Raw genomic sequence first — 144,179 nt, forward strand, 5'->3', positions numbered from 1 at the left:
AAAAAATATTCTGAATATTTCGGCCCCACGTCCGGGAGCATTCCTCAACGTAAAAAAAACGAAAAAATAAATAAATTAGTTTAAAAAAAAAAACACACATAGAAAAATACGCGACAACTAAACACACGAAGAAAAAAAAAGAAAAAAAATATATAAATAAATAAGAACAACTTACATTATAAACAAACTTCTACATTATAAACAAACTTCCCGCACTGACGTTATAACACAAGAACAAAACCAAAGCGAATGTCTATAGTGAAACCATGGGTCACTCTCCTCTTAACATTCAGTGTATAAATGGGAATATTATAATTAATTATTAACCATGTGACCCATGGTTTCACTATAGATATTTGCCTTGTTTTCGTTCTTCTGCTATAACGCCAGTGCTGGAAGTTTGTTTATAATGTGAGTTGTTCTTATTGATTTATTTATCTTTTTTTTTCTTCCTCGTGTGTTTAGTTGTCGTGTATTTTTGTTTGTGTGTTATTTCTTTAAAACTATTTTTTTTTTGTTGTTTTCGTTTTTTCCCCGTTGAGAAAGGATCCCGGACGTGTGTCAGAAATATTCGGAATTTTTTTTAATTTGAGTGTTGTTTTGTTTTTATTTATTTTTGTTTCACTGCTTTGCTGAAATTAAATCCCGTTTTTTCTTGATTAAAGGAAGCATTATATATATTCTATATTTTATACCCACCGCTTATGAAAAAAGAAACAAAGTGAGACACATTAGGACTCCCATTCGAAAATATAACTTTCCTCAATTTATAAAACGGGGGGAGGGGGGTCTTTAAAACTCCGGTTAAGGGGTTTCGAAAATGTCGATCTCAAGAGTATATTTTTATTTCTAGCTAAAGTTTTTTTTTGTTTTTTAGGGATTTCATATTCATTTCAGAAATTTTCAAAAATTCGTTGAGTTAACTCTGAAGAAAAATTAATATTTTCAAAACAGGGTCACTAGGAAAATATTTGTCACCAGAAAGCTAAAATTATTTTTCTTGAAATTTCAGCTCCTATACGCAGGTCTTTACTTTGCTCTAGCTACTACTGAAGGAATGATAAGATTAGATTTTTTGAAAATAGAATTTTTGATATCCTCCAGCTTATATGCATCTGAAAAGAGGAGTGACACCAGGCACAAAAAAGCAATTTTTGTGCCATATGGCACTACTCTGGCACTATCGAAGTAAAAAAAAAACACACAAAGGTATAAGCATTAGCTCTTCAATGAGCCCTTAACCGTCTCCATAGCCTACAAGCCTATAATTTTTCAGTAGCCTAGAACCGGGGAAAAAGGATCCACAGCAGTGCTATACATGTAAAAAAGCAATTGTTTTAGTTTTTCAAGGAGGGGAGCCATAAGTCCATTTCAAAGGTTTTCGTCAACGGCAGTTTCAACGGAACACTTTTTGCTTCGATTTGAGGTCAAATTATGTAATAGCGGTGTCAGGACCTTTTCGAAGCTCTGAAAATTCACACAGCTTGAAAATTATTGTTCTTTTAAACCCGTATAGTAAGAAGTTACTATTTCTGATTGGATTTTTTAGAAGGGAGGGGGGCGGGGGTTAAGCTCCACTCTCTCTCTGCCTCCAAGCGTAGTAGAGGAGAAGGGAAGACCCCCCACAATGTTGGTGTAAATAAAGCACCCCTCTAGAAAAAGTGATGAATAGTCACCTATATGAAAAAGGACGAGATTTGATAGGACCGAATTTTCAGGAAACAAGGAAAAAGACCATGAAAAGGAACGGGTATCCAAGCAAAATTAAAAATCCACATCCAAAAAATAGCATTTTTCATACTTTGGAAAAACTTATAGTTTTTTCATAACTGGGCCAAGTACTTAGCACTGGCTCATCCATGAAGCTAAATATGTTGAAGAGGCGTGTCCCATTCGAAATCAGAATTTTGATAAATTTTTCTTAGTTTTTAACTCCTGCTTACCGTTCCTGATTTTCAGGCAAGGTTTACTTTCTTTTAGTTTTTTAAATAAAGTATTAATATAAATACTAAACATTAAAATCTATAAAATATATTAAAACTAATAGCTAACCTGCTCTTTGATAGTTAGAGGTTTTCTAGATCAGTTTCTCTTCCTTCTAGCTTGAGCTTGACTCGTCGCCAGACAGGATTTCTACCGGCATGGACATCTATGAGTAAATAAATTAATTATAATAAAAAAGACATAAAGCAATAAACATTAATTTTCATAATTCCAGAAACCCAAGAATTAGTAAACTAGACAGGATATAATAGTTCGCAAACACAGATATAAAATATTTATTTTGTTTCTCTTTTTTTGTTATTATCAAAACTTGGTCAAGACTGGAAATTTAAAACTAACTTCACCCAGGTCGAAAAGAAAAGAAACATAATTGGAGCTAGCGGCAGTTACTCTCATACTTCAGTGATTTCTGTCAGCCTCAGATTCTAGCATCGCTAATTACTTTAATATGAAAAAAAAAATTAATTTTATCAAGAAAAAAGGAACTAATATTAGATAAATAATATTCTTGGTTTAAACTAAAAACGACAAAACAATGATTTCAAAACATCAATAAAAAGATAACACTCCAAGAATTTTAGGAGAAACTATTGGGTTGAAGAAGATGGTCATTCCCTCAAGTAATATGTGAAGAGGCCTTAGGGGAGGATTTAAAGAAAACTGGAAGCATCGAAGAGACAGGGGGGGGGGGAGAAGGATCAAGCATCGCTGTGTTATGTAGCACTTTTACTGTAGCTTCAGTTTCTTCTTTTTTTAATTTATCAAATATGCAAATATTTAGGAAAAATATAAAATACCACGATTTCTGAGTATTTTACAAGTTGCGAACTGGATCTAAGGCAAATAAAACATCACCCTTAGATTCATACGTCTCCTTTAACCCCTGACAGCAGAAATATCGCATCAAAATTGACCAGCAATTCAAGAGAGTAGATAAACACTTTCTAAACAAAAGAATATAAAAAGTATGGTTGAGAGAGACAGTAAACAATTAGAAAATGACAAACATCCTAAGTAATCTTAGGTACCAAAGCCACCAAAAATTATTGGATTGACTTTGATTAATTCAATCAATTCATTTGTATGTACCACTTTCTAAGTTTTTTTTCGAAATTATGAAGTTTTTAGCGCAGTGCCATGTTTTGCCAGTGTTGCTATGTTGAACTGTAAAAATAAATAGGCCAAATTAATTAGCTAAATTTGATAACGCTTATCGTCCAGAATTCCAGAAAACGCAAACGTTACCAATCTCTTTATTCCCAAAAGAACTACACCATCAAAGGAAAACAACAACTTCTTAAGTTGTTTGGCGCTTTTTTTTCTTTAATTTGGTACCATCAAAAGTGCGTAACTGCATATGAAGATCTGTTTCATTAAAAATGAAATTCGCAGGTTTGTCTAGTCTTTGAAAATATATAGAGTTGTGTAAATATCCAATTAACCAATGCAAAGAAACAGATTTCGCTTTTACAGTCAGAGTAAAACTTCATTTCGGCAGCTGGATATCATGTACCCCGACGAAAAAGAGCAGAGGAATTCATCTTTCCGGGTAGCAGGGCTTTTCTTCAAAACTAATAAAGCTTTCTGTTTTGTCTACTGGAAAAAAAAAAATCAATATTGACTTTTTTTTAAAGATAGGCATAAACAGAAGTCTTTCCTTTTTAGTCTTCTAACTAGGGTAATCTCATATCATAAGTCAGCGGCCATTCAAGAGAGGGAAGAAATACTTTCTCAACAGGAAACAAGAAAAGGATGACCCTGGGAGAGAAGAAAACCGTGAATGAAAAGCGAACATTTGAACTATACAAATCAACTAGAAAATCCTTGTTATCTTCAAGGTTATTGTGAGGCAGTCTATACTTTTTTATAACGAGCTAAATATAACGCTTTCCCAAACCAGGGAAAAAATAACATATTTATCAAAAAGCAAGATTCGGAATGCACGAGACAACTCTTCGACTTCGGAAATTACTAAATGTTCCAATAATAGTAAAAAAAAAAAAATTAAATTGGCGGTTTCTATATATTTTATCGGTTACAAATTAGAACCGAGGCACAAAAAATGCCCTCTCAATCCCTGTGCCTCTTTGAATCCTTGTGTCAGCAACGTCTTATCATAAAAGATCACTTTGCCTGAGTCAAATTTCGCCTTGGAGATGTAGATACGGAAAAAGTCAGATGAAGAACAAAAACCGTACTGACTGGTCCAGAACCCTATTTACCGAGAATTTGATTCTGGTGATGAGATTATGCGAAAGTTTCTCCATAACAATCCAATGAAGAAGAAGCGAATATTCGGTTCACTTTGTTTCTGGGCCATTCTTAACACAAAATTACACAGCGAACTCTCAGACGGTTTGGGTATCTCCTTCGATTGACCCCATACCCCGTGGTTGGTTAGACACGAGGGGTAGACCTCGGAACAGATAGCAGGACAGTATTAAGAAGTTCCTCAACATCGCCGACATTGCTGCTATCGAGTCCCTCCCTCATAGCAGCAGATCGGTCCACCTGGATGAGCAAAGTTGCTATGCTCTCTACGCCACATACTATGCAGCAGGAGCCTAAGTAAGTCAAGCGTTAAAGAATTCGTCTTTCTAGCCGGAAAAACTTCTTTATAAACACAGCTTTCTGGAATTATTTTTTAGTTAGGTGTTTACAGGAGTCTTTTTTGTTTCCAAACAAGGGTAAAGCCATGTCACAAGGGAGCAGTCATTCAAAAGAGGTGAGAAAACACTTTCTCAATGCAAGAATATCAAATGGATGACCCTGGGAGAGAAGCCAACAATATGAGAAACACAAACATTTAAACTGGATAAACCTTACCGAGGGGAATATGTTCTAGGCTTTTTGTTGATATTTTGACGATCAACGATTTTGTGATGTTTTTTGACCAAAAAAACCCTTTAAAACTGTCATAGTAATTCTAATAAATAGAGATTTGAACATACAGCAATCCGATGATATTTGTTTGGGGAAATGAAAAGAACAAAGTCAATTTGCTTGTTCATCAGTTTGCTTGACAAAGTCAAGTTTCGAGAATAAATCTGGCGAATGACAACACAATATATTTTTCCAAATTTAGTCCAAAATTTTTTTTTTATGATACCGAATTATAGGTTCTGAATTTTAAGTCACTGTATAATTACTTGATGAGAGTGGAGTATGACAGAAGATGTTTATTTTTCTTTTTTTTCTACCAATCTGTTCAAGTGACAGTTTTCCCAAAAAGTAAATGGATGAATTGGTCATTCTGTTTGTTTAATCACATCTTTGAGCTAGTTTTTACTGCATTTTTTCGATTTTTTATATTATTGGACTTTTTTCTTTTTATTACAGTGGACTATTTTGACAGTAAGGCGGATTCCATGTGTTTTATTCAATAAAAGTAGTATTATTAACACTGAATCTTTGACTGCAAATAAACTGACTACTTGCTATTGAAGTTTAAGCTGATCGAATCTCACTTAGTGCGCTCGTTGCTGACCGGTCTGACAAAACTTTTTCTTTAAGCATTCTAGTTCTAAAAATCTAAAATATTTGCAAATAGACGCTACCTTTTTTATGACAAACTGTGTATATCACTCGCGCGTGCACGTATATACTATTAAAACGCTAAGCCTGTCTAGTCCTTAGAATTAAAATGTACTGTGGTATGAAAGTTAGGCGTCATGATTTTCGGCCAACAGCTTCTTTTTTATCATCTTAAAGCATGGCTGGTTATAGATAATATAAACGAGAAAAATTATTCAATCATAAAAAGCCAAAGAGAAGAAAAACGAAAATTCAGGTTTTATAAGGCCAACGAAAATAAAGGCTGCAACAAAACAGATATTTCGAGAAGGCAACTGCTTCCCTTCTCGGCAATATTTGAGATAGTCTTTAAAAACCAAGTTCACATTTTCCGAGCGAAAATGGGAACGACTTAGACCAGAAAAAAGAGAATAAAATAAATGAAAAGACAAAAACGAACAACGTGGATGCCAAAGGAACTAAAGAAAAAATTAGAAGAATTAAAAAGCTAACAACGTGCAATAAAATAATAGATAGAATAATTCAAAACAATAAACCCAAATCATAAAAGGTCAGCCACTCACCCCAAAATCAAGGCCTTATCCAAAGGGGGGAGGAGTCAGGGGGTTTGAACCCCCCCCCACGAAATATTTGTCTGAATCGTAAAAACGTAACAAAATGAATATAAAAAAAAATTTATGCGTTTTTTAAAGTTGCTCCCTAGAAGAAATCCTTTTGTAAACCCTCCCCCCTCCAGAAAAAAGCATCCTGGATACGACCCTGCTCAGGATGTTCTTTAAAGGAAGACAAAGTTTCGCAAAGGATTCCTCCGAAGATAGTACACGAAGACAGTAAAGGCCACAGACAATTCCGCCATACACTGATTAATAACAGAAAAAGGTAGAGGATTAAATAGTGCCAACCTAAAAACCCACGATCTAAGTCAAAGAAGGAGAAGAAAACACAAGCCGAGAAGATAGTAGAAGCTGCATGCAACTCCAGCATCCACTGATCATCACCAGGAAAAAAGAAAGGGGCTAAATAGTATCAATCAGAAAGTCCAAAGCCTAAACGAGAAAATAAAAAGAAATTACTTGAAGATAGAATACCTATCTTTGAAGGAAGACTAAATAGCACCAACCTAAAAGCCCAAGACCTAAGCCAAAGAAGAATAAGAAATCCGAGAATAGCCGATAATGGAAGTTCCATGAAAATTCAACAAAAGAGAGAGGATAATAGCATCAACTTAAAAGCCCATAACCTGAGCAAAAAATAATGAAGACTTTACTTAATGATAGAAAATAATAGAAGTAGCAAACAAGTCCACGGATCTACTGATTAAAAACCTTTTAGCGGGCTAAATAGTATAAAAGTCCATAACCTAAACCGAAGAAGAAGAAGATAGCACATAGAGATAGCAGACCATGTCGGATGCACCTCGACCATTCAGTGATTAAGAGCAAGAATAAAGATGAGGGCTAAACAGCGCAAACCAAAAATCCTACAGGAGCCTAAAAGGAGACGAATATTTGATAAGCATGATTATAAAAAGTGAAATGTTTTATTTCCTGAACATTAGTCAATAGTAGCATTATTAAGTAAAAAGATTTTTTTTTTTTCAAGTAAAAAGGAAAAAATTCAACTTTTAAATTTTATTTAAATGCTCAAAATTACTCTTTTAAGCCGAACTGTTGCTTTTTTCGTTATTTTTTCTCGTAGTGAAAGGATAAAAAAAAAACTTTTTAAAATAACCATGACATTAGTCAACGTAACTGTCATTAACCTTAACAGTTTTTTTTTTTCAAATGAAAAGGTAGAAGAATACCTTTTAAATTTTCTTTTCATTCCTTTTCATTATCTTTTCAAGTTAAAATAAAACAAAGTACATTCCCTTGATATTAAAAAAAGTAAATTTCCTTGGCATTAGTCAACATAACTGCTCTCAAAGTTTTTATTGAAGTAAAAATCCTTTTTTCTTTATTTCTCTGACATTATTCAGCCCCACTGTTATTAAGCAGAACCTTCACAAACGCGAGTTAGCACGATTATTTACTTTGTTTCTTAACATTAATGTTGTTTTCTTTTTTTTTTACCAAAAATTAAGCTTCAATATCAAATGTATACTTTGAAAATTAGGGAACTGTTTGTCCTTCGTTTAGACCAGAATGTCCAAATGAATTCTCCTCCCCCTCCTGAAAAAAAAAATGCATTTAAGTGTAATTTTTCTATTTTGGAGAGGGCCTCAGACATTTGATTGAAAAAAGAAGATATCTTTTACTGCGGAAAGGTATAATACAAAACATAACCTTAATACAGGAGGAGGGCATCCACAAAAAGAAACGTACTTTATCGAGTTTTAAGAAATTCTTAAATGGAGGAATTGAGACATTGAGGCAAAATCAATATCAAAATTGGGGAATTTCGGCACTGCCGTACAACAGAAAACTTTTTATCAATATAATTTTCGGATAAATGGCCTCGAGCAGACAAATAACGTCACAAAAAATGAAACGGGCAGACAGAGTAAAAAAGGAAAAAGATCCTCCTGGAGCCATTGCTGGCGCATAGAGCGTCAAATTGACGTTTCAGTTACTGGTTGTTGTTTTTTTTACAGGAGCAAGTAGCAAGCTTATCAGCCAACCTTGATGCGGTGGGGATTGAACCTTGGGCCCCTCATTGCCAAGCAGAGCATCAATTCACTATGCAACAACTATGTTAGACAAAGAGTAGCAGGTGAAAATGGTCTTAAGCCTTACCTTTTAAATCCTGTTTCATTAACCCTATCAGGGTTGTTAACCCTGTCCTTTTTATCGACAGAGTAAGCATATAAATGGTCTTAGAGAGCCGGGTTGCCATCGCGGTCAGTTCCTATGGTGCTACAATTGCCCAAATTTGCGTGCTACACAGCGATTTACGGTGTTATAGTAAAAAAAAATTGACTGTAAGAGTGCTAAAATAGCATTTTCGTGCTAATTTTAGCAGCCCTAAGCGCGTGCTACAGTACTACACATCATAAAATAGTGCTAAGATAGCACTTTCGTTCTACTGGTGGCAACCCTGCTAGGGAGACAAGGGACGTTACGATACCACTACATAAGCGGACTGAGAGTTGAGGAAGAATACAATCTTAAGCCTTGTACTTCTAGTTTAATGACAACACTGTTTTTTCTGTAAACGCTTAGCATGTAAATATTCTTGAGCACAGAAATGAGATTATGAAACAATGACGTGAGTAGAAAAGCAGTAGAAGGGGATAATGAGCACAAGCCTTGCCTTTTACATCGGGTTTCGTGTCAACCCTGTTTTTTTTTGTTTTTTTTATCGAAACAATTAGCATGCACACGGCGTTAAGCAGACAATTAACACCACGAAAAAAGGACGTGAGGTGACAAGCAATAGAGAGAAAAAGAGCTTAAGCCTTAATATATCCTTTTAAGCCGACAAATGACATCAAGAATCATCTAAGGTAAGGCGACAAACACTAGAGGAGGAAAATCAGCATAAGCCTTACCTTTTACATCTGGTCTAACGTCAACCTTGTCCTTTTTATCTACACGGCCTGCATGAAAATGGTCTTGAGCATCTGGCGATGTTAGTTTCGGAAGTAAATTGTATATATCAGCTGAAAGAAGACACAAAATTAGAAATTTAAGATAACCTTTTTCCGCAAATTATCGAGTTCATTAAAATATCGTAGAGACCAGTTTCAATACTGTGGATAAATTACCCAGTTGGCAGACCTAAATTAATCGAATCACCAACTGAATTGTAACCAAAAAGGAATATTTTTCATGAGCTGGATACATAGGACACACAGGACACAAAGGACACACATTCAAAACTTGTCTCTTCTGCAGCTGCTTCTTAGAAGCAATTTTTATGTTGTCTAGAAAAATTGCCGGATAAACTGCTCTATTTCCCGAAAAATATTAATTTTTTCAACTCAATAAGTTGATAAATGATCCACTAAAACTGCTCGAAGCCTCGTTCGTTTCATGTAAAGTGTCAACATAAAGAAGAACTAGAGTGTTTTATTCATATTTATGCGGACAGTATACAAGAGCAAATAGGTGAGAAATTGTGAGGCTATTATATAACTGAGATCGGTGTGATCTGCCCAAGGCCGTGCCCGGGGGGGGGGGGGGTGAACCCCTCGAAATGTTTGTTTGACTCAAATTTTGTATGCGTTTTTTGAGGGTTTTTTTGTGTAACCCCCCCCTCCCCGAAAATTTTTTTTGAGTAAAACCCCCTCCGAAAACAAAATGGGTACGGCAAAGGCTCTGCCCAGATACTACAATTTAAAGATATAAACTTAATTATGTACTACAAAGGCCCAAAATTGTGATAGATTAAATAATTTTTCGCAGATAGTAAGTTTTCGCAAAATCGTATATAGATATGTAGCCACCCAAAAAGATATATAGCCAAAATCCCGTGCTTTTAAAGAGCAGATAGCAATTTCACACTTCCTGACTCTTAAACGCGAACTCAAATTAGCATCTAACCGAGCACTCGGTGCAAAAATTTGCACAGATGATATAGAGGGGTTCACAAAATCAGACCCAGGATGTCATATAGTCATACCCAGACAGCCCTACACTGTCATTCAATCATACCCAGACAACTAACTGTTCATCCTTTTTTCATGATAAAGTGCATTATTCCAGAAAAAAAAATCATCCAGATTCAGAATGAGATCTTCAGCTTGTTTTTACTAATACTGATTTAAGTTCCACGATTCTCTTCTGTGGAGTAGAACTCAGACGATATTCCTCTTGTGAACTATGAATCACCCACTGAAAGAAATTTGCATATGAGCGAATATTTCGTTCGCTTCTGTTCCAAATCACAGCTGCTAACGTTCTTTTTAAAGAACAGAGCTTGTTCCAAGGGGGTGGGGGAGATTACAAAACCATAATCGGGGGGAGTAGGTGCTGGGTTTGAACCCCCCCCCCCCGAAAAATTCCGATTCGTAAAAAAGTGACACAAAGCATGTAAACAACTTTTTGACACGTTTCGTATTTTTTTTGTACCCCATCCAGGGGCGGGAGGGGGTACCAGGTTGGAGCCCCGCTCCCCTGTAAAAAACATTCCAACTCATAAAAAAGTAACAAAAAGTACATAAGGAACTTTTAATGTGTATAGTTTTTTGTACCCCCCCCCCTTGAACAAGATCCTGGATGCGCCCCTAGGGGCTACGGTAGAAAAATCCTTCAGAAAATCTAAAAACTATTACAATCAAAATCCAATTTATTTAGCAATCTAAAGCTAATATATAGGGCTAAAGAGGGTGAGGTTGCCTAAGGCGGGCTAAAGAGGGTTGAGGGTGGGCTAGAGCCCACCCTCTGCACGGCCAAAGATATTAATTTTTGCTGAATTTTATCGCTTTCAAATCACAGCTATTGTTTTTCTGGGTTGTGAAATTATCTTTAGTGTGATAAGATTTTCACTTAGGTTTATTTAGATATACATTCCAGCACAAGGCTAATTTAGATAAGCTCGTCTTAAAAAAAAAAGCAATGTGAACAAATATAAATAGAGGACGTATGTAGCCTATGTATATGTTACTGTGAATGTCTGAAATCTGGTTAATGAATTCACCAGTGAATGTCCAAATACCTTTTTTCTCCTTGGATTTAGTCAGCGTTACCGCTCAGCTTTTTCGGTTTTATGCAAGGTTTGATGGTGACAGGCTATATTAAGTTAAGTTTGATTAGGTTATTAACCCATTTCTGAGCTTTATAACCTAATTTAACCTAACTTAACTTTAACTTTTACCATCAAAGCTTGCATAAGACGGAAAAAGCTGATTCACAAAGCTAATTGAATCCAAGCAGAGAAAAGAGAATTTCGGATATTCACCAGTGAATCTCGACATAAACCAGATTTCGGAAATTCACGGTAACATATATGCATATATTACATGACACATATACTTCAATATCCACTTGTCCTGATGTGGAATAGGTTGATAAACTTTGAGCTGTCCAATAAAAAAATTCTTGTATGTTTACTGCTTAGTTTTTACCAAAATAAAAAATATATTCTTGTTACAGAATATATAAGCTTTGTATAGGCTAATATATAGGAGTGTATAGGTTTTGAGAATGTGGTTTTATGGTAATATAATACCAAGCGTGGTTTGGTAAAAAAAAAAATATTACTTGTTATAAATTTTCACGAAATAGGGGACAACCGAGATTTGATACCGATTTGTCTTGAATTTTATGGGGTCTAATTTCAAAGTGAGCAATAATTGTTTACTTTAACATCAATAATCAACAAAAAACTTAACATAAACAAATCCCCTCCAAATGTCACAGCATGATATGGAGCTGAACAAATCCACAAAAAAAAATAATATTAACCCAAGAAGGGGTTAAAAAAAACCCTACTGAGGTTAATAATTATGTACTCTGCAAACACCAACTTAACACTCAAAACCCAATTCCTTCTTTAAAAGCCTCAATAAAAATAAAACACTAAATCTAATGTAATTTTTGGTTAAAAAAAGAAAACAACATTAATGTATATATATATATATATATATATATATATATATATATATATATATATATATATATATATATATATATATATACATGAAGTTGTCATCCCAAGAGGACACCTGTGTGCAAGATTGTATTGGATTACCAAAATGGTAGCCAAAAAATATTATTCCTAAAAGGCTATGAACTTGTATCTATAAGTTCTTGACCTAAGCGGATTATAATGTAAGAATAATTTTGGACTGAAAGGACCTTATCCTCAGCTCATATACATAGGTGATATTTTAATTCCCCACTAGATAGCTAGTTTAACACTGCATCTATGTATTGCCCTGACATTTGCTAATAAGTTGACTAATTTAAGCTCCCTGTATACACATAACTTTGGAACAGTCCTCAGACTGGCTAATTCAAACATATAATAAACACAAACTAGTTAACACTAGCCTCCTCATTGTCATGAACAATTTAATATAGGTTATACAATGTATGGCTCCAGATTTTCTCTTTAGAGAAAAATTTGCTGTTTTATATTAGCTATCTTGAAATCATCCCATTCTGATGCATAGCCACTTCTAAAGGAAACACTATTAAATTCTTACACACCTATTGCAAGAGTTGCTTTGTTTTACTTACCCCTAACCTCTCTTCCAATGAAGAAATACATACAATAGCTGAAATTATAGGCTATACATTCATAGTATTTCTCATAGTGCTAAATCTTCTCTTCTTATTAATTTAAGGCAAATACTAAACAAGTAGCAGAAAGAAAATTGTACTATTAAAATTATAATGACTACCTACACCTTGGTCTATATGTGTTAATTATGGGGGGGGAGTAAAGCAAAGTAACCTGTAAGAATGGTATAAGTAAGTTTTAAAATGTTTTAAAGCAGTTTTCCTAACTTTATAATGTTTCCTTCAAAGTTGGTTAGTTGAGATGCAAAAGAAACATAAAATAGTCAATTAAAATAGTCCCAAAGCCAAAAACATTGTCCTATATGAGTCAACACTCAAACAATGAAATAGAAAGAAATTTTACCAGAAAAATCTGATGTATTATTTTTCCATTGATTTTTGAAATTATTTACAATCTCAAATTAACATCGTCCTAAACTGTGATAAGAGTTACAGGAAAAGGTATAGATAAAAAATGAAATTTTGGGACACTTTAGATGTGAAGGCTTTTGCAAGGAAGAATTAATGATAATGCTAAAAGAATGAAAAACAATAAGGCCCTAGATGCTGATATTGTGACAAATGAGCTAGGAGGTGATAAAAGTGAGTACTATAAAGGCATTTGCTTGGTTTCTGTGGGAAGCAAATAACTTAGTATGATGTAATAAGGTCCTTTCCTTGTATGGTATACCAGATAAATACATTAAAGTAATGAGTGCTATGTAAGAGAATAAGATAGAATGGTTTAGAAGAATAGAAAGATAAGTCTGCAAACTAAGATTAAAATATTTGAAACTAAAGTGACAACAGTAGTCAAGTATGGTTCTGAGGCATGGGCACTCCAAAAGATGGAGGAGGATTTGCTAGATGTTTTCCAGAGAATTTACCTACAAATAGTTAACTGACTGACTGTATCTCAAACAGTAAGCTATACGAAAAATAGACTGTTCAATCTAAGGCTATGTTTCTAAGCTATAAGCTTTCCAAGGCTTTAATGAGAGAAAGGTTGAGATGGCTAAGATAAATTCTGCAGATGAAGGATTGCCAAATATTGTCCTTGTTGTCTAATTATCTAGGGCCAAGAAAAGAAGCAGTGAATTTATAATTAACAGTATACTTTAGCTAGGATGAAAGTCAATACATCACTTGATACTTTTTTTATGCTTTTTTACAATTCAATAGCCTAATTGCTTCTGGGGGAGATTACATTTTGACCCCTTAATGGGACCCCAAAAGGTAAAACAGACCATAAGAGCTAAGAATTTAAAACAAATTTAGTTTGCCGAGAAACATTGCCATTTACAAATGAGTCAGGAATGGTAATTGTTATTGCCCATAGTCTTAGGAGTGAAATATTATTTTGACATTAAATTTGCATGGATTTTTCAAAAGATCCTGAAACCTTCAAAATGGCATACGGGCAAGCCAGACATCATTTTTAAGGGGTTTTTGGTTCTTTTTAAAAATATCTGCCAATTTGTTTTAATACAAACATTTTACCATTAAGACTAATGAACATAATAATGACCATTCCTGATTTACCTTCAAAAAGCAACTTTTCTGACTAGCCATTTTTTTTAAAGCATAGGCCTATTTTTGAGTTTTGGTTACTAGCCTATGGGCTATATTCAGCCAATAAGGCATCAATAAGTAATATTTCCCAGAGGCAATTATTGGATAATGAAAGAGCATAAAAAGCATCAAGTGATGTAGTCACTTTCATCCTAGTTAAATTTTGATGCAAACTACAAATTTACCAAAAAGACATACAAAACCATAAAAGTAAACATAAAATTAGCAAGATAGTAATAGTAATTTATTTCAGTCTATTCTGTCAATATTAAGTGATTCAAATCGTCAGTTGACAAGAAATGGTGCAACAAGCCCAGGCTATTACTTTGGGGCTCACCTGACTGGTCAGCACTCTATCATTACTGACCAGTAACTACAGGATCATCCTGTAGCTGGCAAGTGTGATTTAAGGTAATTTTAACTTCTGCACAAGCCTTTAAAACACCACATTTTGAACAAGACACACCGTGTCCACCCTTTTGGCATAAGTTATGCTGGGAGGACTTTGTCTGATGTTGACTCTGCCAACAATGTAGCCATCCTTAGCGAAAATCTCAACCAACTTAAATCTGCACTCAAGACGCTTTCCTTCACCGCCTCCGGAGTTGGGCTGCAAATCAACTGGAAAAAAACAAAGATCATGCCCATAGAAAAGACCGCATTGGCATCACCCTTAATTGTTGCAATCAATGGCCGAGCTGTTGGCGTGGTAAGGCCGTTCACTTATCTCAGATCAATTATATCATCAAATGGCACAATTGATGCCAAAATCTCAGGCAGATCAGCCAAGGCAAACTCTGTATTTGGACAGCTCCTGAGAGCAGTCTTCCACAAACTGTAAATTAGTCGCCTTACAAAAGCCCGTTTCTACAATGCCACAGTCTCAAGCATCATGCTGTAATCTTCTGAGACATGGCTGATAACCCAGACACAGCTGAGAAAGGTTGATGCCATCCAAACTAGACACCTGTGTTGAGTTGAAGGCTTAAAATGGTATGACAAGATCCACAATAATGAGATCCTGAGGACCTTCAAGTTAGCAAACCTCTCCACCTAAATAGAAGCTTATTCTCTAAGATGGTATGGCCACTTACTCTGCCTCCCGCCAACTACCCCTGCAAGAATCATATTGGACTTCAATCCCTCAATTGTCTGGAAACGTCCTCAAGGGAGGCCACGCACCAGATGGGCTGATGTTATAAATCAATGCCTCTTCAACCACAACATCAACCCAAATGAGGCGCCATCCTTAGCTCTGGACAGGGCTGATTGGACAAGACTGACAGCACTGTCAACCAGTTCCCTCTACGCTGGCCACCCTGCTTAGCAAGAGCGTTAAGTCAAGTATATATTTGCACACAAGGGAGGGAGTAAATTATATGGACAGTTTGAAGTCAGAAAACAATTCTTACTTCAAAATATGCAGAATAATTTTACCTAATACATTTTGCACGCAGACCCACTACACTTTACCCCCCCCCCCCCCTCCTAATGTGCAAATACAAAGCCCAAATGTTTCTAAAGTAATGAAGAAACTAACAAAGAAGCCAGTTTGTTCTTGACTTTTACACATTGTAAACTAGAGTGAGAGGTGAATAATACACAAGGACTAGAATTTTTCGTGGAGAAAGTGCCAGATTTTCCAGTATTATTCAATAACAATTGGAAATTAAACTAAAAAAAAACAAGTTTCTTCAACTGAAAGTGACAAGCAATATCAAAACTTAAAACCAACAGAAATTATTATGTTTACAAAAGGAGTTGCCCCTTCCACAAGACCTTGCTCTTATACTAATGTTTGGACTTTTTGTCCTAACTCTTTAAGAACAATTCCTGAAACAAAATGGCCATTTAATTAAAATAATAAGCTTTGTTTTAAAATTTAAAAAAATACAACTTTAATGTAAAGAGCAAGGTCTTGAGGAGGAGGCAATCCCTTTCATATACATAATAATTTCTGTTTGTTTTAAGATTTGATGTTGCTCCTTACTTTCAGTTGAAAAGACTTTCTTTTTAATTTAATTTCTGATCGTTTTTAAATAATACTGGGAAACCTGGCTCTCTCTCCATAAGAAAAATCTGGTACTTGTGTATTATATACCACTCACTCAAGTTTACAATGTGTAAACCTCAAGAACAAACCAGTTTTGTTACTTTAGAAACAAAGATAGAATATATATTTGCAAATTAGGGGGGAGGGGAGTATAGTAGGTCTGCATGCAAAATGTATTATGTAAAATTCATTCTGCATATTATGAATTAAAAATTATTTTCTGACTTCAAGCAGTCCAAATACTTAACTCATCTTCCCTCCCCCCCTTATGTGCAAATATATAGCCCAAATTAAATATTTCCCATCTATTCTGTCACTTGTCTTTGTCTTGTCTCATGCTTAGCTGAAAGAAACTAACAAAGAAATCAGTTTGTTCTTGAGAGTATAATACACAAGTACCAAATTCCTTCCCCCACAGAAAAAAAAACAAAGCTCAAATAAAATTCTCAAATTTGGAAAGCCTTATTTTCCACAGTGGAGGGGAGGAGGGTATTTTCTGTGGGGGTGGGGTGGGGGGTTTATTTTCTGGGGGGTAAATGCCAAGAACCATGTAGGCCTAAATACAATTAACAGTAAAAGTTTGGTTTTTCTGGTTCTTGCTTTTTCATAGTTGATTCAAATTACAGGGGTATAGGTTAAGATAAGGAAAAAATATTGACAGAATACATGAGAAAAATATATGGTTTGGGCTATATATTTGCACACAAGGGTATTATAGTGGAGATGTAATCAAACCATGTTAACTACAATTAAGCCTAATCTTTACATTATGAAGTAAGAATTTTTGGTAAATTTGCAGTTGATCATATAATTTAGCTAAGATGAAAGTGAAAATGTCATTTGATGCCTTTTTTTATGCTCTTTCATAATTCAATGATTGCTTCTGGGGCTAATTGCATCTTGAGCCCTTAAAGGGTCCCCAAAGGTATTTCATTTTTGTAACCACACAAAGCAGTTATCAACACTAGTTAAATTATTGCAAAGTGGCTAAAAACATCACTAGTTTATAAATAAGTTGTTCAAGAATAATGTATGCCGAAAATTCTTATTTATAAAAATTCAAACCTTGTTTATTAGGCAACTCAAATATAAACTGTTTTCCTACCATTTCAATTCAAGGGTGCATTCTTCAGCAGTTTCAAATTGCAATATTCAGCACTGAATTTTTTTAGAAAATGCACCCTTAAATTGAAATGGTAGGAAAATAGTTTAAGTATTTTTGGAATATACAATTCATTCATAAACTAGCAATATGTTTTAAACTACTTTTCAATAGCTTAACTAGTGTTGATACAACAACACTATTGAATTATGAAAGAACATAAAAGAAGACATCAGTTGATGTTTTCATGGTAAAATTTTAGTTTAGCAACTTTGGGCTGACTTGGGCAGGGGTTATGTTAGGAAAAGTAAACTTTCAGGGATAGGTCTTCGGGCTAAAGTATGTCTCGGGAAGGTATTTTGAAAAACTCACCTGTACTCCTTCTCCCTCTAGAGCAGAGGTTCCCAACCCCTGTGCCCGCGGGCACAGGAGTTGGGTACGATTCGTATGTGCCCGCCTCTCACTATTCGACAGAGACAGAATTTTTTCATAAACATTATTTTAAAATCTGATTTATTTTTATTCATTTGTTAGTTGTTTTTTTTACTGCCTAGGTTTATTATATATGTTCGACACTTGTCCAAACTTGTCTGGCGGGGAGACAGACTGCACTATTTACTCTAGTCTGGAATGGCTAGTGCCATTTGCACATCACACCTTGTACACGCAGAAAACCCGATGTGAACGACTGGAACGAACGCCACGAACTGATCCGATAAACGCCGATGGCGCCAAATCATAATGCACATAACTCTGATTGCTTCGGCGATCATCGGCTGTTTTCCGTGTGTACATGGAGTGATGCGCAAAAAAACATTCCCCGCCTGGAACTGCGTTGTTGTCATTGTGACAGTGAATAAAAAAATTAACAGGCTAAAAGCAAGGTGCGTTATTTATTGTAATTATAAGCGATGATATTGAATAAACTCTTTTGTTGAGGAGATAGTTATAGTTCTTGTTATAATATATTTATACATATAATGCAGAAGAGACTTGCGCTATAACATTGATTAAATAAAAAAAACAAGTTTTTCAAACTGAAAGTAAGGAGCGACATTAAAACTTAAAACGAACAGAAATTATTCCGTATATGAAAGGGGCTGTCCCCTCCTCAACGCCTCGCTCTTTACGCTAAAGTTTGACTCTGTCTCACAACTTTATTTTTTAAAACAATAAAAAACTTTAGCGTAAAGAGTGAAGCGTTGAGGAGGGGACAGGAATAATTATACGGAATAATTTCTATTCGTTTTAAGTTTTCATGTCGCTCCTTACTTTCAGTTTGAAAAACTTGTTTTTTTTATTTAATTTCTTATTGTTTTTTAGTTAATGCAGCTTTTATTTTGGCTCACCGTCATAGAATAAGTAAACAAAATTTGCATATAAATTTTACTTTTCTTTTGCTAAATGGATGTCTCTAAATTTGGTTATGACGTAATTTACAAATTAACTTGCGTAACTAACTTCTATATTCGTATACTTTTCTTCTGGCAAAAAATACAAAGTTGTAGATTTTTGCAGATATGAGCTTGAAACCAATGTAATAGGGTTTTCTGATACGCTGAATCAGACGGTGTGATTTTCATTAAATTCTTTCACTTGTAGGGGATGTTTCTCCCCTCTTTAAAAAATTGGGTAAATTTTCTCATGCTCGTAGCCTTTGATGAGTAATGCTAAACTTAATAAAATTTATATATTTAGAATCAGCATTATAAACACATTCTTTCGATACATTTATTGACATCAAATTTCGTTTTTAAAAGTTTTGATTACTATTGAGCCGTATCGCTTGTTTTTTTATTGTTTTTGTTTATTACGGATATGTTATTACGTATATGAGGGGGTTCTCCCCTAAGTCAATACCACGCTCTTTACGTTAAAAGTTATAACAAATTTTGATTCACAAACCCCTGAATCACAAAGGCCGTTTAATTAGAATAGATCGCTCTTTTGAAAGCACTAAAAAAAACGTAGCGTAACGAGCGAGGTATTGATTCGGGGGAAAACCCCTTCACATACGTTATAATTTCTGTTCGTTTTAAGTTCTAATGTTGTTTCTTACTTTCAGTTGAAAAAACTTGTTTTTTTTAATTTAATTTCTTATCGTTTTTTAAATAATGCTTGGAAATCCGGCGCCCACTTTATACAAATGGCCCTTACCCCAAAGAAACATCCTCCATGGAAAGATTCTCCAGAGTAGCCCCCTCCTCCAGCCCCCCCCCCCTCCAGAAAAAAATCCTTCCTGAAAATTTCTGTATACTTCCCAATAACCAATAAATAATGCTGGCAAGTCCGGCACCCCCTTCATGGCAATTTTCCTTCCCCCATGAAAACTTCCTTCATGGACAGATCCTCCAACATAACCCCCGACCCACCCTCCCCCACTACCAGAAAAAAACCCTCCTGAAAACTTCTGTATACTTCCCAATAACCAATACTACATGTTAACATTGGGTAAAGTTCATAAATTTTAGCCCTCCCCTTGGGGACTTCGAGGGATTAAGTCATCCTAAAAGACATATTTATAATATTTTCGACCATGCTGAACAGCATGGTTATCTCAAAATTTTGATCGGGTGACTTTGGGAAAAAATGAGCGTTGGAGAGGGCCTAATTATCCTCCAATTTTTTGGTCACTTGGAAAGGGCATTATAAATTTTAAATTTCATCCCAATGAAACCTCTCACGATATTCTAGGACAAGTAGATCGATACTATCGCCCCCGGAAAAAAAAATCGAATAAATACGCATCCTTTATCTTTCTTCTTGCAAAAAATACTAAATTCCATATATTTGTAGATAGGTGCTTAAAAAATTTACAGTTGGGTTCTCTGATACACGAAATCTGATGGTGTGATTTCTATTGAGGTTCTATAACTTTTCGGGGGTCTTTACCCCCTTTTCCGAAAAATCAAGCAAATTTTCTCAGGCTCGTAACTTTTGATAGGTAAGACTTAACTTAATGAAATTTATATATTTGAAATCAGCATTGAAATCTGGTTCTTTTGATGTATCTATTGGTATCAAAAACCCGTTTTCTAGAGTTTTGGTTACAATTGAGCCGGGTCGCTCCTTACTTACAGTTTGTTACCATGAACTGTTTGATATTATATTGTAGTTCAATTATTATTTTTTTATTATTTATGTTAGCCCTATAATGAGTGGACCAAGTAAAAAACAACGAACTTATAATTTTAAAACTGACTGGGAGGAATCAAATTGTTTTGTTCATTTGAAAAATAAATGCGTTCGTTCATTGTGTGGTAGTAGCATTGCAGTGCCGGTAAAACATAATGTTGAACAACACTTTCAGACAAATCATGGCACTTTTAAAAATCATGGCACTTTTAATGTGAATTATCCTCTTAAATCTGAAGTAAGAAAGAAAAAAATGTGCAATCGAAAATCAAGTCTAACAGCAAAACAGATTGTTTTCACTAGACATGTGGCAAATTCTAAAAAGGCCACTATGGCTTCTTTCAAAATATCTCACATGCTTGCAAAAAAGAAGAAACCTTTCATTGATGGTGAGTTGTTTAAGGAACTATTTTTGACTGGTACCAATTGTTTGTTTGATGGATTTTCTAACAAACGTGAGATTGTCTCAGCAATACAAGACTAACAGTTGTCAAATAACGCAGTCACAAGAATAATATATGCAATTTCAACAGACCTGCAAACTCAGTTAAAAACTAACTGGGAAATATGTGATTGGTTCTTGCTACAATTTGATGAGTCAACAGATATATCACACACAGCACAGTTAGCAGTTATGGTGAGAATGGTCTTTAGTAACTTCACAGTAAAAGAGGATGTGTTACAAATATTACCTATGAAAGGACAAACAAGGGGTGAAGATATTTATAATACATTCAAAACATACACCAAGTCAATAAATATGCTTTTGTACAAGCTCTCTGCAAAAACCACTAATGGGGGTGCCAGCAATGATGGGTAAGAACAAAGGATTTATTTCTCTCTGCATGAAGGATGATTCATTTTCAAACTTCATGTCCTACCATTGTATTATCCACCAGGAAGCTCTGTGTTGTAAAATTTTGCCATTTGAACCCGTCATGAAAATAGCTACAAAAATAATCTTTTCAAGGCCCTGTTAGATGATACTGAAGATAAAGAACATGATCTTATTCTGCATACTGAAGTACGTTGGCTCAGTAAAGGAAAGGTTCTTACAAAATTTGTGAGTTAAATTGAAGAAATAAAAACACTTATAAACAATAGAAGGGAAAATTATGATGAACCAGCTGACTCTGGCTGGCTGATTGATTTGGGATTTCTCAAAGCCATCATGGAAAAATTGAATTCTTTAAATTGAAGCTCTGTAAAGTCATTTAAAGCTAAATTGGATTTGTTGATATCACATCTGCAGATCAATTCTCTTGTGCATTTCCCACATATGAAGAAAATGCTAGGTGACAATGAATTAAATGGGACATTATTTATTAAGCATCTTCAAGAGTTAAAAAAAAAACAGTTTGAAGAGATATCTTTGCAGTTTAAACATATCAAGCCAATAGCTTCCTTCTGTATCAATTCTTTTGATTGCCAAATAAATGTTATGGAAATGGCCACATGTCTTGCAGATTTTGTTCAAGGTAAGACAGAAAAACTAGAGTTAGAAATTTTGGACCTTAAGAATGATGTTTTGCTAAAATCCTTAATGTCAGAGGACTTTTGGAATGCAGTGGATAGAGAAAAATTCCCATTGTTGAAAAAAGCAGCATATAAAATTGAATCCTTTTTCAGTTCAACATATTTATGTGAATCATTGTTTTCAAACACAAACTCACCAATGAGCATCTTTATGATTGTCTGCTAACAAGATTATTGTCCTATGCTCTTAATTATGAAGGTCTGGCCAATGAAATACAATGGCAAATATCACTGACTTTATTATATTTTTTAATTAAATGTTTTCTTTGTATTTGTGTGTTTTGTTTACTTTCTTTACGTTTTGTAAATACATTTCTTTGTGTGTATGCAATTTGAAAAAATGCCAAAGAATTTTATTAGAAACATTTTGTTTATTATTTATTAATACATTATGACTATAATAAAATAAATTATGGAAAAAATGAGAAGTTATGGAAGGAGTATCTTGATTTAAAATAGGTGGTGCCCGCCACCCTATCGATTGAAACCTTGCAAAATAGATGTTCTGGTTAAATGAAGTACAACAAAATTGTTTTCAGCTTCAAAACTTTGCTCAATCCCAATTTATAAGGTTATAAAGATATGCAAATACATTTCATAAATTTTGAAAAAAAAAGCATTGATTCAGAACTAAAGCCAGAGAAAAACAAACTGATAACTGAAATTAAGGTAAAATGTTTTTTTTTCAAAATTTTGGTAAAATTCTATTTTAGTTACTTTTGGCTATCTTGGAAAGGGTTTGGGTTAGGAAATTGAAACTTTCAGGGATGGATCTACATGCTACGGTATGTCCCGGGAAGGTACTTTGAAGTACCTACCTCCACTCCTCCCCCCCTCTATATAATGGTAAATTACTGCACATTACTAGTTGTTTTAGCACACATTTCATCCTATATTAGGCCTACTGTCATAATTATAAATCACTGCTTACCTTACACAACTTTGGCTTTTAACCCTTGTTCATTAAAATATATTCCAAAATCCTATTTTCATTTAACAGTCATTGCTTTAACTTATTTACTATCTAGCTGACATTGCTTATGGAACCCGTTTGTGTTGTCACAAATTTGCTTATCATAACCCCTTTAACAGTAGCATGCAGGTCCCATGGGGTAGTAAGACAACTCTGTGTTGATAAGACATTTAAACTTTATTGATTAGGGAAAGGATTTGACAAGAGATAGACCAGTAAAAAAATCCAAATTGTTTTTAGAGGACAAATTATGTTATGAGAAGATGTTTTCTATTTTTATAGGTCCATGCACTCATGAAGCTTTTTAAATATTTCTGAAGAACTAGTTGATAGAGCACTACAAACATCAGAATTGACTTTAGAAGACAACTTATGTCATGGGAAGATGTTTTTGAAATCCCCCCTCCCCAAAACTCAAAAATGTCTAAAATTATTCTTAAGAAGCTTTTTAAATATTTCTAAAGCACTAAAAGATAGAGCGCTACAAATATCAGAATCAACTTCAGAGGACAAATTATGTTATGGGAAGATATTTTTGAAATCCCCCTTCCCCCCAAACTCAAAATTTTCCAAAATTTTACTGTAGAAGTTTTTTTTTAATATTTCTAGAGCGCTAAGACATAGAGCGCTGAAACAATCAAACTCAGTTTGAGAGTCTAGAGATGGTTATTTTCAGATGATTTTGGAATCCTCCGTCCTCCCAAACTCAAAGCGTTCCGATGTTTTTCTTCGGAAGAGGTTTTATGAACATCTAAATCGCCAAGATATGTAGTAATAAAAACATCGAAATCGACTTTAGAAGACAAGTTATTTCATGGGAATATGTTTTTGAAAATCCTCTTACCCCCAAACTCAAAATTTTCTAAAATTCTACTATAGTAGCTTTGTTAGTATTTCAAGAGCACTAATAGATAGCACACTAAAAACATCAGAATCGACTTTAGTGGCCAAATTAATACTACAATAATTCCCCCTTCCCCCCAAACTCAAATTTCTTTTTAAATCCCCTTTTACCCAAAACTCAAAATTTTCCAAAATTCTACTTTAGAAGCTTTTTTAAATATTTCTAAAGCACTAAGACATAGAGCGCTACAAACATCAGAATCAACTTTAGAGGACAAATTATGTTATGGGAAGATGTTTTTGAAATTCCCCTTCCCCCCAAACTCAAAATTTTCTAAAATTCTACTCCAGAAGCTTTTTAAATATTTCCAAAGCACTAACAGATAGTGCGCTAAAAACATCAGAATTGACTTTAGAGGCCAAATTAATTCTACAATAATTCCCCCTTCCCCCCAAACTCAAATTTTTTTTTTAAATCCCCCTTTGCCCCAAACTCTCCAAAATTCTACTTTAGAAGCTTTTTTAAATATTTCTAAAGTGCTAAGACATAGTGCACTACAAACATCAGAATCAACTTTAGAGGACAATTTATGTCATGGGAAGATGATTTTGAAGTCCCCCTTTGCCCCAAACTCAAAATTTTACTTTAGAAGCTTTTTTAAATATTTCTAAAGCGGTAAGACATAGAGTGCTACAAACATCAGAATTGACTTTAGAGGACAATTTATATCATGGGAAGATGTTTTTGAAATCCTCCTTTGCCCCCAACTCAAAATTTTCCAAAATTCTACATTAGAAGCTTTTTAAATATTCCTAAAGCACTAAGACATAGAGCACTACAAACATCAGAATTGACTTTAGAGGACAAGTTATGTCATGGGAAGATGTTTTTGAAATCCCCCTTCCCCCAAAACTAAAAATTTTCAAAAATTCTACTTTAGTAGCTTTTAAAATATTTCTAAAGCACTAATAGATAGAGTGCTAAAAGTATCAGAATTGACTTCAGAGGACACATTATATCACAGGAGGAGGTTTTTAAAATCCCCTTCCCCCTAAACTCAAAATTTTCTAAATTTCTACTTTAGAAGCTTTTTAAATATTTCTAAAGTGCTAGAATTTTGAAATTTATATTCTAAATATATTTCTAAAGAGCTAGAACAAAGCTTCTAAAGTAGAATTTTGGAAAATTTCAAGTTTAGGGGGAAGGGGGATTTCAAGAACATCTTCCCATAACATAATTTGTCCTCTAAAGTTGATACTGATGTTTGTAGTGCTCTATGTCTTAGCGCTTTAGAAATATTTAAAAAAAACTTCTAAAGTAAAATTTTGAGTTTGGGGCAAAGGGAGACTTCAAAATCATCTTCCCATGACATAAATTGTCTTCTAAAGTCAATTCTGATGTTTGTAGTGCTCTATCAACTAGTGGTTCAGAAATATTTAAAAAGCTTGGTTAAAAGTGTCTCTCTTATTGTTCTAGCAAATCTCTTTCTGAAGAGCTGCTAGCCTAATTGAAACCTTTATTTCTAGCCTACTGTTGATATTGCCCCAGTTTACTTACAGACCAAACACGTGAATGCCAAAGATGCAAGTAAAATTTGAGTTGCCCAGCCAAAAAAAATCTTTTAGTGAATCTTTTTCACATTCAGATTCAGCTCATCTTCTGTTGTCATCAGCGCGCATCAGAGTTACCCCACGGACGATTTTGGGCGAACAAATTTACTAGATTGGCTTCCGTTTTACATTTTACTAGATGCTGCCAAAAAATTGCACGTGTCGCAACTTTCGCCGCGACTCGCACATTGGCCTGAGAAAGCTAGTAAATACTTTTTGTCATCAAAATGAAAACAGAACTATAAAAGTAGCTAGTGCGCATTTTTCTGCTTGTGTGACATCTTAATATGATTTCTTTTGGTCATTTGGCTTATATGCCTTCAAATATGTAGGAAATGTGTTCCCAGTTATTCATTAGGTCCAAATAGTTTCTTCCAGCCTGGAATTTTCTAGTACTTTCAAGGGTAAAAAATGATGAACCTCCCTTCTGTGACTTTTTCTGCCCTTACTGACCCCTCCTTTGGCATTGGAGCTCAAAATTTCTGAATATTAAATTTCCCAAAATAGTCGAAAGGTCCCATGAACATTCTTCCAGGGATGGCAATAACGGTGGCCGGCGTTTACCCTCACGAAAAATACCCCCCACACACGGAAAATACCCCCTCCCCCGGAAAATAAGGCTTTCTAAATTTGATAATTATATTTGAGTTTTTTCTTCATTTTCCGTAGGGGGAAATAATTTTGATACTTGTGTATTTTACGCCACTCACTCAAGTTTACGCTTTGTAAAACTCGAGAACAAACTGGTTTCTTCGTTAGTTTCTTTCAGCTTAGCACGAAACAAGACAAAGACGAGCAACAAAATAGATGAGAATTATATAATTTGGGCTATATATTTGCACATAAGGGGGGGGGGGGTAAAGTATTTGGACAGTTTGAAGTGAGAAAACAATCCTTACTTCATAATATACAGAAAAATTGTACCTAACGCATTTTGCATGCAGACCCGCTATACTTTACCCATCCTCCTAATGTGGAAATATGTAGCCCAATTCTTTTTTAAGTAATGATGAAACTGGTTTGTACTCGAGTTTTACACATAGAGGGAGTGGCATATAATACACCAGTACCGGCATTTTTCATGGAGAGAGCCGGATTTCCCGGTATTGCTTAAAAACGATTCAAGCAGAAAACATGTTATCACCGGCGAAAAATGTCATTTCTAAGAGAAATTTGATTGTGTTAGGTAAAAGTTTGTTAGTATTAAGGAAAAGTTCCCATGTCTAGACACGTGTCTAGCCAGAATCCAATGTCTAGGCAGTTCACATGTAAAATTCGGTGCTTAGCTAAAACTACAAATTTAGCTTCAAATTGTCATTTCTAGCCAATCAACAGAGCTTATGCGGACAAAACTTTCAAATATTATAATCCCTATTTTTACCGTCACAAGCTAATGGATGAGATAAGCAAAACAATTGCCTTAGTGTGCTTCATTATTATATTTGGTGTTGCATATTTACCTAAAATGAAAAAAAACAATTAATGAGAAAACAAAAATTTAATTTCAGTTTAAAAATGTAAACAAAAATGATGAAAATAGTGGAACTTGACACATTCTGATTGGCTGCAATCGAAAATCCTAGCCATTGAGTTCTAGAGTCTAGAACTCAATGTCTAGCTAAGCACCTTGTCTAACGTGTCTAGCTAAGCGCCGAATTTTACTTGTGAACGGTCGTTGCCTAGACATTGGATTCTGGCTAGACACGTGTCTAGACATGGGATTCTAGATAGACACGCTTCTGAACGCCCCTTTAAGAGAAATTTGTTATCGCTGTCGGAAAAGTTTGTGCTATTAGAAAAAATTTGCTATTGTTAAGAAAATACCTGTTACATCTAAGAGAAATTTGAGCATGTTAAGTAAAAGTTTGTTAGTGTTAAGGAAAAAGTTGTTACTTCGATGACAAGATTTGTCAGTGTTAAGGAAAACTTGCTACTTCTGACAGAAAAACTTGGTATCATAGACGAAAAAATTGTTACTTCTATGAAAGAATTGGTTATCTTTGACAGAAAACCTTCTACTTCTAACAGAAAAGTTTTTATCATTGACAAAAATTGTTACTTTTAATAAAAATTTGTTATCTTTGATGGAAAAGTTGGTGCTATTAGAAAAAATTTTTTACTGTTAAGAAAAACTTGTTAGCTCTGAGAAAAAGTTGCTACCATAAACATAAAATTGGTACTCCTCACTAATCACCTAAGTACCGTAATCGTAAAATGAACAATTCAGATCCGATAAGTCCAGATCTCGATTCAAAAACCAAATTTCAAAAGTGTTGAATTTCACGCCAAAGGACTTGAGCAGTTTGTCGCGTTTTGGGACCACAGAATAAATGTCATAGGAAGAGTGAGACAACAGTCAACCACCTCCGGTACGTTTCCCCAACAAAATGCTTTCAGATGAGAGGGCAAAAAAATTTACTAGATTTTGGCAAATATTTACTAGATTCGTTCGGTTTTACTAAATCTGACCCCCATTACACTAGATTTACAAGGTGGATGTGCTTTTTACAAGATCTAGTAAAATTTTACAAGGGGTGGCAACGTTGTGATTAGTTCTGAAAATCGCACGTAATGGGCATGGGCATTGTTTTTGTACCATTATCGTTTGCTCACTTATCTGCTGAAATCGGTGCCAAAAAAGCTGTCTGTCCAGTACTTAAAATAAGGGAAGGTGAAAACTTAAATTTCTGAATTAAAAAAACGACCAAAACCCAAATTCTTAAATTTGAGATAATGAAACACCTACATGCTTAAGTTACGGGAGAACAAAGCCTAAATGCCTTAAAATGAATAATGTCAAAAATCTTAATGTTCCAATTTAAGACAATGTAAAACCTAAAGGCTTAAATGAAGGGATGGCAAAAATCTAAATGTCTGAAAACATTATAAGCATTAAACCTTAAATTTGAGGCAGCAAAAACCGAAATGCTTAATTTTTTTTTTAATCAATGCTTAAATGAAAGGATGGCGAAAAGTTAAAGACGTAAATTAGAAAAAAATAAAACATTAAACGTTTAAATTGAGGCAGTAAAACACCTAAATGTTGAAATGAAGGACAACGAAAACCAAAAGACCTAAGAGGAACCAAACATATATAAAAAAATAATATATTCTCCCCCAAATGGGGCTCGAAAGGGGCCAAATGTTTTTTCATGATGAGCTCAAAATAGAAACTTGCAGAAATAAATTGTAAGAGCGTTAGCAAATCTGTAAGAATCAAAACCTGAAATTGGGTTTGAAAGTCTCGAGGGGGAAATTAAAAGGAAATAGCTTAAAGAAAGGAACTTCATATTATATAGAAAAAATTAGCGATCGGGGGATTAAAATGACGTATTTCGGGAAATTTCAAAGGGCTCGGACCCTGTATGAGCTGTTTATATATTTAAATAAAAACTTTTTAAAGCAAGAGAAAACTTTAAATCACATGTTGAGGAACAAAATTCTTATGTAGAAAGCCCTATAGAAAGATGATATTAAACTTGTGCAATAATAGACTCCGAAACGTTCTAACAGGAGTGTTCGGATCTAATGAAAATCTATACTAGGAGAATAATGTGCCATAAAACAAAACCTCTCTCTGGCGATTCCAAAGTGTCTGGAAAATAAAGGTTTTAAATATTCTCCTTAAATAGACTAGGGACACGCAATCTTGGTAAGAAAGAACCTATTTCTTGGCAATATGAGTTTATTTCTATGGTGTGTCTGGAAACTAAAAGATACTTTAAGAATCTGAAGGTGAGAATTTAGACCAGGGGTTATTGCATAAAGGCTAGGCCTAGATAATAATGCTGCAAGAATTCCTCTGAACTCCGTATGCGTTGTTGCGAGGCGCCCCTTCTGTTGCTATGCGATGTTGCAAGGCGTTCGCTATCTCTGTATGTCCCATATATGGAAAACTTAATTCTTCACAGAATGATTGGTATCCTGTTTCAATTCAATAGCATTTTTGTATGTCCGTGTCATGACTAAACTTAATGCAGTAACATTTAAATTTGATTACAATTCGTACTTTATTTTTATAGTTAGCTGTTATTGTTATGACAAGAATTAGTGCTGTAATTGGTTCCTTGTGTATGTTTTTATTTGCTTTTTTTTTTGTTCTTCTTTTCTTTTTCCTCTGCTCCATCTTATCATGCTGTGAAGGATGGGTGTTTAATACATGAATATATTCCTATGCGATTTTGCGAGGCGTCTGCTAATGGCCTTTATTCCATTGCTATATAATGCCATCGTGTTCCGGCTATGCCTTGACGTCATATTTCGGCTATATTTTGCCACTGTGTTCTGCCTATATCTTGCCACCACCGTATGCCCATAGGGAAATCTTCCCGGGGTTCCTCAATTAGCGGGGAGTTAGAGACCTCCCTAAAAAGGTGCGTTGAACATTGATGCAATTTCTACTCATTTAATTTCCTCAAAGGGGATCAGAAAGCCAGGGAGTTCAAATACTAGCAGATTCAATCAGTTTTTCATGATCTGAAAACCCAATCAGGAGATTTTGAGCCCCTCCATATTGAAAAAAGGCTCTAAAGCCGTCATTCCCAGCGTGGGACGCATGCCCCACCGATGGGGTATGGCTATATTTTGGTGGGTCATGGGCAGGATGTGTACCCTTCAACTGACTACACTTTAGAGCTTTAATCTTTAAACAAAATTGAACAACGTCACATTCATATGCATTTAAAGAGCAAAAAAGATACGGTATCGTCAGTAGATTGTGACCCTTTTAAGTAATAAATAACTGGCAATTTCTGACACCTAAACACTGATTTTTACCTAAGGAAGGCCGACATACCCAGAAATGCAAAGTGTAAGATAACCAATTGACTCACCACGGTACAAGACTTCAGATTGAAAGTTTTTAGCCTACCCCCCCCCCCCCACAGTATGCAGAACAAAGCTTACAGCACAAGTTTTAATTATAAAGTATAGCTGAAATATATTACATGGCTATATATTTATCCCTAAGGGAGGATGGGGACAAAGAAAATCCATGCGCTTTTAGGATTGATGTAAGTATTTATGATTGTTTTAAAATAGCTTTCAGATTTTTATAATGCTTCCTTCAAATGTGCCTCTGCGTTTAACATTTACTATTCTACAAATATTGGAAAATCTTGGAAATTCTGGAAAACGTTGAAAAATAATGGATATTCTACATATATTGGAAAGTCAGTTTAGTTGAGCTAGTTCATAGAAGAGAATCAAGGCCATTAACAGAATTTTCGGTTACTTACCGAGGCTTAGATCATTCCGTCATCATATCTGAACAGATTGTTAATGTCTTTGTTTATTTTTTTTTTTTGGGGGGGGGGGGAAAGGGGAGGGGGACACAAGAAAGCATCGTGCAAGAAAACATAGCTCCCTTGTTTTTTGTTTTACATTCTGATCACCAAATAGAACTTTGGGGTTGTGACAATACTTGCTACAGACGTTTAGACTCGACTCATCCAGTATGACTTGATGTACTTTCATTTTGTTCTTTGAACACCCAAGTTTTAAAAATTAAAATAATTACCCAAAAACACGGCTTCTTCTATAAAAAGTCAGATTTATTGTTTTCAAATGAACCCTCTGTAAACCCTTAGATAAAACGCAACGTCTATCTTTGATGACTAGCAAATAAGTCAAGTAATTACAGTATCTAAACGTATATTTTTCCTACCTGACAAAGCTTAAAAGTATATTTCTGGTATTTCTGGGTATTTCTCATTAAAATTATCCGGGAAAAACCAGTAATATCTTTTTTTCCCCTCCCCCCAAAAAGCTTCTAATTGATTGTCTTCACTTGTTTTTTTTTTATATATTGAATTGAGAGTTTTAGAACATTGACCTTCCAAATTTAAACGAGCATAATCCGATATAGTATAGAAGCAAGATCCTTGACAGAAGTTTGTATTTCTTACCGAAGTCATAGCCCTTTCTAACCCTGGAATGAACGGAATGTAGTTAGAATATGCGCTTTTCGATTGTTTGATGCTTTAGAAAAAGACTTTTACAATAGATAGCCTGCCTTCCTCTACAACCCCCCATTGTCCCCCAATCCCCCATTGCACTTCCTGGCTGAAGGGCCAAGAAACGGAGATCACCACCGCCGGCAGGGACTGTAGGGACTTCCCCTGCAATGGGTTTATTTCGTCAGGCAAATGCATTGAAGTGTTTCCTGTTGACATTGTTGACACAAAACATTCTTTTCTTATAAAGAGAATTATTATGTGCGTTGAAAAAAACACGTTTTATGCGAGAACCACGTTTTAGGCGACAGCAGAAGAAACTATGATAAACAGCTTTAAGGTAATTGAAAAGGTTGTATTAAAAGAATAACCTCTTGGATATGACGCCAAAAATAGTTACTATCACTGAACATGCTCAGATATCATACTATGCTGTATATGACTACAGTAAATGGGTTGAAACGAATATAGTAAAATAAGTAATAATATTATTGGCTAGTTCCTGCAAATTTCAAAGGTCAGTACGTTTACAATAAATTATACTTTAAGGTGGGAACCACCTTATGATTTAAAATGAGCTATTTTATGATTGTTACACGTGAGTTCATTATGGTGCCTTCAAGGTATGCCATAAAACCTTTCACACTAGTATAACTTAAGATTTTATGTCGTTTTATGTAAAATTAGGGTGTGTTATATTACATAGTCTTAGGGTATGTTATGTTATGCAATCATTATAGTATCCATAACATAAGTAGTGTCAGTTAGAGTCGAACTCTTCATATAATTTTACGATACGTATTCACGTATCGTAATACAACAAAGCGATACGTATTACGTATCGTTTTGTTGCGTTATGGAACGGTCGACATAGTGACAACAAAATAGAATTCCAGCTTCAACTAAAATAAAAAAAAAATTAATGAAGTTTTCCTCGAAATCCTGTCATACTTTTTTCCAACACGAGTCATTCTGCCGCAGTAGCCATAAGATCATCATCGGAAATTGAATAAAAAAATCTCTAATCCACGTTTTAAGCAATTTACTTATGATCGTGCTAATTTTAGACGATGATTCAGAAGGTTTGACAAATTTTCAGTGAGCCAAGTTTGAAAGGAATTGGTGAAGTAAAAAGTTATACTCAAAGTGACGTGTCGTACTGCTTAAAAGTCTTGTAAGCAGCATGAAAGCCACTTTATGCATGGATCACTAAGCAGAAGGAAACACATCAGCTATATAAAACTCGGGCAATGGTAAAAAACGTGCGTAATGTTGCGTAATATAGTATGGCGTAATATAGTCGACACATAAAACCGAACTGACGTTTTCCGGAGGTCTGTAGACTGGAATCATGCAGAAAATTTGAGCACAACCTAACTGAGTCCTTCACTTTTATATTAATGCTTAAAATTTTCATACAGCACATATTAAAATCAAGTTTAAAAATATTCAGTTCAAAAAAAAACTTCAAATTAAATCACACTGAACACATTCAAAGATAAAGAATACATTAACAATAAAAAAAATTAAATGCAAAGCATAAAAAAACTAATAATGCTTTTAAAATCAAACGCACAAATGAGTTAAGTTAAACATTATATTTAAAGTACTTTTGTTTACACTTGCAAACTGAATTTAACACTCACATTTAAGAATAAAAAAAAACACCCAGAAATACAGGATATATAAATTTTAAACTCAACTTAAAAAAACAGTATTTTTTCATAAAACCCCAAAAGAATATAACTATTTTAAACTTAATTTGAGAGCGAAACAGTCTGAACGTTAAAAAGTCAATCCCCAAAATTGCCTTGAATTGGTGATTACTGGCTAAATCATAAGACATCAATAGACTAGTGTATGAAGCCAAAATTAACTCAAAATATATGTCAAGTCTAAAAGATTAAAAGAAGGATTCAAGCACATTATTTATAAAACGCAAACGAAAATTGTAGGCTATTACAATTGAGCATAAAAAATAAAATAATCGTTTTAGGAAAAAAATACTTGTCTCAATTTGGCTATTGACATCTATCTTATCAAACAAGTAATAATTGTACATAGTATATTTTTTTTTGGAAAACTTCACAATAATTTTCTCTAAAAGTTGGCTTACTACCATTTCCCGGAGTGAAAAAAACAATCTAGATAGGTTGCGACTTTAAGAAAATCTGGTTTCCCTTCTGAGCTACCTTAATATTTTTTCTAAATCACCTGCTGACTGAAATTACAGAGCCCCAAAGGTTGAAATCCCTGAGCATAAGTGGGAGGAGTTTCAAAAAGAAATTTGGTTGTCGACAAATCCGTTTTTCTTTTCAGAATCTTAAGGAGGCCCTAGACGGTCAATAGTTTTGATCAAAAGCTTCCGTCAATCGATTGATTCAAGCATACTTGACCGTCTAGGAAACTGTTTGAAGTTTGAGTCAAGCGTTGACGGTGATTGATAGAAAGTTTGAATGACTCAATAATTTTGATCAAAAGCAGTGTGTTAGATTAGCTTTGGCCAGGATTAAAGGGTTGATTGAAAGTTGACTAAAGCCCAGGTCAATCAATGGACGAAAACTTTTGACCGAAATGATTGACCGTCTAGGGCCTTCTTTAGAGACAGACATTCCCGTCTGATAACTGTGAAGTGAGTCGCGGATTCTTAATCGCTTCGCATTAAATGCTAAGCATTGCGGTAGAAAAATTATAATAATAATATGTATACAGGGAACCGACCTTCACTCAATTTTTCATATTCCGCATGAAAAACGATCTAGATAGGCTATGACTTTGAAAAAAATTCGTTTAGGGCCTTAGTTAATTTTTAAAACGTTTTGTACATGATTAATGTCACAAATATCAAAACTTCCATTTAATGGAATTCCATTCTACAAAGAAAAAAAAATAAGATTAAATGAAAGTTATTTTCCACCGAGTAAAGCCCAGTCCCTTGATATTGATTCACTATAGTCACTAGAGACATTTATTATCATTTTGTTATTTTGGAATCATAACAATTTTGGTGTTTAAAGTTGCTTCTACTCTTTTCTGGAACATTTAACGCTTTTTGGACTCAGTAAACTTATTTAGACATAAATAAAGTAAATTTAAAAAAACGGAAAGTAAAGATATTTATCAGTAAAAATAGTTAATCATTTATTATTTGCATTTTTGCTTATTATGAAATGTAAGAAGTAGCAAAAATATATTTATGAACCAAAATAAAGGCAAATAACGTTAATCAAACAGACTCACTATCAAACTTTATTGAATTTTTTCAACTTTTAAAAATCAACCTTTATCTAAAATTATATGTAAAGTAACTTCCAAAGGAAAAAGACTACAAAAAACAATAGTTGTTCGAAGTTAGCTTTTTTTTCACACCTTGCATTTTTATCAGGAGAAACTATTCAGGGTTCAGAATCTTGAAAAATGCTGGATTATAATAATCGATGCCCGATTTTTTCCAAACTTGATTATTTTTTATAAGCAAATATAGTGAAATAAGCAAAGTTCGATTTTTTTACATTTGATATTTTTTCAGCATAAACCAAGCCATAGCTCAAAACCTTGAAAAATGTAAAGCGTAGCATGTTTTAACTTCGAACAGCCAAAGGGTATAAAAATATTCAGGGCACAAAAACGACATCTTTTTGCATATAACTTTCAAAGTAGGACATAACTTCCAAGTAGAACATCATAAGTATTTTGGGTATTTTGGTCACAGGTGGCAAGTTCTATATTCTCTTGATTATCCAAGTTAAAGTGTCAGACATTGCTTCGTTTCTAACTTCGAGAGGCTCAATGTACAAGTGATGATGACCACCTTTGACGACCTATATTAAGAAGTGAAATAAACAAATATATTTAAATAACTGAAAAAGTAAAATTAGAGGTAAAAATTACAGGAGGGATTAAACTGCAGGGGGGGGGGGTATCTTCTTAGGGGTATTAAGAGCCCTATGGGGCAAGATATAATTAAGAAAAAAGAGTAAAAAGAGAAAAAAAAATCATATTAGGTGAAATGTGTTGAATGAAGCATGGATAAGTGTCTTGACTGCCATGATATATTTAAGCACAAAATAAGGTTTTAATCTCTAAACTAACTAGATATAAAAAAAACTACTAGCTGGAAAAACTGAAATCCATAACAAAATTTAGGAAGTGAAAATGGGCGCCCATAAGCTGAATTTTAGGGGGGAGCTTACCCGGTCAAATCGGGACTTCCATTCTGTATAATAGAAATCTTTGAACAAAAATATGAAAATATAAGGCCGCATCATTCAGCCAGGGGGAGGGGCTGGAGCCCCCCCCCCTTTTGGGCGCCCATGGAAGTGAACAAAAATTAAGGGTAAAATTCACCGGAGGGGTTAAAATACTAGGGATTAAAGCATCTCTGACAGTATTGTTATATTTCGTAACCTTCTTAGGTTTATTAAGAGGTCTAGAAGGCAAGGTATAATTAAATTTGAAAAAAAGTAAAAGAAAAAACATCATATTAGGTAAATAATATGTTGAATGAAGCATGGATAAGTGTCTTATCTGCCATGATATGTTTAAGTACTAAAAAAACATTTTAATCTCTACTTCAGCTAGATATCAAAAACTGCTATCAGGAAAAACTGAAATCCATATAAAAAATTTAAGAAGTGAATAAAAATTAGAAAGTGAAATAAACAAATATTCAAATAAAGAGAAAAAAAGTTAGGGGTTAAAAATCACAGAAAGGGTTAAAATGCGTGGAGATGATCTTCTTAGGTGTATTAAGTGGACAAGGGAAGATAAGTTATTTTAAAAAAGAGTAAAATAAAACAAATCATACTGCGTGAATAATATGTTGAATGAAGCATAGATAAGTATCTTAGCTGCCATGATATATTTAAGTACTAAATACATTTTAATCTCTAAATTAAATAAATGTATAAAAAAACTGCTATCAGGAAAACTGAAATCCATAACAAAAATTTAGGAAGAGAACCAAAATTAGGAAGTGAAATGCTGGGAGATGATCTTTTTAGGTGTCTTGCGAGGTCTAGGGGGCAAGATATTATTAATTTTGAAAAAGAGAAAAAAAAATCATATTAGGTGAATAAAATGTCTTAACCACTATACTATCAGGAAAAACTGAAATCCATAATAAAAATTTAGGAACTGAACGAAAATTAGAAAGTGCAATAAACAAATGTTCAAAAAAAGAAAAAGAAATAATATTATAGGTAAAATCACAGGAGGGGCTAAAATGCAGGGGGATAGTATTCTTAGGTATATTAAGAGGCTTAGGGGGCAAGATATAATTAACCTTGAAAAAAAGAGTAAAAGAAAAAAAAATCGTGTTAGGTGAATAATATCTTAGGATGAAGCATTAATAAGTGTCTTAGCTGTCTTGGTATATTTGAGTACTAAAAAAAGTTTTAATCTTTAAGTTGACTAGCTATAAGCAAAACTGCTATGAGGAAAAACTGAAGTTAATGATAAAAACTGAAAATGACATATTGGGAGATTGTGACACATTTCGGACCGCTTTTTATATTACGACCATACCAATTTTTCATTTTTAGTCCTAGAAACCAGTTTTTCCAGGTACCAGAGAAACAGTTTTTCTAATTTTTAGTAAATTTAGAGATGTAAGTGCTATTTATAGTTTTACTCTTTATTATTATATTACTTTTACTCAAATTACTACTTACTATTACTTTTTATATTACTCTATTGCTCTTAAAAGCTATATTATTTATAATTAATTTACTCTTTAGTCCGTGGTAAATCTTGTAATTCACTTATGCCCATCAAAGAACCCAAAAAATGTGCAGTTCAGCATATTAAAAATTTTAAATTGGGATTTTTTTCCCTTCTTCTATTAGGTTATATTCAATTATAACAAAAAAGTATGTACTCTGAGGACTGAAAATTAAATTGTAAATTTGAAACAAGCTTTTTGTTAAAAACATATGATATATGATTATTACCAAAATATAAGCAACCCTATAAAGTGGAGCTTACCTTTTAAAGTACGACCCTAGTGCTCTTGAAGCACAAGAGACCTATTAAAAAATTTCAAGTTATAAATCATTGGAAGCTAAACTATTTAACCCTGACAAATCCTTTAACCAATTTTCGATTTTAATATTTCATAGTAACGATTCATACCGAGGATGCTCGAAACTGTTAACCAACTACACCTTGCTCTCCTTCGAAACAATCCATAATGATACCATTACCTTTAAACGACTATTTTATTATTATTATTATTTTTTAGATTTATGCTTACTTCACCTAGACAGACAAAGCCCGTTCACAACCTATGCTATTATTTGGTTTATTACGTTGTTAAAATATTCGTTTTCATATTCCAAGTATATTCTCAGAAATGTATGTTCCATTTACAACGAAAATTTCTAGATTCAGTATGACTGTTGAGATGGCATAGCCCCTTCCTTTTTAAAATTTACCTTAAAATTTCTGTTAAATGCAAAAATAGAAAACAGCCACAATCTGAGAGGCTAATAAGCTTTATGTGCTAGCGTGTTTCCCATTCCTATCTTCACCTTCGCTCATCGATATGTCACCGGAATTTTAGAACACAAATGGTGTGCTATCTTCTATTTTTGCGTCTCAATAGTAAGTACGACGGAATTAGACCCTTAAGAACGACTTGTAAAGCTTGGCTATGCATTGAAATAGCGAATAAAGGCTAATTTCTCTCCATTTTTTAAATGAATGGAACAGTCACTGATATCTTCTTACTACTTGGCTACTTAGCTACAATTAAGCTACTTGGCATGGCAAGCAACTACTTAGCTAATTGGCAAATCAAGAAAAAGGCTTGCAAGAAACCATGAAAGTCAGGAAATAACACCAAATTTTGGCTTCAACATACTTTTATTTCTTTGTCCTTCACAGGAGCTATCTCGAAAAGGTTCTGGGATCCTTTCACTTCACAGAGTTTGTCCAATTCACCATGAATGATCATAAATGGTACCTCCATATTTTGCAAGTTTTGATTGATATACTGAAAAGAAAACATAAATTAAGTCAAGATTACAATAAATTAAGTAAATAGATTAATAAAAAGCTAAAATAAATCAGGAAAATTAAATAAACACAAATAAATAGCTTAACCCAGTTTCACAGATATTTTTTTACAATATCCCAAGATTAAGTTGCGACAAATCCCAAGATTTGAACAACACCTTGTAAGGTTTGAACAAAGTATTAAAAAAATAGTTATGCATCTACTTTATATACTTTTGAGCAGTATATATACTTTTACTACTTTATATACTTATACCAGTTTATATACTTAAACTACTTATGCACTTATACTACTTTATATACTTATATTACTTTATATATTTATACTACTTTATATACTTATACTACTTTATATGCTTTTTTAATGACTGGACTTTCCCCAATTTCCCGTGCAAAAGGTCCAGATTGTGTAGAAAAGGTACACAATCATCAGAAATAAACAGCTTTGCTAACATCCTTAGAAAATTCAGACGAACATAAACAGATTTTAATGCCCCCTTTCGATATTCTGTAAAGCATCAGTCACCATAAAAAAATGCAAGCTCCAAATCAACTAAGTCCAAATTGATTCGTTCTTGGGTCACATATACGGAGAAGGTGGTATCACTTCCTCCTTGGGTCATATACATAGAGAGGAGGTGGTATCAAAGTCAGAACTGATATGCCAATATCTTGGGGACTTCTTCTTGTCGGGGAACCAGACACCAAAGCCGTACCCAGACTCCCGAAGACTCCGTATGATTAACTCCCATCTGCCGTGACCTTGTGCCAGCTCTACAAAGAACTGGAGCAAACAGCCTTACAATCTTCTACCAAACTTTTAATGTCCGCGAATGAAGTCATGGTTGTTTTTGATACTTACCCACCAATACTTTTGTTAAACACTTGGCCATGTTGGGGACAATACTGTAGCTACAGTGCAATATACCAACATTTGAGATTCTGTCCGAGTATTATATCTTCAGGATTTTCCATAGACAATGATTTTTTTTATTCCTAGATTAGCGGTGCCAGGTATAATTAAATATCTGATTTGCCGGTAGTCTTTCATCGAGGTTTTTAGATTACTATTAATTGATCATTTGAAAGAGTTAACAGAGAAACTTTTGGGGATAATTTCTTCAGGATGATCATTCCAGATCGGAATGCAATGTCCGATGAAGCTGTTCTTCAAGTACTCTGTTCTTGGCTTGGCATCCTCAAGATAATTGGAACGAACTGTGTTTCTTTGTGTCTATCTTGTTGATTGGACAATTTGAGGTACAAAACAAGAAAGCTCCAAAGAAGGAGGTGAATTTAAGTACTTGCAGAAAATAGCCATCGACACTGCATCAAACCTCTTAGTAACAGACTGGAGAGAGTCATGGAGAACAAATGATGATCAAGAATTATCATATTATGGATATGAGATGCATTCAATTGCCAAGTCTTCACCTTATAGAAGGGGACAAACATAACAGACACTTGGTCAACACAAATTTATTTCAGAACTCTGTTAGCTCTATAAATGGCGGCAGTTAAAAGCTGCCTCAATTTTGTAAATTCTATTCTGCAAGGCGAGGTCCAAACACCATTGAGAAATTATAAACCTTTCCTAATGATTCTTTGTAGAGTACAGGCTGGTATTCTAAAAGTGGAAAAAAGTCCATGCCTTTAATTTTGGCCGTGCTAATCTTCACAAAGTGCACTGGAGAGTAATGCGCTATTTCTTTTAGCATTGCTGGATCAGTAGTACACTGACAATGTCATTCGTGCAATTCTGGTCAGACTAAATGATAAACCGACCATTAATAACACCATAAAAACTCGACAGATTGACTAACAAATGTATTTATAAACTCCCACAAAATAAAAATAATTTAAAAAAACAACAAAAAAGGTAAGGCAACAAAGTGCCTGATAAAAGACGGCTGCAATATTTTCATTCTCAATTGATTTATCAGTCTTGCAAAAAATCAAAATGCCTTTTTTCATTATACCTTATTAATTAAAAAGAAAAGAAAAAAGGATAAAAAATTACTTCACAAAAAATCTAAATAACTATATTTCATCACTCGAAAAATACTTTTTTAATATATTTTTAATAAACCAATGGGCTCTGATCAACCCCCACCCCATCCCTAATATTATAGGGAAAATTATTTTAAATTTTTGGAGCTAAATAATGGACAGTAAAGCCATCACATGCTGTGTCGTCAATCGACTACGAAATTATCACCACTCCTAGTTCCAAATGTCGAAGGGCACCATTAACACGAAAAATGCGACGAAAAGCCGAGGGACATACGTTTGTTCCAATATTGCTTTGAAAAAAATTACAGATTGGTAATCACAAATTTGTCCTCGTTAAGCATTAAACAAGATACTGTACCATTAACTCCTTCAACAAAACTTCCTAACGGCTTTATTCTATAGAATTCGTAATCTTCCAATTTACACAAAAATTACTCGACCACAAAACACAACCCTAAGCAAAGTAAGTGCTTACTATAACATGGTATAACGTTACAAGGACCAATTGCTGTAAAACATACTTTAATATCGGATTAACCCCAGACCTTTCCAAGATATACTGCAATTTAGGATAAACCTAGGTAACGTGCCTCATTTACCAGCGACGAACCCCTGCCACTTAAAAACCCGTCTTTATCTTCTGCACAGCTTTCAACTCTACATTATACAGTAAAATTCCTCTTCGTAACGTTAACTGACAAAAGACTTGAACATGCAAACATAATTATAGAAAGAGACAAGCCAAGACAGATAGTCCAAGTAATTGAGGGGCAAATGATTAAATGACTGCGGCACGGGTAAATGGGAGGAGTAAGTATGACTCTCTTATTGAAAACACATACTTGTTTGTTATTTTTTGAAAAGGCACGCCTGCCTAGAGTCTCAGGCATGTTGACCAAGAATTTAAAATTGACATAGGACTGTTTGATTGCCTGGAATGAGGGGCAAACAAGGCACGCCCACCTATGGTCTTAAGAACGTTGACCAAGATTTTAGAATTGACATAGGACCATTAATGAAATTTAATAAAGGACTATTAATGAAACGGCTTCAAGACCCTGTTTACTTTTTTAAGCAAATCCCACACTGTTTAACTAGAAACGGTGATGACAGTGCTATTACCACGTTTAGAACTCCTTGGCTGATGCGTAGTTCAGATTTCATCTAACAGACACTTCCACAATTATCAAAAAACTCCTGGTCCAAAAATCGTCACCAGAGTTTGACAGCACTTCAGCTTGAACGCTGCCTCCGATGATAGCGAAATATTTGCAATAATATTTAATATTTACCATAAAGGTCGGGGGTTCTCGATTAAGGTGTCGTTACTCAAATTCTCGCCAAAAGGTCTTTCTAAAATTCAGTTCATACAGTAATTTAACATAGCAGGGGACAATGTACACCACTTTTCCAAGCCATAACCACGCACTGTAACGAAACCTCGAGGAAAATGTTAATGAGTAGCAGACTAGGCTTTGAGAATAAGTAAATACACTACATAAGTAAATAAAACCAAATAGAGAAAATCTACTAACTTTCCAACTCATTTACAACAAAAGTGTCAGACTTTGTCACGTTGATTTTAGAAAAACAGAGTGCTAACTAGTCTTTTAATTTGAAAGTTCACCAGCTTTGTGGACCAGAGAATTCTGGAATTATTGACAACATGTTTATTAAAGTGTTTCAGAAACTCCTATCCCAAAATGAAATTACCTAACCACTAGTTGTCGAATAGACATATGTTTAGCGGCTTATGGATTTTTTTTTTATTAGCTTTCAAGAGAATTTCATCAGTTTCTGGTTCTTCTCGATAAGTCGCTATAAATTTCAATAAGACCTAAAATTTGTGAATTTGTCTATTGTTTGATTAGACTAATACGAAATTTACAGTCAATTGGACTACAGACAGGGCATCCAAAAACAACCCTGGTAGTATGAAGGAATACTTTTTCAAATCGTGAGATTTTTTCATAAGTTCATCTTAGGACACTAGAATGCTCAGTGACTTGAATTCCCGGTTCATCTATTGCCTTTATTTATTCTGGTTCGAACTAAATTTAGTTCGAAATCAAAAGCTAGATCCTTCGGCTATATAATTTCAAACAAAAATGCTCAAATATTAACAGAAATCAATTACCTTTAAAGCACTATGAGTTGCAATACCCCATCGGATCTTGACACCCCCAGTCCAACGAAGAGGATCATCAAGAAGCTTTTGTCGCATGACTTCGTCTCTAGTAATCCAGGTCAAATCCAACTTACCAACCTAATAATTAAAAAAATATAGCCTCCTGAGATACAAGGGTTGGCCAAACGGCATAGAATTATGAAAACATATTATTTTGGTAAAAAAAAAAAAAAAAAAAATGCCGCAATTTCGAATATGGTTTCCAAAAAAATTCCCTTGTTCTCTTCTCCCCACTGCATATTTCCCCCACTAAGTGTATTCAAACTGAGAGTGTCCACGGAGGAGGACTAGATCTAAAAGCTCATCAACCTTTATTATTGTCATTCAATTCAATTTTTCTTAAACTTCTATATTTACAACTTAAATATTTATCTTAAATCTGTGTATGTTTATGTATTTACATGCAAATATACTTCACAATACAGCCCACTTCACTTTTTGTCTCACAAAAGAGCACTTTGATGGTTCTTAATTGCCCTCACTACTCTCGGGCGAGATCGTCAATGGCCGTTCCTTCGCTAGGGTGACAGATTAGACTTTTGGTCCGCGTGAATGGATCACATCTTACAGCGCAAATGGATCAGTTCATTTTGATAGAAATCTCTCTTTTGTGGAGACATCTTTTTAATCGTCTTCCTTGGAGTTGAAATTTCTGGATTGGGTTTAGATGTTTGTTAGAAGACAATTTCAGTTTCTGCAAATGGATCAGTTCATTTTGATAAGAATCTTATGAATTTTCCGTTCTACTTTGTCTACAAAAAAGGATACTTCTTATTTTTGAATGGAATATTATGGGTCTGCCCTAATTATAAGGGGAGTCAACCGAATCAGAACTCTTCACATTAATGTTCAAATTTTGCATAGCAATATTTCGCTGGAAATTGAGAAATTTTCTGAGGCGCCATCTCTATTGTCAATTAAAAATGATGCTTTACTTTTTTCACACTTGTTTAAACAATCTACTAATAGTGGGTAGACAAGATCATCCCTATAATTAGGCAAATTTTATATGCAAGGTAATTTTTATTGATCAAATTTAAAACTAATAAATTTTACATATTTCAATTCGAATTAAATATCATGTTTTGTTGGCGAACATACTTTAATCCAAACTCAGTTTTTTAGGGATTTCGTTTCTATTGACAAGGGTCACCTGCAGTTACTCTATATAGACAATATCTATCAACAAGTAAAACGTGACATCATTTTTATACAATCCTGAAAAAGGCTTATGCCAGCTTTGCTTCTCACCACAGTAGACAGAATATAGCAGTATGATCATTCTCAATCTCTCCCATTATAAAAACCCGGACAGGGGTGCGAGTGGAAAGAAACAGGCTAAACAAGCTAAGGCAGAAAGAAGTGGGAGGAGCTTTTTGTTCAGGATGACCAGAAATGATCTGCGATAAGCTTACTGGTATATTCAGAAACAGGCTAAACAACCTAAGGCAGAAAGAAGTGGGAGGAGCTTTTTGTTCAGGATGACCAGAAATGATCTGCGATAAGCTTACTGTCTATAAACTGTGCTTCTCACTCATACTATCTGTCTTTGCTTTTTCTCCAGTTAGCAATGGCTTGATGGCAACTTGATTTTAATTCAAACTGCTCCTTCAACTCCCATTTTTTTCATTCATTTGATGCTCGTATAAAAATACTTCAAGAATGATAATCATCCTGAAAAACTGGATCCCTTTAAATTTTTTTCTGGGGAGGGGTATGAAATATCAAAATTAGATTTTAGGGTCATCGGTTCCATAGTTTTCAAGGGGAGTTTTTCGAAAAAGTGTTACGATATAGTTGTCTCTACGAACCGTTTGATTCATTCATAAAAGAATTTTCCACAAAAACAATTAACTCTAAGAAAAAAACTATGTTACAATCAAACAGGTTAGTTATTATTTAAGTTAATTTCAGCTTGTCCATTCTAGTATGCTTAATGACATTTTTTATCAAATGAACGGAAATTGTAACCTTAGACCTATAGACTAGGCTAACGGATATTCTAACGACAGGTTTAACTAGAGGTTAAAAGTACTTCAGAAAATGCATTAAAAATTTGCTTATGTGCATTTTTATTACCTTTTTACGAGTCGGATAAAATTTTCGGGGGCGGGGTGGGGGGGGGGGTGGTAAATCCAGTACCCCCCCCCCTTAGCACGGCCTTGGTTAAAAATAACACTGGGTTCAAGGAGAGTTAGAGAATGGACGCACACCCAATGCCTGAGAAAAGGGGTGTTGGAGCATCGCTCATTTTTCAGTTATTTCAGCTTCTTTGATTGTTCGGTTTGAAATACATTTCCCCCTGCCTGGCTTGTGGTTCAGGTTTTTTTTTTTGGTTATTTCTTGTATTCCTTTTATTTTTGTTTCTTCTGTTGAGAAGCTGTGAAAGTGTTGCGTTGAAAATGCAATGATTTTTTACCATTTCTAAAGGAGATGATTTATTTCTTCCTTGTTTCTTGGTCATTTTTTTCCGATTTTTACAGGGAACCTTACAGGGAAACTCTGTTGAAGTGTTTTTATTGTAAATTTATTGTTGAATAAATTCTTAACTAAAAATAAACTTTCTACGATGTTGTTGGGGCTTTCCAGCACTCGTAGAAGAAGAAAAAAACAGGTATTACCCGAGGAAAAAATGATTTTCATTGTTGTTCAAGGTGGCGTACTATAATTCTACTGTACTATGTTGACAACTATCTTTTAGGAAGCGAATTCAAGGAGGGAGGGGGGGGGGGGTCAGGAGCCTGGGAGGAGACACAACAAGTAGAAATGGAGGAAAAAAGGAGGAGAAAATGAAAAGCAAATGATATGTATTAAATGTAAAGGCAGAAAAATAGAAAAAATTGTTATTCAAAAATTTACTACAATAAATATTTTTACTTATTAAATTATTAAAATATTTAAGTTTTTCTATTACTGAGAATATTGTCTATGGGGAAAAGGGCGTTCTCACGGTCCTCCCAAAAAAGAAGAGGGTTTTCCTCCCAAAAGGAAAACAAAGAGCATTTGTTTTCCTTTTGAACTTTTCGTTATTGCCAACTATTATCTAATATTTGATTTTGGATAATTATACTTCATTTCGAAAACTAAACACATGACATGAGGACTCTTTCCCAAAAATAGCTGTGCAAAGTTACTTTTTGATGTAAAAAGTTTTAGTCATGACAGTCCTTGCATTAAGGGAAATCCTGAGTACGGTATTAAAAGATAACAGCAATCAAATTGAAAAAAAGCTTTTTTTTAAACAAAATTTGAAGAACAGTAGGTTTATGCAAGATATTTTAATAGCAATTTCAAATTAGAACTTCGGGCGGACGGAAAGGGTGATTTAAAAAATTTTAAATCAGCATAATTTTTGGTTTTCTATTGGGCTAAAGCTATCATAACCCCCAATTTAAGGACATCCTTGAATATGCACATATTTTATTCCATTACATTATTAAAATAATCTATTTCGGCTATAATTTGTTGTAAGTGCTCTTTTGTTCAAATGTCAAGGTCATTGATAAAAAAAAAAACAGTTCGTTATTTTAGTCTTGAAAAAAAAAAGACTAAAAATAGGTCGTCAAGAATCAATAAAACCAGATACATTTCCATAAGTTTTTGTCTTAATTAGGGCTTGCTTGGTCGCGAAACTTTAACTGAAGGGTCTAAAGTTAAAATTTGACGTCAGCTGAATGTCATTTGAAACGGAAAATTCTAAAAGAAGAAACTAAGAAATAATATTGTTCTTTACTGTCAAAAGTTTTGTCAATGGTCAAACTGAATATATGACGTTTGCAGAGCACAAACATAGATTTTTTTTATTTAATTTTGAAACAAATAAGATGTTACATTACAAGTTTCGTAGCTTTAAAGTAGCAAGGACAGTGAAAATGAAATCTAATTGTTTGAAATAGTTAAGTGAATACTATCAGAGCCATTTAGGATCTTTAAGAAAAACACGAGAAATTGGGACTTCAATTTTCAATGAAATAGTCATGAAATAGCCTCAATTTTCTATATACAGTTATGGAGTTTTTATTAGTAACAAACATCAAGCTTGGAAAGAGAAATGTGAGAGAGGAATCAGCAAAAAAAAAAAAAAAAAAAAAAAAAAAAAAAAAAATAGATGGCACCAAAAGGCTTAAGAAGGTGTGGCTATTCTTTGAAGTTGTAATTGTCTTTGGGAATCAACAGATTCCTAATTTTGATTTTTTTTTTGCATAAAAAAAGTTGTCACATCTAACAAACTAGTTTTACTAAATTATTTTCATGGTCTAACGTTGCAACACTGATGAAAATGTACTCCTGATATAAAAACTTAGTAATTTTGAAAAAAAAAATCAGTAAAATTGCAGTTTTCAGGTTTAAATAGACTTAAGATGTGTCCAGGGGGCACAAAAAGTTTTCATTTGGAGTCCCTGGCATTCCATCAACTCTGATTATTCCAGTGTAATTCCAGTGAGTGATGACTTACTCCAGTGTAAGATTTAAATTTATCCATATATAAATACTTAAGATACGTCATGATCCTGAGAGACTTTGCTTAATTTTAGAAAAAGAGGAAACACACCCAAACTGGGGAATGACAATGCAGCATCAAGTTAAGTGAATCAGATTGTATCAGTGAACCCTGATAAAATACAGAGATTTCAAACCTCTATATACACAATGCGACATGTTGCATTTTTTCAAGAGGGATGGTAAAGGATGCCTGTTGAATTGTTTATTCTTTTGCCAGAGGTGATTGTATTGATCCAGTGGGCTTAGTATATCAGTATAGAGCTCATTGAAAATAAAATTAACAGTTCAAGTACACTCTTTGTTATTCATGAGATCATACGTAAGTCATATTTAATTTACGTTAATGGCCTTATAAATGCGGTTAAAAATCTAAAACCTACCACTTGCTGTCACCTTTGTCAGACCTTTGTCGCCTTTGTTATGCAACTGTCACTAATTGTGAAAAGAGTGTCGCCTTTGTTATGCAACTGTCACTAATTGTGACAAGAGTTCATCCTTCTCTGATACACTTATAGCTTTTGCGGATGACAATCTAAAACCTACCACTTGCTGTTGCCTTTGTCAGGCCTTTGTCGCCTGACAGGCCTTTGTCGCCTTTGTTATGCAACTGCCACTAATTGTGACAAGAGTTCATCCTTCTTGCGGATGACAGTACTCTTGGCATAACCGGTAAAACTGAGTCTTATCTCTGTTCAAACCGGATTGCCCTTTTTGAAAGAGTTACTCAGTGGTTTGATGTTAATGATCTCGCCTTAAATGTTGGAAAGTCATGTTTTCTTATTTTCTCAAGAGTTTCAAGGGAATGTTCTGGTTTAAATGAAATATATGTATCGAGGGGTCCCCTTAATAGGCTTAGGGATCGTTGCGCTCAATTCCTAGGCGTCTTGCTGGATGAATCTCTCCTTCAAGCCTCATATTGACCTCATTAAAATGAAAGTCCCCAGAAGCCTCAGGATCCTTAAAAGTTGAAATACTTTTTTCCAGGGTCAATACTTTGACTCCTACAGCCTAGTTCAGCCTTATGTTTCATACTGTTCTATTATTTGGATGTCAACTTTTCCTTCATCACTAGAGCTACCTTAAGAACTACATGATAAGGCAAGGACTCTTGTACAAGATACTAACCGTTCCCTATTTAAGTCCTTGCTTGACTTGAAATCTCTCTATTTCCTGTTTTGTGCTTCTTTAAAGTTTTTGAGGTTACATGGCCAGCTTCCTTCTGCCCTATGTAATAATATATTCTTTATCTCCGAGCAATCAACTTATTTTTTCTGAACTTCCAATAATTTACAAATACCTTGTGCTCTGTCAATACGGTCTTACTTTACCCCTCTGATAGTTTATAATATGTTTTGCAACACTCTCCCGGAGTCTGCGCGGGGCTACCACTCGTTTGGTATCTTCAAAAAGTATGTTAGAGATTTTCTTGCAAATAATATATTTTTTCCCCGGTTTTCCGATGAATTGAGGTCTCCGGATTGGTTATGTGTTTTATTTGTGTGGGTGGATTCATGTATTACTCCCTTGCATAGCCTGGATTTTTGTGGGGGGGTGGGGCGGGGGGTTTTGTTTGGTTTTGCGATGTGAATTTATCCTTTAAAAATGTTTGATGAATGTATTTGTTTAATTTTTTTTAGTTTTGTTTCTCCTCTGTTTTTTTTCTGGCCATAGAGCCTTACGGGGAGACTGTATAGAAGTATTTGTTATTTTTATGTGTAAATCTACCGTTGATTTTGGTATTGAGTGATATATCTCTTGTTTTGTCTTTTTCAATAAATTCAATTCAATTTAATCCAAACATCATATTTACTGCAAAATGTGGGTAATAGTAGCTTGCAGATTTACGTCATACAAAATTACATCATACATACATACTTACGTCATACATACATATTTACGTCATACTTACTGCAAAATGCGGAAAATAGTAGCTTGCAGATTTACGTCATACGAAATTACATCATACATACATACTTGCGTCATACATACATATTTACGTCATACTTACTGCAAAATGTGGAAAATAGTAGCTTGCAAATTTAAAAATCGATATACAAATCGGATGTCCAAGATATGGGTTAATATGAATCAGCGGGCCCATCAATACAATCCCTTTAAACTCGCTTGGATTTTTCAATGCTGCTGTCAATAAAATCATTCCACCCTGCAACAAAGAGCGAAGTTCAGAAGAAGACAAATACCACCTTAAAATCTCAAGCTGCCAAATCTAATTAGAATGAAATGAAAATGTAATAATAGATGACAAGTTTTATACCAATAAAATCCAAAAATTAAACAAAGAACCTAAAGATATAAAAGAATAGAAAATAATAAATGAAAAGAGACTATGTTAAATTAAAAATAAATTAAACTATTTTTTAAATATAATTACTTAATCAACAATTAAAATTATACTAAAATTACAGTTAATAAATGTTTACAGTCGATATAAAAAAAAGTTGTATTTAAGATATAAATAAAAGAAAAAATATGTTAAAATAACAAAAAAGAGTAGAAAAACTACGCTACAAATAAAGAAAATAGCTCAAACATGACAAATTAATGTTTCTTTTTGTTTTTTGCTTTTTAATTTACTTAAAATCTAATTAGTGACATGGTGTTTTACGGTTATCTTCACCAGCAGGTAGAACCAATTTCTTCAGACAACAAGGGCACTCGTATATCTCTACAGGGCAAGCTTTGAATGTATTTCAAGACAAAAAAAAAATAGTTGTTACTATATCCGTAAAGACTATAGAAAAAGATAACCAATCACATTTTTGGTGGATTGGGCCGCATTATAGTCAGATTTGCTAATAAAGAGCACGCAGCTACAACACCAACTGTGTATTCCGTTCTTAATTTCTCTAGTTGAATAGTCTTTAATTTTAAACATAAAATTAGCGATTGACCAATTAGAGCAAAGGTTTAAGGCGCAGTTTTTTAAATTTAGAAAACTTCCTTTCTGTAACAAATTTCCTTTCTGTTTGATGAACCCGGTAAAAGATATGAAGACCAAGAATTAGTAGGCAATAACTGAGGACAAATTAGTGCTTTTCGAGCTAATTTCTTATGATTTTAATTTCCGTTTCTGTAGTGCAGGTGCGACGTTAAAACCAAGGAAAGAACATATCATGCATAAATTTTGGCATTTTATCGATAGGCGTCACTATAGTGCCGTTCGAGCCGCACTATAGTGCCGCTCGAGCCACACTATAGTGCAATTCCAATCAAGTTGTGATGGGAACACAACTCGAGCACACGTATGATTTCAGAAATGTATAGTGTTCTATTGAATCACACCGCGAGTTATGAATTAATCACAACTCAAACCAAACTAAGATTTGAGAGATGTAAATTGTTTTATTGGATACCTTAAAACACAGTAACAATCCCTTGACAATAGGGGCGTTTTTCACTCATCAATGTGCTAAGATCTTACTGCTTTTGTCAGAAGACGCTTAAAAGTGAAACCTTTGAACAAAGATATTACATCTTTGGTCGTTTTTGTGCAAACGTCTTTCATCATTCTGCTCCGATCAGCGGCCTGAGAACAAGGATGAGTAGATCATCAAAGTTCTCTCATCATTGTTCTATATTGCAGAACACTGGCGGTCACACTTTTTGCTAACATCAGTGAGCTGTAAGATCTTAGAACAAAGATGAGTTAAAAAACGATAATCTTTGCAGAAAGATGCAAGATCTTAAATGTAAGATCTTAGTGCTAAAAAAAACGGGCCTAATAAGACAGTAACAAAAACACTAACAATCCCTTGACAATAACACGGTAACAATTTCTTGACAATGTTTATGCAGAAACACAAATACTCTGAATTAATGAGCTTACATTTCCAATGGGCAATAAAATTATTCATCTATCTATCTATTTTGTTTCCTAATTTGGCGAACTCTTCTCACTTGAAACTAATTTACCAGATGTTATTGAAACTTAAGGATCTGTTAGTTTTTTCCATTTTAAAGGATTTCTGGGAAGCTCAGTGACCAGTATAAAAGGCAATTGTGAATATTTCACCCTGTATATCTGGTTTTAGATCTTCAGTATCTTTACTGACCAAATGGCTAATTTACCAAAAACTACATTTTCATAACTACACCCATAGGATATGGTGTGCGTGTAACTAAGCCCCTGTTTAACTGGACCCTCGTTCAACTCCAACCCGTGCAATTCGACCCTATTCAACTGAACCCCCCCCCCCCAACTTAACTGACAGTCTATGCGACTCAATTCTCATTCAACCTAACCTTTGAGCAACTCAAAACTCACATAACTCAACCCCATTTAAGTCAACAGCCCTGCAACTCAACCCCGTTTAGGCAAGTCAACCTAACCTAAGAATTCAATTGCACGGGAGTTAAGTCAAACGGGGGTTGAGTTAAAAAGGGGTTGAGTTAAACCATGGTTGAGCTGAATGAGGATTGCGTTGAGTGGGGGTTTAATTAAACAAGGGTTGGGCAAAGCGGCTGTTCAGTTAAACGACATTTGAGTTTGCACGTGGTTCTGTTAAACGAGGGTTCAGTTGCAAAACTGTATTCAGCCAGAGCCACTTAAAAGTTGGTAAAAAACAGTATTTTTCTGATTAGACTGATATTTCTGCACTATGAAAGGGCGGAAAGGGATGTAGTCAGATCAGTTCAAGGAAAATGAGGGCAATGCCGCATATGGGTGGGGGGGGGCGGCCAGAGGTGCCCATTTTGATCAAATTTTTCGTTCCCATTCGCCTTTTTTCCTTGTATTTGAGTCGGCAGGGGGCGCTTTAATTAATTTTCCCCTGGCCCCACAAATCCTAGGAACGGTTCTAGGAGTAACACCAAATCACTGACCAGCTCACTGACCAGCATACAAGAATTATTGTTCATGATTGTTCTACAAGAATTGTAACAATTTTGTGAAGTTGGAAGAGATGTATTCTTTGATTCTAACTCCACTTGTGTTAAAAACGCAGATAATTCAAATACCAAGATCTTCTCTTGTATTCTCTACTAATAGCATGTCCTCGTATTTTCAACTAGACCCAGCATGCAGACAGGAAAATAATGTTCCCAGCCTCCATTTTTTGTATGTTAAAAAAAACTGCTCTGAACTTTCACCTTGGTGAGTCAATTGAAATATCACGCTTGAAATTGAATATATTCCACCTCATAAAAGTTCTCATGAGATACACTATTGACCCTATAATCGTGCTTAATTCATTTACTACTTTTGGCAGGTCATGGAGCCTTTGTGCAGGGTCAAGGCTTGGTTATGTATTAAAAAATGGATAAATTCCACAATGAATAAATTCAGTGGTTGGGGTTGGAAGATGTTGTAAAGAAAGATTTAAGGGAAATGGGAACTTCCCGAGAAGGTGTAAAGAGGGAGGCTTTGAATAGATTAGGACGGAGAAGGAGCATGCGCAGCTGTGTTGGCTTCAGGCGGCTTGGTACTGCGGTGAGTCTTTAATAGTAGTACGTAGTCACTATAGGGTGGTTTATACATTAGTAAATCTAATCATCTTTTCACCCTTAATGGATGATTTTTCACCCACACCGTCACTAAGCAGATCTTTCAGTAATATTTGCATGAACAAAAGAAGATCTGTTTTTATGTTTAATAGCCGTAGCAACAACCAAAATTATGTTAGACTTAAGGGAGCTGAAGTTTAAAATGAAACTGAAATGGAACTAAAGTTTAAAAAGTAGTAAGTATTCGAGAGAAAACAGCATAAGGCATAAAAAATTACATTTAGTGTTTGGTTACAAAATATTCTAGAAGTTTAGTGATTGTGTTATTGTCCCTTGGTTTTCACTTTACATACAGCGTCTTACATGTACCTGCATGGTATACATTTAAAGTGACAGGAAAGTTCGATATCCGGGTTGCAGCGGTAGCTAGCAACCTAGTAAGAGACGATCAAGTCCAATGTTAAGAAATATAAAAACCTATAACTCCTAAAAAAGGAGTCAGATCAAAACAAAATAAAATTTTAAGATCTTACCATTGAATGACCCACAGCAAATCTGGGTAAGTCAGGATATAGTATTTTCATTTCGTCATAGTGTATAAAAACGTCAACGACATATTCGTCAACAACATCAACGTGGACCCTTTCACCGTCACTCAGTCCATGTCCAACTAAAAAAAAAAAAAAAAACAGTAGGCCATTAGTCTTTAAATAGTACTTTTAACGTGAATAGTTGAGCATATTGTTATTACGCAATATGGTTCCTATTATAGTGTATAAGTCAGTTTAATCCCAATACTATATGTTAAAGACAGATCTCAACTTGAAACTGCGGCCTGCCTGCCTAGACAGAGCCATCCATTCAAAAGCTGAAACCTGGGTCGAATAAACAAACAAAAAACTTCAGACAGTTCCCTTCAACACTGTCAGTACTACTCATAAACTGTCAGCTCTGGCTCAAGGCTTCAAGTCGTCGCAGCGAACAAAAACGCCTATATTCGTCAACAATGGGAAAATAGATTCTTTTGCCATAATGTTTTTCCATGTCGATTTTAGCACAGTACAGAATACAGCTGTTATCTTACTGTATAAATAGTCTCAACTACTATGCTATGCATTAAAATCGTGTATCAATTTTGAGCTGATGTCTGTCAACTTATCTGACCGAACACAGCTCTACATTAAAAAGCAGAAACACGGCTTGCAGAAACAAAAGCGTAGCAGAACAACCTCAGATGTTCCGTAGCGGTAGAACCTTCAACACTGACAGTGAAACTCACTACAACTCTGCACACCGTAAGCTCTGGCCAGCTGGTCTCTGCCAGCTAGCCTCCTCGAGTAGGTTACATTACAAGACAGAAACAATGCTTGAAGGAAAAAATACGTAACAGAACAACCTCAGACGTTCCGCTGTTATGGAATAGCCTTCAGCACTGACTGTGAAACTCCATTTCAACTTCACACACCGTAAGCTCTTGCCCAAGGCAACAACTCGGAATCCTAGCCTATAACCTAACCATATACTTAGCCTATAAGCCAGCTTTGCCTCTCATTCAGACCATCTGTCTTGGATTTTTCTCCAATTAGCCAGGGCTTGATGGCAACTTAATTTTAATTCAATAATCAATTAATTAAATCATTTATTTCATTCAGTTCGATCTTCCCCACTACAATTCCAATAGGCATTCTCAATAGGCAAAGTTCATATAATGAGAAGAATTTCAGTTTCCCAATTGTCTTCCAAGTCCTGTGGACATGTTCAGTCATTAATCTTTGAAAACCTTTTATTTGGTTTCTCCAATTGTCTTTAAATGGCTCATATAATTTCATAGACTATTTGAGTTACACCTATTCCATGACTATCTCTCTTAGTTCTGCCCTAGGATGGACGGATGATAGACTATCTATCAACAAGTGAAATGACAAAATTTTTATACAATCCTGAAAAAAAATTATGTCAGCTTTGCCTCTTACTCAGACTATCTGTCTTAGCTTTTACTCTAATTAGTCATGACTAATGGCTAATAAGACAACAACAGAATACGCTACCACGCAGAAGAATCGCTTCCAAAACTGGAAGGTTGTCTAAATATTTTGTTTTTGATAACCCAAAAGCAATTGACTATATCAGAATTTTCATTCGATAGCATTTTGGCCCTAATCTGGGCAAAATGATTTTGTTTTTTTGGCACAAGGTGGTAAAAACCTGTAGTTTTCTCTAGCCCAATCTCTTTCATTACTTAAATGGAACTCAAAATTTTCGCTTGTATGAGCCCTTTTCCGCCACTGATGTGATACGATTTACTCGGGTAAAAGAAGAAACAAAAGAGCACAAACCCGACCATCTTATCGGACAAAATTTAAAATTTTCCTTATTTTTAAATAATGGCTGAAAGCCCCCATTCTAGGATTCTCAGACATGTTGAATTTAACACTACAAATTCCACAAATGCCGTCTTCATTTTTGTTGGTATTTCCTTTCTCTAGAATCATGCAATCAGGCTTGTGCTAATAACTTTTGACGAATAACTTTAAACTTGATGAGTTCTACATATTTGGAATATATATAAAGAAAGATTATCTTGGTAAAAGAAATGTGGGACCAAATGTGGGCTGTAGGCTCAACAATGAGTTTTATGCACCTGGCATATAACTTTCCAAAACCTTCTCATCCTAAGTGTCTTAACAAAAAGCCTCAAGCACTGGATCAACTGACTGGTTTTACTGTATTTTCAAACCTTATTAATTTGGTTCAGTTACCTTACTTTTTAGTAATTTTTATATATGTTCTAACGAATCTTCCGACCAAAAAGGAAGAAAAACAAGATCTATATAATTTATTACAATCCTTGAATAAAAAATTCAAAAGGTCGTCGACTTCAGAAAGAAAAAAAATGTAGATGTCCTCCCCTCCCACGTATTAATTATGATCGTAGTTTTAAAGCGAGTATTTAACATTTTTACTAAAATGAGAGTTTTCTTTTCGTATGTGTCTTTTGTATAGTGTTTCTATATATATGATATATATATGTTTGTATATAATATATTTTTGTATATAATTTGTATATAATATATACATGTTTGTATATAATCTTTATTTTTTCATGTTTTCCCCGCTGATACGCTTCTAGATGTGAAGCCAAAATATTCAGACTTTTTCATTATTAAAAGGTTGTGTATGCGTGTTTTTTCCACTGTCTTGTTTAAAGTAATACGCCTGTTTTTCCCTATTTTCTTTTGTTTGATTAATTGTGCAAAAGTTGAAAAAGGATAAGCAAATCAAATTAATTTTAATAGAGTCCCCCCCTTGGAATTCCCTCGGCACTTTGCCCTCCCGGCAATTGGGAGAAGTTCCCTCCACGGAACTCCCTCCAACCGCGGAAAAAGTTCCCTACATGCAAAATAAGGATAGTGTTTTTAACTTTAAAAAGTATTGTTGAATGCCGAATTTAGAGTTTTCTGAAAAAGATTTTTCATTATTACTATTATTCTGGAAGAATGATAGATAACGGACTTCATAATTAACAAACCCGTTAATTGAATATCCATCAAATGTGAATAATTTCACCTGAATGAATTGTCAGTTATTTATGTTGAGGGGTTTCTAATTTTTTCAGCGTAAAGTAACCAGTTTCGTCACTAAAGAAAAGAGAGCTTAAGCACATTATTTATTCATTTATTTTTACTATTTTAAACCTTAGCATTTTAGTATTCTAAGTCAGAATCTGTCACTTTAGATAGTCTAAAAGGTAAATATAAATGAATATATTAAATATATGAAGCATGTATCATTATTGTTGACGTAGTATTATAGGGCATTTATTGTTATTATATACAATCTCTAATGTTATATTGCTACTACTACCACTGCTGGAAAGGTTACTGCGGCACCAAGGCACGTTTGGTCAACAAAGTTACGACGGCTTCTCCTCTACCCCAATCAATTTAAACTTTTACACTTACTCTGTCTCCATGACGTTCACTTTTTCATTTAATCATTGATTGTTACTTTTTCCACCCTATTCGGGAATGACCAACTTATCGATCAGCCCCAGACAGAAGGTTAAAAAGCAAAATATGTCCTGCTTCATCCGTAAAACGTCTGCTACCCATTTAAAATTTATTTCATTATAATCCCAGAAAGTGGGATAGAGTCACGTTTTCGTAAAGCTTGTTGTTTGACATATGCGAGTCAGCAGGTACATAAAACTAACCTTAGTAAATTCATCTGCAAACATTTTATAAATCTTCCTCTTCCTGTCGGAGTGCCCACTCCTCAATCCACACTTGTACGGGATTTCAAGTACGGTAATTTCCCTACTTGAAATTACCGTAGCTTCAGAAGACAGAAAATCTTGGTTCACAAACTTGTCTTCCTGTTCGTCCAATTTTTTTTTTTCAACTCTGAAAAACACCCTTGACCTAGCTTATTTTACTTTTTACATATTCACTGCGTCTTTAATAACAATATTAGCCAAGTAAGTAAAGATATCTACTTGATCAATCATCTTGTTACCCAGCATCACTTCTTTACCTACATTTATTCCTAGGCTAAGCGACTTAGTCCTCTTAAAATTAAAATTCAAACCTATTTTTGCACCCCGATCTCTCAAGCCATCACAAAATTAATTCACTTTTCCAATATTTTTATCTAGGACACTCAAGTCATCATGACACTAATGCATAATCTAAGTCCAGGCGACTTTAACATCTCATTTGATTCCAAGATCTACCCCATGCTTTTTGTGTGAAGTACAGGCTGTTTAGCCTCCAAGGTTGGCACCAAAAAGACTCTGGACCGCGTTTCGCCACTCTTTTCGGTGTAATGTTTCAGATGGATGATTTCCCACCATGATTTGACTCATTTGCACCCGTACTTAAGGAGTCCATCCCAAGATTCGATGTTTTCCATCATTGTGAAAAGCCAAGACGTACTTTCACCTTGCTTTTACTTCCAATAGGAAGGAGACTTTAACTCGAGGGACTGCTAGGTCAGGCACTGACTTGGGCTCTGCACAACATCCCTAAACCATGTGAGCCTTTTGCTCTTGATGATGGCGGGTAATAAATGTTTCAAATTTTGCATTTGCATTAGGTCCCCGTTGCTTATTCTTTGGCTACACTTGAGGTAACAAATGGTACTTAGATTCTTCCGGTCATGAAAGTCAAGAGAGTGTTTTTCTTCTGCCTTCAATAGCCAGATCTCGCATCCGTACAACGAAATGGGGCGACCACACGCCACAAGGAATTTGAGTTTGGTTTTCAGGCTCATCTACTTCTAGACCATAATGGCTTTTGTATCCCATGATTCTAAACTTGATTTTGCTCGAGACCCCACGCTTGATATAAATCAGTGATACGAGGTAAATAAATTCGTCCACCTATTCAAGCTGCTTTTCATTTATTGAGACTGACGAATTTCTAGCCAAACACAGGTACTAGGTTTTGGGTGCGATAATAACCAGGTCTGTCAGGCAAGCCTTGTTTGCTACTCCCTCTAACAAATCCATGGCTTGGACGGTTCATTCCACGTGGGGTATGCCATCGTCTTTGTATCCAATATCCTCTACTTTTTCATCACTGGTTAGTTCGATTCGGTTATTTGATCTTATGGATCATTTGAAGATCCAGCCAACGCTCTCCCACAGCCTTTTTTTGTGTTCCTTGGGACGAAGTTCAGTAAAATAATCCTCATAAACGGAGACAGGACACAACCTTGCCTCACTCCTGATTCAACACCAAACCAGCTACTAAGCTCACTTCCTACCACAACCACAACAATATTGCTGTCGTATACAGTACTAATCATTTTAATATATTATCTGGTATAAAATACAAGGACAGTTCGTTGTATAGCTCGTCCATCCGCTTAATCAAGTACCTGTTTACAATCTATAAATTTGTAAACTAAAGGGGTCTGATGGTCCAGACACTTCTTAATTGTTAATCTCAGATAAAAAGTCGATAAATAAATCCTCTCATCTTCCTAAAGTGAACACTTTTTCTCTGAAATTGTATCTAAAGCATATCCTAGTCTAATGAGTATCATAGCACTAAACAATTCGCTTCCTACAGAAACCAAGCCATAATCTTTAGAATTATCAAACTCACTCTTATCACCTTATTATAAAAGTGGTGTGCTTGAAAATTCCCTAAGACACTAGGTTACCTTCTCATTATTATATATTATATAATGTTTACGTATTATACAGTATTATAATTTTGATACAACTTTACCCTCTCTATCAAATGTAATACATATATAGTATGGTACATGAATAAAACACATAATTTTGTTTTACTAATCCACAATACTAAGAATTTCTGTTTGTTCTTATTTTAATGAGCGTTATCTAGAGCTGTACTTACTGTGATCATGTCCAAATGCCAGGATTCCTTCTTTTGCAAATTTTCTACCCAGCTCGTCATACCATTGTAGATGTTCTGCCAAGCCGTGAATTAACATAACTATACCTCTGAAAGGAAAATAATATAATAAGAGCTAAAACTAAGAAATTTGACACATTTTATAGCCACGCCTTCCGGTCTATATCCAAATTCTTGGCTTTACTACTAGAAACCTGTTCCGATGATACCCAGATACCCGATACTTGCATCTGGCATATAGGCAAGAATTCATCCTCCCCACCTTCATTCCTTCTTTATCTCTATAATTTTGAAGATTTTTCTTTTGCCCTCGCCCAAAACCCATAAATACGTATGATTTCAAAACAGTATAATCTACAAGGCTTTTCTCTTTATTAAATATGTTCTTTGGAACGCCCTCTGTCCATTCTGAGGGCGCGTCTGTGCTACCTTTGCTATTTTTTTGTGGTACCCTTTAAAGACCATCTATAGTAGTTTTATCTCAGTAAAAACACATGTTTAGACAATCTGATAGGCTTATGTATGTTTTTAATTTAATGTTTAGGCGTATGTTTTTAATTTAATCACCAGAAAAGCCTTAATCACCAGACATACCTTATACAGGTATGTTTCTAATTTAATCACCAGAAAAGAATAGTCCTGACCTGGACAAGGACAAATGTAATGAAATGCCCCACTTTTATTCTAGCCTTTCTAAAAAACTTACATTCATACTACTAGCTTTCTGCTAACAGATAACATTTTTTGAATGGTTTAGATACCTCTTTTATATTCTTCCAGCATTTTCTGTAATTCCACTTATTTTAGAAACTCCTTTATGAGACAAAAAAACTAAAAGCATTGCTTGTAGCAGAAAAATCCTAGTAATGGATATCTAACAGACCTTAAGAATGGTAAATGTGATGACAAGCAGATTGTAAACAAAGCTTAATAACAAAGAAAGAATGACATTAGAAAATGTGCGTATTCAACTTAATAAGAAACGAAAGCTCGGAGATTCTTTTTGCCCCTCCACTCCTTTACCAAAATTCTACTTATACTTAAGATAACGTCGAGGAAACAAAGTACATTAACTGACAAGGAAACTTGTAGCTTCTGTAACTTATTATAGTGGTCTTCTTCCATTAAATACAGGAACAATTCAAACAAGCTTGGCAGTGTCATATCTTTTTAGATATGACGCTGCCCTCCACGCAAACGCAAACGCAGCTTAATATCTAACATAATAATCACAAATAATAATTCTAACTTTCATTATGTATATCTCTCACCTTGAAATGACACTTTAATTGCCCCTAAACGCAATAATTGACTCCTAAAGCCAATTTTTCATTTTGAGGTTTTCCAGAAAAACCGAAAAGCCTAATCAACCAATGACACTAAAGGAAAACTTTTTTTTTAATTTAGCACAGAAAAACTGAGTTTTTGAAAGGCTGATTTATTTGGAAACCACCAAGCAGGAGCGTCCCGAGGCTCATTTCATTGGGGGGAGGGGGGGGGTTGTGATCTTCGTAAATTTTACCGAATCGCTACCTTATTTGTGCCGAATTTTCTGCAGAAATCTAGAATTTTGCTTAATTTCGGCCGATTTTGCAAAATTTCTTTGGCAAAAATTTTACCGAATGCCAAAAAAGTTGGGGGGGGGGGCGTGCCCCTCGTCAATATAAAAAGCGACTTACAACTAACTTGCTATATTGTGAGCTACAGAGGAAAAAAGACAGGTTTTCACAATTTATGTACATGTTTGAATAGGATTTCACTACAGCAAATTTTCCCAACAGTGATTTGAATTTTTTTCTTTGCTGGATACAGAAAAAAAAAACAGGAATTAAAAACATAATATGAATGTTTTCAATGGGTATTGTTTGTGCAGAGCAAATACTTAGGCTATATAGAATAAGGATAACTTTTTAAAGAGTAAATAATTAGGATACCAAATAATTAGGAAAGATAAGAAGTAATTTCAGGGATAATATTACTGTTGTCTACTTTTTTGAAAAAGTTAATTCATAAGTGGCATGACCTTTTTTGAAGGGAAGAGAGGGGCATTTCCCCTCAAGTATTTGATTTAGTTTGGTGTACCTAGTTTGGTGATCAGATTTTGTTATTATCAGTTAAAATGCCTTTGTTGGTAAATCCGCTAAAAAATTGAAAAAAAAACAACAGAATTGCCTCCCCCCAATTTTGAAAAATCTGTTTTACCCACACGTTCCATAAATTTCATAAACTGATGCCACTAGTTAGTTTATGCAATTTGTCTCCTCTCAAGGCCACTTGTAACTATAAAAAAAAAAAATCAGATAGGCAATGACAAGTACCTTGGCTTCCCAACTGGTCTCCAATATCTACAGTGAAGCTTCCGATTACCACCACCATCTAGCTTCCCTTCAACTGGTTTCGTGGGGTCAGCATCATCAACTGGTGCATATATAGCTTCTTTTATCAAACATAGTTGTTCATTCAATTTTGATTCTTCACACATTTTACAAAAAAAATAACCTGTAAGCATAAAAAGGATTTATTAATTAATCAAAACTTTGAGTAATGATGATCATTCATCCTTGATAATAGGAAGGTAAAAAAAATAGTTTAGGCATGGAGAACAGCTAATTAAGTCAAACAACACACTGGAATAAAATCGAAATTTTAAACTTAATCTGGAATACAGCTAATACGAAGACAACCGGTGATGCTACAAACTAGGCTACTATTATTACTACTAACAACTCACTGCAGCACCAAGCCATCTGAGATCAACACAGTTACGTATGCTGCTTTTCCATTCCAATCTATTCAAAGCCTCCCTCTTAATACCCGACCCTTAAATCTTGCATTACAACATCCCCTACCCCATTCGGGGACGACCTGCTTTTTGTTTAGCCCTAGACGGTTGACCAACAAGGACAAACTTTGGTAATCTGTCATCCTTCATCTGCAGAACGTGTCCTAGCCATCTTAACTATTTCCTTGTTATAGCCCAAGAAAGCGAGATTGAACCACATTTTTTGTAAAGCTTAGTGTTTGACATACACACAGTCAGTCGGGTACCCAAAACAATCTGTAGGCACTTTCTCAGGAAAACATCTAGCAAATCTTCCTCCAGGTTTGGAGCGCCCCCAACTTCAGAACCATACTTGACTGTTGCCATCACTGTAGCAACCAATATTTTAATTTTGGTTTGCAGACTGATCTTCCTAATCTTACAATTTTTTTTTTAACTGTGAGAAACACTCTAGGCCTTGGCTATTCTACTTTTAACATCTTCACTGCTCCCATCCTCTTTACTAGTAATACTACCTATGTAAGTGAATCTGTCCACTTGATCAATCCTCTCGTTACCCAATATCACTTTTCGCCTTCATCTGTTTCTATTCTTAGCAACTTGGTCTTCTTAAGATTAATTTTCAAACCTATTCTTGCACCCCGAACTCGCAAAACCTCTAACAGTTCAGTCATCCTGCTAATATTTTCATCTAGGATAATAAAATCATCAGTATAATGTAAGTCTAGGAGAGTTTTACTTCCTCATTTGATTCCGTATTCTCCCATTGCCTTTACTGTCTTCCTTAGACAGTTCTTTAAATGAATCATATAAACGGGGATAGAATGCGACCCCACTTAAATCTTGACTTAATATGAAACCAGCTACTAACCTGATTTCCTACCTTAAACGCAGCAATGTTACTCTTGTGCATAGCTCTAATCAGTATAATGTATTTATCTGGTATAACATACAAGGATATGACCTTTACTAAAGCTTTTCTATCGGCTGAATCAAACGCTTGCACATAATCTACAAAACTGAGGACTACAGGTATTTGATGACTAAAGGAGACCCTAGACAGTCAATCATTTTGATCAAAAGCTTCAGTCAATTGATTGACTCAAGCATGGCTGACCGTCTAGGAACCTGTTTGACGCTTAAGTCAAGCGTTGACAGTAATTGATAGAAAGTTTGAATGACTCAATCATTTTGATCCAAAGCAGTGTTAGATTAGCTTTGGTCGAGACTGAAGGGTCAAGTGAAGGTTGGTTGAAGCAGACGTTAATCGATTGACGGAAACTTTTGATCAAAATGATTGACCATCTAGGGCCTCCTTAAAACACTCCCCAAATATTAATCTAAGAGTAAAAATTTGGTCAACGCATCTTCTACCCTTCCTAAAATCACAGGTCATTTCTTGAAATTTTATCTACACTATCTCTAAATTTACAAACTATTTTCCTAAATTTATTCCATCTATCTTCTACATTGTCATGTTTTAAACTCTCCAGTTGATTATTCAATTATTCCTGGAAAGTTACTCTCAAATTCTCATCCTGGAGTCTCTAGACGCCATAGCTTCCTAGAAAGTAGTTACCCTACCTAAATTTAGCTTTGAATTAACCCTAGACGCTACTAGATGGTGATCTTTCAGCATCAATAGCAGTAATCCTATATACCATAGTATCTTGTGTTGATACTGCTAGTCTTCCGTTTACAATAACATAATCAATAAAGTTAGCTGTCATACCATCATGTGAATACCATGTTAAATAATGGGCCGTTTTAGGACCAAATACTGGATTGGTTATAACTGGTTTTTTATACCTACAAAACTGCAGCAGCCTCTAACCATTATTGTTTTATTTTCCTACACCAAATTTAACAACGCTAGAATACCATGTATCCCTATTTCTACCAACCTGGGCATTAAAATCCCCTAGTATAATTACCAAATTTCTACCTAGGACCCACTCTACTTGTTCCCACAGCTGTAAGTAAGTGGTGTAAATCAACAGAAAACTAGGGGGGTGGCAAAATGAAAGCTGCAAAGTCTATGGGGCTATATGGTAGGTAGGGGGCAACTTTTTTCAAGCAAAATAAAAAAAAAGGTACTTTTCAACGGAAATACGACAATAAAGGTATTTTCCAAAACCTAAAGGGAAACACATACCCCCCCTAAGGGATAATCCTCGAACATATAAAAAATGGCTGCAAGGAGTAAAAATGGATCTAGAAATGACAACAAGAGACAATCAGGAAAAAAGAAGAAATTTTAGAGCCAGTGAAAACAAGAAATAATACAAATATTATTGTCAAGACTTCTGCTCTGCAACCCTCAGTCTCAAAACAATAAAGATACAATGAAGCCAACGAAACAAAATAAAAAGGCAAGGCTAAAAACAAATAAAAAGCCAGCCCTCATACATGAAATGCAAAATGACATCTGAAGAAAGATCACAAATATTAAGCGAATATAAAATTCTCATTTGACAATTTAACTTCTATAAAGGTGTGTTGATAAACTCATCTCTATCTAGATTTTGAAATATCTGAATTTCCATTAGGTTGCAAATAGAAAATTGTGTAAAATTTTGCAAATATTCACATCAGAAGCAAAGCTATAGCGTTGCTTATAGCAAAGGCCATAAGGCTTCAATGTTCTATTATTATTTTTTTCCCAGGGGCACTTCACACAAAAGGGATGGTGGTATAAACTTTGGAGGAGGCTCATTTGATTGGAAATCAGAAGTTCTAGTGCCCTTTATAAGAGTCAAAAGTGATCAAGAGGGCAACTACCCCCCCCCCCTCTACGCCCTTTTTCCCCAAATGCATATGATAAAAATTTTGAGATATCCATTTTGTTGGAAATAGTTTCAAGATCAGACAACAAAACTTCAGGTTGAACAAAACCTCTCACAGCCCGGGGGCAGGCATTGTAAGTTATACACTGGGGGCATATATGGTTCTTATGGAAGGGATGCTTGTATAAACTTCAGAGCAGGCTCATTTGATTTGAAATTGAAACTTCTAGTTTACTTATTAAGAGTCAAAAGAGATTGGAGGGCAATTAGCCCCCCCCCCCGCCCTTTTCCCCAAGCCCATCCAATAAAAATTTTGAGATAGCCATTTTGTTAAAAATATCTAAAACATCAGATAACAAAACTCCAAGGTCAACGCAAACCCCCAGAGCCCGGGGGCAAGTGCTTTAAGTTATGCCTCAGGGGTATACAAGGTTTTTATGTAAGGGGTGAGTGTATAAACTTCAGAGGTGGCTCATTTGATTGGAAGTTGAAAGTTCTAGTTACCATTTTATGAGTCAAACGGGATCAGAAGGCATCCCCCCCCAAACACACACGCACATAAACACCCTCTTTCCCCAAATACATCCAATTGAAATTTTGAGATTGCCAATTTGCTTGAATTAGTGCAATGATAAGACATCAAAAACTTTGGGGTCAACACAACCCCCCTACAGACCAATCTTACTCAATCTTGCTCAATCTCACTCAATCTCGGGGAAGAGTTGTAACTAATGTCCTGGGGGTATCTAAGGTTTTTATGGAAGAAGTGGTCGTATAAACCTGGCACAGGACTCAAATGATTAAAAATTGAAATTTCTAATTCCTTTTATTTCTAAGTCATTTTATTGAAAATGGTTCAAACATTAGATAACAATCACTAAAGCATTGACACAGCCCCCCATTCCCAGTGACAAGTGTTTCAAGTTATGCCCTGGGGGCATATAAGGTTCTCATGTAAGGGGTTGCCGTATAAACTTCAGAGGTAGCTCATTTGATTGGAAATTGAAAGTTCCAGTTACCTTTTTTAAGAGACAAATATGATCAGAAGACATCTATCACCCCCTCTTTTCCTTAAATACATCCAATTTCTTTGAAATAGTCCAATGATCAGATAACAAAAACTTCTGGGTCAACATGCCCCCCCCCCCCCACAGCCTGAGAAAACTAAGGGTTGTAAGTTGTGCCCCGGGGGCATATAAGGTTTTTATAAAAGAGATGGTGGTATAAACTTCGGAGGGGAATCAAATAATTAGAAATTCAAAGTTCTAATTCCCTTTTTAAGAGCCAAAAGTGATCTGATGGCAACTAGCCCCCCCCCCACACCAACCCTCTTTCCCCAAACTCAACCAATAAAAGTTTTGAATTTGTTTTAGTTATAAAACAAATTATATTAAAAATATTCTGCTTGTACAACTTTGAAAACAAAATAAAAATTGCAAATCTTGAATTGTGGAGCTTTCAGCAGTTAAATTTCATTACACATAAAATATTAAGTTTAAATTAGTTCTTCCCAGCCCCCATGGCAAAAAATGTAAGATGCATTATTTTTCATTTAGAAAGGGGGACTGTTTGATCACGAGTGCATGCAAAAACACTAAGGGTATTGAGGTGGAATTTTACCAAATGTCAAAGGGAATGTTGAGGGATGTGGAACAGCTAAGGGTCAGAATATTCAATCAAAAGATAGGCTACTATGTGCATCTAGGTTGTCAGAAGGGCATATTTAAAATATCCAAGCAACAGCTGATGGAATTTAGTTGGAACTTTCATGAAAATTAGAACTATTAAATGAGAATTAGATTCCAGTGTATCTACAAGATCTTAGGAGAGGTTAAGGGTCAGAATATTCAATCAAAAAGATTCTATGTGCATCAAGGTTGTCAAAAGGGTGTATCTAGAATATCCCTAGAATGACCCCCCCCCAACAGTGGCATTTAGTTTGAAATTTCATTGAAATAAATTTCTTCAAGCTTATTTGATTAGAAATTTCTTGTGCCCTTTTTAGTCCAAAGTGATTGGAGGGTAACTAGCCCCCTCCTTGCGCTGCTATATGCTCTCAAATGTGTTCAATTAAAAATTTTAAATAGCCATTCTGATCAAAATAGTCCAAAGGCCAAATAACTATGGTTCCAGGGCTGAACCTCCAAGCTCTGAGTATAGGGCTGTGAGGTATGTAAGTTGCTTAATATTACTTTGATAAGAGGTTTTACTGATTTTTTGGCAGCTTTAATTTATGGAGAAAGGGCTGTAAGTCATGCAAGTCGCTTGTTGTTACTTATGCAAATCAAATCAATATATGCAAATCAAGCTCAAAACAAACAAAAATCCCAACAAACAAGAGTTTGAGTACTGTCTTCATCTCTCACTGTAAAAGTCGAAAACCTACTGCGTCTTTGGCGCTTTACTGAAAACGAATTATATTACAAATACTTTATAATGTACTTATTACAATATTGAAAATAAACATACAAAATTACATTAAAATTAAATATTGAACTGATGATCTTTCAACAGTTAATATCATTATATACTAAATTTCATTTTAATTTTATTAGTTCTTTTCAAGACTGTTTAAGACAAATATATTTTCGCTGCAAAAAAGAGTTTGGATACTGCCCCCTTCCCTAACTGTAAAAGTCTTAAGCATACCACATCACAATATTTTCTTTTCCAGTTATTACAGCATTGAAAATGAAAATAAAAATTACAGTGAAATAAAATCTTGAACTGATGATCTTTCAACAATTGGTATCATTACATATTAAATATTTAGTTTAGTTTTATTTGCACTTTCCAAGACTGTTCAAGACACATAGTTTTCAGTAAAGCGCCAATAATGCAGCAGGTTTTAGACTTTTACAGTGAGACAAGGAGGCAGTACCCAAACTCTTGTTTGTAGGGATTTTTGTTCATTTCAAGCTTGATTTGCATATTCAATTTAATTTTAACTCCTTTTAAGATTTATTTATCCATTTATATTAATACATATTGTATGTTTGTTTTCTATGGTTGTTAATTTAATATCTGTTCGTTTTGGGTTTCATTTATACTTCAATAGCATAATATTTTTGTTTGTTTTAAGCTTGACTTGTATATTCAATTGAAACTTTACTCATTTTAAGGTTTATTTATTCAGTTATATTAGTAACTGTTGTATGTTTTTTTTTTTGCTATGGTTGTTTCTTTAATTTCTGTTTGTTTTGGGTTTCATATATTCTTTAATGGTAATTTCTGATTGTTTTGAGTTTTTGTATATTTTTATTTCTTCTTACCTTAAGTAAGATATGGCCTTTACTTTCCTTTGAAAAACTTATTTTTTGAAAGTTTTTTTTTAATTAATCAGTTAACAAAGTTAGCAAGTTTCTGTGCCATCAAAATATTTAGTAACAAACTTGATCATGTGCTCTACAGAAGCTTTTGTAAATAAGTACTGGGTAAAAACTGCCTCAACTTTATATCAATTTTTTATTCAACATCTTTGACTTTAAATCAGTTGCTTACTTACAATTCTCTTGTGAAGATGGTTCTTTTATTGACCAAATGAAAGAACAAGTCTTTTCAACTGAAAGTAAAGAGCAACATTAAAACTTAAAATGAACAGATATTATTATGTATAAAAGGGAAGTTCCCCTTTCTTGAACTCTTGCTCTTTACACTTAAGTCTTAAAATTCTTTAAAATGCTCCTCATTTAAATTCAATGGCCCTTGTGTTTAAGCAATCTTTCTTAAAGAATAATAACAAAAGTCAAACTTTAGCGCAAAGAGCAAGGGTTGATGAAGGGGCAGCTGCCCTCATATACAGAATGATTTCTATTTGTTTTAAGCTCTAGTGTTTCTCCTTACTTTCAGCTGAAGAACAATTTTTTTTTAAAATGTAATCTACTTAACTTTATTTTATCTAACCTTACTGGAAATACCCTTCCCCCTTGTGCAAAATTTCCCTGGAAACTTTTTTCTCCACAAGAAATTCTCAAGTGTGTAAAATCCTCACTGCAGAAAATTACCCTCCCCCCAATATATGTATATTCCTCAATGCAAAATACTATATGTGAAGAAAGGGCAAATTACATAATTTACAGTTCTTTTCTCAGGGATTATGGGGGGGGGGGTATGTCACCCATAAAGACAGTCATTGGACCTTTCAACTATGCTGAATCAAATGGCTATCTCAAAATTTCTATCAGATGTTTTTGGGAAAAAGGGCGGGGGAAGGGGGGGGAGTGTTTAGTTGCCCTCTAATCTTTTTGGGCAATTAAACAGAACTAGAGCTTTCAATTTCCATTGAAAGCTCTTCTTAACAAAATTTTCTCATTTTCAGAGCAATATCAAAAACTGTGTGTCTTAGAAATGTAAGTATTTCTGGACCAAATTCACTTTCATTAAATTTGAAAATGACATCAGACTGGAACAATTCTTGTCAATTTTTTGCAAACCCTTCCATAAAGCATTGGGTACCAAATGGATCTTGCAGGTACCAATATCAAGGAGACCTTTGCTACCTGTCAATTCACTTTTTTCAATGTCAATCAGTAAGAAAAGTTTTTTGTTCACATTTGGACCATCAAAATTAACACTAGTAGTTTAGAGATAGATAAACCACTCTTATTGAATGGGATATGACCAATAAGTGCACTTTTCATATGTCTTTCTACCACTTGTTTCATCTTTTGGGACCAGAATTGGATCCTCATTTGAAGCTCTTTCTTACTTTCCATGTTTGTGGTTTTGTCAAATTACAACTCTTGCTGACTTCATCAAGGGTCATCTTCCAGAAATTGGTGTCCAAGAGCTTTGGTTACAAAATAGGCAAACTTAGTTTGCCCAAAGGAGAAGTTTTGACCACTGTATCTCTGAACATTTTTCCAAATACATCTGCAGAAGTCCCAGAATAGTCAGATTCAATCATTTTCAGAGCCCAACTTTTGCAACTGTTGTCTCATCCTGCACTAGATAAGCACTTAAGTGCATGGGCAATTTTGCCAGTTTGCCACTCCCCATGGAATATGCTGCCAAGAGACAAAGCTGATTTGGTGTTAGCTTTATGGAAACATTCTTCTTATGTTCAGCAGTTCTGGTGTGCTGCAGTAAAGCCAAGGAGGCCTTATGGCAGACAAGCAATGTATTTGCAGATAGAACAGTAGAAAGAGAACAGATCTCCCAGAACAGCTCTACACCACTCTTTCATTTGGTGTCCCATCACATCTTTCTCTTGCAACCAAGTCCAGTGGTGTAATTTTGTCAAAATCTTGTACTATAAAAATAGTACCATAAAGGTGAAGATATATTAGAGAAAAGTGATCTGTTTCTCTGGATGCTTCAATTGTGCAGGCTTATCTTAGTTTTGACAAGATTTTATCCAAAAAATAAATTTCAGTTTGGTGGCAAACCAAGGTCTGGGAGGGGCAGTTGCCCCCTTGCCCCACAGCAAATTACACCCCTGAGCAAGTCTCCTTGAATTTGCACTTTTCCATTTTTATTCAAATTGAAACTTCAAACCATAAACCTTAATAAAAGAAAAGAAGATCTTAGAAAAATATATAGGCTATTACCAGAAATGCATTCAAATAAAAAAGGGCACTAGGAAATAGTCTAATAGTTTAAGAAACATATGTAGCTCAAAATTGTGCAAGAAACTGGTTTTAAAACCCCCTCCATGGGTTCCCATATGGCGGGGGGGCGGCAGCCTCCCCCCTGGCTGAATGATGGTGCCTTATATTTTATTTTTGTTTTGAGAGTTATATTATACAGCAATGGAAGTGCTGATTAGACCAGCTAAGGCCTCCCCAAAAATTCAGCTTATGGGCTGTATGGGTGCCAATGACCACCTCCTTTGTATTTTGTGCTTAAAGCAATTCTCTTATTTTTATTTTTCTCTGTGTGTAAAAGTGACACCCAGAAAAGAGGGATAAAATTTATATTAATAGATTGTTCAGGTAGCTTAAAAATAAACTTACCTGTATAGTCAGAACTGCATCCTGAACCCAAATTTCACCAGTATTTGCATTAGAAATGAACTTTACCTCCACCTAGGTAGGCTAGGCTATATTCTAATTCAGGGCCTATATTTGTGCATAAGGGGGGGGGTAAAGTTCATTTTTGATATGAGGTGGGTGGTGCCCACCCCAAAGACACTCAGTATCTAGGCAAGTCCTAGCTCTAATTAGATCCCAGGCCTAGGGTCAGTTGGGCCTGCAACCCTCCACCCAAAAATTTTACCACAACAAAAAACAATGATACTGCCTCGGATGACCAACCCCCCCCCCCTTTACCTTCCACGACCCCAGCATGTCCCCAGACCAGTTTCAGACCATCAAATGAGCCTTATTGATGAAGGTGGAATACAACTTGCTACCTGGAATGTACTCACACTCAACTTTCCTGGAGCTAAATCAATGCTTGCCTATGAGCTAAAACACTTCAACATAGCTATTGGTGAAGGATGTCACCTGATCTGGTGACTCAAAAAGCAAGACAAATGGTGTAGACCTTGCACTAAATGCCAGAGCCAAGAGATGCCTTCTCTCTTATAATCAAATTTCAGATAGAATACTGATGGCTCAGCTCCAGCACAAGCATGGAAAGTGGATAATTATTGTATGCTATGCTCCCACCAATCTGAGTCCTGTGGGAGTGAAGGATCAGTTCTATGTGGAGCTCTCAGTAACCCTGTCTAGTCCCACCCCACAACATTGTCACACTTCTAGGAGACCTTAACGCAACAGTAAATGACAAGAAGGGCGTGTGGAGAAGTGTTCTCAGCCCTGTGCCTCCAGATTCACTGAATGACAAAGGACAATGACTCCTTCAGCTCTGCAATATGCATAATCTGGTCATATCAAACACACTCTTTCAGAGACAAGATATACACAAATACACTTGGTATAGTAACAATGGCCACACAAAGAAGATTACCATAGAGATATGCTCTTGCTATCTCTAACTGGTTTAGCTGCCTCCAAGTTCTGGATGACCCTGAAGTAGCATGGAAGTCTTTCAAAGACAATATACTCAATTCTGCTGGCAGTACCATTGGCCTCAGCAGACACAAGAATAAACCCAGGATATCCCAGGAGACTCTGTCTGTAATCAAGCTGTGCTGGAAGGCCCACTTAGCAAGGAATATGCCAGAGTAAAGATGACTCAATGACCTGTGCAATAGCCTACTGCACAGTGATAGGAAGACCTTTGTTGACCAGAAAGCCAGCGATCTTGAAGATGCTTCAAGGAAAGGAGACACCTGCTCCCTGTACAAACACCTCCGCGAGCTGACGGAAGGGAAGGCTTCCACCAGGAGCCGTGTTTTGTCTGCTGATGGAAGCATGCCAACTCTCTGCCTGGAGTAGTCATTTCTCAATGCTTCTGAATGCCAAGGCAGTTGCTCATCCCAACCCTGATCTGATTCAAGCAGCCATGACCACACCCAAGGCTACTTTCAACCTTGTATTGCAACCATTTACCACCTCTGAGATCCAAAATGCTGTAAAACAGTTAAATAATAATTGATCCCCCAGCATCTGTGGTATTTCTGCAGAACTCCTCAAGTATGGGGGTGCAGCAATGATTCTGTGGCTCCAGCTAATCTTCTCAGCTCTATGAACAATGGAAAGCATACCAAATGACTGGCGTGCTGGCATCATATTGCTGCTCTGGCAACATATGGGCAGCTGTCAAATCTGCTCCAACTATTGTGGGATCATGTTTCTCTCCATTCCTGGTAAACTCTTTGCCATGTCACTCCTGGACAGGTGTTCCACCTTTTTGCATAGAAAGAGAAGAGTCCAGCAAGCCAGATTCATGCCTGGCAGGTCAACAACAGAGCAAATGTTTACTATGCACCAGTTGATTAAGAAGATGTGAGAGTTCCACCAAAAAGCATACATTGCATTTGTGGACTTTAAGGCTGCCTTTGATTCTGTTGATTGCCATTCACTTTGGCTGATACTAAGAACTATGGGTCTACCCAAGAAATATTGCTCACTTTTTGAAAAGCTGTATGAGGATACAGAAAGCTGTGTGCAAGTCAATGGAAGATGCAGTCCCACATTCTCAGTGAAGACTGGCATCCAGCAAGGTTGCGCCACCACTCCTGAGCATTTCAACTGCGTCATAGACCATGTTATGACCAGCACAACAAATTGCCTTCAGTTTGGAGACCGGCTACTCTCTGATGCTGACTTTGCCAACAACATAGTGCTAGTTGCAAGCACTGTCAAAAAGGTCATCAAAGCTCTCCAGGTGCTCTCAGAAGAAGCCTTGAAAGTTGAACTGAAGATCAACTGGTAGAAAACCAAAGTTATGCCCCTTGAGCCCCCCCCACATCCTGTTCTACTGTAAAGGAAGTCAACATCAGAAGCAACTGAGTAGATGTGGTTGAAGACTTCACTTACCTGGGATCTAATCTGTTAATTGATGGCTTGATCACAAAAGAGCTTACATCTTGAATTGCCAAAGCTTCAGCACTTGTTGGGAGGCTTAGCAGCATCTGGCAAAAGCCAAACATAAATCACTTTATGAAAATGCACATTTACAATGCGTCAGTCAGCACTGTCTTGCTGTATGGAGTGGAGATGTGGCCAGCTGCAAAATCTATCCTCAGCCCCATCAATGTTGCACAGACTAAACATCTCTGAAGAATTGAAAGACTTCACTGGACTGACTTTGTTAGCAACCATACTCTCCTGTCATGTACTGCTCAAACTCCTTTCTCAATGCAGCTTGCCCAGCATACTGTTTGGTGGTATGGCCACCTCCTTTGCATGCCATTTGACACCCTAGCACAGGTCGCATTTGACTTTGACCCCACCCTACATGGATGGAAGCAACCCAGAGGATGCCCACCCACTAGGTGGTAAGACAAAGCCAATGAATTCCTCACCCAAGCCCACATCCCAGTGGAAGAAGCTGCAAGCCTAGCAAGCAATAGGTCAACCTGGAGGCACTTAGTCTCATTGTTCTCTACACCAAACCCTTGGCAGGAGTCTTAAGTAAAGTAAGTCAAGAATGTTAAATTTGGATTCAGGATGCAATTCTGACTACAGAGTTAAATTTGAAATTTACCCTACCCCCCCTATATGAAAAAAATACCCTGAATTGGTATACATAGAGGGTGGGGTAGCCCCCATTGCATTTGCTTGCTGAACAGCACATGAAATGGAGATCAGCACTACATGTAGAGACAGTAAAAGCTAGGCCTATATTTTATCACATAGTAAAACAAAGTCCAAATCCATCTAAGGTTACTACATTTTTTGATCAAAATTAGTGTTCGAAACTTTTACATAATAAACCAATTTAACTCGCCCTGGTGTTGCAAACTTGGGCCTACTTACTTCTTTATAACTTCTAAATAGTCACGTTTGCTACAATTTAAAAAATTATATCAAAGTGCCATCTTTAATTTAGATATTTCGAAATCATAGGGAAAGGGGCTTGCGGAAAGAGTCGTTTTCAAGGGAGCTATCAAAAAGAAAAAAGAATAAGGGCCAGATTTTCGCTAGTTTTTAGGAATTTAGTAAACTCCTTTGAAACAGGGGTGTATTTTTCTATGGGATAATTTTTGTGAAAAATCTTGTCAAAACTAAGATAAGCGTGCATAATTCAAGCATCCAGAGAAACAGATCAGTTTTTTTTTCTAATTTATCTTTGCCTTATGGTACTTTATGGCTCATTTTTTATTCTTCACTGTCATTTTTACTCGATTTGGAAAAATTGGCCTCAACTTTGCCCCCCTCCCCCAAGGATTTTGACGAAATTACGCCACTGCTATGAACATACCCTAAACTTCTAATATGACTCTGCGTTAACGGCTAAATCTGACTGAAAATTCTTAAGAATCTGGCCTCTATTCTCTTTTATATTTCTATGATTGAAACACTCGATTATTAAACCAAAAAAAAAAATGCTGTCAAAATTATAAAAAAATAACAATATCGAAACTTAATTGGTGATATTGGTACCCAGTTAGGTTAGCTACTGTTATCAGCTAATTATGATATTATTTCTTGACCCAGGAAACAGTCGCTTTCCCTCCCTACCACCTCAAGCTAATAAAAAGTCACGATCCAAGGGATAAAGATCAAAAGGTCCCTAGTAATCTCTCCAATGCATTGAAAATTTAATACCATTTGTTTTTCTATTTCATAAGACTTGAGCAGTTTTTGGTTGAAGTGGAATCCAAATCGGATCCAAAATCAGCGCTTTAATATATTTTGTTATTTAATTAAGATTTCTATTCTTGATCTTTATATGCCACATGAATTCTGGCGTAAACCGTCTGAGCTACTTAATCTATTGTCTTGTAAGAAGTTGGAGGCGCAAAAATTACTTGTGGAGAAAATGGAGTGCGGTGGGGATATGAACAGCATCTTCACGATTGAAAAGCTTATAGGAACTTTCTTAAGTCTTTTGTACACCAATTGATGTTTGATTATTATTTTTCGAAGTTTTCAGACTATGAAGAAAATCCTAGAAAAACACAAAAAAATATGAATTTAGCACATAAAACAGGCTCAGCTTCTGACAGGGGTGGATCTAGACCAAAATCTTTCGGGAGGCCCAATATGACAGAGGTGCCAATAATTGACCAAATTGACAAATTCACTCTAAAAAAAGAGTAAGAAAGAAAAAAAAACAAGACATGGGGGCGCCAGAAAAAATCTTGGGGGGCCCAAGGTAGTTTGGTACTCCTAGATCCTCCACTGCCTTCTGAGTCTTTTTCATTCTAGTTTTGCTATTGATGCGGACATTGTGAAAGCACCACAGGAAGTTCAAAAAAATTCGGCACCGTGTTTTTTAAATATTGGAAATCAGTGCCTGGAAATCGGAATGTCAGTGTCTCTTATTGAGATTAATTAAAAAAAAGTTTTTCCATAAAATAAGTTTTTCAAAGAAAAGTAAAGAACCCCACTAAACAAAAAATGAGCAAAAATAAAATAAAATAATCTACCAAGCGTGAAACTAGCGCAAATCAACATCGATAAATAAATGAAACCCAAAACAAACAGAAATTACAATAAATATCCGAGTCAAACTCAAAACGAGAAGAAATTAACATAAGTTGGGCTCAAAACCCCTATGCCTTCCCATGGCCAGAACATAATTTACAATTTACTGAAAAAAAATACAAATGAATGTGCATTGTCCATTTAATATACATATACTGATATTTAGCAATCAAAATGTTAATATTATTTGATTTATTAAAGTTATAAAAGTAAAAACATTTATATTTTTTTAGTAAAGTGCATAGCTTGGATACACTTTAGCTATTTTGATTTGGTTAAATTTTAAGAGCAGAAGTAGGCCCAAAAAGTTGAGCATAATACCCTCAGTCACTCTTAGGATACTGCTGAGATGCCTTATTGGGAATTAGCATTAACACAGTGCATTTTGATTTAATCTTAAGGCAACTTTTAGTTTTTAAACATAATGGAAATTGGGTGGGGGGGCTTGGTAGGGAGATTAGTTGCCCTCCAATCACTTTTGACTATTAAAAAGGGCATCAGCCCTTTCTATTTTCAATCGAATGAGCCCTTTTCGAAGTTCCTATGACAACTCCTTCGATACATAGTGCCCTGGTCTAAACAAAAAAAAAAATGAAAAATATACATTATGCCCATATCGATCTTTACTATAAAATGTCAAGCCTTCCAATCACTTTCGACTATTAAAAATGGAACTAGGCCTTTCGATTTCCAATCGAATGAGCCCCTTTTGAGTGTCTACAACGCTTTCTAAAAACACCTTATATGCCCCCAGGGCATAAATTGCAACCCTCACCCTAAGGGCTATTAGGGTGGTTGTCATCCTCTAAGACCTGATTTTCAGAACTTTCAACTACGTTAAACAAAATGGCTATCTCAAAATTTTAATTGGATGTGTCCGGGAAAATGGTGGGCGTGAAAGGGGCGTTAGTCACTCTCCAATCCCTTTCAACTATTAAAAAAGGCACTAGCCCTTTCAATTTTCAATCAAATGAGCCCTTTCAAAGTTTCTACGACAACACTTTCAATAAAGACCTTATATGCCCCAAGGGCATAACTTACAACCCTTTCTCTGAGGGCTAAGGGGGGGGATTGTCATCCTAAAAGATCTAATTTCCAGAACTTTCTACTACGCTGAACAAAATGGCTATCTGAAAATTTTGATTGGATGTGTTTGGGGGAATGGTGGGCGTGAGAGGGGTGTTAGTTACCCTCCAATCACTTTCTACTATTAAATCCGGCACCAGCCCTTTCAATTTCCAACTGATTGAGCCCCTTTTGAAGTTTCTACGACAACTCTTATCTATAAAAACTTTATAATCCCCCAGGGCATAATTTACAACCCTTGCCATGTGGGCTTTGGGGGTTTGTCATCTTTAAATACATAATTTCCAGAACTTTCAACTACGTTGAACAAAATGGTTTTCTCTAAACTTTGATTGAATGTTCTTGGGGAAATGGTGGGCGTGAGAGGGGGGCTAATTACTCTCCACTCACTTTCGACTATTAAAAAGAGCAATTTCAATTTCCAATCAATGAGCCCTTTCAGAAATATCTACAACAACTTTCTATGTAAAGCTTATATGCCCCCAGGGCATAACTTACAACCCTTGCACTGAGGGCTCTGAGGGGGTTATCATCCTGAAAGACCTAATTTCCAGAATTTTCAACTACGTTGAACAAAATGGATATCTCAAAATTTGGATTGGATGTGTTTGGGAAATCGTTGGCATGAGAGGGGCGTTAGTCGCTCTCCAATCACTTTCAACTATTAAAAAAGGCACTAGCCCTTTCAATTTCCAATTGAATGAGCCCTTTTGAAGTTTCTACGACAACACTTTCAATTAAAACTTATATGCCCCCAGGGCATTGACTACGACCCTTGCCATGGGCGCATTGCGGGGAGGGGTTGTCATCCGTAAAAACTTGTTTTCCAAAACTGACCATTACATATAGTAAAATGGCTATCGTCAAATTTTGATTGGATGTGTTTTGGGAAAAGGTGGGCGTGAGAGGGGGGTTAGTTGCCCTCAATTCACTTTCGACTATTAAAAAGGGCACTAGCTCTTTGAATTTCCATTCGAATGAGCCCTTTTCAAGTTTCTACGACAAAGATTTCAAGAAAAACCTTATATGTCCCCAGGACATAACTTATGACCCTTGCATTGAAGACTGTGGGGGAGAGTCCTGCTCAAAGGTATAATTTCCTGGACTTTAAACTGCGTGGAGCAAAATGGCTATCTCAAAATTTTGATTAGATATGTTTGGTGAAATGGTGGACGTGGTAAGCGTGTTAAGTGCCTTCCAATTCCTTTCGACTATTAAAAAATCGTCTAGCCATTTAAATTTACAGCCGAATGAGCCCTTTTTGAAGTTTATAAGACAACACGTTCTATAAAAACTTTATCTACCCCCAGGGAATAAATTACAACCCTTTCCCTGAGGGATGCGGGGGGGGGGGTTGTCATCCTCAAAGACCTAATTTTCAGAACTTAAAACTACGTTGAATAAAATGGCTATCTCAAAATTTTGATTGGATGTGTTTGGGTAAAAGGCGGGCGTGAGAGGCGGGTTAGTTACCTTCCAATCACTTTTGACTATTAAAAAGGGAAGTTTCTTCGACAACGCCTTCTATAAAACCTTACATGCCCACAAGGCATAACTTACAACCCTTGCCCTGAAGCCTGTGGGGTAGTGTCCTCCTCAAAAACATAATTTCTATCTGGAAATCAACTACGCTGAACAAAATATCTATCCCAAAATTTTGGTTGAATGTGTGTCGGGAAATGGTGGGCGTGGAAGGGGTGTTAGTTGCCTTCCAATCACTTTCGACTATTAAAAAGGGCACAAGCCATTCCCATTTCCAATTGAATGAACCCTTTCGAAGTTTCTACGACAACTTCTTTGATACGAAGTGCCCTGCTCTAAAGGAAAAAAAAATAATAAATAATACATTGTGCCAACATCGTTCTTTACTTAGGAAGCTCTATTGCGCTGCCTATGATTGAAAATATTATCTAAGCCATGCTTGCTTAAAATCATCAGGTCTAGATCAGATACGAACATGAGTCCTCAAATTTGTTTTACCGTCTAATTGCTCCCAGTTAATAAAGTTGATAAATTTATATTTTGAATTTGAAGTGTTCCCAAATGCTCCTAAATTCGCTAGAAATACAGTTCTTTATAAAGGTGGCCCTTGGAATGACCATCTAGCTATAGACAAGTCTCACTTTTGTCAGTTTTAGCAAAGTGATTGAAAAGGCCATATTATCATGTCTCTTAAGCTTTCTCGAGGCTAAAGGGTTTTTTCATAATTTCTAGTTTATTTTTCAGGCTAGACATTTCACTAAACATGCATGTGTTTCTTTAATTGATTTTGTTTAATCTGCTCCATATTCTTGTCTACTTTCGGCTGCTTTGTTTTCAGTTTTTTGGAAGGCTTTGATTCACTGATACATCATATTCTTCTTGGAAAACTTTCTCACTTCAGTGCTCGGTAAAAGGCTCATTTTGAATTTTGTCTTACCTGTCCTTACCTTACCTTAGCTCCTCCTGTACCTCCAGAGGCACACAGGGCGTCCGTTAACAGCCTCCAATCATCCCGGAAAGGAGCTGCGGCGTAGATGTCCTCCCAATCTGGGACTAAGAATGCACGAAGGGCTCTCCAGTCCCGCTCATATGTCCTGCGAAGCATGTTTTTGGGCCTTCCTCGTCGACGCGTGTCATCTGGTTTCCACTGGAGAAACGTATTCGGTAGTCTCGATCCTGGCATACGGATAATATGGCCAAGATAGTGCCATCTTCGTTGCCGGACTACATCAGCGACATCAGTCTGGTTTGTGTAGTGGCGAATTTAAATGTTTTTTATCCCATCCTTCCAGTTAATATTATGCGTCATGATACGTCGAAGACAGTTGTTTTCATATGCAGTGAGTCCTTGTTTTTGCTCAGCTGTGAGTTTTAAGCATTCCATCGCGTACGTCAAGATCGAAAGGATGTTGCTTCTGAAAAGGCGAAGTTTTAGCTGGAGTGAGTACTTCGCTGATCTCCAGACTGGTCGAAGTCGTTGAAATGCCGAGCTTGCCATGACTATTCGTGTTCTCAGCTCTTTTTCGAAATCGCCACTAAACGAGACTGTGCTACCAAAATATCAGAAGTCGGTGACTTGCTCTATGCTTTTAGTCCCCAGCTGGATATTCATCGGTGAGTTAGTGGGGGCGTGGTTTTGGTGGCGTTGATATGTAACCCAAACTGCTTGGCTCTTTCGGCTAATTTGCATAAAAAGTCTCGAAGTTTGCTTTTATCTTTCTCCATCAGTCCAACATCGTCTGCAAAGTCGAGACCTTCGACTAGTCTGCCTGCAATTCTGATCCCATATCCATCAATTTGTCTGAATATGTAGTCCACTATGAGAATAAAGAGGAATGGAGACAATGCGCATCCTTGTTTGACACCTGTAATCACTTTGAAATATCTTATATTTCCTTCAGAGGTTCTCACGCAGCATTCCGTGTCTTCGTACATTGCCATGATAAGGCGAACCAGCTTTTCAGGAATACCGTAGAAGATCAGGATCCTCCATAGTATTGGGTGGTCTATTGAGTCGAAAGCTTTTTCAAAGTCAACGAACAATAGATATAGACGTTGCCTCCACTCATTTGATTCTTCAGGCATGGTGCGCAGTATGAATATCAGATCGGCGCAAGATCTTTTGGTCGGAAACCATGCTGCTCCTCGCGTAAATGCGGGTCTAAGGCAGCTTGAAGTCTTGTCAGGATGATTATGCAGAAGAGTTTTTCGGGTATCGAGAGGAGGTTGATGCCTCTGTAATTACCACAGACTGTCACGTCTCCTTTTTTGAACAATTTAATAATGATTCCTGCTCTCCAGTCTTTGGGGACTTTTTCTTTTTGCCAGAGGAGGGAAAAGAAGCCTAGCCACACCAAAAGGGACCTGCGGATCGATAACTTGACCATTTCTCCAGATATACGGTCACTACCCAGTGATTTTCCATTCTTCAGCTTATTTGAGGCTGAAAGGATCTCATTCACCGTTGGCTCGTCTTCATTAATGAGGAGATCCAAAAATGGGCTGTCCGGAATATCTGGTGGAATAGAAGGGGACGGGCGGTTGAGAAGGCTTTTAAAGTTATCCACCTGTATATTTTTCCGGTCATCTAGATCGGTGAGCAGTCTTCCGTTTTCCTCTTTTACTGGTCCATCTTGTACGTTGGTCTTCCCAACGATTTCTTTAGTTAGGCGATACACAGCTCTCGTGTCACCACGTCGGGCTGCCTCTTCTGCCATTTTTGCTTTCTCATTGAGGTGCTGTTGCTTGTCTGATATAGCACTTTTCTTCACTTCTCTGTCCATTTCTTTATACGCTATGTCTTTCATCTCGATTGGTGAATCTTTTTTAATACTCATTGGGTTGAATATGGAGTGCCCCAACGATCGGTTTTAGGTCCGACGCTGCTGTTAATTTATTCTAATGAATTGTTATTAGCAGTTAAAATTGTAAACCGAAAGTATGCTGTCGTATTTCTCAGCAAGCCAATCAGGAATTCTCGAGGTATAGTCTGAATCTGACGATGGTCTGGTGACTTTCGCCGATGATAGCACCCTAACCACTTTCGATAAAGGTGAGCTTAGTCTGTGGCTGAACTTGACATTTCTTTTCAAGCGTATTGTGCCCTGGTTTTAGGTGAACCACCCCGTACTAAATCTTGTATACAAAAGTCAAAATCAAAGCTTCTTTTTTTCTAGAGTATCTCAATCTTGTCCTGGTTTAAAAGAAACCTGGAATTTTCGAGGATTCATCTCTAGACCTGATGGTGGATCTGTGCGCTTCTTAGAATTCCTGTCGATGAAAATCTATCATTTAAAAACCATAATAATTTGATCAAGCTGAAGGTGGCAAAGAATCTCAGTGCTCTTTGGGAGCTTAAACATTCATTTCCTGGTCGCATTCTTAAACTCCTTTTTTCTCGTGTGTTTCTCTTTATTCAATAATATGGATGTCTACCTTTTCTTCTTCTACACGCTTGTTTTTTCTGTCCACGAGAGGGCCAGACAAGTTATTGAAAACAAGAATTTGTCTTTAAACAAGCCTCTTACAAATCTTCGGTCTGTGTATCTCGCATCCTGTTCATATTTTTCTTTCTCTTTAGTCCACGGGCAACTGCCAGCTGTTTTCAAGAGTTCAGCTTCTGTTTCTAACTTTTCGTCATTTTCCCTCCGAAATGCTACTGATGCAAGAATTCCTTCTATGCGGTGCGTTTGTACCAACTTCAATTTGGTAATCGCAAGTTTAAAGGAATGGATTTCGTCATCAGCTCCGGCACTAGGTTGTAATTTGTTTGGGACTTTCAGAACTTGGTGTTGAATTTTCTTTCAGAAGTTTTATTTATAGAGTCAAAAAAATAATTTTAGTTTAATTGTAAATTGTATGCTTTTTATTTATTATTATTGATATATTTCTGGTTATTATAATTATAATGTGGTAATGTGAAGTTGGAGTAGTTGGCTGGGGGTTGGTCTGTGCTGATCAGATTTCTATTATTTTGAAGGTGCGAGTGTTGCAGTTCAGTTTCTTACGTCGCACTAAAGTTATCAGTGAGTTGCAGGGTGCTTGTTATTTCAAGATTAATTTTGTACCTATTTTTATCCTCTCCTCTCTGTTTTTCTGGCCATGCAGCCTTTAAGGGGAAGGGGGATGTGCTTTTTCTGTGCATTGGGGATTATTTATTGTTGACTAATCTATTGCTGAATAAATGAACTCTGAATTTATCCATTATAAAGGGTGTATTTACTATATATTATAAGGGTATATAATGTATAAAGTATGGTATATTTATAAGGGTATATTTGCTATAAATATTATAATAAATTATAAGGGAATCTTTTATATACTCATCATAAGGGTATATAAAGTATGTTTTACACATAATGAATTGATGCATTAAGATCCTTTATAGTACCAAGCCCATCAAATAAATGCATTGTTACGTCCCCTTGGGTTCATCTTAAGTTTTTCTTTTAGTTGTTTCAAAATTTTGAACTTTCTAAGGCTGAGTCATATTTTCCTCGCTGTTGCCACATCGAACTGCGGAAATAAATAAGCAAGACTAGTTTTATTCATTTCAAAAATGTCCCACAAAATTGAAATTCTTTCCCAGGTCTCTTTTTTTAACCTTGTTTTTTAAACCTGTCATTCTTCTCTTTCTGTGATTTGTGTTATTTACATGTGATTTACATTTGATTAGGCAACTTTTCTTTTAGTTGTTTCAAAATTTTAAACTTTTTAAGACTGAGTCTTGTTTTCCTCGCTGTTGCTATGTCGAACTTTGGAAATAAATAAGCAAAACTAATTTAATTGATTTGAAAAAAAAAACGTCCCACAAAATTCAGACATTACTAGTTGATTTTAAAAGAAAAAACACCTCCAAAGGAAAGCTAAAACATTAAAGTGTAAAGACCCTGACTCTGGGGCGCTTATGGTTGAACACATCAAGGCGTAACATCTAAGTCCGGATTGATGCGGGAAAACCCCTGGTTTTGCGGGAATTACAAGTTTAAGTGAACCTTCTTAAGCTGTTGGGTGCGAGCTTTTTGTGTTCAGATTGTTTTGCTGATTTTTCGTCATGTTTCTTTTTTTTTAGGGTTTAGCTCCCAAACTGCACAATTGAAGACTCATTTTTACGAAATTCAATTCTCGATTTTTCCTAATTTTTAAAAATAAATTCGATAAGTTTCCATTTCACGATTTAGACAATGAAATTTCTGTCTTTGGTACTTAAAGATAATGTTATTTGTTGTCTGTGATATTCTAAGCTTTTCGTATATCCCATATGCTTTCATTTTGGTTGGCATTCCAGACAAAAGGAAAATGGCTTAGGTTGTTAAGCTTACATTCTTTTCTCTGGTTTGGGCACCGTGAAGCACCACCAACGATTCTGAGAATATTCTGAAAGACCTTTTGCCTTTATTTATTCAAATATCATTTGCTTGATTATAAGTATCAGCTTCTGAGACTTAAAATATGTTTGTAAATTGAGTTGATTCTGTTTCCACTGTGTTGAGAGCAAATAATACTCAAATATCAACCGTTCAGTAGGTTATCTTGCGTAATCTGGATCATGGAAGGAGACAGAAAAATCCATTAAGGTGGCGAGGGGGGATTAATGCACGCATTTTTCAACTCCTGAGAGAAAATATTTTAACACGGCCATTGAACAGTTATGAATTGTGAGTTTTACAGCACAATACTGGACGAATCCTCATAGAATATTTTTAGGTAATGATAATGTAGCCTCGGGTAAATAATTACTTTCAAAAGATTTATCCTCCTATTTTTTTAATCGTGAAAAAATACCCTGCGGTTTGGGTAATCTACTTTTTACCACTTCAAAGCATCCACTATTTTTACTAATAATGCTACCTAGCTGAGCAAAGCTAGCTAGGTAGCATTAGTCAATTACCGTTCTGAAGCGTGGGCGCTCCGGAAAACAGAGGATGATTTGCTAGATGTTTTGCAGAGAAATTGGCTACAGACTGTTTTGGGTACTCAACTGACTATCCGTATCTCAAACAGTGAGCTGTACGAAAAACGTGAGCCAATCCCGCTTTCTAGGGCTATAATGAGAGAAAGTTTGAGATAGCTAAGTTAAGTCCTGCGGATGAAAGATGACAGATTGCCAAAGATTGTCCTTGTCGGCCAACCATCTAGGGCCAAACAAAAAGCAGGTCGTCCTAGAATAGGGTGGGAAGATGTCGTAAGGAAAGATTTAAGAGAAAAGAAACTCGCTGGGAGGGTGTAAACAGGGAGGCTTTGAATAAATTGGGATTGAGAAGGGGCAAGCGAAGCTGTGTTGACCTCAGGGGGTTGGCGCTGCAGTGAGTCGTTAGTAGTAGTTTAAGTGGCCAACTTTCCTATGGTAAACTTTTAAACCTTTTTGTTTTATACCGTGAACTCTCAAAATTACAAAAAGTTATTCTTTTCAGTGACATTTTTATCTAGGACTGTCAAGTCATCTGCACTCGATCTCAAATCATTTACTTTCCTACCTGATACCATGCTCTACCATCACTTCTGCCGTGTCCTTTGGACAAAGCTCAGAAGACTAAAATCCTGATCATTTAAACACGACTCTTGTGGAAATGAAGACTATTAGCACCATAGAGCCCAAGCCAGTTGTTTCAATACCTGGCTAATGCATACAGGCAGCTACACAGAATTTTTTTTTTCGTTGGGGGGGGGATAACTAAAAAAATTATTTGATAATTTGAATAAGAACTATGAAGAAATTCAGAAAAGTTTAGAATTTCATTTGGACCAAAGCCCCCTCCCTGTGTACGACCCTGAATGAGTGGGACAAGCAACACATGTTAGTGCAATAAAACTTGGAAATTTATTTTGGTTTTCTTTTTCTAACCCATCAAGGTTAATTTCCAAAAAGCCCTTGGGTAAAATAATATAAATTTTTCAATGACAAACTTAGCAGTTCAAGTGTAATTTCAGCTAATAAATAAGTCTCCAGGCACTTAAAAATTTTCAGAATGGAAAATAATGCCAGCCCCTGAGGCTTCCGCTCCTCCGGGTTTTATCCAAAGGATACGGGGAAAGGTATATATATATATATATATATATATATATATATATATATATATATATATATATATATATATATATATATATATATATATATATATATATACATATAAAAGCATTAAATATTACCGTCAAAAGCATTTTAAGAACGTATTATTGTTATTCAAAATTTGAGACTTTTTTTCTTAAACCTTGGGTGGCAGTCCCACTTCTTGCGTCTCATTTTGGCTTTGAATCCCACCAAAAAAGAATTGCTCAAGCGAGAACTGTATAAAGAAAACCTTAGTCATATTACCTGGATTTATTATCCTGAAATTAATTTTTACAGATAATTTGTAATGAAAGCATAAATTACTTATCTATTAACACTGCAAGAAGAAAACTGCTAACGGTTTTCTGAGCGATTCCTGACATTTTCTATCTACTGATCCGGACTCTGATAGAGGTCAGAAGTCGTCAGAGCTGCATCACACAAATGATTCAACGGAGCTATCTTCGGCTCGCACAAACACCTCGAAAAACCCGATCACAAAATTCCTGTTTCACTACCTCAGTCAACATTATCTCTGTCAAACGAATCGTTCACTTCGTTTTACAGCTCCAAATTCTGACCTACAGAAAAAGCGTATAGTCCAATCCCAGCTTGGTCTAATCCACAAAGCATTTCCACTTAAAATAACCTGCCAGATGCAGTTAAACCATTAAATACCCCCGTCCCCCTTTATTTTTAATTACATATCATCCGATCAAAAGATAATTTTTAGTGTTTTTCCCTTTGTAGTGTCAAGTGCTTCTTTCTTTAAGTAAGTGTAATTTCCTTCTCCTTTATTAAAGCGTATTAAAGCGCATTTATTAATAAATTTTATCTAATAAATTTTAAGTTTTTCTGCACAAATGAGGCAAATCATGTTGTTTTGTGTTAAATATGAATCAAATGACCCTTAGCTTTCTAGTAGCAAAACTTGACTAAACAAATTTAAAAAAAAGGAACATAATGAATAAAACGATTTCAGGCTTTATACAAATATTTGCTTTCTAGTAACAAAATTTAATAAAACTAATTTGAAAAAAAAGAACAAAATAAATAAAACTAGTTCAATACTCTTTCTAAATATAATTATCACAATATCAGCCCCCCTTCCACCTGGTAAGTCCAAATATAGTTCTTGCCTCTGTACAAATATTTGCTGATTTTGTGGTTTTGCATTAATATTTTTGTCTTAATTTTGTATTTTTGTATTAATTAATAAAGCGTATTTATAGCTTTATTAAAGCGTCAAGGCTTGCTCAAGCCTTGCTTTGTAGTACATAAAGTTTGTAGTGTATTAAGTGCCTTTAAGATTGCAGAGTATTCATTCTCTTTTTATGTTTCTATTTCTTTCTCTAAGGATTCTTTTTTCTGGCCTTTTTTGTTCTCGTTTATCATAGTATGAACACGGAAAGAGTCGGCACCTCTTTCCGTGTGAACCTCTTTCATAGTATGAGCACGAAAGCATCGGCACCACTTCCATACATGAATTTGAGGTCTTAAATGTTGAAAAGGGCTAAAAGTTGTTAAGGCAGCGGTATCTTAAGAGATGCTTCATGAGGGTTCCTTTAAGTATCCTTTCTTTCTTCCTGCTTATCATAATGAGGTTTAAATTTTGATTTGCTTAAGCTTTACTTTTCAGCCTTACGACTTAAGGGTGCGTGGTTTGAGCTTGTAGTGTCTTTAAGTTTCTTTAAGATTCTAGTGTATTGAGTCTCTTTCGGGTGTGTCTATTTCTTTCCCTAAGGGTTCTGTTAAGTATCCTTTCTTTCTTCTCGTTTATCATATCGAGGTTGAAACATTTTGATTCGCTTAAGCTTTGGTGTTCAGCCTTATGACTTAAATTTTTTGTTTGTGTGGTTTAAGTTTATACTGTATTAAGTTTCTTTAAGATTCTAGAATCGGCACCCATAAGGGGGAGAGCACCAGCACCCCTCCCTGAATGACGCTGCCTTATACTTTTATATTTCTATTTTGAAATTTTTATTATACAGCATTGGAAGTGCCAATTAGACCAGGTAAGTCCCCCCCCCCAAAAAAAAAATTCAGCTTATGGGCGCCCATGGATTCTAGCGTATTAAGTCTCTTTTGTAGTTTGATTATTTCTTTCTCTAAGGGTTTTTAAGTATCCTTTCTTGCTTCTCGTTTATCATAGTTTAAAACTAATCACAGTTTTTCTTCTCATTCATCATAGTGTGGTTTAAATCAGTTGCTTTGTAATGTATAAAGTATTTTTTCCCTAAGCTTGTAGTGTATTAAGTTTCTTTAAGATTCCAGTGTATTGAGTTTCTTTACAATGTGTCTATTTCTTTTCTTTTCGTTTATCATAGTATGGTTTAAAAATTTTGATTCGCTTTGCTGTTCAACCTTATGAATTAATTGTAGCAAATTTATGCAAAAGTGTTAAACATTAATAAACGAATAATTTAATGACAAGTTTCTATTTAAAAAGCAAGGAAATTACAAAACTTTTCCTTCAATGTCATGAAAAAAGAATTCTTCTGGCAATTCCTGCATGGGAACAAGAAAAACTTGCCCATCCTCAAGGATATCATTTCCTTCAGTTGAAAAGACAATTTTCTTCACGTTATCTTCAATAGAACTTCCACCATTAGACAAACCCGTACTGATTATCTGCTTCTGATTCTTCTCGTGTGGCTGATGGGTAGAGTAATGTCTCCTTAATGCCCGACGCGAAGACAAGCCTTTATTGCATATTTCGCAGACGTAAGGCCTCACTCCAGTGTGGACACGATTATGACGACTAAGACTGCTTCTTGAAGAGAATTTACGAGAACAGATCTAGAATGAATTGAAATAATCGGAAGTTAGATTTTCATATGAATAAGAGGTCAATCCAAGGAAATCTTCAGGCATAGCTTTAAGGTATACAGAACAAATCCAAACAACTAACAAATATATGTTTGAAGTAAGGTAGATTTAGCTACAGACGTATTAAAATGTTAATTTGACCTTCAATAAAGACAGTTTGACATACATTCTATTAAAATTAGGAAGTACATACCATTGTAAAATGCTTGCACTATAGATTTAAAAAATCAACAGATTTCATCTAAACTATACCGCCATTTAGTTTTTAGTTATCCCAAATTAGGAAAAATCAGTAAATCACCTAGAGATACCCATAAAAAATACAAAAAAATTGTTGTTCCGATTTGAAACATTCCGCATTCTAGTGGTACTGTAAGGGGGGGGGGGGGGTTCTTCTCATGGTGATGACACCATGTCCAAACTCAGCCATGAAACCTAAGTACCCCTAATTTACTCTCGAATAGAAGAAATGAACCAAGTGAGAGAGATATCTTGAGAAGATCCCAATCATCGTAATAAAATATACAAGACAACACAGGTATAAGAAAAACTAAGATTTTATTATTAAAGAAGACAACTTTTTACTTAATAGTTATGGTTATTTCATTATAAACCAAGATTCAACAATATTATTCACAATCAAAGATCAATTCTTGTTCATATAATAGCTAGAAGTGAAATTATTATTATTAAAGAAAAGCAAGCATTATAACTAACATATTAAGGCTAATACATTCCTGCTTAAAGAATCTAATAATAATATTAAAGAATGGGATATATACCCATTTACTAGGATTTTAACATAATAAAATTAAGAAAGAGCAAGGAACACATCAGACTTACATTCTACATACATATGAGAAGCTTCCGCAAAGCCATAACCCCAACTGACTTCTATCATCAGTGTCGCCCTGCATAAAAGATATGTTCCCCTTTATTTGTCAAACAAACATAGCTAAATTCAGTCCTTCTAAGAAAGAAAATTGTGTTAAAAAGAGAAAGGGTTACAAAATAAATTCATTAGGTTAAAACAAATCCTTGAAAGGACATTGGCTTAAGCCGGATTCTACCAAATTCATAGCAACTTGATATTAATTCTAAAATTAGAAGGACATTTCTTACAGCACGCAGGCCATAAATAAGAGTGGCGGTGAAAAGGTGCCAAGCTGTATCCAGTATCAAATTAAGGGTTGTAATATGTCACGAACTTGAACAGTCTAAATAGCAGACATTGCTCAATGTATTCATTACAATAATTTCAATTCAATAGAGTGGACCATAAATGATGTCCATCTACAAACAAATTATATATTTAACCAACTTTAAAATTATCAAATCAGAAACCCTTAGTTTGAAGGATGATATTTGACCAAATTTTATTTTAGTGTCACCATACAGATTAGTTCTTCTCTTCATCACCATCATCTTTGATTACAAAACAGTGGTCACATTACTTTATATAACCGGAAAGTGTTGTAACATTGATCCGGGGGGAGGTTATACAAGGTAATGCAGAAATTCTATAATGACCAAAATCTGTTTTAGTGCCACCATACAGATTAGTTCCACTTAGTCATTCTCTTCATCGCCATCATCATTAGCTACAAAACAGTGGCCATCTTACTTAACATAACTGGAAAGTGTTGTAACATTGATCCGGGGGGAGGTAATGCACAAATTCTATAATGACCAAAATCTATTTTAGTGCCACCATACATATTAGTTCCAATTAGTTCTTCTCTTCATCGCCATCATCATTAGTTACAAAACAGTGGCCACCTTACTTAACATAACTGGAAAGTGTTGTAACACTGATCCGGGGGGAGGTTATACAGGTAATGCACAAATTCTATAATGACCAAAGTCTATTTTAGTGCCACCATACAGATTAGTTCCAATTAGTTATTCTCTTCATCGCCATCATCATTAGCTACAAAAAAGTGGTCACCTTACTTAACATAACTGGAAAGTGTTGTAACACTGATCCGGGGTGAGGTTATACAGGTAATGCACAAATTCTATAATGACCAAAGTCTATTTTAGTGCCACCATACAGATTAGTTCCAATTAGTTATTCTCTTCATCGCCATCATCATTAGCTACAAAACAGTGGCCATCTTACTTAACATAACTGGAAAGTGTTGTAACACTGATCCGGGGTGAGGTTATACAGGTAATGCACAAATTCTATAATGACCAAAGTCTATTTTAGTGCCACCATACATATTAGTTCCAATTAGTTATTCTCTTCATCGCCATCATCATTAGCTACAAAACAGTGGCCATCTTACTTAACATAACTGGAAAGTGTTGTAACACTGATCCGGGGGGAGGTTATACAAGGTAATGCACAAATTCTATAATGACCAAAATCTATTTTAGTGCCACCATACAGATTAGTTCCAATTAGTTATTCTCTTCATCGCCATCATCATTAGATACAAAACAGTGGCCACCTTACTTAACATCACTGGAAAGTGTTGTAACATTGATCCGGGGGGAGGTTATACAAGGTAATGCACAAATTCTATAATGACCAAAATCTATTTTAGTGCCACCATACAGATTAGTTCCAATTAGTTCTTCTCTTCATCGCCATCATCATTAGCTACAAAACAGTGGCCATCTTACTTAACATAACTGGAAAGTGTTGTAACACTGATCCGGGGGGAGGTTATACAAGGTAATGCACAAATTCTATAATGAACAAAATCTATTTTAGTGCCACCATACATATTAGTTCCAATTAGTTCTTCTCTTCATCGCCATCATCATTAGTTACAAAACAGTGGCCACCTTACTTAACATAACTGGAAAGTGTTGTAACATTGATCCGGGGGGAGGTTATACAAGGTAATGCACAAATTCTATAATGACCAAAGTCTATTTTAGTGCCACCATACATATTAGTTCCAATTAGTTATTCTCTTCATCGCCATCATCATTAGCTACAAAACAGTGGCCATCTTACTTAACATAACTGGAAAGTGTTGTAACACTGATCCGGGGGGAGGTTATACAAGGTAATGCACAAATTCTATAATGACCAAAGTTTATTTTAGTGCCACCATACAGATTAGTTCCAATTAGTTATTCTCTTCATCGCCATCATCATTAGCTACAAAACAGTGGCCATCTTACTTAACATAACTGGAAAGTGTTGTAACATTGATCCGGGGGGAGGTTATACAAGGTAATGCACAAATTCTATAATGAACAAAATCTATTTTAGTGCCACCATACAGATTAGTTCCAATTAGTTCTTCTCTTCATCGCCATCATCATTAGTTACAAAACAGTGGCCACCTTACTTAACATAACTGGAAAGTGTTGTAACACTGATCCGGGGGGAGGTTATACAAGGTAATGCACAAATTCTATAATGACCAAAGTTTATTTTAGTGCCACCATACAGATTAGTTCCAATTAGTTATTCTCTTCATCGCCAACATCATTAGATACAAAACAGTGGCCAACTTACTTAACATACCTGGAAAGTGTTGTAAGATTGATCCGGGGGGAGGTTATACAAGGTAATGCACAAATTCTATAATGAACAAAATATATATTAGTGCCACAATACATATTAGTTCCAATTAGTTCTTCTCTTCATCGCCATCATCATTAGCTACAAAACAGTGGCCACCTTACTTAACATAACTGGAAAGTGTTGTAACACTGATCCGGGGGGAGGTTATACAAGGTAATGCACAAATTCTATAATGACCAAGGTCTATTTTAGTGCCACCATACAGATTAGTTCCAATTAGTTCTTCTCTTCATCGCCATCATCATTAGTTACAAAACAGTGGCCACCTTACTTAACATAACTGGAAAGTGTTGTAACACTGATCCGGGGGGAGGTTATACAAGGTAATGCACATATTCTATAATGACCAAAGTGTATTTTAGTGCCACCATACAGATTAGTTCCAATTAGTTATTCTTCTCATCGCCATCATCATTAGCTACAAAACAGTGGCCATCTTACTTAACATAACTGGAAAGTGTTGTAAGATTGATCCGGGGGGAGGTTATACAAGGTAATGCACAAATTATATAATGACCAAAATCTATTTTAGTGCCACCATACATATTAGTTCCAATTAGTTCTTCTCTTCATCGCCATCATCATTAGTTACAAAACAGTGGCCATCTTACTTAACATAACTGGAAAGTGTTGTAACACTGATCCGGGGGGAGGTTATACAAGGTAATGCACAAATTCTATAATGACCAAAATTTATTTTAGTGCCACCATACATATTAGTTCCAATTAGTTATTCTCTTCATCGCCATCATCATTAGCTACAAAACAGTGGTAACCTTACTGTATATAACGGAAAGTGTTGTAACATTGATCCGGGGGGAGGTTATACAAGGTAATGACAAATTCCATAATGACCAAAGTCTATTTTAGTGTCACCATACAGATTAGTTCCATTTCTGTAGTTCCAATTAATTATTCTCTTCTTTTTCATCATTATTTGTTACAGAACAGCGGTCACCTTACTTTATATAACCGGAAAGTGTTGTAACATTGATCCGGAGGGAGGTAATGACAAATTCTATTTTAGTGCCACCATACAGACTAGTTCCAATTAGTTGTTCTCTTCATCATTATCATCATTGGTTACAGATCAGTAGTCACCTTAATTTATATAACCGGAAAGTGTTGTAACATTGATCAGGTCGGGTTATACAAGGCAATGACTATTTTAGTTTATTTAGAAATTCTATTTTAGTACCACCATGCAGATTAGTTGTGATTAGTTCTTGTTTTAACCACCATAATCAGTGGTTACAAAACAGTGGTCACTTTACTTAATACAACTGGAAAGTATTGTAACATCTAGCCGATCAGGTGAGGTTACAAAATAGGTGACTGAAGCCATTATTTCTCTGAACAGTCCAGTCGAGTTCCAATCACTACAAAAGAGTAAACCTGTCTTGTCACATTCCTGGAGAACCGAGACAAATTTCCAAGATTAACTTTTTTTTTGGGGGGGGGGAGGGTAATGGGACATATAGTGTTATGTTTCGGGGAAGGAAGTAAAATGTTTCTCCTTCCATTAAAAGAATATACACTACAGTTTTTATTCTCTTTTATGCCGTTATCCAACAGACAAATAACCCATCCCAAAAGCTTCTCCATTTCTTGTTATCTCTTACACTTCCCTTTCTTATTCCTTTTCATCTTTGTCTTTTTACGTTACATGCATATTCGTTATCCTTTATTCCTTTTCTTGTATTTTTTTTTATCTTCTTGAATGTTTAATAACAAATAATATTTCTGACGAATCCTAATTTTAAAATCTTGTTACATACGCGACGTCATCTTACCTAAGATATCTTTTGTCCTGTTCAAATTTTTGGTCGGTTTTCAATTACTCATATATTGACTCAAAAATTCAAGCTCGGCCCATCAGGGCCGTTATAATTCTCAAAAAATCTTATCCAGATGAAATGATGAACAATCAATCACTATTTAAAGACTTAGATCAAAAATTAAGTTTTTAAATCAGGAATCTTCTAGTTGACAAAAAGTTCTCTAAATCAAGCACCTCCATTTGGGGGCAATAAATAAAAAACGCTATGGCCTTTATGTATTTTTTTTCTTTTGACCCTTCATAAAGATTGGTTGATTGTAGAACCTTAAGAGAAAGCTTATTAGATTTAAAATAAAAAGCTTTAGCGTCATGTATATAGGCCATAAGTGATTGGATAACAACAACGAGCGATAAAGTCTAAAACAAATTACGGCCTAAAACAAATTACGGCCTAAAACAAACAGTACGGCCTAAAACAAATTAAACTGTTAAGTTTTAAGTTTTCAATATTTTTATTCAAGTTTAATTCTAAAAAAAGTGCAACTTAAGTCGAATAGTTAACCGACAATATTTTTTTTCAAGAAGGCACACTTGTGCCTCTATAAAGAGGCGACCCAACACAATGTTAAGCAATTTCAGGTCCTAGAGGCCGCAGAGAGATTGCAGTACTCGCATTTTGTAGCCTAAGCTAAAGCTAAGAAACTTACAAAATATCATCCTGCTCCAACTGTATCTTCATGGGGTATACTGGGCCGGAAGTTTAAACCCACGTACCACGGCCCCCCTTTAACGTTGTCCGATTGGGCAACGAAATTTAGAGGTTAAGCTTTCCTAGGGCCCGGGAGCTTGTCCTCGAAATTTCAGCTCAATCCAATCACTCCTTCCCTGTTTTCAAAAAACCAAATATAGCCACTTAAAATTCATTTCTTTTTTTTCTTATCCAAGCCTACAGGCAACAGTTGGCAACTGATCCGGGTGAATGAGCACTCATTCGAAGCAGAATTCAACCTGTTAGGGCCTTTTGATATTTTCAGACCGAAAAAATTATCCCCCGAATTTACATTTACGAAAAACCTCATTTTCCTATAATAGCCCATGTTAATTTTTCCCATCACAACCCCCCCCCCCTTTAACGTTGTCTGATCGGGCTGAAATTTAGAGGATAAGCTTTCCTGGGGCCTGGGAGCTTACATTAAAGTAAGGAGCGACATTAAATCTTAAAACGAACAGAAATTATTCCGTATATGAAAGGGGCTGTACCCTCCTCAACGCCTCGCTCTTTACGCTCAAGTTTTTATTGTTTAAAAAAGAGTTGTGAGAAAGTCAAACTTTAGCGTAAAGAGCGAGGCGTTGAGGAGGGCACAGCCCCTTTTATATACGGAATAATTTCTGTTCGTTTTAAGATTTAATGTCGCTCCTTACTTTCAGTTTAAAGAATTTATTTTTATTTAAAGGCTGCGAAAGCGGGGGGTTTGGGGGGCGGCAGCCCCCAACTGTGCCTTCTAATCCCTGTACGTTTTAAGGTTCGACCTTGTAACTCAGCCTCTTTAACTCTTTAGAAAACGTAGTTTTTTTCAAATAATCATTAAAAAAAAGAAGTACCTAGATTCTGCAAAGACAACAGAATGTGTGCAAGAATGATATGACGTGATATACCAAGTAAGAGGAGCTTACTTACAATATAGACAGGTTTTATCACTTGCATTATTAACTTACATGACCAGCAGAGGCAGTTTTAGGGGAGGGACACAGGGGGAACTTGCCCTGGGCGCAGAAATTTTAGGGGCGCAAAATTTCGTTTAAATAATCTGAAAGTTATTATCACTTTGCAATTTGTAAAATTTTATGTTTATTAAAATGAAGTAGAGAGCGCAGTCAATAATCGAAAATAATAAATAAACGATTAATTAAAATCGGTAAAACAAAATAAATTAAAAAATAATTGAAAAATAACAATTAAAATGATCAAATTAGAATAATTATTAATAGTTTAATAGTTTGAATAATAAATTAAAAATAATTGAACAATAATTAATTAATCAATTAATAAATTGAAAATTATTTTATTGATGAATGACAATTATGTTAAAATTTGGCGTAAGAATTTTATAAAAAAAAGGGGGGGGGGCAAATCAAGATTTTGCCCCGGACACAAGAGAGGCCGGAACGCCACTGATGACCAGAGCCGGACTTTTGAATCATTCTAATCTCCATTTTCTAGTGATTTATTATCGTGAAGAATAGGATTAATGAGAATGTAGTAAATTACTGTGTCTTTTACTAGGCTATGATTTCTTCCAAGGGCGCCACTCCTCAGGATCACTTTGTAGTGCCGTTTTTAGACACGGTTGTTGTTAAGCGAAATCGTAAAAGGTCCCCTCCGACACCACTTTCCGTCCTCGCAAATAGGGCTTCCCTTTTCGAGATAGGGACGGAGGAAGTAGCTTATGACAGAACAGGGATCCCAAACCATCTCACAACACCGGAACAGCCTTTTATACACAGCCTATCCTCGTAAGGGCACTCGTTAGGGAAAAAACATAGAGCGTTTCACGGTTTTGCGTGTCATCCATACGCAGGGGCTATGCTAATCTTCTTTTTACCGTTCCAATTTTAGCATATGTTCTCTCGAAGGACGATATGTTTAATTAAAAGTCTTCTTATTTTTATTCGTCAAATTTGGTTCGGTTTCCAATGTTGTAGAAGAAGGATGTCAATATGTAATGCGGTTAGCATAAGAGACAGATTTGATATTTTTCCTCCATAATACACCTTTCTAATTTATGTAGTTTTCTTTGGGAATGATATTTCAAATCCTAGGTCAAAAAGACAGCTTCTAATGCTAGGTCCATGTGACATATTAAAAACCTTCGATAAGCAATATTTTGTATTTTAGTCCAATGCGTGGAAGCCGAAAGATTAACAACACATCCTCAGTAATCACAACTGAACCTTAAAATTAGGGCAAAAAAGCATGTCACTCACAGTGTTGAAATTTAGATATACAGTAAAGCTGGATCAGATTCGAACTTTGCTAAAACTCGGAATTCAAAGCAGAGTTGTTGTTATCATCTTTCTTTATTACCTCTTATTAGCTTTGATGAAGCTAACAGAATATCACAATTTTCATAAAAGTTTGGCCAAACAGGTAAGATCTATTTGGACTGATCAAGTTGTATTTTCTAGCTGTCGCTAATCCCCATTGAACACATGTACGTACACATTTATAGTTCTATTTAAGTTAGAACATTTTTACTCAGTAAAAAGCCCGAAAAATTTACTCAATCGGTTAAATGCTCATCCCCTGAGCAGCGAAAAAGCAGGTTAGATTTATATAGCAGGGTAAATGTCCCAAACGTAGAATTTCTCACCTTGCATGAGAAAGGCTGCTCTCCAGTGTGTTTACGAGTATGCTGATCCAAGGAGCATTTCAAGTTGAAACGAGCACCGCAAATGTGACAGCAGAATGCCTTCTCCTGAGTATGAGTTAGCATGTGCTGCTTCAACCTGAAGGAAGAGAACCATAATATATCAAATAAGCTTTTTAACTAAACGCAAATACAGGTTAAGTGATCACTTTTCGAACTATGGACAGAACTAATTTATTATAGCCTGAAAAAAAAGTTTTTTTCAACTTTTCTGAATTTTTTAATGCATTTGTTTCAATTCATCTGTTTAGAGGATTACATTTTCTGAAAATCAAATGCCCGTTTACAGGCTGTACTAATTCAAAGCTGCTACATTCGATCATGCCCAATGGAAATCGGCTATTAGTGAAACTGTGGATGCCAGGTGAGACAGAACGGAGTATAGTTCCCGTCAAAAATAGGTAAGTAATAAAATTAATCCCATTAAGGTAACGACTATGACTATTAGTGTTTAGAAGAAGAGGAAGACGTGGTCTCTGCATGAAGTTTAGAACAAGATTTCTTAATGTAGAGCATGAATCAATAGGATGAAGGTTTAGTTTCCTGTCCTACAACATTATACTAAAACCTAAAAAAACCAAAAAAAAACCTAAGAACTAATGCACCCCACCCCCCCCAAAAAAAAAGACCAAAAACTAAAAAACCAAATGAAAGAAATCTAACTGTAAAACAAGCGGATCTTGGGACTAATTAAGAACACATAAAAGTTATTTTCCTGCTACCTGGAAAATTAGAACTTATTGAGATTAAAGCTGCAAAACTGTGACAGATTTTGTAACTATTTTGTATTTATTGACACATTTTTTAATATTTTTTTCCTTAAATTTTTAAAATTATTACTAAAGCTATTTTATAACTATCATAACATCTTTTTATAACGATTATTATAAACGTATGACAAACAAGAAACAAAAAATATAATTAAATAGCCGAGACAACGAGGATAATATCAGCCAACGGACAGAAAAGAAACCAAAAGGACAAAAGCAAATATTTCGGCAAGGACCTCCATCAAGCCGTCTTCAGTGCTAAAAAATGAAAAAATAAGTTTTCTCGGTAATTTATTTATATTATTGTTTTTTCCTTTCTTGTTTGTCATACGTCATGTTTAGCCAGTGTGGTCTAGAAAGGTAATTATATATATATATATATATATATATATATATATATATATATATATATATATATATATATATATATATATATATATATATATATATATATATATATATATATATATATATATATATATATATATATATATATATATATATATATATATATATATATATATATATATATATATATATATATAACTATTATAAACATAATAACACTTATAAACACATGTCATATAATTATTTTTGTAACTATTAGAGAGCAGTTCTCTATTTCATGACTACGAACGCTTTCGCTTTTAGCATCAAGATTAATTTTTTTTACCCTTTTTTAGGGGCTTAAAAATATTTAAAAGCATTAAAATGTATAAATATTATGTAATAAGAAGGAAAAGATGATACGTTTAAGTACCAAGAACACTAAAATGAAAACATTTTTTGTCCGTTAAATTTATAATAGGTCGACTCACACCTGAAATCAGCGGTTTTATAATATTTTTCTATTGTTTCAAAATTATAAAGTTTTCAGGGCAGCACCACAATTTCGTCCGTGTTGCCACGTTGAATAGTGAAAATATGTAAGTACAGCTAAATGGTTAAAATTTACAACAATTTTCGCCCATAAAGTTTCCCAAAGACAACTACACCGTCAAAAGAAAACTACAACTTCTTAAGCTGTAATGACCATAGCAGATTGTTCATCTTTCTTTCCTGATGGTAATGGCTGGCGGAAGAGAAGCCAAAATATTCGGGGTACTATTATTTTTGCATAAACAAGTTTTTAGTTTTATTTAATAGTATACTATGTATTCCAAAACGGCTAAAGTTAATTACAAAATTGAGTTGCATTATCTAAATAGCAATGGTAATTATATTGGTCTTTCAAATAATCTAACATCCATAATTTTCCCTTAAAAGCTTATGAAAAGTATGCAGTAGATAAAAAAAAACTCTCGTTCTTTGCTGTTAAGAGAAATGCCTACTTTATTTCAGGGTCTTTTGTTTGGTTGTGTGATACTAACTGTTTCAAATAAAAGTTTATTGTAGACCTAATATTTTACCAAAGCTCTTAATCTGGCCTACTACGCCATGCAAGATGCAGCTTACCAATCAAAGATTCACGTGCTCATCTTTCACAAAATCAACAGGCAAAACCAGTTTTCCCAAAAAGCTAACAAAAAGTATAAATTAGATAAAAAATACTCGTTTTATATTGTAAAGTAGAATGCCCATTTTATTTCAGAGTTCTTTTGTTTGGTTGTGTGATACTTTTGGTTTCAAATAAAAGTCTATCGTGAACCTAATATAAGACCAAAGCACTCAATTTGGCCTACTTCGCCATGCAAGTTGCGTTTTATCAACCAAATATTGACGTGTTACTAAATTGACAAGTAAAATCAGAGGAAGTTTCTATTCAGAGATCAATCCAGGGAGATAGCTGGGGAGGGGGGACGGGGGGAATGGCCATTGACATGCCCAAATTCTCAGCGTTTAAAGTTTTTTTTTTCATTCATGAAATGGAATGTTTGGTTGTGTGATACTTTTGGTTTCAAATAAAAGTCTATCGTGAACCTAATATAAGACCAAAGCTCTCAATTTGGCCTCCTTCACCATGCAAGTTGCGTTTTATCAACCAAATATTAACGTGTTACAAAATTTACAAGCAATATCAGAGGAACTTTCTATTCACAGATCAATCCAGGGAGATAGCTGGGGAGGGGGGGGGGGAAGTGGTTACTGACATGCCCAAATTCTCGGCGTTTAAAGTTTTTTTTTCATTCATGAAATGGATTAAAACATTTTACAGGAGTCGAAAGAAGGCCAATTTTTAAAATTATTCAAAATGGCGAGCGAGTAAAATCCGACTGAAGTGCAACGTTGTTCTTCTTTATCATCGGAACTTCGATTCAATTAATCTCGATCAACTGAGTCCTCTGGCATTTTTTAGAGCATTTTGCGATTTTGTAAAAATCGGACTTAAGGGCTGAAACAAGGTAGCGTTTTCTTCCAGCGTTCCAAGATAGAATCATTAAAAATGAAACTCGTTTTATCCAAGCGAACAAACGGCGTGTTAGGTGACAACGGACGAGCTTAAACCTCTATACTAAGACCACACATCTGGAATACAAAAATTCAATTTTATTGAGCCAAACTCTCAAGTTAAAACGCATCAGGGTATACGTAAAAACGCTCACTAAGATCGTTGGTACTTGTATGATCTACGCCCTACCTCATATTCTTCTAATGTGTTTTTCTGATGCTCAATCCTAATGAAAAATACTTAAGTATGATAAAAATATAATAATTTATAAACAAATTTGGGCTATATATTTGTACATCAGGCAATGGGCTGAGGGTAAAGTATAGCGGGCCTGCATGACAAATGTCTTATGTACAATTATTCTGCATTTTATATAATAATAATTGTTTTCTAACTTCACACTGTCCAATATTTTACCCCCCCCCCCTAATGTGCAAATATATAGCCCACATTATATATTTTTCATCCATTCTGTCATTTCTCTTTGTCTTGTCTTCCGTTAAGCTGAAAGAAACTAACAAAAAAAAAAACAAAAAAAAACAGTTCTGCAATGCATTAATGAATGATTAACTAGAGCGGTAGGGCGTAGATCATGAAAGTACCAGATCGTCAATAGAGAAATAGCTTATAGTTCGAAAGCTGGCGTAAAATCTCCGGCTTTACAAATTCAGCCATACAGAAGTATATAGATAGTATATAACCATACAGATATATATATATATATATATATATATATATATATATATATATATATATATATATATATATATATATATATATATATATATATATATATATATATATATATATATATATATATATATATATATATATATATATATATATATATATATATATATATATATATATATATATATATATATATATATATATATATATATATATTAATCAGAGAGAGATCACGAAAATTTTAACCAGAGAGGTTAAAAGTGCTTAGAATTATTTTTAAATGGTTAAAACATCTTGCGGTTTTAAAACTTTTGTCAACATTTTTTCAAGGAGACAAAGGACTCATTAGGGTTAACGAAATGAGTAAAAAGGACTCATTAGGGTTAAGAAATCAACTCTTTCAGTCCTATATTACACTTATTTATTGAAAAACCGTTTTCATACATAACGAAAATGACGGAGCACTACAAAAAAAAAAGAAAAAAAAAAGAAAAAAAAAGAAAAAAAGAGCACTATACAATTTTGACACTGTAACTAGTGTTGGTTCCAAACATGTTTTAAAATCTTTCATTTGTGGTTCTCTATAAGTTTAGCAACAGCTATAGTAGGATCTGCTATATGAAGGCTATTGATGAGCTTTAAACTGCACATCCAAATCTCATTAGGTATTTTTCAAAACGGAAGAAAGTGGAGTAAATTTTCAGTTTAACAGCGTATGTAAGAATCTTCCAGAAGGGTGCAATGTAGAGGATGTGAGGGAGATCAACAATGTTTTACAATTACATTTATTATTTTCTTTTTTTCTTTAATAACTTCAATTTTGGTTTGAATTCTGGGTCTTAAGGAGAGAAGTGCCATAGGAGTATTTGATCGCCTCAGTTCTATTTCAGAACTTTTCAGCCCCAATCAAACCAATAAAATGAGGAACAAAAAGTTGAGCTTATGATGGCTCAAACTTCTATTTTTGTGAATCGGATTCGCATTTTCAGTCTTCAATTATTATCCTGATTTGTCTTTCTACTTAAAAAAATAATTAGCAAAATACTACACTTAAAAAAAAAGAATAAAAAACACGTAAAAAATAATCAGCTTCAAACACTACTTGTGATACAACACATCATCATACCACTTAGAGTGTATGAAAAACTTTTAACATTTGCAACTGAAAAATAACTATTTTTGATTCATATCTTCCACTACATCTAGTGACTCATTCAGGAAAGGAGCATCTTCTTTTCTTGAAGATGGCGTCATTGCCTGCCTTTCGATTAAACGTTGATGAATGCCCGTATATAAAAGACCTCTCACTGAAAATAGAGGCAGCCGGACAAATGGTGTACCATGCATTTCAGAGCGTATTTTCACAAAAAGTCATATTGATCACAAGAAATCGAACATCGACTGCAAATTAATCATTAGATGTGCTGTCTTAATATTAAGAGTATATTTATGTAGTTACGAGTATACTTAGAGTATACTATGTATATTCTTAAGATACTTATATACTTAAGATACTTATATCTACTTAGTATACTTAAGAGTGTACTTATCTAGTTATGTAGTTACGTAGCTGCATTAGAGTATAATTTACGTAGTTACTAACCATGTTGTCTTAATCCTTATATTTATCTGGCAAGAACACAAATTCAGCCATTTGAGCTGGTGAGTAGTCGTTTTGGAACAAAACATTCATTCTACACTCTTCCTATTTCCTATAAAGTTTGATATAATTGACCAATTTAGTTTTTGCCCAAAGTTTGCCCAATTCCAAAAGATAAATACAAAGTAAACCATTTTACTAAAAGCGAACGTAGCACGAACAAAGGAACACTGTGTTTGCAGCGCGGAACACTGTGTTGGTATGTGTTTGCAGCGCGTATTTAGACATACAGAGGCTACATTGATCAAACAAAATGATCTTGATTTTGAAGGGGTCTTCAGATACCCCTGGATCCACCCCTGCTCCCATCTCCCTCATTATTAAAAATGTATACACACATAAAAGCAAATAAACACATAGCAAACCTTTCATTGAAAGCGAAGGCAGCTGGGCAATGCTCACACGAGAACGGTTTAATTCCAGTATGAACGGCTGTATGTCTTTGCAGGGCGTATTTTGACAAACAAGAGAAGCCACATTGATCACACGAAAATGGCTTCGACTCTGAATGGATCAGCAGGTGTCTCTTCAGGTGATAGCTTGATGAAAATGAAACAGAGCAAAATCCACATTTAAACGGTTTGATCAGTGCATGTGTGATATTCATATGTTTCCGTTTATAAGCATTGCATGTGAACGTCATGTCACAATAGTCACACTGATATGGACGTTCAGTACTGTGAGTTACTCGATGTTGTTCAAGATTTGACATTGTCGGAAATCGCTTGGAGCAACTGTAAAATAATTATATAAATGAATTGTACTGATAAACAGGACACTAATTTACTGGAAATCACCATTTAAAAAAGTCAAGAATAGGGCTATGAGCTTTACAGTCCCTATTGGCGGTGCTGATCTCCGTTTTATGGACTTCTGGGCTTTCGCAAACCCTTCCTGTTTACCTTCCCCAGATTTCTCCAGGTGCCCATTTAGAACTTGGTCGACTCTGGATGAGCTTACAGAGTCACACCATTGACCCCCGTTCCAAATCAAATAAACAGCGACACCAGGACTCGAACCCTTGTCCTCACGGACAAGCGTTTTCAAGTCAAGCATGCTAATCACTCGCCTAGGAAATCGCCATTTAGAAAGGTTGAAAATACTTTCACATACTAAAACAAAAGAGAAAAGAACAGAAAAAACAAAGAAAGCATTTTCTGACGACAAGACAGAGAGAGAGAGAGAGAGGAGAGAGTGATGGAAAGAGAGAGAGAGAGAGAAAAACAGCTTTGTACACAATCGACATTTCTTGTGGTTGTCAAACTCCAATCTGCCATAAACTTCAATCTTTCTCCCTATCCTGGAAGGAAAATCCTGCTTTCTCACCCTCATGGCCACGTTGAGGAATGGAAACAACAAGTAGACGTTTTGCGGTCCAACCGCAAGACAGTTTAAGCTCTTAGTCTAGGCTCAAAAAGAAGTCTACTTGAAAAAGAAGAGGGTTCTTAGCCTACACTGGCGGAACTATTGTCCTTGCTTGAGGCTAATACTTTCAGTAACTTAAACAATATAAAATAGCAACATCGAACGAAGCATTTGGTATCATTAGAGTTATGATATTAGTGTTATAGTCTTTAGTACATTAAGAGAAACACTGTTCTTGACATATTTAAACATTGTTAGTATTGTCATAAAAGTATTGACATAAAACAGTGTTTATGTACATGAAACGGTGTATAGTATTGACATAAACATTTATTCCACAGGTTTGGAATGAATCACTTTCTGAAGAGATAAGAACATTCTACAGTTTGTAACTAGTATTTATTCATATGTAATGACACTTACCGAATAACATTAATGTAGTGACATATGTAAATATACATTATTAATATGTAACTAATAACTAGTATTTATAAAACTTTATAATCGGTCATTTACTTGCACTTAATTCACTTTGGTCCCTTACATAGTTGACAAGTTCAATCAGTGAATCTCCTCATCTTGCCATTTTATATCTTTCTATTCTTTAACGCATAACTAAATTTTGTTTTAATTATTTTCCTTAATTTTGTTTTAATTATTTATTATTTGTTTTAATTAGTTTATTCCCTTTTTAATTTTACGAATTTTCATTGTTTTAGTATTTTTGCTGATTTGGCATCGATATGTTAATTGTTTTTGATATTTTTACGTATTTGCCATTAACCCTTTTATAATTTTTTGTTGTTGTTTGTTTTTTGTTCTTTTTTGTTTATTGACGTTAAAGTACGAATTCGGCCCATTTAAGCAAGTCAGAGCCGTTTTTTGGTAATAAATATTGTCTTATCTTACTTACACTTTATGAAGTAACTCTTGGACCTAGTTGTGACTTTTAAGCCTACGCGATTCATCAAATCATTACAACATAACATTTTGTAACATTTTCTCTCTGTCTCTATTTTCTCCATCTTTTCCCTAATATCTTCTCTCGTCCATTAGAAAATCTTCCCTACAGAACACGAAAAAAGAGTATTTTGCCAACCAGATACAAATGTAAATATTATCTTCCCCTGCAATGTCAATCTTTGATTGGCGTTTGAACCAGTCACCTTCAATTTGATCAGCTTATTTCGAGATTCACTGATAGGAAACAAGATTAAATAGACTCTGATACAAATTTGAAATTTATATTTGGAAGCTCCACTTTAGGCTAAAAATTTTAAACATTATTCATATTCCACCTAACCAAAATGATACTTGATGCCAGTATTTTTTTTTAAGTACAGGTTAAAATCAATTAAAAAAAAAAAATATTAAAATCTAAAATTAAAAATAAGGAGCAAAATTCACTCTAAAATTTTCAAGCGTTATTTTTCTTCTGTTTCTATTCATTTATCCTATTAAGATTCTACTGGTGGAAAAGTGAAAGCTAGCATCCCCGCTGGCTGATCTATGGTCTGTTCCAAGTTCACCAAGGGTGCATATGAGGTGTCAGATTAAAAGCATACCGTTTTCAGATATAACTTTAGATAAAACAGCAAGTTGTAAATAACCCTAGGCTCAATGCTTGTTAGCAGAGTTTAAAATTTTTAAGACTTTTAAATCTAAAATTTCGAAAGTTCAAAAGGAGCTACTATTGAAAGGAAAGTTCAAAGGATTTAAATGCAACAGCAAGTTGAAAATAACCCTACGTTCAATTTTTGTTAGCACAGGTTAAAATTTATAAAACTGTCAAATCTAAAATTTATAAAAATGAGCAAAACTTTACTCATCTTCAAGTCAAAGGAATAATTTTTCTTTTATTGTAATACTTATTCATTCCGTTCTGATGTTTAGGGGGAGGGGGGGGGGGGTAGCCACCCACTTTTTAAACCCAGGGTCTGAGCCAAGTAAAGCAAGCATGGCAGTTAAGATGTCAAGCTGTTAATTAATGATTTTGTATTATGGAGTCAGTGGCTATCAATTATTATATTTGATGTACAAATTGCCCTTTTCCTATTTCCTTCCCAAAGTGGCCCCAAAAAAAATTTCTTATTCTTGCACAAAGTGGAAAAAAGGTTTCCTCATGAAACGTTAGATTGTTCCTATAAGCCAATACCTTAAAAATTTCTAGATATTAAATTCACTTCAGTGATTTTTGGATTCATAAATCTAAAAAAACTTATTAAATTGATTTATCTCACAAAAAACCTGAACCTACACTTTCTACTCTAAAGTCAAATCAATTTAGATAATAACCAGTGTTGCCAACCAACTTTGGAATCTTTCACTGGTGGCATGTGAAGAAAAGTGAAATGAGCTCACAAAAACATAACTATCTGCAGTCTTTTCATGCTTCTATGGTCATTTGGTAGAAGTTTCCCAAGAAAGGTCGTTTAAGAGGGTGTTTTTCAAGACACAAAAGTCCTTTGTTTATACCTCTTCAAGAAAACTAACCCAACATTTTTTTGGAAATATTAAATGACCGATATCTAAGTTTTCCAAGCGTTATAATCAAAATCCAATACAGCTGATTTATCCCCAAAAGATTACTCTTCCCTTTGACATGATACTCTCCACTTGACCTCACAACCAATCCCGTTACTCACAATGGTGGTTGACAACAATCCTTAGAAATTTTCCTCTTCTTTACGCCCTCAAAATGAATCCAACTTCTTTTATTTAGATTTATTCTTTTATTTTCTGTTTACTCATTGTTTGTTTTACTTGCCCAGGAACTTTTTTTTTAATTATTTTTCTACTTCTAATCGACCAATTATTATAATAAAAAAAACTATTTGTATTGTATCACCTTTGAAGGCCAAATTCACGGTTCTCGTCCTCGTGGTTGTCCCCCAAAAAGGTGGAAGGAAAACTTTGCACCTCACCGCCTCTCGGACCTTCTTCGCCTAGCAAAAGACCGTGAAGTATACAGACGGCACATCCACGCAGTTACGAGGAAAAAGGCCCCACGACGACCTTCAAGGACGGATGGGACTTAAGTAAGTAAGTAAGTAATAAAAATATATCAGATATTTATAATAATAAGCACCTGAAAATTCGAAATAAATTAGTATTTTGGAGGATTCGGGCCCCAAGAACACTGCTGCGTATATCCCTGGCTTAATTATCATTATTATTATCACTGAAATTTACAGACTAAAAAGGGATAGAAAATAGCATACAAATCACAAGCATAGCGTTTTTCCTTCAAGTGAACAGTCAAAACATGACGTTGCATATGGTGCTTTGAAGAAAAGGCTCGACCACACTGAGGGCATCCAAAGGGACGGTAGTTCTTAGAATGAATCTTCTTATGTCGAGACAGCTCGCAAGCCTTGTCAAAACGCATCTAAAATACAAAAATTTATTATTATCCACAACGATACAAGAACATCAGTAGATTATGAACACTATCTTTAGACAGGGAAGGCCCTACTTTTTAGGCCTGAAAAAGATTATAAAGATTGATTATAAAAGTGCAAAGAGTGTCCTACAGTCTACTAGATACACACGAAGAAGGAATTATTCAAGAGAGGGAGAGATTTGTCCTACTTAATGTTATACCAAAAACAAAGTGGGTTCCTTTCTTCTTCATACTAGAAAATCCAAAAAAGCAAAACTAGTCACGCTAAAAATGGAAACAAATATGCAAAATGATTTTGAAACAATATGAATGGACGGAAGCTAAAAAAATATTTAAAAACAGGAAATTCGAGGGCATGATAACAAGCGTACTAGAGTAGAAGAATGTAAAACGAAGAATGTCATTGTTTACTCTATCCATGGGTGTTTTGTTTCTACATATTTTCTACTCGCTGTTTTAACGTAATCGTAATCTACTACTACAACTGCTACTAGTACACTACAACTAAAAAACTCATTGCAGCACCAGGCTGTCTGAGACCAGACAGCTGTGTAAGCTCCTCCTCCAGCCACATCTTTTCAAAGCCTCGCTCTTTTCAAAACATTGACATTGGGCTATATTTGCAGGAACCAAAAGTCAAAGACAGCGACTGACAAGAACTGAAGGCCTAATCAAGCAGATGGAGAAGACAAAAACCGACAAATCCAGCTTTTTGTTAGCAAGAGATGAGCTCTAATACTAAATTTATATATAAACAAGTGTGTTTGTAGGTACACTTTTTCCTTTGCACAAAAAAAAATATATCTGAATCAATCAGCATAGAAAAATATGAAAATCTAGTTTTGTTTGAAGCCTTGAGAAAGAATAAAGGCCATACAAACCCAATCTTAACTAAAAAAAAAAACAAAAAAAAACGTCATGATAATAAACACGTGAGGTCTGAAGGCTGTATCAAGTGTGACTCGTGCGGGTCAAAGGCCTGATAAAGAGGAGAGAAGCAACAAAAAACTGGCAAATCCGGCTTTTTTGCAACTATACGCATTTGAATATATATACACATGGGGTATTTTTTTTTGTACAAACTCAACAAAATAAACGGTAACCAATTTTAATTCGAATTCTACTATAAATTCCACTGTTTAACATGATATCGTTTTAAAAAAAGCTTTAGTAGCATTTTACATGCCTGATAGCTTTGATATTTACACTGTCTTAAATAAAGACAACTGTGACGGGGAACCACTTTTCAAATTTCCTTTTGAGAGCCTCCGAATCTGAACCTTCAGACCATCCTTAGGGGGAGGAATTCCCTATCACATGTGCTAAGACAAAATTTGCTATTACACATGCCAATTACATTTCCCAAGATGTGCCTGTCACATTTGCTAAGATCTAACCAAAATTTATTTGAAAAGGTGTAGTCGACAGAATTCAACAAGCCCTTTCAATACCTTACAAGTTTGACATTCATATGGTCTTAAGCCAGAATGTGACGCCATATGAATACGAAGTGATACAGCCTGTCGAAATGGTTCCCCGCATTCGGTGCACACATTTTTTTTGATGTTTGTTGCAGTTTTGTTCTTGACGTCTCAACCTGATCTTCATTCGTCAAGACTTTATTGGTCAAGTTTTCTTGTTGATCTGAGGCGTGCGTCAGTCTAAAAATATAACAAAGATTTAATATTTAATTTTTCCTAGGCTGTTTGAATCTTACCACGGTTGAAGCGTCAGATGCAACCTAATTAAGAACGAACTATCACCCATAGAAACCAAAACTTTAAAAAAGTGTTTTGAAAAAGAAAGAAAGAACAACAAAACTGTCCAGTGAAGAAGAATCACCATTTGAAGCTGATTCAGGAATCGTAGCTATCATTGAAATTAGTCTAATTTTAAAAGTTTATTGCAAAATCAATTTGTGGCATTTTGAAAAATGACATGAAAAACTACAAAATGGCGTCAGATGAAAATATAATTTGCGCCATTGGAATCCCCATAGCCAAAAACCCTTTATAGGAGACCAATACCCCATCTCCCATCAATCCCCCATCTTGACCAAGAGGGAAAATAACTTTTTCGTATGGGGTGCAGTGGCATGTCTCCTTTTTAAAACAACAATGATGACTTTAAATTAAGAATTTAATTAATTAAGCGTTCAATATAGCTTAGTGCAATGGGCTTATATTTATTTCCCTCACTAATAGTCAATAAAAGTATCTTTATTTTCAACAGTCACCAGATCTTAACATTAAGAATCAAATGAACTCTGCCAACTTTTCACAACAACTTACAACTACAGCCACTCATATATAAGACAGATATAGCTATCTTTATATTAAAAAATCCCTTTTTTTTATAATTAAAGAATATGGTTTTTTACTGGATATCAGTGGCAGAAATCAATTGCAATAAAAAATTATAATAGGATATGCTAGATATAGGGTTACTTTACTTTAGGAGAATGTTTAGAAAACAAAATATAAAACTCAAGAAAGGAACGAAAATTATTTAAAAAAGCTAGTTGTGTGTTAGGAAATGTCGTTAGCAAGCGTTAAAATCATAGGCAGCGCGCAAGCGCTGCCTAAGTAAAGAACGATGTGGGTACAATGTGTTTTTTTTTTCTCCATACCCGGGCACTTCGTATCGAAGGAGTTGTCGTAGAAAGTTCGAAAAGAGCTCATTCGATGGCAAATTGGAGTGGCTAGTGCCTTTTTAATAGTCGAAAGTGATTGGAGGGCACCTAGCCCCCCCCCCCCCCACGCCCATCATTCTCCCAAACACATCCAATTAAAATTTTGAGATAGCCATTTTGTTCAGCGTAGTTGATTCACAGATAGAAAATATGTTTTTGAGGAGGATACTCCGCCAAAGCCCTGAGGGTAAGGGTTTTAAGTTATGCCCTGGGGGCATATAAGGTTTTTTATAGAAGACGTTGCCGTAAAAACTTCAGAAAAGGGCTCATTCGATTTGAAATTCAAAGGGCTAGTGCCCTTTTTAACAGTCGAAAGTGATTAGTAATATTTTTTGTTTTTGTTGTTGCTAAGACCAGGGCACTTCGTATCAAAGGAGTGGTCGTGGGAACTTTGAAAAGGGCTCATTCGATTGAAAATAGAAAGGGCTGATGCCCTTTTTAATAGTCAAAAGTGATTGGAGGGCAACTAATCCCCCTTCCACTCCCACCCTCTCATTTGCCCATTATGTTTAAAAACTAAATTTTTCCAAAAGATTAAAAAAAAATTCACAGTGTTAATGCTAATTCCCAATAAGGCATCTCAGCAGCATCCCAAGAACGACTGAGGGTATTATGTTCAAACTTTCGAGGCTACTTCTGCTCTTAAAATTTAACCAAATCAAAATAGTGTAAGTGTATCAAAGCTATCAAAAAACGTAAACAGATTTTTTTTTGCGAATGGTATCAAGTTTTCCATTTCAGGTCAACTAGAGGAGGTATGAAACTAAGTTAAACAGTACTATTTGTATCAAGAGTTTTAAAATGGTGTATGTTGTTAAAAATTGCTGAAAATTTCTCTCCAGCGTACAAATAGCAGGCCAAACTATAAAGTCTTAAAAACGAAAAGATTTCAAGTGTTATTTTCTTTTTCCCTGAAAAGACTATGTCAATATAAAACGAACATAAATAATTAAAATGTTTTTCCCAAAAATAAGTTTTTCAAAGAAAAGTAAAGAACTCCATTAAACAAAAAATGAGCAAAAATAAAATCAAATAATCTACCAAGCTCAAAACTAGGCATCGATAAATAAATGATACCCAAACGAACAGAAATTAAAATAAATAACCGAGTCAAACTTAAAACGAGCAGAAATTAATATAAGTTGGGCTCCAAACCCCTATGCCTTCCCAAGGCCAGATCATAAATTGCACTTTACAGAAAAAAATATAAATGTTTTTACTTTTATAACTTTAATAAATCAAATAATATTAAGATTTTGATATGGTTTTGCGCCCGACTTATGTTAATTTCTGCTCGTTTTGAGTTTGACTCGGTTATTTATTTCAATTTCTGTTCGTTTTGGGTTTCATTTATTTATCGATGCTGATTTGTGGTAGTTTCGAGCTTGGTAGATTATTTGATTTTATTTTTGCTAATTTTTTGTTTAATGGAGTTCTTTACTTTTCTTTGAAAAACTTATTTTGTGGAAAAAGTTTTTTTTAAATTAATTTATAAATAAACACCATGTATTTCAGAAACCTCAAAACTGCTAGTGAAAAATATCAGTTTTTTGTTTTATTATTAAGTTGCTCTCTATACCAGAATCTAAAAGAAAAGAAGTCACATACAAACTTGAATCTAACAAAATTCATTCTGTTTGCGTTCTTCCCCAAAACTCCGCCACACGGGAGTTTGCGGCAGGAGACGGGCGGATTGTATTTCATTTTGTTGTCCCTATTATTAAAACTTAATTTAGACTTACATTTACAAGCAATCTGGAGCCTAAAAGAGCCCCCTAGCAGCATCATGTTGTTCTACAAAAAAAAGCACTAAATCTTAAAATTAGAAATCAAATGAACTTTTTCCCGAATTTCCACGAACGCTGGGCTTGTACTATAGCCGTCGATATTTATATATATAAAAAAGGCTGAATATTGGAGAAAGAATGTTGAAAAGTTTAGCATACACTTTCCCGGCGTGCAGATCGTGCAGAGGATTTTTTTTTAAAATACAAAAATATCTTCTTTCTTCAAGACGTTTTTCCCCTTTTTGTAATAAAGCACACATTCTCCTAATAACGAAAGGTAAAACAAATTATCTCCAAAAGCAATATGGGGTTTATCAAATTCCCCATGTAGCACAATGTGTTTCAATGAAAAACCACTAGATTTTAAAACTCAGAATCAAGTGAACCCTTTCTTATATTTATATAACCATCGATCCGTCCTATAGCCACTCCCATTTATTTTACCAAAAAAGGACTTTTAAATAGCTGCAAAAAGGTTAGGTCTTTGAAAAAGGTTAGGTGGAAGGAGGACTATTATTTTTGCCCAACGGGTGGAGACACAGAGGAGAATCGATTTAATTTTTTCTGATTTAGTAGGGAGTTAAAATGGTTAAAGGAAGAAATTTGACAGGGTAGTTTCAAAGAGAGAAATGGGTGAATGAAGAGAGAATGGGTGAGAAATAGGATCATATTAAGTAATAGACACTTTTGGGGGACCGTCAGAGTCATTGAAGGATTGAATTGAAATAGGCAGGTTGAAGGAAGAGTAGGCAGGATTAGCTGATTAGGATATGGTAAACACCGGACCATATTCTTAAATTTATTTACTTTGAATTTAATAGTTGACCAAAGTTATTGAACTTGTTTTGTACAAATTTGAACAATAGGCAATTATTTTTAATGCACATCATAGGGGGAAGGCTCCATACCTTGGAGAGGCACAACAAACCCCCAAGCCATCCAGCAAAATATTTCCGAAATAAAACACAGAACTATCTTTGCACTAGATCACATCTGCAGAAGTTTAAAATCCAACTGACACCATTTTGTCTTATGGTGGAAGGATCGTAAATGTCAATTTAAATGTCAAATATATTTCGTGGTATTCTGTGAATTGTGTAGGAAAATATTAGGTTTGAAGTGTCCGCTCACCGTCACTCCTTCATTGATTTGTACCTTATGAAATATAATTTATAGGTCTGAAGAGCTATACTCACCACTTTAGACTAAAATTGAATACTTCAATTGATAAAGTTAGGTTTCATACCTGGGACTGTCCAGAGTATCAGTACTTAGGACATGTCCCGTGTATGGCAACTACAAACAGAAATGAAATATAACCAGTGTTATTTACCATTATCACATTAAGATGTCTAATTTATTTAGTGTTGTATCAATGAAAAATTGCAAGACTTCTTTTTCTTCTTGGTGAAGATGAATAGAAATGCCAGCTATATATCATAACAAGATTACGGCTGCTAACAGGAAGGTTATTGAAAATAAAATGACCATATGTGATGCAGCAACCATCCATCGTGTTTCCAGATCACTGCATAGACTGAGAGAAGCTGTAGACAAAGTTTTAAGAGAAGAACAGTGCGGTTTTAGGAAGGGTAAAGGATGAGTCGACCAAATTTTCACTCTTAGGCTAATAATTGAGATATTATATATTGAGATATAATATATATCATATATTGAGATAGTTTTATAGATTATGAAAAAGCGTTCGATTCTGTTGATAGAAGAGATTTAGCAAAGGTCTTATTCTTGTATGGTATACCAGACAAATACATTAAAGTGATTAGTGCTATGTACGAGAATCACAGTGTTGTGGTTAAGGTAGGAAATGAGGTTAGCAGCTGGTTTTGTATTAAATTAGGAGTTAAGCAGGGTTGTGTTCTATCCCTCTTTATATGGATCATTTCGATGGATTTTGTCTTAAGGAGCACAGGAAAGGCGATGGGAGACCGCGGAATCAAATGGGGAGAAAAAACACTCCTGGACTTAGATTATGCTGATGATTTAAGCATCCTAGATAAAAGTGTGAGCAAAATGAATGAACTTTTAGAGTTTTTGCGAGTTCAGGGTGCTAGAATAGGTTTGAAAATTAATATTAAGAAGACTAAGTCACTAAAGCTAGGAATAAACGAAGATGAAAAGGTGACGTTGGGTAACGAAAAGATTGATCAGGTGGGCAGCTTCACTTACCTTGGTACTATCATTAGTAAAGACGGTGGGAGCAGTGAAGATGTTAAAAGTAGAATAGCGAAGGCTAAGGGTGTTTTTTCACAGCTAAAAAAGTTTTGAATAATAGGAAGATAAGTCTGCAAACCAAGATAGGAATATTAGAGGCTACAGTGATGATAGTGGTCAAATATGGCTCTGAAGCATGGGCGCCCTGAAAAGCGGATGAAGATTTGCTAGATGTTTTCCAGAGAAATTGCCTACGGATTGTTCTGGGTACCCGGCTGACTGACCGTATTTCAAACAGTAGGCTGTACGAAAAATGTGGTTCAATCCCGCTTTCTAGGTCTATGACGAAAGAAAGAATAAGATGGCTAGGGCACGTTGTGCGGATGAAGGATGGCACATTGCCAAGATTGTCCTTTCTGGCCAACCGTCGAGGGCTAAACGGAAAGCAGGTCGTCCTCATCTGGGGTGGGAGGACGTAATAAAGAAAGATTTAAAAAAAAATGGGAACTTCCTGGGAGGGTGTAAAAAGGGAGGCTTTGAATAGATTGGGATGGAGGAGGAGCGTGCGTAGCTGTCGCCCTTGTAGTCACACTCGTAATCACAAATATTCCAAATTTTAGGTGCAAGCGGTCGCAGTTGCAAGTAGTCACGGTCACAAGTAGCCGGAGTAGCTTTCAAGTTGCATTCGCATTCGTAGTCATAAGTAGCCAAAGTCGCAATCACAAGTTGTTGGGATCGTAAATAGTCTTAGTTGCAAGTATTCGTAGGCTTAACTACTCGCAGTCACAAGTAGTCATAGTCGGAAGTTGTCATATTTACAAGTAATCATAGTCACGGTTGTGACAACGCTACAGTGGCAACCTTTCAGGTAGAACCCACTTTGCCCATTTGTCACTTCTGGTAACTAATGAAATTTTTTGTATAATTTTTTAAACTCAGTCAAATCCCGAAAAAATAAATCAAAAACGATCCATGCACACCTCATATGTAAGAATATTGGTAGAATTATAATTGAAGCCTCATTAAATTTAATATTTAATTTAATAAAATAAAATATATTTAATGAATTTAATATATATTTATTAAAATTAAATTTAATAAACTTACAATTAGTTTAAAATAAACATATATTTAATAAATTTAAATTTAATACTGTGCGATGCACAGTAAAAATAGTCTGATTTTATTATAATATTATTAAAAGACATTTCCCGTTTTTGTTCTGCTGAGTTAAGTCTGAGTCCAATTTGTTTTTGTTGACGTAAATATTAATAGTCAATTCTCTTGTCGGATGACAAAAAAATGTCACATTTTTGACAACAATCAAAAAACTGTAATGAGAAAAATTGAAATTTTAGTTAAATTGTAAATTTAATTAATCGTTTAACTTTTAATCATAAATAATTGGAATGTTTTGCTTAGCATCGAAACTAAAAAAAAAATTCTTAAACTCTACTAATTTCTAAACGCTTTCATCTAACTTCGTCTGTTTAAATTAAAAAAGAACAAATCGTTAAATACAATCACATACCTGTTTAAATTTAATGCTATTCATTCATTTATGCACATATTATTTTATGGCTAAAAGACACGGTTTCTGAATGAACTTTCAGAGGTCCAATCGGTTAGTAAAATTATGAATTTCAAGATTGAAGTATGAGAAGATTTTATTTTCTGTCCTAAAAGATTTGTAAAATATCAAAAAGATTCAAGTACATACATTAAAACAACCTTTTTGAAAACGCTTATATCTCAAAATGTAATAATAAGTAAGTTTTCATTATGATAACTGGATATTATTTCACCTTAGAATGTAAAATGAATGGTTTATTTCCAAGGCTTTGTTTTGTTTTTTTAACTAGGCTATTCTAATAAACTAATTAGAAAACTAATGACATCGTCAAATTAAAATTAACTAATAATGTATAATTAAAGAGCTATATTAATTCGAGTTTATCATTCCATGACATGACTGTCCCACATTTTCTTTCTTATTATAAAGAAATTCTTATTCTGGGTAGGAACAAAATAAATTTGCTAATTATTTTATTAGTTGATTTTAAAAATTTGTATATTCAAATATGGAAAATTCAACGAATGGAAATTGCCTGTATTTTGAAATAAAATTCCTAAAAATATATCATTCTGATTTTATAATCACATTTTGATGAAAAAGTAAAACTTTATGCCTATAAATAGTGCAAAAACGAGGTAAAAACCACCATGCAATAAATTTTTTTAGATCTTCCAGGAAACTGGGCGCATGACTTGCCATTTTGTTGACACACTGACACGTTACGCTCTAATATTTATTCTTATTGCTCCTTTGATAACTCGACTTGTTTATGGCTCGTCAACAATTATTTTGTTATAAAATTCAAGGAAGTGTAACCAACACGATAAAAAAAGAAGGTATATATTTATATTAGTTTACTTCAAGTTGTACACTACTATATATGGTTCATATGCATAAACAACTTATTATGGAGCTTTGAATATTAAACAAATTCTAAAAAAACGAAAACATTTTTTTTTATTTAAATTCTTTTAAAAATAATCCTTTTAGTTTCAAAATCTAAAACAAAATTTTGATTTTTAGGTGTCCCTTACTTTATATAAAAAACTTTTTTAGTGTGTTTGAATGTTTGTTAAGGTTAATTAGGTCCAGATGTGCCACGAACATTTTCTGACTGCAGGAGGGGACGCATTTCTGAAGTAGCTTATCATATCTTTTTGACAGCTCAACTTACTTGTGCTTCCTCAAAACTCGTTTAGACTGTAAAAGGCGATCGCACAAATTACAGGGAAAAACCCGGACACCAGCATGTAAAATAATATGTGCCCTCAGGTCTTTAATGGAATCGAATTCTTTCTTGCAAATGTGACAGGTTTTCACAGAAGGTCTCCTTCCCTCTGAATTCCCTTTTTCTTCTTCTATTCCACTTTTAGCATTTTCATCATCTGAAAAGAGAAGCTAACAATTAAACGTTTTCTAAAAATAAACTTTACTTCATTTGCCCAGATTCTGTTTTATAACCTTAACTGATGAAGGTGACAAAAAATAAAGCCAGATATACTAACCAAGAAAGGTGCATTGTCAGATCCAAATATCCAAGTTTCTTGTATTTTCTAAAAAATTTAGCAGGATAAAGTAATTAAATAGTTCTAACCCTTAGTTTCCACATACTACGCTTTGTGGAAAACCGCAGCAGTTCTGAGTATTACGAACGATTTTCTGCTACCATTCCTGCGGAAAACCGTAAATTCGTATTCATTGAAAGTTCTCGAAGAAGTCAAGAAAACGAGTTGAGATATCAAATGAACAACTGGTGATCCACTTTTTACATGTTGTAAACTGTAAATTACCATGCTTTTCCATTTACTCAGCAACAATAAAAGTTCAACAGCAGCAAATGGATTGAAACTTATCTTCTGTAAGCAGTGGCACCAATGCACGGATTTATTTTAGGGGGGGGGGGGCAATTACTTATTAAAATATAGGGGGGGGGGGTATTTTAATTTGCAATCAAAATACATAAGAACCAGGTCTATAATTTTTCAAGCATTTTAGTGGGTTTTTTTTCGCAAAATTAATTTGTTACTATAATTTCACTGTTTCGCGAATCGCAGCATCTAGAAACTACAGGTTAAGGAAATGAAACAACAGCTCCTCTATTTCATAGGTAGCCTTTAAGTCCATCTATAAATTATCAATTTGATACATGTATGTTTCAAAATGCAATGCTCTAAAAATGTCAAAGTGCAATTGCTTCTTCTTTGCAAATGGAGCCAAACACTGAATTGTTAGAAAAGCTAACAATAGAGTAAATTCTAAATTAGCTTTTATGATTGGATCCATTGTTTTGATTGACTCTCTTGTTTTGGTTGGTTCTCTGGGAAAGGGAGATGAAAAAAAAAGTAATTCTTAAAAATATAAGGGGGGGGGGGGTATGATTTTGTTTTGGAACGAAAATTCCTAAAAATCATGACTACGATTTTTCAAATATTTTAGTGTTTTTTCCATAAAATTAATGCGTCGCAATAATTCCACTTTTCCACGAATTGCAGCATCTGGGAACTAGAGGGAGAGGAAATAGAAAATCAGCTCCTCTCATCAACCAATCAATCATTTTATTTATAACCCATCACAAAAATCTGGGCAGAGCCCAGAAAAAGACAGAGTAAAAGTCAAGAAAAACAAAAAAGAAACGACAGAAACAAAAACACACCTTGAAAACTACAAACAAGGGATAAACAGTAATAACCAAAGATGCGAAGACTTCTGGCATTCAGTAGAGAGATCACAAATACGCTTTGTGTGTACCTATGATTATAGGTACGAGTCCACCTGTAAATTATCAATCTCATACATATATGTTTAAAAATACAATACTCTAAAAATACCGTAGTGCATTTGCGTCTTCTTTGCAAATAGAGTCGAACATAGACCTACGCTCTTACTCCATCCCCAATCCAAAGAGAAGCGAACAATAGAGTGAATGCTTAATTAACTTTTGTGAAACTTAGTTCTTCTTTTTAAACGCAATAGGTTTTAATTAAGATTTACATCCTTTGGATTCTTGGTTCTTCTTTTACATACTTACTATTTTGTTTTGTGAAAAGGAAAAAATAAGAATATAATGGCTTCTGAAATAATGCTTGGAGAGCCAAGTCTTATCCCCAAATATTATTTAATTTCTTAGACCACACTGCTTTTCCATTAAAAACAAAAAAAATTTTTTAAACACGAAAAACGGGTTTTAATTTTCTAACAAGAATTTAAATAAAAAAAAATTATTTATGAAAAAAACCTCATAATATTTCGGCCCAACATCGGTTATCATTTATAAACGGAAAAAAAAAAAAATAAATAAATAAAGCAAAAAAAAAAACAACTTAAATTAAATTAAAAAAAAAAAAAAAAAAAAAAAAAATAGAACAAAAACCAAAAACGAAATAAAAATATAAATAAATAAGAACAAAAATCACATATTAATTAAACACTTCCATGCACTGAATGTCTTTCAACTGGCCTCCTCTCAGTATATAAATGGAAATATATTAAATAAACACTTCCATGTACTGAATGTCTATATTGATTCTACTCGCCTCCTCCCAGTATATAAATTGAAATCTATCAAAAATGAAGAATATATTTATACTTAGACCAAAACAATAAAAGGTCAACTAACCCCCGGTCCATAACCCTTAATTAAATTTCACAAGTTCATCAACCATTTTATGAATTATAAATTGAATGGATTCGTTTTGTTGCAAGCTTAGCTGCAGTTCGTTTACTTTTCTCATCATTTAACCCATTCTGACCTTTGTTCGCAAGGTCATCTTTCGTTTCAGAAATATTATTAAAATCAGTATTGGTTGAATATCTTGCCTGCATTTTAATTAAACTATTATAAATTGAATTGATCCCAAATTCCCCTTCATCTCTATTGATGCTAGTACCCCCATATATTATCTTTTTTATTTCTATAATTTCCCTGAAGCTTTGTAAAAGTCCTACAGACGTATCTACTATTTTTGTTTGATCAAATAAAATACTGTGATGAGGAAAATTATAAAGATGTTCTGCAACCGCTGACTCAAACGTTTCTGGTGTGTTGTTTTGTTTTAGAGCGTAATCTATTGCATTCTTGTGTTGTTCTAGCCTATTTTCTAAAGTTTGTTGCGTTCTACCCACATATAATTTTCCACAAGAACATGGAATTTTGTATACTCCCTTTTGCAAATTTCTCGGTATCTTGTCTTTCCCTTTATTTAAAAACGAGCTTATATTATGTCCTGATTTAAATGCTAAATGTATACTTCCCTTTGAAAAATGCCTTTGGATTCTACTTTGTTTTTTTCTTACTTGTCAAAGTGTTTTAATCTGGTAATATTTATAGGATACAGTAAATTAACGTAGAACTGAATTAACATACATATAACTGAATATGGAACCCCAGCATTATGCAACTGAATTCTCCTCTGGACTGTCAGGAGCACCAACCCCCCATAATGAAAGGAGGAGACCTTTTTCGATTTATTTTTAAGAAGATAAAAAAAGACGATATTTTCAAACTCTAGACCTTTTTTTTATTATAACAAATTAAGATACCAAAAATGTATTTTCAAAATGAAGCCGAGGGGTAATTCCCACAAACACATCAATCTATTTTTGCAAACGTGTTATGTTTTACTGAAGACCTATTGTATGAATCCTACTCGGATTTCAATATACTACCTTTAATATTTTCATCGCATTTTCCTTTTAGCTCAAAGTTACCAAAGCGAGGTTAATCTCACAATCCACCAAGGCCGTACCTAGGGGGAGGGGGGTTTTTCCCCCCACCCAAATGTTTGCCTGACTCGTAAAAACCTAACAAAAATGGATATAAACAAATTTTGTGTGGGTTGTTTGATTTTTTTTGTGTAAAACGCCGCCGAAAAAACATCCCTGAGTAAAACACCCCCCGAAAAAAACAAATTCTGGGTAAGACCCTGGCTTCCATACTTTTTTGTTGTAGCCCTACGTCATTATACTAGACAAGTATAGTTTGAAATAGACCGTTTCTATCTAATGCATTAATAATAAAAAAAAGTAACAGATGCAGTAACAATAACAAACTTTATCCTAGACATACATCATACTCGTTAAGAGGACTCGATACCTTAAATATCATTTTGTGAACCTCAACGTCGGAACTATCTCAAAAGGAAAGGGTCCATTAGCGAATTATCCCAACGGACTACTTACCATCGAAGCCTATTGAGAATTTGTGATTTGATTATGAAATTCGATTGAAAAAACAAAGGAATTGTGTCGGCCAAGTTTTCAATCAAAGCGGGTTGAACCACAGAAAATTCGAAAAGCTGTCAAATTAATCAAGTGGCATTTCTTCTGAGGTAATTTTTGGAATTTTCGTAACAGGTTTACTAGAATGTTTTTATGGACAACCCTGTCCAATATTTTCAAAAGAAAATTGTGCTCCGTTCGATCGAAAAAACAGATCTTACACTTTCTAATGATATAAGTTTCCCTAAAACCAACTATCTCTATCTCCAGCACAAAACAACAGAAGTTACAAGATTTTTCTAAGATTTCAGGGAAATTGTATGCCGGCTTTTGGTTTTCTGTCGTGCATTCGGATCCCTCATCAAAGCTGTATATGTTAAAGCAAAACTACCCAATCAATTCTAAATAGTTTGGCCACACAAACTACAAAAGTGTTTAATGGATGAGATAGCCTGATATAAAAAAAACAATATGATGAAAAAAAAACTAATAATCCATCCAACTTTCAGATTATTTCCCGTCAGTGTATAAATAAATTGTACAAAGCAAAGACTAGTCCGCCATTCCCCAGCAAAATTTTTAATTTTGACAAATAAATATGCAAAAAATGGGGAATGGGTCGTTTAAAACGACCTTTCTCCCCTATAGAATCAATCAATGGTCCAATTACTATTTTAGTAAGCCTCAGTTCTTGTTGTTATTAAGAAAAATAGAAGAAGCCAATTCGTACTTCCTCATACCTCTCAACGAGCACATATCTTATTCATGTCAGAATTCCTGTGTGACAAAAAACCTGTGTGACATTCTTCGTTCAAAGTACCTGTTACCATCCACTTCCAATTATTCGTCTTTACAAGTCATGAATTGGGCCTTTTGCCAAATATGGATTTTGCAGCGCCTCCGAAGACATTACTGGTGCTCCTCCGGAGGATCCATAACAGGACTGTCAAAGGCAAGATGTAGAACCGATTAGCTACCTTAACGACCTTCTAATTAAGAGATTTTATGCGGTGTCAATGGCCTACTTACATCCAAAAGTCAATATAAAAACAGATAAAAGCACGGTAGATTACCTGTAAGAGGGGAAGCCCCATTAAATAAATGAAAAACAGCTTTATAAGGCAGTGCACCTTCATTTGGAACAGGCTCCTAAACGTTATTATCCTGGTTAAAGCGTCATTATCTTTATAATGAAACGTTACTATCTTTATAATGCAACGTCATTATCTTGAAAATGAAGTTAGATGGACACAATCTTAGGGAAAAATTAGGTTCGCATTTAACTAGAGGTTTATAAGACGCAGAATTTTAGCAGCCAGGTACAATGAAAATTGTCAAAAAATTTATCCTCCACAGACTTGGCTTTCTCTAAAAAACAGAAATTCTCTTTAACAAGCTTAAGAAATTCCATATGGACATAGGATTTCCATTCACCCTTATTAAGAGTAAATCCTTAGAACGTACGATTTATCAATAAGAAAATACGTTTCGACAAAAATACTTTTTGATTACAAGAGAGAATGTTACCTTTACGTCTTCTTCTTCTTCTTGCTTAGATTGTTATAGAGACCCTTTTGAATAATTCCATCTCTAGAATCAAATTCTGGAATGTTACCTCCATTTAATTTTATTGTAATAGTTACAATAATTTTATTGTATATATATATATATATATATATATATATATATATATATATATATATATATATATATATATATATATATATATATATATATATATATATATATATATATATATATATATATATATATATATATATATATATATATATATATATATATATATATATATATATATATATATATATATATATATATATATATATATATATATATATATATATATATATATATATATGTATATATACTAAAAACTTACTATTTTCCTTTCCTCCATGATCTACATCATTTGTATTTTCACTTACTGCATTCAGCTCTTTTCTGTGGGAGGCAAGATGTGATAAATAATGCTTCTCAAATCGAAAAGTCAGCTGACAGAAGAAGCAGCTGAAATTTTTTTCATCACGAGAATGTTTTTTCCGATGGGAAAGCCATGCAGATTTTTTGCGAAAGGAACGAATACACATCGCGCAGTGAAATAAGGTTGTTAAGCTCTTACTTCTTACTTTTGGAAATCTTCGGACACTTAACGGCATCTCGTCTTCAGTGTCTAATAGAAGAAAAACAAAAAATAATTAGACATGTCAAATGCATTAAACCTATCCTCAAGAGGAACTAGAAAAAACTCTTTTCTAGTTCTTCAAGAAGAACTAGAAAAAAGATTATCGATTATTACCTAATGTGATTGACTGCCAAAGAATTTGACAAATGAATAGCAATGTCCTATAGTGCATGACAATAGGACGCCAGCATAAATTAATGACACTGTGCTGCCAGATACTCTTCACTTTCTGCTAAAAATTTCCCGAAGATGAAGGAGAAGGAGTGACTTACGGAAAATTCTTCTAAATCCGAAACACCATCTATGGATTTTCTACGGATAACTTCCGACGTTTAGCAGATTGTAAAAAGGAGCTAGTTGAAACACCGACAGAAGTACCTCATTAAATGGTTAATATTTTATATGTCAAAATATTTGCGACACGAAATATTTTAATACATTTAGCATTTCCAAACCACTGTAAAGTAATTAGAGTTTGATGTACCAAAATAGAAAAAGAAGCTATTTTTTTTGCAACGCTACAGGAAATTTCTAAAATTCCTAAAAAATTTACTTCTCCTATTCAGGATTTCTCTACCCAGGAAAGTTCGAAAAAATTTATATTAGACCGTCTTTGCCATTCCAAATGAAAAGATGCATGAATATTGCTTAAAATAGCAATATCTATCCAACAAAACTACAATAGAGCTTAGAATAGTTTTAATTCTATGCTTTTCCAAGTAAAAATTGGGAAAACAATATTGAACACTTTCAAACTTATTGACTTATACCTATTTGATGTTTTCGAGCAGAGTAAGTTCTATTTACAACAAACAACTGTTAATCACCGAAAGCACAAATGCCTTATGGCATCATTAAGCGCATTATCTGTTACAAAAAAAGGAAAAATCATCCTGCAGACTGTATTTTTAATAATTGAAACGGCTACATTTCCCCAAAATAAACAAGAAAAACAGAGACAACATGACACTACGAAGTCGCAATGTGTTTCTTTAAAAAAATAAAAAACAGAACTTTATCAGGGCACTCTGGAATAGGTAATGGTAAAGAATTCCATATTTTTGGTCCCATGTGGCGATGGCTAAAACAGGCTCTAGTTGCGGGTCACAATCCGGTGAAAAATATGATCCATGAGATGTGGGGTAATTATGATATAGGTATTTGCCGTAAAATTGTAGAAAATCCTGGTGGAAGTTGATCAAAAGCAAATTCGTGGCAAATACGTGAAATAGACATAAGACAGATCTGGTTTATGGAAAATATACCGGAAGATCCGTGTAGGTGTCTTACTGAAGCAGAGCGATCAATATTAAAAAGGATTCTACGTGGTTTATTTTGTAAAATTTCTATTGGTTTATAAATAAATCCAAAAGCAGATGTCCGAACTGAAGTACAATAAAGGAGATAAGGGTGAACAAGAGAAAAATAAAGTGTCTTCAAAATATTTTTAAAGAAATGATGGCACAGCCGTGACAGAATCCCAATATTTCTCGATACCTTCTGCGACAAGATTTTGATGTGTTCTTGAAACGATAAATTTTCACTTAGAAAAATTCCAAGACGCTTAAAATGACGAAAATGTTTCAACATTATCTAAAAAAAAATACAAAAACAACTGCTTTGAACCGGGCCCATACGTGAAAAGAACATATATTGACATTTCGTTTCGTTAGGAACAAATGGATTTCTAGCATACGAATCACATGCAGCTGAAAGTGTCGCATTAAGGTTTGGAAATAATCTATCCAAATGAGAGGCTGAATAACTAAAATAGAAAATAATTACCAAACAATTACCATATTTTATGTTTTTGATTGGCTGAAAAACTGAAAAAGAAAAAAATTACCAGAACCTTTACCAAATTTGATTTTTTGACAGGCTCAATAACTAAAGTAGAAAACAACTACCAAACAATTACCGTATTAGATGTTTTGACTCACTAAATAATTAACATAGAAATCAATTACCATATTTGATGTGTTTACTGACTGAAAAACAAAAATTGGAAACAATTACCAGAAAAATTACCATATTTGATGTTTTTGACTGGCTGAAAAACCAAAATTGGAAACAATTACCAGAAAAATTACCATATTTGATGTTTTTACTGGCTGAATAACTAAAATAGAAAACAATTACCGCAATAGTTACCATATTTGATGTTTTTGACTGGCTGAATAACTAAAATAGAAGACAATTATCAGAAAAAGACCATATTAGATGTTTTCCACTGACCGAATAACTAAAATAGAAAACAATTACCATATTTTATGCTTTTACTGGCTGGATAAGAAAAATAGAAAACAATTACCAGATTCTTCTTTTGCCGCAGGTTTTATATTCATAACTTCTACAATATGGGAACAACACTGTTTGCATAATATGGTGACACCACAATCTCTACATTGTATTGGTTCATCAAAACTAGATACCTTGTCACAACCTATAAAAAAAAATTACATTTAACAGGCTAACACCATAAGTATTAAGTAAATTCACACGATAATATCAGCCCCATGCCATGTGTAGTTTCTAGGAGAAGAAAACTACAAATGACAAATTTTGTATGTGTCTAGCCTCAGTCAGAGAAAAAGCAATATTGTCATCTAGATTATGCAAATTCATAAATATTTGTACTTCGACAATTCTATCCCATGTTCTTACTAAATTATATTCATGAAAAAAGTTTTTTTTTGTTTTTTATTTGACAGATTTATATATGCTATCTGTATTACTACTACAGATTAATCTTAGGGCACTAACGTCAATAATATAAAACAAAGAAAGAGTACATTTCTAACCATTCTAACCATATCACCAGAAAGTGGTCAAAGCCATACACATCATAAATTTTGAAAAATTCTTCATGGGTACATCTTCGACAGCGAGATACGAAGTATAGCAGTGCATGGAGGGCACAGCTGTTGGAAAAGTAATCTTGACCTCTCTTCAGATTTTGAACGAAGTATTCTTTATTTTCAATGTTGGTTATGATTTGGGGGCTTTAGAATGTGTAGATAGACGTAGAGGACCAATATACTCTACACCCTTCTTAGTTCGAAAGATAGAAAGCCAATGACCAGTCTTTACATCCGATGCACTACTTTTAACAATAATGGCAGAATTATAACTTTGAATTGGTTTGACAGAAATCTGATAGCACGAAACGCGATTTGTCTTTGGCTCTATATAAATGAATGAAAAGGGAGAAGATAAAACCACTAAATAAAACCGCAAATACCACTTACCCGATTGGTGAAAATGGAGCAGAAAGTTCACATGAATACCTATCATTTCCATAATGAATATCTCTCCATTATCAGAATATATTGAAATGAGATATATAATGGAAAGAGTGTTTTAATGATCTACTCAAGCTCTTCTAGAGATATATTTTCAAAGTTGAGCTTTTTACTTTCAAACGTTTAAATAAAATACAAAAATAATAGCAAAACCATATCGGCATCAGAAAAGTCCACTTCTTTCCCTTTTGTGCTGTCTTCTAGTAGAACAGGGATGTTTCTAATCGTTTTGAGAGCAGCTGCTACCTTTTTGCTAAGTAAAAATTGAAAGAAAATCATATCTTAAACATATCAGTAGACTAATCTTAGGCTGAGCAAGCTGTATCTTGACCATATCCCCCTTCTCAGCGTCATTCTTCAGCCAATTCTGAGCTTACTTCAGCATCTCACGATGAGCCAGTTCCTTGAAATTAACAGCTTCATCATCTTTTTTTTTGTTCTAGAGATTTTTTTTCAGAATTTCCACTGTCTGTCTTATAAACCAGGTCTCTGCAAGCCCCAACTCTTTCAGCCACTCTTCTGCTTCCTAATCCTTCAGGTCTTCCTCGCTTTTCCTTTCTTGGTTTTTGTTGCCTTAGATATAAATTCTAAACAAATTTCCCAAGTTTTATCAAGTTTCCAGTGATAAAAGAAACTTTTGCAGACCCTTTAAATCTGGTCAACCATTTTAATACGAACGGTTAAGTATATGAAGTAGGATCATTCACAGGAACGATTCCATTACTGAGTCTTCTTGCGGAGGGGGGAAGGATACCATATTCAACACAGGAACATTTTTGATCCTTTCCTCTCACTATTACATGTACAATCAATTTTCCTAGTCCACATTGAACTCTGGATAACTGGGGCAGCTTATTTTCGTCTCCTGAGGAGTCCTTTTGCGTCACAAAAGCTATCTTCCTGGGAACAAATAACCTCATTTTATTCTATCTTTGCATGTTGACATAAATGTCAACATTTTTTCAATATGGTGTTTAATTCACGGCTCCTTTTGTAAAGAATATTGACAGAGAAAAAGAGGAGAGCTACGCTCACAGAAAAGAACCCAATGCTCTACCGTCAAAACAAATTTACATCAAACAGACAGAGTCTTTGTTCTGTCAACAAGTTCCATCAAACAAAAGAGGTTGTAATACCTTTCAATAAAAAATCAGCATTGAAGCCTTACAGAGTTGTAGAAGACCCAAATCTTTTTTGTTCTGAAAGCTTTCCGAGCTTTCAGAACATATCCTGATATGGCTCAGTATTACTTCCGGACATACAACATATGTCCTCAACATACAGTCTGATTCTGAACATGCTTTGTTTTTCAGGATGAGGACTTACAAAAGTCCAGGGCTTCTTAAACGTTTTTCATTCTCGACCCCATTTATGATTCCCAGTTTACTGAAGACCCCATATAAATATAGTAGAAAGATGAATAAATATTTTTTGATGGTTTTGTTGATTGGGTAACAATATACATATACATACAAAAATATGTAGTTTTAGGATTCGTTTAGAAACATACAAAAATCTAAAAATATGAATTGCACAATAAGTTCTTGACATCGATGTGCCTTTTTCTTTATTGCATAACATATTAATTCTTGGTGGACTGTTTGAGACTCCTGGACGAAAGGCTTCTTCAATATTTTTTAGTGATGAACGATATTGGGATTCAATGTATGTTAAAGGCGAGAAAATAACTTAACATAAATATATTATGTTGAATCAAGGCCGTACCCAGGATTTTTTTTTCGGGGGGAGGGGGGTTACACAAAAAAACTAAAAAAACGCGCACAAATCTTGTTTATATTCATTTTTGTTACGTTTTTACGATTCAAACAAACATTTCGGGGGGGGGGGGTCCAAAACCCCCTAATAACTCTGGGTACGGCCTTGTGTTGAATGGCAGAAGAAGATTTAACAATTAGCAATTGTGGGAAATCCAATTCAGTTCCGATCCTTAATTTTGTCAAGGCCTTTTTTTGGAAATTGTATTTTTAAGTTTGAGTCACTTGAAAACTCAAAAAATTCCTCTTGAGCTTTAAATGGCAGGTGATCAATCTAGCTTAAGCCAATTCAAAATAACTTTTGAATCTAAGCTATCTTCTTGAAATAAATTTAATATAAAACATTCAAAGAACAGTGTGTCAAGTCTTTTTAACTGAACAACAATATTTGTACAATTAAAGTTTTACAATAACTTCTCCTGTATATAAGATTATCGACACCGGCAAACATTTCCAACGAAATTCTATCCTTATTTCTCAAGAGTTTACTCCTTACGTTAAAGTTTTTTTTATAGAAATAAAAAAAAACACTTATTATTCTAATTAAACGGCCTTTGTGTTTTTGGAATCGTTCTTAAAGAGTTGGGACAAAAAGTAAAACTTTGACGTAAAGAGCGAAGTCTTGAGGAGGGGCAAACCCTTTCATATACGTAATAATTTCTACTCGTTTTAATTTTTGATGTTGCTCCTTATTTTCAGTTGAAAAACTTTTTTTTATTTAATTTCTGATCCCTCTCTGTGGAAAATTCGTTTGCCCACGGAAAATTCTTCTATGAAAAGTTGTTTCCACGTAAAATACCCCCCCCCCATGCCAGGGAAATTCCCCTCAGACAATTCCATTCTAGCTGAAAGTTACATCCAGAAAATTTCTTGAAGACGATTCCCGTTGAAATTTTTTTTTATTAGCGCAGTTTCATTTGAAACAGAATTTAATTTCTGATTGCCTGTAAAAATGACGCCGGAAATTTCCTGATCTGTGGAAAAGTTATCCCGTAAACAGAAAATCCCTGTTGCCGTAAATTTACCCCCTCGCCTTCCGAAAGGTGTACAATAAAAAATTCTATACGTAAACAATGGGCTAACTTCATAACTTACATATCTTTCCCCAGGGACTGTGGGGGGTCATGTTATACCATTAGCCCAATAACTACACTTTTCAACTGTGCTGAACAAAATATTTATCTCAAAATTTTAAAATTTTGATCGGTTGACTTTGAGGAAAAAGTGATCTTTTTTATACCTTAGAAAGGGCACCAATACTTTTAATTACCATTTGAATGAGTCCTTTCTCGACATTCTAAGACTCTAAACTAATAATACTACCCAGATAAGTGCTGCACCAGATTGATTTTCTTATTGCATTAAATCACATCTTCATCCTCATCCCTAGTCTCAACAACGTAGTCTTCTTACTACTAACTGTCAAATCTATTGTTACACCTTAGTCTCATAAAACTTCCAAAAATTCGTTGATTTTGCCAAACATTTTTACTGAAAACTCTCAAATCATCTATACAGTTAAAGATAAAGGAATGGTTTACCTTTCCATCATTCCTCACAACTCCTTAATCTAAACAAAAAAAAATTAAAAACTTGACTTCCTACCTTAAACACATCAGTATCATTCCCACCCATAGTACTAATTGCTTTAATTTCGTTCTCTGGTATCCGGGTTGCAGGTAGCTAGCAACCTAGTAAGAGATGATCGCGTCCCATACTATGAAATAAAACAACCCATAACTCTTAAAAATAGAGTCAGATCAAAACAAGAAGTGCGCTATTAGGAGCGCCTTGTCCGAAACCTGTAAATAGGAAACTTACCGTCCCTTAGCTTGAAAAATAAGGGAAATATATTGGCTTGAAAATCAAACAAAAGTGGCTGAAACCACAATATTCTGCATATACGGCATCTTTTTTTCCTAGATAGCGGGGCACTGAAGCATCGTAGAGATCTGTTGAATGGCTCATTTTAAAGAAAATTGATGGGGTTAAAAACCATTTGTAATTAATTTTTTTTACTATAATCAATTTTTTACCTACAATTATGATGTCATTGATCAATCTTGTACATGAAAAATGTAGTTTTTCGTAAAAAATTAATTATATTTAAAAAATATTTTTTTAAATTACAATTGACTTTTAACCCAATCAATTTCCTTTAAAATGAGTCATTCAACAGCTCTCTACGATGCCCAAGTACCCCACTTTCTGAGTACCGTCTTTTTAAAATATTTGCTCTTACTCATAATACCAAAAACATCTTTTTCTTCTCCCAGTCGCTTCAGTTAATATGATATAGAGTTTTGTCCTTAGCGTTATCACATAATCTTCATCGATAATGAACTATAGGCCCACAGATCCTTAGTGTAATCCTTTATGTGAATCATTCTTTATAATAATGTTAAGACAAACCCTAAAAACATTATTGCATTTTCATCGCCTTTTACTAGATACTGTGAAATTAAAAACAGTAAAAGCCTTTGACTTTTTCTTATTTGGAATAGTAAAAGACGACCTGGCTAAAACCCACAATTATGACGTCACTGATCAATCTTGCACATGAAAAATGTTGTTTTTCGTAAAAAATCGATTATATTTTAAAAATTATTTCTTTTAATTAAAATTAGTTTTTAACCCCATCAATTTCCTTTAAAATGAGCCTTTGAACAGCTCTCTACGATGGTCAAGTGCCCCACTACCTGAGGAAAAAAGAAAGAGATAAACAAGATGTCGTATATGCAGAATATCGCGGTTTCAGCCACTTTTCTTGATTTTCAAGCCAATATATTTCCCTTTTTGTTCAAGCCAAAGGACGGTAAGTTTCCTATATAGGGGTTTCGGACCAGGCGGCTCTAATAGTGTACTTCTTCTTTTGATCTGACTCTATTTTTAGGAGTTATGGGTTATTATATATCTTAGTATTTGACGTAATCATCTCTTATTAGGCTGCTAGCTACCGCTGCAACCCGGATACCAGAGAAGAAAATTATAGCAATTAGTACTAAGGGTAGGAATGATGTAGGAAGTGAAGTTTGTAATTGTTTTTGTTTAAATTAAGGAGTTCTGATGAGTAATGGCGTGCATTGTTGTGACAGTGAGAGATTACATTTCGTTGGAGTACCGAAAAATTCAACTCTTATGATGGTGGATACGCAAGAGTAACATTTCTAGAGATGATAGCACTCAAAGAGAATGCAAGCATAAAAACAATAGTTGATGACAAGGAGCAACTTCTTGCTTATGGTTCTGGTAAAATTTTACCCGTTGATAAATCCTACCGCCACCTTTCTGGTATTAGCATTCAAATGCAAACAAAGGCAAAAACAAAGGCCTACTACGCTACCAGCACCATAAATTATATCTTGTATAAGTGCCGGAACTGTTACCTGTGTAAAAATAATGTGGGAACACACAGTGAAATCGCAGTCAAAATAAAAAAAAGCATTGGCAGATAATGTCAAAAAAGAATATAAAGACAAATCAATGAAAAGTAAAGGGCCAGCAAACGTAACTAGTACCTTCGATAGTCCAACAACAGATACTGTTAATGAACCCGATAATACCAATGGCAAAACGCATAGTGAGCCTGTAGCTGAGATCATGATAAAAAGTGTGTATAACCCCAAAATGAAATAAGTGCATGTCAAGAGAAAACATGATGTATAATTTAATGGAACGGATTAGAACCATTCAATTTTTTATGATGATATTAATAACATGTAATACTGAACATTCTACTATTTCAATAAAAAAATATTTCATTGCATTACTTTGTTATATTTCCATTATTTTTAGGCTACGCTAGCATCTCCTACGTTTAGAATGTTCATTCGAAAGTCAGAGATACAAGAACAAGAAATTTCAGACATAGGCACCGCTACAGGGCTCAGAGGCAGTGTACTAGAGTTTGAGATAGATTAACAGGGTTTTTGCCAAAGTAAAAATCTCAACTAACAAGCCTCAGACACGACACATCCACGAAAAGTCCAAAACCTAAGTCGAAAAGTCCCAACAGGCAGCCAACTATTCAAATTCAAAAGATAAGACAAGTCAAACAACAAAATATCAAAGTAAAACCCTTAAATAATAGGCTTCTGACACGACAAAGCCCCGATAAGGGGAACAAACCTAAGTCAGACAGTCCCAAGAAACGAATTTATTCTGATATAATATTATGAAGCCTTTTCTGAAAGTATTGCTTGGTTTTGGGATTTGCATGAAGTCGAAAATCAATGTTGGGCGTGAAAAAGATGTGTACTCCAAACACAAAGTCGAAAATCAATTTCGGAGTGAAGAATACGCTGTTTGAGATAAGATCTGGATATATTTGATGGGTATTGTTCAAAATGCATTGTTTCTTTAAATAAGATCGAAACAAGAAAATGCATTATTAAAAATACATCAAATCTTTTCTTTAAAATATTTTACTGCTTGAAACAAGAAAAGGAAATATGCGACGGTGTTACTCAAATGTATTGTTTCTTATGTTAAAATTGATTAAGCATATTCATTAATCAAAATACCAAACCTTTTCTTCGAAGTATTTTGATACTTGAAATAAGATGAGGGAAATATGTAATGGTGTTACTCAAAATGTATTGTTTCTTGAAATAAGATGGAAATAAGGATATCTATTATTCAAAATAGATAATATTTTCATCGAAATGTTTTGTCGCTTGAAAATAAGCTGAGGGAAAATAAAATGGTGTTGATCAAAATGTATTGCTTCTTGAAATAACATTGAAATAAGCATATGCATTATTAAAAATATATAATATTTTCATCAAGATGTTTTTCTGATTGAAATCAGATGAGGAAATATGCATTGGCGTTACTCAAAATGTATTGTTTCTTGAAATGAGACTGAAATAAGCAAATGCATTACTCAAAACATCAAATATTTTCATCAAAATGTTTTGCTGTATGAAATAAAATGTGTAAATATGCGATGGTTTTGTTCAAAAATGTTTTGTTTGTTGAAATAAGATGGAAATAAGCAAAGGAATTATTAAAAATATTATATATTTTCTTCAAAATATTTTGCTGCTTGAAATAAGATGAGGAAATAATCGACGGCGTCATTCAAAACGAATTGTTTCTTGTAATAAGAGTGAAATAAACGAATGCACTATTCATAATATTAGATATTTTGATCGAAATGTTTTGCTGATTGAAATAAGATGGAAATAAAATAGGTTATGCAAAATATCAAATATTTTCATCACAATGTTGTGCTGCTTGAAATAAGATAAAAAATATGCAATGATGTTATTAAGAATGTATTGCTTCTTGAAATAAGATGGAAATGAGCAAATAAATTATTCAAAATAACTAATATTTTCAACAAAATATTTTGCAACTTGAACTAATATGAGGAAATATTCGACGGCGTTGTTCAAAATAAGTTGTTTCATGTAATAAGATTGAAATAAACAAATGCATTATTCATAATATCAGATATTTTCATCGAAATGTATTGCTGATTGAAATATGATGAGGAAATATACGACATTGTTGTTAAAGATTTATTGTTTCTAGAAATAAGATTGAAATAAACAAGTGCATTATTCGAAAATATCAAATATTTTCATCAAAATGTTGTTATTAAGAATGTATTGCTTCTTGAAATAAGATGGGAATAAGAGAATAGATTATTCAAAATATCAAATATTTTCAACAAAAGGTTTTGCGGCTTGAACTAAGATGAGGAATTATGCGATACTGTTGTTCAAAATGTATTATTTCTTTAAATAAGATGGGAAATGCATAATTTAAAATGCCAAATATTTTCATCAAAATGTTTTTTTTACTTGAAATAAAATGAGGAAGTATTCGATGCTGTTGCTCAACATGTCTTATTTATTTAACTAAGGTAGAAGTAGGCAAATGCATTACTCAAAAACATCAAACATTTTCATCAAAATGATTTGGTGCTTGAGATAAGATGAGGAAATAAGCGATGGTGTTGTTCAAAACTTTTTTTCTTGAAATAAGGTGAAATAAGGTGAAATGCCTTATTCAAAATTTCATGTTTTCTTTAAAATGTTTTTGCTGCTTGAAACGGGATGAGGAAATATTCAATGGCGTTGTCCAAAATGTATTGTTTCTTGAAATAAGATGGAAACAAGCAAATGCATTATTAAAAATACTAAATTATATCAATTAATATTAAATATATTCATCACAATATTTTGCTGCTTGAAATAAGATGGAAATATGCAATAGTTATGCTCAAAATGTATTATTTCTTGGAATGGAGTAGAAATAAGCAAATGCATTATTCAAAATATCAAATATTTTCATCAAAATAATATGCTGCTTCAAAATATCGAATATTTTCATCAAAATAATATGCTGCTTGAGATAAAATGAGATAATATGCCATGGTGTTGTTCAGAATGTTTTTTTATCTTGAAATAAGATAGAAATAAGCAAATGCAATAATCAAAATGTCAAACACTTTCATCAAAATGTTTTGCGGCTTGAAATAAGATGAGGAAAAATGGAATGGTGTTGCTCAAAATGTTTTGTGTCTCGAAATAAGATTTGAGATAAGCAAATGCATTATTCAAAATGCCAAATATTTCCATCAAAATGTTTTGTCGCTTAAAAGACAATGAGGAAATATTCGATGGAGTTGCTCAAAATGTATTATTTCTTAAAATACGGTAAAAAAAGCAAATGCATTAGTCAAAAATATTAAATATTTTCATCAAAATGATTTCCTGCTTGAGATAAGATGAGGAAATATGTGATGGTGCTACTAAAAATGTATTGTTTCTTGAAATAAGATGGAAATAAGCAAAGGCATTATTTAAAATTCGTATATTTTCAACGGAGCGTTCTGTTGATTGACATAAGATAAGGAAATATCTGGTTGCGTTGTTCAAAATGTATTGTTTCTTGAAATAAGATTGAAAAAAGCAAATGCATTATTCAAAATATATAATATTTTCATCAAAATGTTTTGTTGATTGAGATAAGATGAGTAAATACGTAATAGTGTTGTTCAAAACAGTTTTGCTTCTTGAAATAAGATCGAAATAACCAAATGTATTATTCAAAAATGTCAAATACTTTCATCAAAATATTTGATTGCTCGAGATAAGATGATCTGAAATAAGAGGGAAATAAGCAAATGCATTATTCAGAATATCACATATATTCTTTTCAAAATAATTTGGGTGCTCAAAACAGGATGAGGAAATATTCGATGGCGTTGTCCAAAATGTTTTGTTTCTTGAAATAAAATTGAAATAAGAAAATGAATTAATCAAAAACATCAAATATTTTCATCAAAATTTTTACTGCTTGAAAAAAGTTGTGTAAATATGTGATGGTGTAGATCAAAATTTTTTGTTTCTTGAAATAAGATGGAAATAAACATTATTAAAAATATCATATATTTTCTTCAAGATATTTTGCTGCTTGAAATAAGATGAGGAAATATTCGAATGAATTGTTCAAAATGCATTGTTTCTTGAAATAAGATTAAAACATCCAAATGTATTATTTAAAATACATCATATTTTCATCAAAATGTTTTGCCGATTGAAATAAGATCAGGAAATATGCAATGGTGCTACTCAAAATTTATTGTTTCTTGAGCTAATATTGAAATAAGCAAATGCATTATTCAAAATATTAAATATTTCCATCACAATGTTTTGCTGCTTGAAATAAGATGAGAAAATATGCGATGATGTTATTCAGCATGTACTGCTTCTTGAAATAGAAAGGAAAAATAGAATGCATTATTCAAAATGACAAAGAGTTTCATCAAAATGTTTTGTTGCTTGAAATAAAATGAGGAAATATTCGATGGTATAGCTAAAATGATTTTTTTTTAATAAGGTAGATATAAATTAATACTATATTCAAATATATCAAGTGTTTTCATCAAAATATTTTGTTGCAAACAACAAGTAGAACAACAGGGAAATTTTCACACAAGACAGTGCGTAAATGAATATTTCGACCCTATATCCAAGGGCCGTCCTCAGCAAGACAAACGAAGAGAATAAAAAACAATATAAAAGAATCTTACATTAAAATTCAATCATTAAAACTTAAAAGTTTTTTTTAAACAGCTCTAATATCACTACTACAAGGAAGTTCAACCAGGACTGGTACACCAAGCGAAGTGGACAAAGACCAATTCATTCAAATGGAATAAAAATACTTACAAACAAGCTTTTAAAGCTAATCCCGCCTTCTTGGCAGCCAGCCTAGATGGTCTATTCGTAACAGGTTGAGTGGAGTTATTTACTGGTTTTTTAATATAATTAGTTAAATCATTTTTAATTAATTAAAAACGATTTAACTAAAGTGTGGTCTTCGTTGCTATTAATGTTTTGTTGCTTGAAATTAAATGAGGAAATATTCGACAGTGTTGCTAAAAATGCATCGTTTCTGGAAATAAGATGGAAATAAGCAAATGCATTATTCAAAATATCGATTCAAATTTTATCAAAGAAAATATTCGATTGTGTTGTTCAAAATGTATAGTTTCTTGATATGAGATGGAAATAAGGGAATGCATTATTCAAAAGAGACCAAGTGTTACTTCAAAACATTTTGCTCATAGAATTAGGATGACGAAACATTTGATGGCGTTGCTCAAAATGTTTTCTTTATTGTTATAAAATGGAAATAAGCAAATAAATTATTCAAAATATCAAATATTTTCATCAAAATATCAAATATTTTCATCAAAATATTTTGCCGACTGAAATAACATGAGGAAATATACGATGCTGCCGTTCGAAATGTATTGTTTCTTGAAATAAGATTAAAATAAGAAAATGCATTATTTTAAATATATACAATTTTTATCAAATTATTTTGCTGGTAGACATAAGATGAGGAAATATGTGATGGTGGTGTTCTAATGTTTTTGCATCTTGGAATAAGATTGAAATAAGCAAATGGTTATTATAAAATGTCAAAGATTTTCATGAACATGTTTTGCTGCTTAAGATGAGGAAATATGCAATGGAGTCTTTCAAAACGTTTTGTTTCTTGAAATAATATAGAAAAAAGCAAATGCATTATTCCAAATATTATATCCATTTTCTTCAAAATATGTTTGCAGCTTGAAGTAAAGATCAGGAAATAATCGATGGCGTTGTCCAAAATGTATTGTTTCTTGAGATAATATGGAAATAAGCAAATGCATTATCCAAAAATTCTAGATATTTTTTTCAAAATTTTCAGCTGCTTAAAATAAGATGATGAAATATGCGATAATGATGCTAAAAATATGTGAGGGTGTTGCTCTTTAAATAAGATGGAAATATGCAAATGAATTATTCAAAATATCAAACGTTTTCATCAAAATGTTTTACTGATTGAAACAAGCAAACACATTATTCAAACTACATAAAATTTTCATTGAAATGTTTTGTTGATTGAACCAGGACGAGGAAGTATATAATAATGTTGCTCAAAATGTAATATTCCTTGAAATAAGATTGAAATAAACATATGGATTATTAGAAAATACCAAACAATTTTATCAAAATGTTATGCTGTTTGAAATAAGATGAGGAAATATGCAATAGGGCTGCTCAATGTCATAATTCTTGAAATAAGATATAAATCAGCAAATCCATTATTCAAATGTCAAATATTGAAACCCCAAGACATTTTATTGATAACAATTACCAATATTTTATAACATCTGGTGAGTTTCGGTAACACGAGAATATAAATCGTTCACTCACTTAGAGTGGTGGGGTACGCTTAGTAAACCCAAACGAACCTAACTGAAAAGTAGTTAGTCTAATGTAATATATCAATTAAAAATCACTTATGCTGCCATCTGTATCTATATCAGAATAGATGGTATCCCCTCGAGTGGTAAAAAATCGTCAATATGACTGTAAATGAATAGATGGCAGCAGTAGGGACGTGAGTGAACGACATATTTTCTGATGTTACCGAAAGTCACCTGACCTTATCAAATATTAGTAATTTTTTCTTTATCATGAGAAATATGAAACTATTTCAATATTTGACATATTTTCTCATCTTCTTTCAAGCATAAAAACATTTTAAAGAAAATATATAATATTTTGAATAATGCATTTGCTTAGTTCCATCTTATTTCAAGAAACAAAACATTTTGAACAACACAATCCGCATACTTCTTCATCTTGTTTCAAGCAGCAAAACATTTTGATGAAAATATTTGATAGTTTTTTATAATGCATATGCTTATTATCATCTTATTTCAAGATAAAATGCATTTTGAATAATACCAACGCATATTTCCTCATCTTATTTCAAGCTACAACACATTTTGATGAAAATATTTGATAGTTTTCAATAATACATTTACTTGTTCCAATCTTATTTCAAGAAACATAACATGTTGAGCAACAGAATGGCATATTCCTCATCTTATTTCAATCAGCAAAACACTTTAATGAATGAATAGTGTATTTACGATGAAATGTGTAAACATTCGATGGTTTTGTTTAAAATTTTGTTCCTTGAAATAAGATGGAAACAAGCAAAGGCATTATTAAAAATATATTTTCTTCAAAATATTTTGTTGCTTAAAATAAGCTGAGGTAATATTCGACGGCGTTGTTCAACATGAACTGTTTCTTGAAACAAGATGGAAAGAAGCAAATACATTATTCAAAATATCCAATATTTTCATCAGAATGTTTTGCTGATTGAAATAAAATGACGAAATATTGGAAATTGTTGTTAGAAATGTATTGTTTCTTGTAATAAGATTAAAATAAGCAAATGCATTACTCAAAATATCAGATATTTTCATCACAGTGTCTTGCTGATTGAAATATGATGAGGAATTATGCGAAATTGTTATTACAAATTTATTGTTTCTAGAAATAAGATTAAAATTAGCAAATGCACTATTCACAAATATCAAATATACTGATCAAAATGTTGTGCTGCTTGAAATCAGATGAGGAAATATACAATGATGTAAGCAAGAATGTACTGCTTCTTTAAATAAGATGGAAATAAACAAATGTATAACTAAAAAATATCAAATATTTTCGTTCAAATGTTTTGCGGCTTGAACTAAGAAGAGTGCTGTTCAAAATGTTTTTTTTTCTTGAAGTAAGATGGGATGTAAGCAAATGCATTATTCAAATTGCCAAATATTTTCATCAAAATGTTTTGTTGCTTGAAATATAATGAAGAAATAGTCAATGCTGTTGCTCAACATGTATTGTTTCTTTAACTAAGGTAGAAATAAGCAAATGCATTATTCAAGAATATCAAATATTTTCATCAAAATAACTTGATGCTTGAGATAAGATGAGAAAATATGCAATGGTGTTGTTCAAAATGTTTTATTTCTTGAAATAAGATGGAAATGCAATAAGCAAATGCAATAATCAAAAATATCAAATATTTTCAAAATAATGTTTTGCAGCTTGAAATAAGATGAGGAAATATGGAATGATGTTGTTCAAAATGTATTGTTCCTTGAAATCAGATTAGAGATAAGCACAGCCATTATTAAAATACCAAATATTTCCATCCAAATGTTTTGTAGCTTGAAAGACAATGTGGAAATATTCGATGGTGTTGCTCAAAATGTATTATTTCTTAAAATACGGTAGAAATAAGAAAATGTGTTATTCAAAAATATCAAATATTTCCATCAAAATAATTTGCTGCTTGAGATAAGATGAGGAATATATGATGGCACTGATAAAAGTGTTTTGTTTCTTGAAATAAGATGGTAATAAGCAAAGGCATTATTCAAAATATCGTATATTTTCATCGAAATGTTCTGCTGATTGACATAAGATACGGAAATATCCGATTTTGTTCAAAATGTATTGTTTCTCGAAATAAGATTCAAAAACGCAAAATGTATTATTCAAAATATATAATTTTTTCATAAAAATGTTTTGCTGATTGAGATAAGATGAGGAAATACGTGATAATGTTGTTCAAAACGGTTTTACTTCTCGAAATAAGGTTGAAATAAGCAAATGCATTATTCAAAAATGTCAAATATTTTCATCAAAATATTTGGCTGCGTGAGATAAGATGACGAAATATGCGATGGTGTTGTTCAAAACGCTTTTGTTTCTTGAAATAAGAGGGAATTAAGCAAATGCATTATCCAGAATATCACATATATTTTTTCAAAATATTTTTACTGCTCGAAATAGGATGAACAAATATTCGATGGTGTTGTCCAAAATGTTTTGTTTCTTGAAATAAAATTGAAATAAGCAAATGCATTAATCAAAAACACCAAATATTTTTACCAAAATGTTTTGCTGCTTGACAGAAGTTGTGTAATTATGTGATGGTGTAGATCAAAATGTTTTGTTTCTTGAAATAAAATGAAAGAAGCAAATGCATTATTAAAAATATCATATATTTTCTTCAAAATATTTTGCTGCTTGAAATAAGATGAGGAAATATTCGAATGCATTGTTCAAAATATATTCTTTCTTGAAATAAGGTGGAAATAAGCAAATGTATTATTAAAAGAATCCCAATTTTTCTTCAAAATGATTTGCTGCTTGAAATAAGATGAGAAAATATACAATGGCGTTGTTCAATATGTATTGTTTATTGAAATAGATGGAAATAAGCAAATGCATTAGTCATAATAGCCAATATTTTCATCAAAATGTTTTGCTGACCGAAATAAGATGACAAAATATGCAAAATTGTTGATAAAAATAGTAATGTCTCTTGAAATATGATTGAAATAAGCAAATGCATTATTCATAATATCAAATATTTTCATCAAAATGTTTTGCTGATTGAAACAAGATTAGGAAATATGCAACATTGTTGTGTTTTTGATTAAAAATAAAAAAAAACAACATCAAAAGAAATCACTGTTGATTAGAAAAGGATGAGGAAACATGCGATGGTGTCACTCAAAATGTATAATTTCTTGAAATAATATTGAAATAAGCAAATGCACTGTTCAAAATATCAAATATTTTCATCACAATGTTTTTGCTGCTAGAAATAAGATGAGAAAATATGCGATGATGTTATTGAGCATGTAGTGCTTCTTGAAATAAAAAGAAAACAAGTGAATGAATTATTCAAAATGCCAAACAGTCATCAAAAAGTTTTGTTGCTTGAAATAAAATGAGGAAATATTCGATGGTGTTGCTCAAAATGTATCATTCTTTTAAATAAGGTAGAAATAAATAAATGTTATATTCAAATTTACCATATGTTTTCATCAGAATGTTTTGTTGCTTGGAATAAAATCAGGAGGTATTCGATAATGTTGCTCACAACGTATTGTTTCTTGAAATAAAATGGAAATAAGCAAATTCATTATTTTTCAATATTGTATATTTTCTTCAACATGTTCTGCTGATTGGAATAAGATGACAAAATATTCGATGGTGTTGTTCAAAATGTATTGTTTCTTGATTTAAGTTGGGAATAAAGCTAATGCATTATTCAAAAGATACCAAATATTTTCTTCAAAATGTTTTGCTTCTAGAAATAAGATGACGAAATATTCCATGGTGTTGCTCAAAATGTATAGTTTATTGAAACATGATGGAAATTAGCAAATACATTATTCAAAATATCAAATATTTTCATCACAATATTTTGCTGATTGAAATATCATTAGGAAATATACGATGATGTCGTTCAAAATGTATTGTTTCTTGAAATAAGATTGAAATAAGCAAATGCATTATTTTAAATATATATACAATTTTTATCAAATTGTTTTGATGGTTGAGATAAGTTGAGGAAATATGTGATGGTGTTGTTCAAAACGATTTTGCTTCTTGACATAAGATCGAAATAAGCAAATGCATTATTTTAAATTTATACAATTTTCATCAAAATGTTTTGCTGATTGAGATAAGATGAGAAAATACACGATAGTGTTGATCAAAACGGTTTTGCTTCGTGAAATAAGATTGAAATAAGCAAATGTATTATTCAAAAATTTCACATATTTTTGTCAAAATATTTGGCTGCTTGAGATAAGATGACGAAATATTCGACGGTGTTGTTTAAACTGCTTTTGTTTTTTGAAATAAGAGAGAAATAAGCAAATGCATTATTCAGAATATCACATATATATTTTTCAAAATATTTTTACTGCTCGAAATACGATGAGGAAATATTCGATGGCGTTGTCCAAAATGTTTTGTTTCTTGAAATAAAACTGAAATAAGCAAATGCATTAATCAATAACATCAAATATTTTCAGCAAAATTTTTTTCTGTTTGAGATAAGTTGTGTAAATATATGATGGTGCAGATTAAAATGTTTTGTTTCTTGAAATAAGATGAAATAAGAAAATGCATTATTAAAAATTTCATATATTTTCTTTTAAATATTTTGCTCCTTGAAATAAGATGAGAAAATATTCAAATGCATTGTTCAAAATGTATTGTTTCTTGAAATAAGATAAAAATAAGCAAATGTATTATTAATAGAATCCCAATTTTTTCTTCAAAACATTTTGCTGCTTAAAATAAAATGAAATATACGATGGTGTTGCTCAAAATGTATTGCTTATTGAAATAAGATGGAAATAATCAAATGCATTATCCATAATATCCAATATCTTCATTAAAATGTTTTGCTGATCGAAATAAGATGAGGAAATATGTGAAATTCTTGTTAAAAATAGTGTTGTCTCTTGAAATAAGATTGAAATAAGCAAATGTATTATTCAATAATATCAAATATTTTCATCAAAATGTTTTGCTGATAGAAATAAGATTAGGAAATAAGCGCTATTGTTGTTAAAAATGTATTTTTTCTTGAAGTAAGATGGAAATATGCAAATGTATTATTAAAAATACATAACATTTTCATCAAAATATTTTCTGAATTGTAATAAGAAAAGGAAATAAGCAATGGTGTCACTCAAAATGTATTGTTTCTTGAAATAAGATTGAAATAAGCAAATGCTCTACTCAAAATATCAAATATTTTCATCACAATGTTTTGCTGCTTGAAGTAAGATGAGAAAAAAGTGAATGCATTATTCAAAATGCCAAACAGTCATCAAAAAGTTTTGTTGCTTGAAATAAAATGAGGAAATATTCGATGGTGTTGCTCAAAATGTATAATTCTTTTAAATAAGCTAGAAATAAATAAATGCTATATTCAAATTTATCATATGTTTTCATCAGAATGTTTTGTTGCTTGGAATAAAATCAGGAGGTATTCGATAATGTTGCTCACAACGTATTGTTTCTTGAAATAAAATGGAAACAAGCAAATTCATTATTTAAAATATCGTATATTTTCATTAACATGTTCTGCTGATTGAAATAGGATGAGAAAATATTCGATTGTGTTGTTCAAAATGTTGTTTCTTGATATAAGTTGGAAATAAGTGAATGCATTATTCAAAAGATATCAAATATTTTCTTCAAAATGTTTTGCTTCTAGAAATAAGATGAGAAATATTTGATGGTGTTGCTCAAAATTTATAGTTTCTTGAAATATGATGGAAATTAGCAAATATATTACTCAAAATATCAAATTTTTTCATCACAATATTTTGCTGATTAAAATATCATTAGGAAATATACGAAGCTGTCGTTCAAAATGTATTGTTTCTCAAAATAAGATTGAAATAAGCAAATGCATTATTTTAAATATATATAATTTTATCAAATTGTTTTACTGGTTGAGACAAGATGAGGAAATATGTGAAGGTGTTGTTCTAATATTTTTACATCTTGAAATAAGATTGATATAAGTAAATGCATTATTATAAAATGTTAAAGATTTTCATCAAAATGCTTAACTACTTAAGATAAGACGAGGAAATATGCGATGGGATTGTTCAAAACGTTTTTGTTTCTTCAAATAAGATCGAAAAAAGCGAATGCATTATTCCGAACATTATACATTTTCTTCAAAATATTTTTGTTGCTTGAAACAAGATCAGGAAATATTCGATGGCGTTGTCTAAAACGTATTTCTTCTTGACGTAAGATGGAAATAAGCAAATGCAATATAAAAAAATACAAGTTATTTTTTTTTAATTTTCAACTGCTTGAAATAAGATGATGAAATATTTGATGGTGTTGGTAAAAATGTGTGAGGGTGTTGCTCTTTAAATAAGCTGAAAATATGAAAATGCATTATTCAAAATATCAAATATTTTCATCAAAATGTTTTACTGATTGAAATAAGCAAATACATCATTCAAATACATGAAATTTTCATAAAAATGTTTTGGTGATTGTAATAAGATGAGAATATATACGAAGGTGTTGCTCAAAATGTATTGTTTCTTGAAATAAGCATATTCATTATTAAAAAATACCAAACAATTTTATCAAAATGTTATTCTGCTTGAAATAATATGAGCAAATATGCA

The 144,179-nt window shown here is 34.1% G+C and overlaps 4 protein-coding genes, 1 long non-coding RNA gene and 1 other non-coding gene across 6 annotated transcripts; all 6 read right to left on the reverse strand.

Moving 5' to 3' along the window:
• Positions 1-2,049: 2,049 nt before the first annotated feature.
• LOC148943716 (uncharacterized) lies at positions 2,050-25,603 on the reverse strand. The gene is made up of 3 exons (XR_016142926.1): positions 25,477-25,603; positions 9,029-9,139; positions 2,050-2,149 (listed from the first exon to the last, which is right to left on the reverse strand). It is a non-coding gene; the product is annotated as an uncharacterized LOC148943716 (long non-coding RNA).
• Positions 25,604-34,024: 8,421 nt separating this feature from the next.
• On the reverse strand, positions 34,025-73,974 carry LOC148943717 (monoglyceride lipase-like). Its single transcript, XM_089101018.1, has 8 exons — positions 73,951-73,974; positions 61,372-61,552; positions 59,036-59,142; positions 53,201-53,337; positions 49,213-49,368; positions 42,651-42,779; positions 38,346-38,477; positions 34,025-35,304 (listed from the first exon to the last, which is right to left on the reverse strand). The coding sequence occupies exons 2-8, from the start codon at positions 61,533-61,535 to the stop codon at positions 35,206-35,208; spliced, it is 924 nt and encodes a 307-aa protein (XP_088957144.1). The 5' UTR covers positions 61,536-61,552; positions 73,951-73,974; the 3' UTR covers positions 34,025-35,205.
• Positions 73,975-79,800: 5,826 nt separating this feature from the next.
• Positions 79,801-80,277, reverse strand: LOC148943718 (uncharacterized). Its single transcript, XM_089101210.1, has one exon. The coding sequence runs from the start codon at positions 80,275-80,277 to the stop codon at positions 79,801-79,803; it is 477 nt and encodes a 158-aa protein (XP_088957336.1).
• A 17-nt stretch (positions 80,278-80,294) lies between these two features.
• On the reverse strand, positions 80,295-81,029 carry LOC148943719 (uncharacterized). Its single transcript, XM_089101211.1, has one exon. The coding sequence runs from the start codon at positions 81,027-81,029 to the stop codon at positions 80,295-80,297; it is 735 nt and encodes a 244-aa protein (XP_088957337.1).
• A 6,636-nt stretch (positions 81,030-87,665) lies between these two features.
• On the reverse strand, positions 87,666-108,738 carry LOC148943720 (uncharacterized). The gene is made up of 5 exons (XM_089101016.1): positions 108,559-108,738; positions 106,926-107,092; positions 102,705-103,073; positions 96,774-96,909; positions 87,666-88,042 (listed from the first exon to the last, which is right to left on the reverse strand). Exons 1-5 carry the CDS (start codon positions 108,604-108,606, stop codon positions 87,701-87,703), a joined length of 1,062 nt encoding a protein of 353 aa, XP_088957142.1. The 5' UTR covers positions 108,607-108,738; the 3' UTR covers positions 87,666-87,700.
• LOC148943721 (U6 spliceosomal RNA) lies at positions 95,937-96,039 on the reverse strand. The gene has a single exon (XR_016143014.1). It is a non-coding gene; the product is annotated as a U6 spliceosomal RNA (small nuclear RNA).
• Positions 108,739-144,179: the final 35,441 nt, after the last annotated feature.

The sequence above is a fragment of the Artemia sp. Qi Xiang Cuo genome, chromosome 15 (assembly GCF_049724085.1).
Source record: "Artemia sp. Qi Xiang Cuo chromosome 15, ASM4972408v1, whole genome shotgun sequence".
Lineage (NCBI taxonomy): Eukaryota > Metazoa > Arthropoda > Branchiopoda > Anostraca > Artemiidae > Artemia > Artemia sp. Qi Xiang Cuo.

Excerpts from the sequence above, each read along its gene's own strand:
- LOC148943718 (XM_089101210.1), bottom strand. The coding sequence starts at position 80,277 with ATGCCTGAAGAATCAAATGAGTGGAGGCAACGTCTATATCTATTGTTC.
- LOC148943717 (XM_089101018.1), bottom strand. The coding sequence starts at position 61,535 with ATGTGTGAAGAATCAAAATTGAATGAACAACTATGTTTGATAAAAGAA. Across the intron at positions 42,780-49,212 it reads ACTATTTTCCACATTTTGCA|GTTGGTAAGTTGGATTTGAC; the intron begins GTAAGTATGACG and ends TTTAATTATTAG. Across the intron at positions 38,478-42,650 it reads CAACTCATAGTGCTTTAAAG|TATATCAATCAAAACTTGCA; the intron begins GTAATTGATTTC and ends TTTTCTTTTCAG.
- LOC148943719 (XM_089101211.1), bottom strand. The coding sequence starts at position 81,029 with ATGAGTATTAAAAAAGATTCACCAATCGAGATGAAAGACATAGCGTAT.
- LOC148943720 (XM_089101016.1), bottom strand. The coding sequence starts at position 108,606 with ATGGCGTCACATTCTGGCTTAAGACCATATGAATGTCAAACTTGTAAG. Across the intron at positions 107,093-108,558 it reads ATGAATGTCAAACTTGTAAG|ATGCGTTTTGACAAGGCTTG; the intron begins GTATTGAAAGGG and ends TTTGTATTTTAG. Across the intron at positions 88,043-96,773 it reads AGCAGCCTTTCTCATGCAAG|ATCTGTTCTCGTAAATTCTC; the intron begins GTGAGAAATTCT and ends AATTCATTCTAG.